Genomic DNA, 122,192 nt, shown 5'->3' with positions numbered 1-122,192 from the left:
CAATTGGGCATCGTTTAAATGCCACGGCCTACCTGAGCATTGTTTCTGACCATGTCCATCCCTTTATGACCACCATGTACCCATCCTCTAATGGCTACTTCCAGCAGGATAATGCACCATGTCACAAAGCTCGAATCATTTCAAATTGGTTTCTTGAACATGACAATGAGTTCACTGTACTAGAATGGCCCCCACAGTCACCAGATCTCAACCCGATAGAACATCTTTGGGATGTGGTGGAACGGGAGCTTCGTGCCCTGGATGTGCATCCCACAAATCTCCATCAACTGCAAGATGCTATCCTATCAATATGGGCCAACATTTCTAAAGAATGCTTTCAGCACCTTGTTGAATCAATGCCACGTAGAATTAAGGCAGTTCTGAAGGCGAAAGGGGGTCAAACACCGTATTAGTATGGTGTTCCTAATAATCCTTTAGGTGAGTGTATAAGTTAGCCTTAAGGACTCAACAAACATATCAATAAACTCATATTCTCCAAAGAGCTGACAAATTTGCAGTCTCACATGTCCGCTCAGAAAAGTATAGAAATTTCATGACATCATTCTACATTTCAGACCCTCGTTTCTAAATGAAAGCCGCTAAAACGATGCCTCAAATTAGTCACTTGTTAGCACTTTTATTGTGTCCTACATGATGAATGACACATAGTGCACTAGAGCGGTTGCACGCAAGTGTGCTCCAGGTAAGAGAAACGACTGCACAGAGCGGATCATATAGGCTGATCATACAAGCAAATCCGCTGAGAAAACAAAACTTATCTAACCCGTTTTAAGTCTACACAGAATGTTATATGTTAAAGTCCCAGTGAACCGGAAGTTGCAATCGTATTTACTTCTGTATTTTGATGCATTTCTGAGGGAAATAGAATTTCTAATGAGAAAAATAGTGGGCTTGGCTTTCGTCTTTCTCTGCGAATTGATGTATAAAAACAGCCATCGCATTTTTAAATGGAACTGGCAGCAGACTGACAGTTGAAGGGGAGGAGTTAACGGATGCTCTGCCCGAGCCGTCTAACATATGTCATTTAAGATGGATAGTCATTACAGGAAGGAGGTGCATTTTCAGTTCCCTTTCAAAAGCTACACTCGATGCTGCGTTTCAAACGCTATGGGAGAACGTTCTTTGTTCGACCGGTTGTGAAGCACGTGTGTCAAACATGCCAAGAATTGGCTTTAAATAACCTCGGCAGGTGACGTGGCTAATTACACTCACCTGCAGGTTATAAATACGCGTGAAAGCGGACGCGTACTTCAGGTTCTTTTGTCTTCAAGGACCACTTTGTGTGTACGTGTTGTGAGGAAGAAGTCTCCCTCTTTTCTTGTGTTTTTCTTACTCTCTCCTACGTGAAAAGAGGAAAAAGAAAGAAAGCCTAGTGAAGTAGTTTATATACATTTAGTCACTAAGCACATTGTCACTTAGCCTAAATATATAATCTACATAATCATGTCTGACTGAGATCGGAGATGTGCGCCTCCTTGTGAGAGGCTCCTCTCCGATCTTGATAAGCATGAGTTTTGCTTTGAGTGCTTGGGGGCTGACCATGCTGCCCTGGGGCTTGAGGGAGAGTGCGAACTCTGTGATGTTCTCGGCATCCGAGTACTTAGTTCTCTGCTCTCATTTTTTAAGAGAGACCGAGCCGCCTCTTCCTCGTCCTGGGGTTCGCGGTTTGATTTAGCCGAAGCACGAGAGGCGGGTCTGTCCGCGTCTCCTGTGCGCTCGCCAAACTGCGATGGCCTCATGTCCGTATCCGAAGCGTGCGCCAGCGCTTCTTCGGATCGGGCGGAGGAAGAGGCATCCCTTGCTTCTGCGGGGTTGGATAGTGCCGTCTCGGGACGTTCCTCTAGCGACAACACGGCGCTTGAGGAGCTTCTCGGGGCGATGACTAAGGCAGTCGACCGCCTCAAGCTCGACTGGCTGAAGGAGCAAGAGGCCCCAGAGGCTCAAAGCTAGATGACAGATATCTGTCGGGTGGCCGGGGGGAGGAGCCACAACATCGCGCTCTCCCCTTTTTTGAGGATCTCCACAACGAATTATCTCGCTCGTGGCAGAAGCCTTATTCCTCCCGTGTGTTCGTGCCATCGACATCGATTTATTCGACTATCATTGGTGCGAAACCACGGGGGTATACGACGGTGCCCCGTGTGGAAGAGACGCTGGCGAGCTATCTTCTCCCCTGGGACATCGTCGTCCCTGAAAAAGCCTTCTCTCCCCACCAAGCCTTGCAGGCTTACATCTGCGCTGGTGGGGGAGGCTTTTCAGGCAGCGGGTCAGGCTGGTGCTGCCCTACTCACCATGGCGGTTTTGCAGGCGTACCAGGCTGACCTGCTGGATGATGTGAGCACTGACGGGGTGATTGATGAGACGGCGTTTGAAGAGCTACGCCGGGCCACAGATTTGTCTCTCCGTGCTACCAAGCAGACGGCCCGTGCTATCGGCCGTTCTATGGCTGCACTGGTCACCATGGAGAGGCATCTGTGGCTTAACCTCACAGGCATCAAAGACAGGGACTTTCCTCCTTGATGCCCCGATCTCGCCTTCCGGACTGTTTGGAGACGCGGTGAACACCGTGGTCACCAGGTTCCGGGAGGCGAAACGCCACGAGGAGGCATTCGTGAGGTATCTCCCCCATCGTGCTCAAGCATCTGGAGTGTCGGCCACCCACTCCGGACCAGTTCCCCAGTCCCGACCAGGCACACAGTCTCGGGTGGGTCCGGTCTACCTGAGGTGCGAGGCCATCAGGGAGAGTGTGGCGAATCGCACCCCCCCCTCGCAGAGGCAGGGGAGCGGCCCACCATGCCCCTCAGGCCGCCTCGGGAGGGTCAGTCTGAGGTGCTTCATCTCTGCCAAGAAGAAGAGATCCTGAGACATGTGTGCCCGAGGAGGGGTGCGTAAAATTCCAAGAGAAATTAGAGGCTCCTCTTCGGCACCCTCACAGGGCCGCTTTGCAATCTCCGCTGCCACTGGCGTTTCTGGGATTAGCGGTTCCAAAAAGAACGCTAAATGTTCGGTTGTCTCCTGTCACGCCTCAGGACGTCGGGCATTTGGCATCCCCCCAACAAGATGAAGTGCTGGCGTTGATAACCCTTTCAGAGAAGCTGGCAGCTTGGAAACTACTGCCAGGTATCTCTCCATGGGTAGAAAGGACTGTAGCCAAGGGCTACAGGATTCAATTTGCATATCGCCCTCCGCGTTTCAACGACATAGTTTCAACTTCCATGCAACCGGAGCGAGCGCATCTGTTGGCACAAGAATTACAAGCTCTGCTGGACAAAGGAGCCATAGAACGTGTTCTCCTACCCGACAGAGAGACAGGATATTACAGCCGGTATTTTCTAGTTCCCAAGAGGGATGGGGGGTTGCGTCCGATTCTAGATCTTCGCGGATTAAACCGCTACCTGAAGACGCACAAATTCAAAATGTTGACAATCAAGATGATTGTGTCTCAAATTCAGTCACACGACTGGTTCGTAAATATCTCAAAGATGCATACTTTCACATAGAGATCTTGCCACAAAACAGGAAATTCCTGAGGTTCGCTTTAGGGGGCGACGCTTACCAGTATCGGGTTCTTCCATTCGGCCTTGCCTTGTCACCCCACACATACACGAAATGCATGGATGCAGCTCTGGCTCCTCTGCGACTCCAGGGCATCCGCATTTTGAATTACATAGACGACTGGCTGGTTTTAGTTCAGTCTCGGGAGCTAGCGCTTCGACATCGGGATGTCGTCCTAGCTCTTCTCAAGGCTCTCGGGTTAAGACTCAACGCCACAAAGAGCGTTCTCTCCCTTATGCAAAATACAATGTATTTATCGATAATATGGGACTCGACCGCGATGCAGGCACAACTGTCTCCAGCACGCGTCGAATCAATCCTGATCACCCTGAGGAGCATCAGGCTAGGCCAGAAAGTCACTATTCATCACTTTCAAAGAATTCTAGGTCTCATGGCAGCGGCTTCCACAGTGATACCTCTGGGCCTCCTGCATATGAGACTGTTTCAGTTGTGGCTCAGAACCAGAAGGTTTCATCCAAGGGCCAACCCCCAGAGGCAGATAAGGGTGATGTGCCAGGGGCTTCGCACCCTTTCTATGTGATTCAGATCTCGGTATCTGACTTTAGGTCCCACTCTCGGTCCGTGTTGTCGTCGCAAGATGCTAACGACAGATGCTTCCCTCACGGGCTGGGGAAGCATCTGGGAGGCAATTGATGTGCCAATCGAGAAGTTGACCTCTCCAGACCCCCTGGGCTGGACGGCCATCTAAGACTTAGTCTTGAGGCCTTCTGCCCTCCGCCATTCACGACGTCGGAGCAGGAACGATTACACTTACTGTGTCCAATACGTGCTCTTTGAAATTACGTCCACCGCACCAGCCAAAGGCGTATATCAGAGCAGATTTTCATATGTTATGGGGGCCGCAACCGGGGGGCGGCTTGTGCACACACACACCACACAACCTTGGGGGTCCAGACACTTCCAGTGCGGCGGCGTTAGTATTCTCGTTCCCATAGCGTTTGAAACGCAGCATCGAGTGTAGCTTTTGAAAGGGAACATCTCGGGTTACTTGGCTGTAACCCTGTTGCCTGAAAAAGCGGGAACGAGATGCTGCGCCTCAATGTTGCACTGTAGGCGTGCCCGGACGTCCTTCAGACAAAGTTGGAACCTGAAGATGCATCCGCTTTCACGCGTATTTATAACCTGCAGGTGAGTGTAATTAGCCACGTCACCTGCCGAGGTTATTTAAAGCCAATTCTTGGCGTGTTTGACACGTGCTTCACAACCAATCGAACAAAGAACATTCTCCCATAGCGTTTGAAACGCAGCATCTCGTTCCCGCTTTTTCAGGGAACAGGGTTACAGCCAAGTAACCCGAGACGATTTTAACTAAAGATTATGAGGGCACACGATTTTTAAAAAGAGAATGACCCACATTGATAAACTATTTACAATCAACGCTGCAATATTTCATGAAAAATTGGCATTGTCATTTTTTATTTCACTGGGACTTTAAGGCTCTGGAAGAGATCAGACATCGATGAGTAAAGAAGACAAATGTCAGTGTCACACACCAATGTAAATCACAAGCTTCAAATGACACATTACAGATATTCCGTTCCATTAGACTTATACAACTGTGGTGCTGTTAAATGCAGCTATTAAATGGAGCTGACTGTGCTGTAAACGAAACGGTCTTGGTTATTTTAAAAGAGGGGAGGGGCTACTCGATATGTCTCGTGCTCTCTGCATTTTTCAGTTGAAATTACGTCAACACATCAAATAATGCTGTGCATTCCAAGGAGCTTCACTGGGTCTTTAAAGTTGGTGTTGCAATGTATTAATTACACGTCATGTATGTCATTTAATCTATTTGGACCACATTTCTTGACATTTCAAAAATAATTACAGCAATGTGTTCTGTGTGGTCTGTTCGGTGTGTTTTATATCTCCCAGTATAAGCCTCATTTTTCCTTTAGGGTCAAGTGTGTTTGGGTTCTTACGGGTGAAGCTAGTTGGCATAACTGTAGGGTTGGGATTCATTTAAATTTTATTGATACTGATTCTGCTTGTCGATTCCAATTATTATGGGTTCCCAGTTTCGATTCCAAAGTTTTGAAAATGAAGTAAAACGTACCATATATTAACATATATGGTAATTTAGCCTGCCTATTGACTGGTTGTTTATTTATTTATGACCACTGTTTTGTCTACAAACATAACAACCGTGTGTTTTGTGTGATTTGTATTAGCATAGTTTAACTACAAATATCATGGTTAAACTGTAGTTACTATAATAAAACTATGGTACATTTGTGGTTACTGTGCTTTAGTATAGTAAAAATATGGTTAATTTTCATAAGGCCTTTTATTTAGATATCAGCACATAACGAGTTAACACATGCACATTTCTGAAAATGTACACACAGGAATTGGTAAGAGTAATTTAAATTTAAATTTTATATCAAGTATCCGATTCCTAAACTTCCGATTATGATTTCAGAAATGGAACTGATTTTCGATTCCCAAACCCCAGTGCTCCTGTATGAAGTATCCTTTTAAGGTTTCATACTCACTTCCACGCCGTAATTCCATTTCGTGTAAAGTACTTCCACCTAGGACTATACTACAGAGTATAATAGGTGGTTAAGATTAGGGCTGTGACGGTGGCCGTGACAACCGCACCACCGCGGTGGTAAAGTGCCATGACGGTGGCGAACTGCCACCGGCGGTAGTGCACGTCACTCTGACAAATATAGGTGTAATAAATATGAGAGAACGCGCATTTAGTGCAGCTGTACACATTTTAATCTGGACAATGTCAACAAGTAAGTTTCATATCAACGAGTCGGAAAAAGTAAAGTTTTTATTGCAATCTGAATAGGAAAGCCAATGTAGGTTTAAAGAGCAGGTTTCAAGGTTTTTGTAAGTGTCCTAATGTTGTATTAGAGTCCCCAACAAAATGTTCAAATGCATCAAAGGTAAAAAAATGGTGCTATTTTCTTAAAATAAGCATTTAGTATCTATCCATTTCTCAAAGATCCCTAAACGATTCCTCCGAAGCTGTTCAAATGTTCCGCTTCTCTAAGCTCCTCCCTACCGCGAGTCCAGTGTGCTCCGATTGGCCAACTGGCCCAATCAGTTGTGATTGGTCTTTCTTCATACACTGTGTGTCAGAAACGAAACGCCCATTACCACAGTTCTTATCTCAGGAAGGTTTTGTAAACAAAGACGCTGTGTGTAAAAATGGCATCTGTATTACCATATCACAAGTTTTTATCTTCATAAACTTATCTTCATAAACCATTCAGACTATTGTTTTCTGTTGATCTTTTTTCGTCATAGCTGTGGGAGAACAACAACGGCTCTATCCAAAAGTTGATAATTACTTTGATTATACAGAGAGGAGTAACTGAGCAAGTTAGCGAGAGCTTCCAAAGATAATGCACACACCTTTACATAGGGATGTAACGATTCACTCAGCTCACGATACGATTCACGATTCTGATCTCACGATGCGATTTATTCACGATTTACTCACGATTTATTTTAAAAAAATGAGTTGAAACAAATTAGAAATGAACAACTTCCCTTGCATTATTTCTTAAATGCTTCACGTTTCTTTGTATAATAAAATAATGTTTTATTTCAAATAACAAAACTAAACTGCAATTTTATAACAAATTAATAATAGAAAAAGTCTCTTTAATATAAACAAACTAATACTGTCTGTGCTTTTCTTGGATTTTTTTGCATTTAAGAAATATCAGCATCCACGTTTAGGTTTGCAGTGAAAATAGCGGCCCCTGCGGTTCATAAAATGTATTGCGATTCAGTTCAAGCCTCAACCGATTTGAATCGTCACTCATTATAACCGATTTTCAACCGGCTCACGGTGAATCGTTACATCCCTACCTTTACATAATAAAATGATGTAGTGCTGCAGTCCGTTTTTAAAATAATGACAAGCAAACCGTTTTGTTTGAAGGGGATCGTGACCACAGCTAAACTTTGCACACTTGACAAAACCATAATGTGAGACACGTTAGCAAAGTGCTACCGTGACTAAACGATAAAGGGATACAGTTTGTACAATACTACGACATGTAGAACGACAACAGTCTACAATAACCGCCACATTATTAGGTAAGAGTTGGATTATTAAAACTGTAACACTGTTAACTTGTACGTTGTTTACCTGGAAACCTACAGCTGTACTAAATATACAACACGGATTAGCACAATTACTTTAACGTATATTGTAAGCACTCAATTTAACATGTACACATAATGTATTTATCATACTTACAGCTTGTGGTTCTGAGACGCTTGTTAGTCCAAATAAAGTTGGTATTGACTTATTTTTAAGGGTCTAGCGGCTGGCAAATCCTGCGTTGAACTCGCCAAAATTTGAGAAGCAGTCGTCGGTAAAATGACGAGCACATTACACAAGGTTGGAATTGTACTGCAGTGGTATCGTGGAAAAAAAAATGTAACCACTGATCCTTCACATCGTCATCCTTTGGCAGCGAAAACAAAGTACATTTGCGTTCACAGCACAAAACACAGCGTGCCCTCGACATGTTGTATATGCAACACTACCTGAAGTGCTAGTGGGCAGGTCAGAGTGTTCCTGTTTCGCGGGAAGGCGGGGATTGTGCTGATGCATTACACTGTGACGTATCGATGTTACACTCAAAAGATTCGAAAGCCTAACGATTTGTTTGGGCGGTTCGGAGTCGACTCCTTACTTTGGAAGCAAGTATCTTAATTTATCATGGACTTTTTGGAATAACAACTTTGCAGATCGTCAAAATTGAAGGAAAGCTACGTTACACACTGAAATGCCGGTAATTTTATGAGATTCATGAAACCTGCTCTTTAAACAGTTTGTTTCAAATGGAATTGTTAAGGACTGTAAGGGTTAATACGCCACTGACTGAAGTTACTGCAACAAGAGCTTTTTTATTTAGTATTTATCTTTCTTATATCATTTAAGTTTTCATTATTTACTGATGTTTATTTAAATGTTTTATATGTTGTAGTGTGCCGTTTCACTGATGGATTTGCGCGTTAAACATTGACGGATGTTTCATACTCATTTATTTCAGATATCATATTTCAATTTCAAGTATTTAAATAAGGTCTATATTTCTCTTCCACTCGTCATGTGGTTGCTACACGCAAATATAATAATATAAATATTATTAGTTGTAATGAGAAACGTGTTCATGGTTTACACTCCTTAAGTACCTGAAATGAATTGGCCACAACACTTACTACAGTATCTTTAACCCTGACCCCGACACAAACAAACCAAAAGAGCATTATTCTCGGATGTACATTACTGCTATTCTATCTGTTTTCTTATAGCAGGTATGATTAAGCAGACTTTCCTTCATGATTCACCCGAGAATAGGTTCACCCAACACACACACTTCTGCTTTTTGAGTGTTAGCGGGTGATGTGAATTATAAATGCGTCTCTGAGATGTTGTGACCGTGCAGGAACAAGTGGTTACTATGCAAATTGATACTCAGGTGGCAGTGAAAGTAGCCAAGCCTGGGTCTCAGTTTCAGCTACTTTCTCTCTTACATAATTAGTTATGAAAGTGCCAATACAGAGACTTAGCGCTGTCAAATGATTAATCGCATCCAGAATAAGTTTGTGTTTACATAGTATATGTCTGTGTACTATGCATATTCATTTTGTAATTGGGTCATTCAGTGAATTTGTTTGAGGTTCAGGGAAGTTTCGGTAAAGGGATGTTGTGGCCCGAGCACTGATGGTGTGAGGAATTGATTTATTTGTTATTATCCTCAAATTTAATCTCATTTTTGAGAGCCTAAACATGCTTGAAAACTCATGAAAGTTTGCTTGTGTGTCAGAGGTGGCGACAATTTACATCTGATATGGATTTCAGAATGACGTGTGGCAACATGGCTCTGTAGCGCAATCTACAAAAATTTTATAAAGCATAAATTATTGTTTTTTTCATTAAATTTCTTAGGCTCATTTAACATTTCACCAGCGAATAATTAAACAATCCAGGTGAGGCAAATTGTAGTTTTTCAAATAGTCAAGTCAACTTAAAATTATTATACATTTTCATAATATTTATATAGCGCTTTTTTACAATTTTCATTGTTACAAAGCCGCTGTACCTTGTACCTGTATCATAACAAATGGATCAATTCCTCACACCATCTATGCTCGGGCCATAATTCAAAACATTCCTTTATCCAAATTTCCTTGAACATCAAACAAATATATATAATCTTATGAATAACGTATTAAGAGCAAGTAAATTTGCCTCAACCAATACAGTAACTTAGTGCCAAAAAGACACTGAAATGGTTCAATGTTCAAGGCAGTTGTTTTGATAGACAGGAAAAAGATTTCTAGATTCAACATTATTTGTTCTTAAGACATTCCTCTTTAAAGGAAATAAAGTACCAGATTTTAGCAAAATGACCCACATTTGGTTTTTAATGTTTTCTCATGAAGCCATATTTAGATCCTCATATCTCTAGGAGTGAATCATATAGCGCCTTATAAATGTAGTTCCCAAAAGAAATGTAGGTATTGCGCAAGAATCTGAAAGGACATTAAGGTATCTTTAACGGTTCTGGAGTTACAGGCATGCAAATATTGTAAAAAGAACACAAAAATGCCTTTTCCTCATTTTTTAACTGTCACCATTGGCATAAAATGCAACATGGATTGCTAAAGACAACAGATTGTGCCGCCATAGTTTCTAAACGAAGCAAAAAATATTTTATAGGTTACTTCATAACAACATATCATTTGTTTTGTCTATTTCCCATATTTATTTATTTGTCGCGGCCAGCCACACTATCAACACTGGCCGCCATGAATAGATTTTTCATGATTCCTATTTACACTTTTTTTTTACTATTTAAAACAGCTTAATTCATTGTAGATGTGCGAGCGCTCTGCGCCTGTCTCTCTCGTTGTGTAAAAGCATTACATTTACATTTATGCATTTGGCAGATGCTTTTATCCAAAGTGACTTACATTGCATTATACTATACATTTGTTTCTGACTATGTGCAATCCCTGGGATCGAACCCATGACCTTGGCATTGCTAGCACCATGCTCTAACTACTGAGCCACAGGAAAGCAGCAACAGTGTATTCTCTCATATTTCTGAATTTGCGCTATACGCGATCTACAATAAAACTATCACTCGCATTTAAAATAAAGAAGCGCTCATAACACAACACAATGATGAGAAGAGCAACGGACGTAAAGGCTTTGTGCTGCATGAGACAAATGTAGCCAAAATCACCTCATATATCCGCTCTTCAATGTAAATGTATGGTGATTTTGTCAGACGATGTTGCGTTTATAAAACAGGATGTTACCAGCAGTAAACGTAACAGCTGGTTGGATTAAACATGACGTAGGCTATATTTAGGTCGTGTTCAGTCAATATTTTATACTTGTTTTATGTCTGACAACAGAACAGACAATATGTGAAAATAGCATTCAGTTGCGTTAAAATACAATAGTGCCAACACTAGACCAAACGCACATGATTACGTTCTAAATATGCTCATTAGCGTGTGACTTCATCAGCGCCACAGTCTCTCAAAATCCTGTGGGAAACACTGCTCCTCTACAAATTAGTGAATTACTCCGTAAATATTCATCCATGACCTTTAATATTTATGTTGGTCTTGCTTCTGTAAAATATATAAAAATTAAACATTCGAGCCAGAGTTGACAGGGAATGACCCATTTATAAACACATACACATGCATATAATCAAGAAAAATATCAAATATAAAAATGAATAAGCTTTTATATATAATTTCTGTTATTGGTAAATATAAATAAATTAAATACATAATAAATACATCTAAAAATGTATATACATGTGTATAAAAACGCACCTGATCACATCATATGTACAGATGTATTAGCATTGTTGCTTTAATAATAGTGTAGTAAATTCAGGTGGCAGACTGATTTGTATGAACCATTTGTTAGGAATGAAACCATGGAGATGAGTTTATTCATTATTTTTCACAGAATGAAGAGGAAGTTTTACTCCTGGGAAGAGTGCATTAATCTGAGAGAGGTCAAGGTAAGAAAAGCATATTAGCCATTTTAAAAATGGTATGCATGCATGAGTTATTCAAATAAATGGCTTGCATTTTATATAAATAATTTACAGAAAAAAGCACCATAATTATTTAAAATATCACATTTGATTTCTCATATTATGACTAATCAAATGTTTCCTCTTATTCGGAGTTCACTGTACTTTATATACATACTGGTTCTGTTGTCACAGTCAGTGTTAAATTGACTGATCTGATTTACAAGTATGAATCTAGAACTGACCTGTTCATACAAGCGGTAACAGTAAGAAACAAAACATATTTTCTGTATGAATGACGATGATAGCTGTGGCATCTGCAATATTGAATAAAAGTAATAACAAATATGGTGAAGACATTTCAAAATGTACTAAATGTGTATTTGTTTTAGCAAAGATGAATAAAAAGTTCTAAAATATACTATTCATTGTTGTTACATGTTAGCTAACGCATTGACTGATGTTAATAAATTAGATCTTGTAGAGTGTTACAGTTCAATCTAATCTTAAAGTCACCATGAAATCAAACAGGAAAATTCTAAGTGTTTTATACAGTGTTGCAGTATTATTATAAATGATTTATCCGTGCACACCTTTTTTTTATTATTCATTTGCACTTGTGATCTTTAATCAAAAAGATTAAGCTCCTCTCACCCTCTCAACAACAACTCCTCACCACATGACGTAAGCAACAAAAAAGAGGTAGGACTATTAATACTGACTGTCCAATGACCAGGCATGTTTAGCCCTCCCCTCCAGGCCCAACTTACAACAACCCAATCAAAAAGGGAAGGGCAAAATAAAGCCCTGCCCGACATTTATTTCTAATTTCAGAAGCCGTTTCACTCGGATATACAGACGTGCTCAAATTTGTTGGTACCCTTACAGCTCATTGAAATAATGCTTCATTCCTCCTGAAGAATGATGAAATTAAAAGCTATTGTATCATGTATACTTGCATGCCTTTGGTATGTCATAGAATAAAGCAAAGAAGCTGTGGAGAGAGATGAATTATTGCTTATTCTACAAGATATACTAAAATGACCTGGACACATTTGTTGGTACCCCTTAGAAAAGATAATAAATAATTGGATTATAGTGATATTTCAAACTAATTTGTTCCTTTAATTAGTATCACACATGTCCAATCTTGTAATCAATCATTAAGCCGATTTAAACGGAGAAAAGTAGTCACTGTGCTGTATGGTATCATTATGTGCACCACACTGAACATGGACCAGAGAAAGCAAAGGATAGTGTTGTCTGAGGAGCTCAGAAAGAAAATAATAGACAAGCATGGTAAAGGTAAAGGCTACAAGACCATCTCCAAGCAGCTCGATGTTCCTGTGACAACAGTTGCAAATATTATTAAGATGTTTAAGGTCCATGGAATTGTAGCCAACCTCCCTGGGCGCGGCCGCAAGAGGAAAATCGATTCCAGATTGAACAGAAGGATAGTGCGAATGGTAGAAAAAGAACCAAGGATAGCTGCCAAAGAGATACAAGCTGAACTCCAAGGTGAAGGTACGTCAGTTTCTGATCGCACCATCCGTCGCTTTTTGTGCAAAAGTGGGCTCCATGGAAGAAGACCCAGGAGGAAGAAAAACATAAAAAAGCTAGACTGGAATTTGCTAAAATTCATATTGACAAGCCACAATCCTTCTGGGAGTATGTCCTTTGGACAGATGAGTCAAAACTGGAGCTTTTTGGCAAGTCACATCTGCTCTATGTTCACAGATGAAAAAATCAAGCTTTCAAAGAAGTGAACACCATACCTACAGTGAAACATGGAGGAGGCTTGGTTATGTTTTGGGGCTGCTTTGCTGCATCTGGCACAGGGTGCCTTGAATCTGTGCAGGCGACAATGAAATCTCAAGACTATCAAGGCATTCTGGAGCGAAATGTACTGCCCAGTGTCAGAAAGCTCTGTCTCAGTCGCAGGTCATGGGTCCTCCAACAGGATAATGACCCAAAACACACAGCTAAAATCACCCAAGAATATGGATAAGATCAAAACATTGGACTATTCTGAAGTGGCCTTCTATGAGTCCTGATCTGAATCCTATGGAACATCTATGGAAAGAGCTGAAACTTGCAGTCTGGAGTAGGCACCCATCAAACCTGAGACAGCTGGAGCAGTTTGCTCAGGGAGAGTGGGCCAAACTACCTGTTAACATGTGCAGAAGTCTCATTGAGAGCTACAGGAAATGTTTGCTTGCAGTTATTGCCTCTAAAGGTTGTGCAACAAAATATTAGGTTAGGGGTCCCATCATTTTTGTCCATGACATTTTCACTTGTTTTATTATTTACAATATTATGTTGAATAAAAAATCAAAAGCAAAGTCTGATTTCTATTAAATATGGAATAAACAATGGTGGATGTTAGTGATGCACGATATTGGATTTTTGCCGATATCCGATATGCCGATAATTTCCACCTCAATTAAGCCGATGCCGATACCGATATATGCTGTCTATCCACCGGGCGTTTTTACGCAGCTAAAAGCACCAGGTGCTGGACAGCGTTTTTTCAACCAAGGTGCTTTGGTCGCAATTATAAGCTGCATGGGAAAAAAATAAGCGCCAGCACTGAGCCTGTGGATAAAAACAAGGGGGCATAGCCCGGTCACTTCGGACAAGTACACTTGTCATTCACTTGTCCGAGTACAAAAATTACTTGTCCAACGATAAAAAAATGATATTTCATTTGAATTCTCAATATAATTGTTCCGGATCTAGATTGGTAAAGTTTGCTTCTAAGCATTTTAACTAGTGTCCGCTTTGGCCACTTGAATTTGGTTATATGCCTACTCTTCGTGACTGCTATAAAACAAAGGCAAGCAGTAATTATTATTAGTGTTAAGGCTGTAGGTTAACTTTTTTTGCACATAGCACTGGTGCTAGAAAGGTTTAAAGTTTGGTAGCACAGGCCAAACTGTAGGAGTATAAATAGTCTGTTGTCATCATTAAAAAAAAATGCAAGTGCAGTTCATCATGAATAGACAGGTAACTGACAAAAGACATTAATGTTACATACAGATGAATAAATTAGGGCCGTATCATTTTTAGATTACCTAAATTTGTTTGAATATTTCTCAGTTGTGTATTTTTCCTTTTTAACTATACAATAGTGGTATATTTGTCCACATAAATTACTGCAGTAAAATTCTTAGATACTATAGTGATTTTGAACTTTACTATAGTATACAGTGCTTATCAATTCACTACAAGGGCACTACAATTTTCAAAAGCAAATACTATAGTACACCACAGTATTTTTTTGTCTGAATGTTCAATTTAACGGGACTTTTATTTTGACGGGTCTTCGGGAAGACGCTTGTTTGCAGATAGCTTCACTCAAACAGTAGAACGCTCGCAAAATAAACTCTCCGAGCAACTCTGGAGAGGAAGTTCATGTGTTCATATCCTCATACAGTGCAGACGCAGATAAAATACTCAACCATCACTCGTGTTGTATATTAAACTGTGCAGGTAATTCACTCAGACACGCAAAACAGCCAGATGACATTTAAATAACGATTCCGTGTCCGCATGTAGTACATGGACTCAGTGCGATGCGCCATTGATTATTGTCACACACAACAAGCACCACCACGACAAACGCACGACACACAGCTCTGTCTAATGCAGGTATTCTTATTATTCTACATATATGTCGCACTGTTGTTATTTTTTTTTCAAGTTACTTGTCCAGTCGGGCAAGTGAAGTTATCTCTCACTTACCCATACAAAACATTCACTTGTCCCGGACAAGCTTTAATGTCGAGCCCTGAACTTTTCACATTTTAAAATTATGATAAACTAAATAATTTTAAAACATTTGGAAAATGAATTTGGTGAATATTAATTAAAGAAGCAACAAGAGCATAGGTGTCTTTTGAAATGGAGACTACAAAACGTCTCCGGTTACTGTCATAACCTCGGTTCCCTGAGAGGAGGGAACGAGACATTGCATGAAATGCTAGGGGAATCCCCTTCTCCAACCTTTACTGAATCCTTATTGAATAATGCCAGTTAAAATAAAATGTAACTGGCCAATGCCGGTCAAGACGGCGCTTAGGGGCGTGGCGCCACCCCTATATAACTCGACATCTGGACCGCATTCCTCAGAATCTTACGACTGAAACATACAGCGCGATGATCTGAGCACGCGAGCACGGCGGTTTACGCAATGTCTCGTTCCCTCCTCTCAGAGAACCGAGGTTACAACAGTAACCGGAGACGTTCCCTTTTGAGAGAGGTCTCTCTACATTGCGTGAAACGCTAGGGGAACCGAATAAAATCACACCATGAGAGCAGCAAAGAGTGAAAACGTCTCGGTTACGTTTGTAACCTCGGTTCCCTGATGGAGGGAACGAGACGTTGTGTCGAACCAACAGATGGGGCTCGTCCCTGAGAACCAATCGCTTCCGACTTCTTAGAAAAGGCCAATGAAAATTGGCGAATGAAATTTGCATGCCGGACTCCGCCCCCGGATATCCGGGTATAAAAGGGAGACGGCGTGCCTCATTCATTCACCTTAGTTCTGAGGAGCCTGAGACCTCTCACGACTGCTGCAGAGGACAGCACGTGTTGTGGCAAGAGGACACAACGTCTCGTTCCCTCCATCAGGGAACCGAGGTTACAAATGTAACCAAGACGTTCCGAAGATAGGAACCAAGAAGATAGGGTTCCAATGGAAAACGCCATAACACTGTGCCCTGTCACAATCTCAACGAAGCGACGGTGACTGGCCTGGGCGTGTCAGCTGTGAGCGCTACCGCGAAATTGTAACCTACCAGTGGGTAGGTAGGGGGTCCCAGAGCTTTCTTGAAAGGTGGGAAGGCCCCTACCTTCGGCCTCACAGGCGGCGGCCTTGTTTCTCTAACAGCGAGAAGCCGCCCGGAACCGTAAGGCCACTGGGAAAGCGCTACTTTCTCAAGTGGGGGATGCGCTACAGAGACCACATCCTACCGCAGGGAGGAGTCTAGTGGAGATACCAACATGGTCTCACCGATGGGGGAGAACTCATGGGAAGAAAGAACGGTTGAAGAGAAAACCGCGAGGTGGAGGTCCACCTAAGGAGGTCATGGGTTACCAAGGTGGGAATCAGCATGAGGATACATCAGACGGAACTGCCCTACTGGGGGGTTGCAACGTCTGGTAGCACTAGGTCCGGTTAGAGCTATGTTGCGAATAACTCCGGAGATACCCGGCCTAAGGGGCAGGGCTGCTCTGCCCAGCCCGCCCGCAGGAGGTGCTTGCTAGTGATGGATGGAGTGCCTGTTCTTCACCCAGTGGGGGAAGAAGGGAGGCTAGTAGTACGCTGACCCCCTTAGGAGAAAGGTCTGAAGTCTGGGAGACTCTGCAAGACTGAGGTCTGAAGTCTGCAAGACTCGAGCCGATACCGGTTTTACGCAGAGGCTGTAGGACCTCGCGAAGGTGATGGGTGTAGCCCAACCCGCAGCTCTGCAGATGTCTGCCAGAGAGGTGCCTCGAGCCAGTGCCCACGAGGAGGCTGTACTCCGTGTGGTGAAAGCTGTCACCCAGTGGGCGTAGGCGATCTTAGGACAGGTACGCCAAAGTAACGGCGTCCATGATTCAATTCAATTCAATTCAATTTTATTTATATAGCGCTTTTCACAATGTGCATTGTTCCAAAGCAGCTTTACAGGAGCAAATAAGAAAAACACAGAAAGGTAATACACAGCACAGTGCATGGTGTTTATAGACCAAGCAAGATCATTATAATAAATAATATCTAATAAATAAATGAATAAATAAATGCAGTCTCCCGGTGAGCAAGCCAACACTGCACTGCTCTGCTGTGGCGAGGAACCCAAACTCCAATGCTGAATATTGGAGAAAAAAAAACCTTGGGAGAAACCAGGCTCAGCCGGGAGGGCCAGATCTCCTCTGACGTGTCATAGCTGCACCCAGTGACCCCGACCAAAGCCACCGAGCAACGTCCACGAAGAACAGGGAGAGCCCACGAGCCGCGACCCAGGAAGCCCCACCCGCCGAAACCGTGCAGGTCCAACCCGGTCCCATTCCGTGATCAACAACAGACAACAGAGGGACAACCAGGGAAAAGTAGTAATGGCATAATTAACTTTATTCCTCTGTTGTCCGACATCGACCACAAAACAAGACCAACCAGACCAGACCCACACAGTCCCAACAAATGAAACGCCCCGAACCACAACCAACAAGCCCCCCCACTCCCTACAACACCCACCCAGCTACCTCCAATTAAAGTCACTGAGTGCAGCCATAACTTCAAACTGCTGTCGTGTGATGTAAGTTTAGCATTAAATACCAAGTATTGTAAATTTAGCATTTATGTGACAGGTAGTCCGTCTTTGCTCTCGGTTGGGGATGGAATTGTCTGAGCTGTGCCGGCCAGATGGTCGCCTTTTTCTTGGGTGGTGATGGAATTGCCTTGGATGGAGCTGGATGGTCAGTCAGTCCGCAGGCTCTCGCAGGAGGATGGCACGGGATTTTCCGATGTAGCTGGCGTAATCTCTAGTTGTGGATGGGCATATGACGTTCATCTGGGCCTGGCGGAATCTCTCCCTACCTCGGGATGGGCATCCCGAGGCGAGGGCAGAAACAGAATAATTAGCGTAGCTGCTGTTCATTAGCTATGTATTAGTGAATGCTTGGCTGAAAAGATGTCTTTAATCTAGATTTAAATTGGGAGAGTGTGTCTGACCCTCGAATAGTATCGGGGAGGCTATTCCAGAGTTTAGGTGCTACGTATGAGAAAGCTCTACCCCCTTTGGTGAGTAGTGGTCTTAACTGCCGCAGGGGTTAGGCCACTCAGGATCTCCTCGTTCCGTCCAGGGGCCAGACATGGAGGTTCCAGAGGTCTAGCCCGTGATGCCATAGCGTGCCCTTCCCCTGGGAAAGCAGGTCCTTCGACAGGGGAATCGGCCAGGAGGGAGCTGTCGTCAAGAGCATTAGCTCCGAGACCCAAGTCCGGTTGGGCCAGTATGGCGCAACTAGTACACTTGATGCTCCTCTTCCCTGACCTTGCACAGGGTCTGTGCAATGAGGCTCATTGGGGGAAAGACGTACTTCCGCTTGTCCCACGGCCAGCTGTGCACTAGAGCATCCGTGCCGAGGCAGGGAGTACCTTAGCGGGAAATGGGTGGTGTCCAGGGAGGCGAAGGGGTCTACCTGAGCCCGCCCGGACTGTACCCAATGAGCTGGCTGCGCGGGGGTGGAGTCACCACTCTCCACGAGGGGTCGACTGACAAGAGAGCGCATCGGCTGTCTGGTTCAGGTCGCCTGGGATATGTGTGGATTGCAGGGATCTGCTCACCTGCGGACTCCACAGGAGGAGGCGTCGGGCGAGTCGTGTTAGCTGCCGTAAGCGAACGCCACCCTGGCGGTTAAAAACGCTACGGCAGTTGTGCTGTCCGACCGGGCCAGCACGTGCTTGTTCTGCATGAGAGGTTGTAACCCCTACAGTGCGGGTAGCACATCCCTCAACTCTAGGCAATTTGATATGCCTGCGCAGGCAGGGGCCCGTCCATCGCTGCACACGGCATCGTTGCACACGGCACCCCAACCCAGGGCGACACTGACGCATCTCGACCTGCCCGAGAGGGACTCCCGTCCGTAGAAAGGTCATTGAAGACCAAGGGGTTAGGGTGCGTCGGCAGAAAAGCGTAATCACCATCCGCCTGCTGCCGGTATGCCACGCTCTCCTGGGAACTCGACTCTGTAGCCAGTGTTGGAGCGGTCTCATGTGCATCAACCCGAGGGGTATCACCACCGTTGAGGATGCCATGTGCCCAGGAGCCTCTTCCCTCTGACTGCTTGAACCCAAGCAGTTCAACACTGACTGAGTAGGAGACTGTAATGGAGACAGAGTTGAGTTCCATACCAAAAAAGAGGATGCTCCGCACAGAGGAGAGCTTGCTCTTTTTCGGTTGACCTGTGGTCCCAATCGATCTAGGTGCCGAAGCACTAGGTCCCTGTGTGTACATAACAGATCTCACGAGTGTGTCAAATGAGCCAGTCGTCGAGATAGTTTAGTACCCGCACACCTCTCTCACTGAGGGGAGTGAGGGTGGCTTCCACGATTTTCGTGAAGACTCGTGGGGACAGGGACAGACCGAAGGGGAGGACTCTGTACTAATATGCCTGACCCTCGAAAGCGAACCATAGGAACGGGCGATGACGAGGGAGAATTGAGACATGAGAGTAAGCGTCCTTCAGGTCGATTGCCATGAATCCATCTTGACATCTGATAGATGCCAGGATGCGCTTCTGCGTGAGCATCCTGAACGGCAGCTTGAGTAGGTGCCTGTTCAGGGTACGCAGATCTAGCGACCCCTGCTCTTTTGGGGACGAGTGAAGTACGGGCTGTAAAACCCGTTGAACATCTCGGCTAGAGGGACGAGCACGATCGCTTCCTCACCAGAGGGGTGGCGACCTCGGCCCGAAGCACGGGGCATCCCTGCCTCTGCTGAGGTTAAGAGGATGCCCCGAAACTTCGGTGGGCGTCCGGGGAGTTGGATCACGTAGCCGAGACGGACCGTATCCTGTAGTCACCGTGACGGTTTGGGAAGCTCTTGTCAGGCTCCCAGGGACCGACAGGGAGGCTAGGGGTACGTTCTGCTTCATCGACCTCCCGGGGGTGGTTCGATGGTTGGCAGTGCGGATCCCTCGCCGTGGGGGGGACCCCCGGAGAGGAGATCGGCTCTGCAGTTTTACCTGCATGGCGATGATGTCTGATGATTATCCTCGACATTGGGTCTTGCCGCAATGTCGAGTTGCCGAACACCGTCGTGTAGAGGGTGAGAGCGGCTGTGATAATACCCAGACGATGATGTGGCACAAAGCACCGTCGATTGAGAGTGCTTAGGCTGCTGATTATCCTCGACATTGGGTCTCGCCATGACGCAACGTCGAGTTGCCAAACACCGTCGTGTAGAGGGTGAGAGCGGCTGTGATAAACGCCCAGAGAGGGAGAAAACTTTTAGAATGGGCTGCGTCCCGGATCGACCACCAGCAATGGAATGGCTGGGGTTGGGCCCGAAGGTATTCTCAATCTCCCTGGGGTCTTCCCATGAGGGCTGCTTTTGCTTTCGCCGCTGCTGCTGACGGGGTGGTGGTCTCCTCTTCGATGTCTCGAAGAGGACCAGGGCTGCTGGGAAACAGACAGGATCTAGGTGGCCAGAGGGCGGTCGAGTCGCGGCTGGGGAGGACATACTTGATATCCTCTGTCTGCTCCCTAACTGTCAAACTCGACAGTATCACCAAACAGCCCCCCCTTGCGAGATGGGTGCATCGAGAAAGCGGACTTTCTCAGTATTACTCACCTGTGCAAGGTTCAGCCAGAGGTGTCTCTCCTGGACCACAAGTGTGGACATCGCCCGACCCAGGGCCCGCGCGATCACCTTGGTCGCCCGAGAGCGAGGTCGGTGAAGCCGCGGAGTTCCTGCATAAGCGCTGGGTTGGTCTTACCCTCGTGGAGCTCTCTCCGCGCATTGGCCTGCAGGAAGGCCATAGCGTGGAGAGAGGGGACAGCTTGGCCCGCAGCAGAGTAAGCTCTCGACACCTCAGATGCCGAAAAGCCTACGTGCTTTGGACGGGAGTCTAGGTCGAGCCCCTGGGGGACATCGACATATCCTCTAGCTGCCCCACCATCGAGGGAAGAAAGGTTGATGGAACTAGTTGACGTGTACGCGCCGAAGGGGGCATTCCAGGTCGTACTAGGTTCCTCATGCACTTCCGGGGGAACACGGCACTGGGGGCAAGTGCGGCTTGGAGCCGCTCTCAAGCCCGATATACCGTGTATCCAGCCGCGAGCGTTGGTAGAGGCAGTGCGGTGCACTGCAACCCAATGCCGGCGGCCCGGGAAAGCGTGGCTGACATTTCGACGTCCGTTTCTTCCTGATCTCGACCCCTTGAGGGAGGGAGCTTCAAGGAATCGTTGGAGTCTGATGCCAGTAAGTCACCCTCCGATGCTGCAACAGACATCTCATCATCACGTACCGTGTCCGATACGTGATTGAGGCCGTCTCATGGGGAACGGTCAGACGAGCAAGAAGAGGTGCAAACGGTCCGCGAGCCAGTGACTGACGGATTAGCGCTCACAATTCAATTCAATTCAATTTTATTTATATAGCGCTTTTCACAATGTGCATTGTTCCAAAGCAGTTTTACAGGAGCAGAAAAGAAAAACACAGAAAGGTAAAACACAGCACAGTGCATGGTGTTTATAGACCAAGCAAGATCATTATAATAAATAATATCTAATAAATAAATGAATAAATAAATAAATAAATGCAGTCTCCCGGTGAGCAAGCCAACACTGCACTGCTGTGCTGTGGCGAGGATTTTCAATAATCCTCATATCACCCTCGCTGCTCGCCGTAGCGGGCAGCAGGGCCGTAGTCCTGCCGTCACGGAACGGGAAGCGGACGAGGTGGTGGCTGAGTTCCGTGGGAACACAGCCACCCGTGACGCAACGTCTGAATCGTCAACTGCCCGCAGTGCGGGCAGGACGTATCCACAACATCTGCCCCAGCGTACTGGAAGCAGACATCGTGTCCGTCCCCCTCCTCGATGAGTGTGTTGCACCCACGAGAACAGCGGGACATGTCACGCTGGAGAAATTTGCTCTTTTAGAGAAAAAACTCGAACACTTCTGGAACTGCCGAGACGCCCAGGGAAGTCGCTGCAGGAAGGGACAGTCCGCTGCACCATGTCGTAGAGCTGGCAGTCTTGTAGCGAAGTCTGTTGATCATGAGCGACGGCTCCGAAGAACAAAAGGTGAATGAATGAGGCACGCCGTCTCCCTTTTATACCCGGATATCCGGGGGCAGAGTCCGGCATGCAAATTTCATTCGCCAATTTTCATTGGCCTTTAATAAGAAGTCGGAAGCAATTGGTTCTCAGGGACGAACCCCATCTGTCGGTTCGACACAACGTCGAGAGACCGACAGAAAGGGAACTAGCGCTCCCCCGCATGATCAGGAGAAAAGTAGAAAAAACCTCCCCCTTCATCCACAGGGCGTAGCCTCGAGCACGAGTATCAAGCCCATTGGATACCGCGCAAGCGGGAGCCAATCCGATCGGTCCTAAGTTTGGGCAAAAATTTGCATACCACTAACTTTTTAGTGTGAACTGAGCTGTGATGCCGTGCTATGTTTAGAGGGGCAGGACATACAGCAAAGAAATGATGTTAAGGGCGATAGATAGCAGCGCACGGAATAGCTGGTTGCACCCGCCGGCTAAAAAAAGGACACCTCGTAGCTCGACGAGTGGAATTGAACGGGGCGGAAACAAATACTGTTATTCCGCATCACCGTCTCAAGTCGCAATACATACTGATCCAAGCTATGCAGAAAGCGTCGTCTACGGGCTCATAGACGTAGACGCTATGCCTCCCCCACCGCCTATACGACCTAGCTGAGTGCAGCATAGCTAAGCCGTTATTCGCTACAGGCAGCTGTGGGTGGTGCCGAAACAGACAGCACTTGTGCCGCTAGAGAGGACACATCCAGCCTGTAAAATCTGGCCAAGGTATTCTGCGAAGACCAGCCCGCTGCTGCACAAATGTCCTGAACAGACACCCCTCTCGACCAAGCCCATGAATAAGCCACAGGTCTAGTAGAGTGGGCCCTAAGATCGATCAGGCAGTCCAAGCCTTGACTGGCGTATGCCAGCGCTATCGCGTCTGTTATCCAATGAGACAACCGCTGCTTTGAAACAGGACGTCCCTTAGCTGGTCCACCGTAGCAAACGAACAGCTGGTCAGACTGTCTGAACGCGGCGGACCGCTCAATGTAAATCCTCAAAACTCGCACCGGGCACAGCGCGCGCCGAGCGTAATCCTGCGAGACTGGCGGCTCCGGGGAGAAAGCAGACAGGGATATAACTTGCGCTCTAAACAGTGTTGAGAGCGACTTAGGCACATAACCCACTTTAGGTTTGAGCGTGACGCTGCAGTCGTTAGGTCCGAACCGCATGCAGGCATCATCGATAGACAGATAGACATCGTATGTCCCCTACACGCTTAGCAGACACAAGTGCAAGCAGTAGGACGGTTTTTAGGGAGAGCTCCCGCAGTCCCGATGATTGCAAGGGCTCGAACGGAGGAAGTGAAAGCGCCTTTAAAACCAAGGCTATGTCCCAGGGTGGCACCGTAGGAGAGCGAGGGGGGTTTAGTCGTCTCGCGCCCCGTAAAAATCTCACCACCCAAGTATGCTTGCCTACCGAGCGACCATCAATCGGAGGGTGAAAGGCTGCAATGGTAGCGACATAAACTTTCAGTGTAGACTGCGAGCTGCCGGCGTCCAAGCGCTGCTGCAGAAAGGCTAGAATGTCAGATACGGGGCATAGCTCTGGATCGAGACCATTTTCCCCACACCATTTTACAAAAACCGCCCATTTAAAAGCGTAAAGGTGCCTCGTAGAGGGAGCTCGTGACTCTGTGATAGTATCCACGGCATGACTCGCTAAATTCCCCAAGGCTCCCTGCCCCCGTGAACCCGCCACACGTGCAGACATCGCAAAAAAATCGACATCCGCTTTCCCGAACCGATCCCAGATCAAGCTTACTGACTGAGGGTTCAACCTCCATTCCTCGTGAGGGGGGCCATCCCTCGACAACATGTCCGCTCCGCAGTTCATCTGACCTGGCACATGCATTGCCCTGATGGAGAGCAGGTGACGATCGGCCTAAAGGAGGAGTTGCACCGCCTGTTCAAAGAGGGCTCGTGAATGGACACCGCCCTGTCGATTTATGTATGACACTACTGACGTGTTGTCTGTACGAATCAGTACATGTTGCGACTCGATCTGCGGGAGAAAGCACTTGAGGGCCAAGAAAACCGCTTTCAACTCTAAGCGGTTGATATGCCACTGTCTCTCCGACTCCAACCAGGAGCCCGAGGCCGTCGCGCCGTCGCACAGGGCTCCCCATCCTGTCAGAGACGCGTCTGTTATAACCACTTTCTGCCCTGTGATAGGACCCAACTGGACGCCGCGGCGATACATGTCAGGGTTGCGCCAAGGCTTCAGGGTGTTTAGACATCTGCGTGTTACCGTGACTCTCGCATGCCCCACTAACCAAGCATTTCTCGGCACGCGGGACCTCAGCCAGAGCTGGAGGGGACGCATGAACAACAAACCGAGGTGGCACACTGCGGTTGCTGAAGCCATCAGCCCCAGAAGCCTCTGAAACACTTTTAGCGAGACGAGACGTCCCAGACTGAAAAGGCTCAAGGTCGACGTGATACGTTGAACGCGCTCTGGGCTCAGATGAGCGCGCATGGTGATCAAGTCTAAGCACACTCCCAAATACACGATCGACCGGCTGGGTTGAAGCACGCTCTTCTGTCTGTTCACACACAGCCCCAAGGCTTTCATGTGCGAAAGGAGCCTGCATACATGGGCATCGAGCATCTCTTGCGAGTGGGCCAAAACTAGCCAATCGTCCAAATAATTCAGAATGTGCATACCGCTCGCTCTGAGGGGATAAAGCCACATCCAGTATCTTTGTAAAAGTGCGCGGAGCTAACGCCAGCCCGAAGGGGAGCACCATGAACTGGTAGAAAGCGCCTGTGGCGAGTGGAATTTTGAACATGACAGTATGCATCTTTTAGATCTACTGAAATAAACCAGTCCCCGGGCCGAGTCTGCACGAGGATCTGTTTTATCATCAACATTCTGAAAGCACGTTTGTACAGCGCACGATTGATGGGTCTCAGGTCTAAAATTGGCCGGAAGCCCCCATTTCTCTTTGGAACGACAAAATAGCGGCTGTAGAAGCCACTCTCGCTTGAGGGGACTACCTCTATCGCTTGCTTCGCGAGGAGGCTGTCGATCTCCTGTCTCAACAGCGGTATATTCCGCAGGGAGACTACGGACGGGACCATGCCATTGAAGCGGGGCGGCCTGCGCCGAAACTGGAGCGAGTAGCCATTCTCTACTATGTTCAGCACCCAGGGCGAGATACCTGGGATGGACTGCCTTGCGAGCCTGCAAGGGACGCAACGTCTCGTTCTGCACTCTCCGGGTTATCCCGCGCGAGGGAGAAACCGCCGTCGGCGGACTTAGCGGCGGCGTACGAGCGCCGCTCCGAGCTCCGCCGAGAGAGCTCTGACTCACAGTAACCAGAGTATGAGGCAGGACATAAGGCTGGATTGGTGCATCGCCGTAAAACCGGGGGTGCGACCAGCTTGGCACAGGATGAGACAACAGCAGCTCGCGGCACGGAGGCGGCGAGCTTGCAGCGTTCATCAGAGGAGGAAGATGCTCTGATTGTGAAAATGTGTGCATTTTTATTACATTTGACACAACAACATCCATAACACAATCGATCTCTGTGTCGCCCGCAACCGCTAGGGGGACAGACGAGAACCTCGGACTCTTCGCGGGAGGTCCCCCGTCGAGCACTTTCCTCCTCCCAGCGAACTCGTCAGGAACTCGGCTTCGGCCCCGACGCCGAACCTCCCCTTGGGCGAGGATCCTTCCCTGGGCCGTGGCGCTTCCTGGGCATGTCTCGCCATTGCTTGGGGCGAACCGCCGGTTCGGGAGCTGCGGCGGCAGAGGGGGCCGCCACCGGTCTCTGCGCCGAGCGCGCAGATGAGGATCAGTGACGCGAAGACAGCTGGGCGGGGGCGTCTGGGGAGTACCTGGCTCATAGCGCGTGAGCGCTTTTGGTCCTCCGTGAAATGCTGGATGACGGCATCCACGGCGTCCCCGAATAGACCAGAGGGAGACAACGGAGCGTTCAGGAGGGCTCTCTTGTCCGCCTCCTTGAGATCCGTGAGCGTCAGCCACAGGTGACGGTGGAGCGCAACCATGAAGCCCATGGTGCGGCCGATGGCTTGGGCTGTGCGCTTAGTGGCCATAAGCGTGAAATCTGTGGCCGCGCGCAGGTCCTTAACGCCGTCCGGTTTAGGTTCTTCCCCGTCCAGAGAATGCAGCAGCTGAACCTGGAAAACCTGGAGTACCTCCATGGTGTGCAGAGCAGAGGCAGCCTTCTCTGCTTTGTGGGTGGTCATCCGGCACGGTTTAGACGGCAGCACTGCCTCGGATCGCAGCGATGACGAAGACGGACCCAGGTGCGCCGCAATCGCTTGCTCGACGGCGGGAATGCGCGCATAGCCGTGGGCTTCCGCCCCATCCACCAGGGAGAAAATAGCCGATCCCGAGGCGTGGGTGCACACCGACTGGGGCGCAGACCACGCTTTCACAACCTCCTCATGGACATCTGGGAAAAAAGGCGCGCGTTTCTTCTGGGCGGCAGCCCGGCTGAAGAAACCACGTGTCCAGCTTACTCCTCGCCGGCTCGTCGGGGGAGTTCCACTCGAGGCCAAGGTTTTGTATGGCCCTGGTGAGAACACGAACGAGCTCTTCGTGAAGCGCGGGAGGGGCATCCCACTCCGCCCGTTCCTTCCCCGACGCCGCTAGCTCCTCTGACCCCGACAGATCCCTGTCCGAAGCCGCCAGCGACATGAGCTCGTCTTCATCTCCCGAAGCGCCAAACCGGATCATCTCCGTAGCTTCATCAGCGGGACGGAGGCTATCATCCGCGAAGGACACTGGAGACCCGGGGGGCCGAGAGCGATGACGGCGGTCCAGCTCTTTATCTCCCCGGGGGGCGAGGGGTGGCAGTCCCGCCAGCGGCCCGCTGGCCGCGGCGGAACGCTGCCTAACAAAATCTTCGAGGGCGGCGACTCTCCGAGCCTTAAGCACCCGCACCGGAAGGTCTTCGCAGTGCGGGCAGTTAGACTCAGAGAGAGCCCCCTCTGCATGGGCCAGACCTAGGCAGAGCACTCAGTGTGAGTGCGTGTCCTGCGGGTCGATGGGCCCTGAACATAACTTGCAAATTGGCATACCGGAACACACGAGCAGAAGGATCCGATGAATTCCTCTTCTCTGAAGGGTGTATCCTCAACAGCATGTGAAAGGTGAGTGAAGGAGAAAGATTCCGAGGAATGCGGTCCAGATGGCGAGTTATATAGGGGTGGCCCCACGCCCCTAAGCGCCGTCTTGACCAGCATTGGCCAGTTACATTTTATTTTCACTGGCGTTATTCAATAAGGATTCAGTAAAGGTTGGAGAAGGGGATTCCCCTAGCGTTTCACGCAATGTAGAGAGACCTCTCTCGAAAGGGAACGGCAGTGTGCAGAGACGAAAGTCACAGGGCGGCGCGTTGCATAATATTATGCACGCTCAAGTTCAAAGTCTACTCCCGATGGACGATGGGCAGGATTCAACTTTATTTTTACTCTGTGTTTTAGTTAAAAACGTTAATCAAGAAATAGGCAGTGCGTGGCTGACGGACTCAGAGATGGATTTCTTTGCGCACTCAGTTAATGTAAGAATGTGCTGCTTTTACAAGCATGATTTAATTACAGCTTCCTATCGGCGAGGCATATCAGCGTTTTTTTCTTTATCGGGCTGATGCCGATAATTAATTTATAAGCCATTATCTGCATGTATAATATCGTGCATCCCTAGTGGATGCCAATTACTTTAGTCAGTTTCAAGTTATTTCAGAGAAAATTGTGCATTCTTTGTATCTTGCAGAGGGGTACCAACAAATTTGAGCACGTCTGTACGTCACGATATGGAAAAGAAGTCAATCGCAACTTCTGTGTCATGGTGACTTTATTTACCTGATGGGGGCTTCTATTGAACTTTGTGTTTACACTTGTGATGGCTCACTGAAGACCTTAAGGGGACATTTCAACATGTTTTTTTTGTGATCCTGTCACACTGTAATTCAGGCTTCGCAGAGGTTGTTATTAAAAAAGATAAGGCGATTAAAAAAGATTAGACACTTGTTTTCTTTGACAATTTAAGCACAACAAAATGATGGTGGAGAATTTTGACTTGGCCTTAAAAATCAATGAATGAAAAATGTCTTTTATAATATATTGTCATCTGTATGTTGCAGTCACTGAAAAAGCTGAATCATGCGAACGTGGTGAAATTAAAGGAGGTGATACGTGAGAATGACCACTTGTACTTTGTCTTCGAATATATGAAAGAAAACCTCTACCAGCTCATGAAAAACCGGTACAAACCAAATTCATATTTACCCTGCCCTTCACCCGTTGTTGTACATTGCTCATGTGGCCTTCTTGGGGCTCGTCATTCTGAAATAATTGTGATAATGTGGCCATTGAATATTTGACAGCTGTGCTGATTCTTTATCTCCAGAACCAAATTGTTCCCAGAGTCAGTCATCAGGAATATAAGCTTTCAGATATTGCAGGGATTATCATTTATTCATAAGAATGGTAGGTCACAGGGCCGTCATATTCATGTCCAAGAAACTAGAACAACTGAGTCTAGTTTCTCATGTCTTACTCTTTCTGATAAAAACTCAGTTGTTCTTTAATCTCGGTGGTGACAGGATGTGTGGGAATCTCAGCTGTTATCTGTCAAACCAGGATTTCCTATCAGATCCAGTGTGTTATAAGTGTGTTATAAAAGAGGGAGGGACAGACCACACTTTCAATATATGCCAAATAGCGTAGAGCTATATCGCATTTGGACGCTTCCATGTTAATGTGGAAGGGTCAAGTGGAGATGACTTAGTATGTCCTGAACATACTAACCTACTAACCCCTTACATTGGGTTTCAATAAGTTAATCATTGCAAACTGATCAACCAAGTTGGTGTGCCCTTTAAAGAATCAAGTGTATCTTACACAGCAGCTGTGTCGGAAGCAACTGCTTGTTCAGCCTTTACAAGAAGAGCTTTGAGTCTCACACATCCTGTGGGTGAGCTGCTTTGGGGCTGTTCCTCTCTTATCCTCTGCCTCTGTTTCTCTTTTCTTCTGTCTCTTTACTGTGTGAAATCCTCTGACATCAGGGAAAATAAGATGTTCACTGAGAATGAAATAAGGAACATCATGTTTCAAATTCTCTCTGGTTTGGCATTTGTGCACAAGCATGGTAAGATTCTCTCTTTCATTTGTTCTTCTTTCATGTGTTCCTTAACGGAGCATCATAACATACTTTGCATTTCGCGTCGCTCCTGGATAAATTTCTGAATTTGATAAGTTAACACATAAATCTTTGTGTACTGTACATGTTGAGTTTTTACACTAAAATCTCAACATTATTGATTGTCATTATTGATTCACCGTCATGTTGTTCCAAAACTTGGTGTTGGTATTACAAAGAATAAAAGGGGAAGATTGGGGGTTAATAAGAGCTTTTCCCTATACCAAGGAATCATATGGCTTCAGAAGACAACGATATAGTAGGCTACGTTTATGTGTGGTTTCCCATACATGGCTTAAAATCAATGTTAGAGCGGTCTAATATTCTGATCATATATCTTTCCGATTTGTTAAAACTGTTTCATTTACATTTGGCCACATAAATGTGTCTCAGCTAAACAGATAGAAATCTTTTATTCCGGTGCAAAATGCAAATGATTAACCCTATTTTTCCGCTGAACTGAAGTGTCAGTTTCAGAGGGCATTTACACCTGTTTTTTTAATGATCAGATATCTATACGATCAAAGAAAACGCATGAAGCAACCAAGTGTAAAAAGGCCTTCAACTGAAAACAGCTTGCACTGACATATCTTAAAATACATCTTTGCCACTTTTTTCTCAAAATGCATGCAGTTAATATTTGTTTGGAAGGCATGTTTGTAAAAACTACTTAAATGCCCTAATTTAACCAAGGCCTAGTCCTGGCTATATGTAATCCCTGTCTGGGAAACCCCGCTGTAGTGCTTTTGGCCTTTTTGTAGCTTTACATTATAAATTACTTTTGTTGAAAAGAGCAGCTAGAATATTTAAAGTCTTCATTTGTGTTCCATGAAAGAAACAATGGCACACATGGTTTGAGCAACATGAGGTGGAGTAAATAATGACATTAACATTTTTGTTGCTGTATTAGTAAACACAACTGAATTCAGTCAATAAAGATATAAACATGTTGATATTGTGTCTGTTAATGATACTTTTCTCCTTGGCCTGATCCTGTAGGATTTTTTCACCGGGACATGAAACCAGAGAATTTGCTGTGTATGGGTCCAGAGCTGGTGAAAATAGCTGATTTTGGATTGGCTCGAGAGATCCGCTCTCAGCCTCCTTACACAGACTATGTCTCCACGAGATGGTATGAGAGATGATACAGCATCACCTTTTATGGACACTCCTCAGTGAGATGGTCATATATACTGTATATATATATATATATATATATATATATATATATTAGACACACACACACACACACATACACACACAGTACTTTGGAAAAGTCACGTACGTTCGTGTTTTCACCCCCAATAAATGGTTTTAAGGCAGTTATTAACATCTTTTGCTGTAGTGTTTAGTTTTAAACACTTTATTATTTGTAATAATCCAGGGAGATTTGGTATGCACAAAGAGTGTGACAACTGCCGGTGCTCCACATGGAGAACCTGTCCCACCATCATGAAGTCTAAAGAAAGAGGAAAAAACTAAAACTGTGGCAGTGTCTCCAAGATGCTAGAAACTAACCACTTGTTTTAGCCACTTGATTTTATTTATCAATTAACTAACAATTAATTCAAATTAATTTTTGGAGTGACTACCCTTTGCGTTTTAAGCAGCTTTTGTCCCTGATTCACTTGCATATAGTTTTCAGGTAGCTTTGCAGGTAAGTTTCTTCTAGCATCTTGGAGACATTTGCATTGTGTGTTTGCATTGTTGTTTAGATATCTATTAATTGATAGCCTATTTATTCTTACCAATATACTGTGAATATTCATGTGCTGAATAAATGCTCTAGCCCAATTATATTGAAACGGGCTAAAACAAAAGCATTACAAAGCTCTGTTGTGTGTGTATTTGTTCAGGTACCGAGCTCCAGAAGTGCTCCTGAGATCACCGGTTTATAGTTCACCCATAGACATTTGGGCAGTGGGCTGTATTATGGCCGAACTTTATTCACTACGACCACTCTTTCCTGGCAACAGTGAGGTGGATGAGATTTTCAAGATCTGCCAGGTTCTTGGTACAGTAAAAAAGGTATGATCTCTTTTAAAACTAAACCTATGTTTATGTGTATGAAATCGGAAGCAGTTAGGTCTGTAGAGACAGACATTAGTCATTTAACATAATGTAAATAAATTGTCACAGAATAAGAAAATGTTAATAACTCAAACTTTGACTAAAATGTCAGATAAAACCTTATAATTCCAAGGCAATAAATATCAGGAGTTGACAAACTTAAGCTTATACATACAGAACATGTGTAGTGTCTGTATTGTGGTAAAGGGTAAAGTTCAGCAAATCTTGTCTATGATTGTCCATCTGCAGTCAGACTGGCCAGAGGGTTATCAGTTAGCTGCTGCCATGAACTTCCGCTTTCCTCAATGTGTACCTACACCCCTGAAAACCCTGATACCCAACGCCACTAATGAGGCTTTAGATCTCATGAGAGACCTCCTCCAGTGGGATCCAAAGAAAAGACCGTCTACTGTGAAGGTAAAGTGTTCACCACCATTTATGCATTTTTATTGTCCTGTTCAGCCTAACGTTCAGCCTTAACGACAGAGTTACACAAGTTAAAACAGGGTTAGATCTTGGTGTGAGATTTAAAACAGTTAAAATTATGTCCTTTGGCAGAGTCGTGACAAAGCCTTTGGTTTAGTGTGAGAAAGCCATGGATTGTTTATCTTTTCGACACTCCATGTGTTTTCTCGTGTCTTGTCATTGGCCCCTCCCCTCTCGTTTCATGTATTGCCTCCCTGCCGTGTCTTATGTTTCTCACCTGCCTCTCGTCAATTATCCTTCGTTTGACTTTCCTATTTAATGCCCTCATGTTTCATTGTTTCATTGTTGAGAGGGGTCTCAACCGGCGCATCTCAGCTGGCTCGAAGGGTTCATTGAGGCAGCAGATTGGGTGAACACCGAGTACCGCGCGGCGGACAGGAAGTCCATGGCGGAGCCTCTCACGGGGCTGGCGACCATCCAGGAGGATAGCCCCTTACAGGTTGGGGTTTTGGGTGTCACCACGCCATCCTCCTCTCCCCCGTCAGCCCCTCCTCCAACCATCAGCATCCGTGGCCGGCGTAGACGAAGGGAGTCGTGGGACTCCCCGTCCGACTCCTCCGGTACAGAGCTAACCGGGCTCCCCATCGCTTCTCTCCAGCCGGCCACACGTCCTGTAGGCGGGCCAAGAAAAAGAAGCTGAGGAGGGGGATGCTGAACCCTGCCAAGCCTCCAGTGAGCGCTGCCCAGCCGGCGTCCAGTCCGGTGCAGCCGGCGTCCCAGCCGGTGCCGTGGTCGGCGTCCCAGCCGGTGTCCAGTTCGGTGTCCAGTCCGGTGTCCAGTTCGGTTTCCAGTCTGGTGTCCAGTATCGTGCCCAGTCATGCCGGCGTCCAGTCCGGTGCAGCCGGTGTCCAGTCCGGTGCAGCCGGAGTCCATTCCGGTGTCCTATCCTGCCCAGCTGGCCTTCCAGCTGGTGCAGCAGCCGGCGTCAAGCCCTGTCCAGCCGGCCTTCCAGCCGGCGTCAAGCCCTGTCCAGCTGGCATCTAGCTCGGCCCAGCAGGCCTCCCAGCCGGTCTTCCAGCCGGCGTTCCAGCCGGCGCCCAACCTTGTCCTCCCCCAGAACTCTGCGCCCTCAAGCGCGCCCAGGGACTAGGACTGTTCCCCCCATGAACCCTTGTCTGTCCCCACGCCTCCCTCCCATGTTTATTATTTTTGATGTCCCACCCTAGTTCTGTTGTTGTCCTGTCATGTTTACCCTTGATTTTGTTTTCGTTGTTTTGCCTTGTCTTGTCTGTCACCCAGTCGGTCTTGTCTCATTAGTCTATGCCTTGGTGAGCACCTGGAGGTGCTCATTAAAGGGGGGGCTTCTGTCACGACTCTGCTTTATCTTGTCATGGATTTCTTGGTCTTGTGGCAGAGTCGTGCCAAAACCTTATGTTTAGTGTGAGAAGCCATGGGGTGTTTACCTTTTTGACATTCCATGTGCTTTCTCGTGTCTTGTCATTGGCCCCACCCCTCTCGTTTCATGTATTGCTTCCCTGCCGTGTCTAATGTTTCCCACCTGCCCTCTGTCATTATCCCTCGTTTGTCTCTCCTATAAATGCCGTCATGTTTCTTTGTCTTGTGCTCGTGGATTGTACGTGTACCTTGTGCTTACCTGTAGGTAGTGGTCGTGCTTGTATATGCCCGTGTTGGTAATGGTCCCATGTTCCTGTCCCGTGCCTTGTCCGTGGACTGAGTTTTTTTCTGTAGGTTAATCGTGTCCCGTTTCTTCCCCATTGTGGGTTGTTGTTTTTGTTGTCTTGTCTATTAAAGTATTTGTTAACCCTGTCATTGCCGCTGCCTGCAATTGGGTTCTTCTCCACGTGTGAACGTGATGAATGATGAGACAAACAAGTGATTATTTAAGTTAGTGAAAGTGACCTATTAGTCAGATATGGTGACCCATACCCGAAATGTGACCTCTGCTTTTAACCCATCCAGAGAGTAGTGAACACACGCACAGCAAGTCGTGAACACGCATACACCCGGAGCAGTGGGCAGCTATCACTGCAGCGCCTGGGGAGCAAGTAGGGGTAAGGTGCCTTACCCGGCCCTGGGAATCGAACCGGCACGAGTCCGACTCTCTAACCATTAGGCCACGACTGCCCCCATCAATGTTAAAAGAATGGATGGGCGATATTATATCGTTTGCGATATACCGGTAGAAATTCCCCACACGATAGGAATTAATCTTCCCGCGATATAAACGATAAATTCTAGTTGATGACGTATTTCTTTGTGAGACCCATTCACAGCTCATATGTGAAGTGAAAACGGGTATAGCGGAGGGCGGACGTGAATCTGAGAAAGAGTTTGCACTAAAAGACGAGCTCTAAATCTCTTTTAGGTTGGCACTGTAGATGCATCCGAGTTAATGTTTAGTTTCACTTTCGTTTTATTTAATTCGTTTGTTAAGTAGTCATTGATAGTCATAATGCGTTACACCACAACATTTAGTTTGGCTAAAAGTATTTATTTAAACATTCGTTATTCGATGCGTAAATTGTTTAATATGATTTCTTGCCTGTTATATACAGGATGAACGGAGTGTCCCGTGCGCAGCTCGCGCCCACATGTGCTTTCATAGGGACACAGCGCGCTCAGCACTGCTGCCTGTTTACATACAGTACAAATGCGAGTTTGTATGACGTTATTTTAAATACGTTTATGAGCGTATAAAAGCATGGATTATTTAATTAGATTTCTTTTATCCGCATTTTTCTGTTCTCTTTCTGTAGCGCGAGTCATAGACAGATTCAGTGTATGTTGCTGTGAGAAGATTAGGTTCACACAGTTCAAGAGAGAGTGATTGACAGCTTGATGCGATCGATCGTTTCCACCCAACAATAGAATATATACAGTTTTAGGTATGACATTATGTGTTTATTGAGCTTTAGTTCATTTAACTTTTCTTTACTACAACCTTTTGAAGTCGAATCTCACTATTATATTTTATATTTACAAAAATACTGTAGGTATATTTTAGGAGCTGTTTGATTTGGGGTAAGTTTTACTTTTTGATAATATTTGTTTTTCTGAGGGTCTAGACTACATGCAGCTACTATCACTTGACGCAAAAAACAGCGGTGGATGGCGTTATGGATATATCGTCATTTTTATCGTTATCGCAAGAAATACCAGGAATTATCGTGATAGAGTTTTAGGGCCATATCGCCCACCCCTACCAGGTAAACAATGGTGTTTTAACACAACACAAATCATTCATGTTGTCCCAACTTGAATGGATCAAGTTAAATGGAGCAAAGTGTGCAAAAGTCATCTCTAAATTACATTTTTGTTTTTTATTCTGAAATGCTGGTAACAATTGACTTAAAGGTGAGATATTATCTTTAACAGAAATCGCTTTGTAACTCTTTTGTCAATTAAGAGACCACTATTATGCATTAGTTGGTGCTTTTACCCACCTTTTAAACAGTACAGCATATACTGATCCAAAAGCAGTAAATACTCTTGTGTATGTTTGTATCATCGTACTGAATCTTACACCGTGAAAGCCGTGTACATTCACACGAGCCGTCTGCGTTAACACTTCTCATTAACTTTGACAGACACGCCCACTGTCAAGCATCTACACCGACGCCCTGTGTGAATGTAGAGTAATACATGAATATGGCGTTTATGCACAAGCCTCATACTCTCGTAAAAAAAATCTATGAAACGTCCTTTATTTAATACAGTTAATATACAATAACATATTATTATAAATGAATATAAATTAAATAAAATATAAACATTTATATTTTTTGCCACTAGCCAGACAGATCAACAAACACAGACCGGAAGTTAACTTTGGGACAGGCACATGCCTCTAATGAAACCATCTATAGAGAGCTAAAGCTCAGGGTTATGGTATGGTGGGACATTCCAGACACATCGTCTAAACAGGTGACCAGTCACAACAGACTGGGTTAGCTTAACCAATCAGAGCTTTGGAAGGAGGGGATTCATAGAGACCGAACTAAACCAAGCATTCGGTAGAAATGATAAAGACAGATGCTGCAATAGTGTAAAAACCAAACCCTAACCAAGCATTAAAACCTATTATAGTACATCCAAAATACAAAATCAAGGCTCCGTAAATGGCCAAAATATGACCCTTTTAATTCATTGAAAAAAGATACACTTCCTAGTTTCCAGTTAGTTCCAGTAGTTGACCAAACTGCACTAGTAGTTTGCCTAGTGATCTGTTTGATCTGTCATTTGATGTGTTTCTGTTATTGTCTAGTATGAATAAAATAATGTATTTGTCTGATTGTGCCACTGTGTCGGCAACTCAGGTTTTTGGGCTCAGGGGGTTTCTATGTCTCTTACTGATTGGTTAAGCTTGCATGCCCATTGAGTGGTCCCTGCGTGTCAGTAGTTCAGGATCAAATAATACAATGTAAGAAGAGGCCATTGTAAGAGGTAATGTAAAAAGAAAAATGAATGGCCATTTTTTGTGTCAATAGAAAACTACCAAACCACTACCAAATTTTTAATGAGTTTCTTATGACAGGTAGGCCTACATGTGGAGGTATGCAGTTAATTGTTGTTAAATATTATTTCAGGCACTCAGGTACCCATACTTTCAAGTGGGACAGGTTCTGGGCCCCCATCCCATGACCCCTGAAGTACGGAAGGCTCAGATAAAGATGGCCAGGACTAGTGAACACAGATCAGAGCTTCAGTCTTTTTCAGAACCAGCGCTAGTGTCTCTGGCTAAAGTTCAGAGCAGAAGTTCCCATCTGCCACTTCAGCAGATTCCTCTGCCTCAGTCTCTCACTCAGACAGAATGGCAAGCCGACACACTCACTTCATATACACAGAAGGTACCACTTCTGAATTCTAATGATAGTTAATAGGAAGATTTCCATCATGGATTTGCTTGTTCTGTTATATTTTATCTTAAATTGCCAAACCAAAAGCGGCTAAATTGTTTTAAAGAGAAATATTCTGCAGAAATACTACTCATGTCACTAGGAGATGAATTGTGCTTTTTGTTCCTCACACCAGGTTGTCGGAGGTGAGAACAGCTTGATAGGGTTGAAGAACGGACGGAGAAGATGGGGACAGACCAACATGAAAGCCTCGGACAGCTGGGATGAGTCTGACTGCTCTGATACTGCAGTATCCCTATCGAAAAAACCCAGCAAAGGCCCTGAGGAGGAGAAACCCACTCTACAGTATGATCGCTTTATTTTTAGAGCTTAGCATCGATCACACTCATTTCATTTATGCTACATTTCAACTCAGCTCTGTCGTAACACCCAGTGAACTGCATTTGTCTCATAGATAGTAGAGTTAAAAAGCTCTTTATGACCACCAACTTTGACGACCATTTAGGGAGGCATTATAGTTTCTCTCTTCCTCCATCTGCCATTTTGGATGGATTTTTTATTTCCCAGAATATTCCTCAAATCTGTAAAGACTGCAGAACTGTTCTATGCTGGGTTCCATTAAACGTGGATTGTTGGGATTTCTCAGAAGTGAGGTGGAATGGCTATTTGGCTTGGTTGGCACAGATTAAAGTATGTCATATTTGTAGCTTTTCATATTGTGCGTAAAACAGTTAGGTTAGTAAGGTATGTGGAGCTGTAAAAAAGAACTTTCAATGAGGACAGTTGCGTGTTCTTGTCGCAACACTTGATGTGCTTTCATTTGTTTATATATACATAGTTATTAGTCTCTGGTTTAATTGAATTTTAAACCTCTGATATTGGTTTGGATTGAGTTTGTACAAGGTGGGTTTCCTGTGGTTTTTTGTGTTCAGGCTAATGTCATGTAGCCTATAAATCGGATTTTTGCCAACTCTGATTTCACCAAAATGTTATTGTTTGAAATCGCGTAAACATAACCGCAAAAAAAAAAATACATAGGTTTGATGGATTAGTGTGTTATGTAATTATTTAGATGAAAATATCGTCAGATTTGCAGCTTGCTAGGTTTGTGAAAAGCTTTTGTTTTCATGTTTTTTTCAATTTCAATTGTATGCTTCTTTTATGAAATGTTTCAGGCCCAGGGACCAGAAACCCATTTACACCTTTAGCACTGTCACAAAATTACCAAACAACAGCAGACTGAAGCAGCCAGACTCCAACCAGCTGACGGCCACCTCAGCCAGACAACATTATCTGCGCCAGTCAAGATATATGCCAGGCAAGTTTTCTGCTGTGTGCTGCTTGTGGAAAAACTAGAAGTTAGAGTTGAAACAGATCTGAGTTTAGGTTGTGTATAAAACAATGCTCCTTTTATACAATCACATTACATTTTTCTGCTCAAATGCAAAATCATCCATGATAATGCTGTTAATTCTAGGGTTAATAAGCAAGAACACACCATCTGTGAGCAACAAGGAGTCTGAGAAAAACTTGTGGGGCACATCGGTTATGCACAAATCCCTCACACCCATTGGAGAAGCATCAGCATCCCGAATCAGTCCAGGTGAACATAACATAATGACATTAACGCTAAGACTCCTTTAGTCCCCAATGCTCATTTCCTCATGGATTTTTATTCCAGCATTAATCAATTTTAAGCACACTTGTGAAGGGTGTCACCTTTTAATGTCAAAATTTCTAATCCAGATTACGTTTTTGTGAGACATTAATAGTAGAGCCTATAAAATCCACCCATCTCTTTAACTCAGCAGAAGTTGTAGGCTGAGCTGATCAGCTGTGCAAATAGTTAACAATGATGTTCAATACATATATTTACGAAATACACAGAAATAAAGCATAGGGAAACATTGGTGGTGGAGGAATTTGAGGGAGTTTCTTCTGGACAGATAAGTAACAGTCAAATATACACTCACCTAAAGGATTATTAGGAACACCTGTTCAATTTCTCATTAATGCAATTATCTAATCAACCAATCACATGGCAGTTGCTTCAATGCATTTAGGGGTGTGGTCCTGGTCAATACAATCTCCTGAACTCCAAACTGAATGTCAGAATGGGAAAGAAAGGTGATTTAAGCAATTTTGAGCGTGGCATGGTTGTTGGTGCCAGACGGGCCGGTCTGAGTATTTCACAATCTGCTCAGTTACTGGGATTTTCACGCACAACCATTTCTAGGGTTTACAAAGAATGGTGTGAAAAGGGAAAAACATCCAGTATGCGGCAGTCCTGTGGGCGAAAATGCCTTGTTGATGCTAGAGGTCAGAGGAGAATGGGCCGACTGATTCAAGCTGATAGAAGAGCAACTTTGACTGAAATAACCACTCGTTACAACCGAGGTATGCAGCAAAGCATTTGTGAAGCCACAACACGCACAACCTTGAGGCAGATGGGCTACAACAGCAGAAGACCCCACCGGGTACCACTCATCTCCACTACAAATAGGAAAAAGAGGCTACAATTTGCACGAGCTCACCAAAATTGGACAGTTGAAGACTGGAAAAATGTTGCCTGGTCTGATGAGTCTCGATTTCTGTTGAGACATTCAAATGGTAGAGTCAGAATTTGGCGTAAACAGAATGAGAACATGGATCCATCATGCCTTGTTACCACTGTGCAGGCTGGTGGTGGTGGTGTAATGGTGTGGGGGATGTTTTCTTGGCACACTTTAGGCCCCTTAGTGCCAATTGGGCATCGTTTAAATGCCACGGCCTACCTGAGCATTGTTTCTGACCATGTCCATCCCTTTATGACCACCATGTACCCATCCTCTAATGGCTACTTCCAGCAGGATAATGCACCATGTCACAAAGCTCGAATCATTTCAAATTGGTTTCATGAACATGACAATGAGTTCACTGTACTAGAATGGCCCCCACAGTCACCAGATCTCAACCCGATAGAACATCTTTGGGATGTGGTGGAACGGGAGCTTCGTGCCCTGGATGTGCATCCCACAAATCTCCATCAACTGCAAGATGCTATCCTATCAATATGGGCCAACATTTCTAAAGAATGCTTTCAGCACCTTGTTGAATCAATGCCACGTAGAATTAAGGCAGTTCTGAAGGCGAAAGGGGGTCAAACACCGTATTAGTATGGTGTTCCTAATAATCCTTTAGGTGAGTGTATGCCAAGTTACCAGTGCCAAGCTCCAGTAAATTCGTAGGACACTCAGAATATGTATCCACCAGTATTACGTAAATTTCACATGTCACCTTTAATTAAATGAGCCATTGCAGCAAGACATTTGATTAATTTTGTCCATATGGAATCCCACCCCAAATGGTGTCATTTGACAGTTTTTGGCGAGTTTCAGTGACTTGGATTGGTCTTGTATATCCATGTTTTGTGAAATATCCTTGCAGTCCCATCTGATCTCACTGATCTTCAAGTTTAAAGAAGAAGCCCTGTCCAGGCCTCTGTGTAACATGCCATTTTATGTTACTTCAAGGTCTTGTCTTTCTTGTGCCATAATAGTGTCCAAATGTTTCCTACATGCTGTCCCGCTCTTATTTGTTAACATGGATTCAGAGGAAAGCAGCAGTAAAGCCACAGATAAAGCTAAAGAAACAACACTAGAGAAAAGTGAACAGGTTAAAGGTACACCCAAATGATCATAGGTTTGTTCTGGAATAAACTAAAAGGAGACATAGAAGAATCATTAGGAGACTGATGACTAATTCTCTGCCAGATGACCACATTGTAATTTTGTCAATCTGTGGCCTTGTGCTTTCAGGAAGCTTTGTAACCACCACATACAATCTCTCTGAAGGATACACCCCATCTTTCCAGAAGAAGGAAGTGGGATCTGTAGGACAGAGAATTCAACTCGCCCCTCTTAATAATCAGCTTGCCCCTCTTAATAATCATCTTGCACGTAAGAGTTCAGTTTTGCCATTGAAAATGTAGGAATTTACATCTTTGTCCAAACCCTATAGTGAGCTGCCCTGCTGTCTACTGCCAGTATAGGCAGCTACTTTCTGCAGTAGCATGCTAACCTAAGTGAATGATTTAAATCACACGACGTGTGATTCGTATTTTCCCATTCGTATTGATCATTATTTTCCCAGTAAACAGTACAGTAAAAGTTACAGTAAAGTTACATACAGTAAGCAGCTCACTAGGCTTTGCAACAGAGAGCAGTTCTCTTGAAACTCTGTATCTTAACTGTTTTTGTGCATTCTTTTAATATTGTTATTTAAAAAGATGCAGCGTTTTTTCTTTACACTACCTTAAAGGGATAGGACACCCAAAAATAAAAATAATTTACTCACCCTCAGATTGTTCCAAACCTGTATACATTTTGTGTTCTGTTAAACACTAAGGAAGATATTTGGAAGAATGTCAGTAACCAAACAGATCGCATCCCCCAATGACTCCTAAAGTATTTATTTTCCCTACTATAGCAGTGAATGGGGGATGAGATCTGTTTGGTTACTGACATTTTTCTAAATATCTTCCTTTGTGTTCAGCAGAACAAAGAAATGTATACAGGTTTGGAACAACCCAAGGGTGAGTAAATGAAGACAGAATCGTAATTTTTGGGTGAACTCTCCCTTTAAACTTCTTTCTGTAGTCAAGAGATATATCCAGCTGCAGGCCCGTAGCGCCACACGTTTCGGAACACACGATCCAGACCACCAGTCTCAGGCCAGAAATGAAGGCAAAACCATAATGGTTTAGCACAGATCGTCCTACCAACAGTTTCTGTAGCCTATGTTCTTATTTTCGCATAGATTTTAGTGACTTTAATGTACAATATCTGAAAACGCTAGAACATGCATAACCTACATTTTTATGTAGTTATTATTTGCATAGTGCTTTTTATTTTACTAAATATAATGTTGACTTAATGTTCACACAATCAATATCTGCTCATTTTGAAACAAACACTTAGGCACAAAGTATAGACTTTCAATGTCAAATATACTTTATTTTTCAGAATTCAAAATATAATTTATTTGATATATAATATTATTTGACTTCTAATTAATATCTAAATAATCAATATCTGTTCAGTTTGTAACAAACACTTGCACCGTGTCTACACCGGAAGTGACGCGGCGCGTCCGGTGTGGACAAAACTTAAAATTATAATTGGTTCTAATGCGTTCTATTGTCTCTTGTTGCCGTGCCGCGCCACATCCGGTGTGTCACGGTGTTAGGGACAAAGTGTAGACTTTAATGTCAAATATACTTTAAAATATATTTTTATATTCCTATATTTTTCAGAATTCAAATACATTTGCATTTCTTGCATTTCTTATATGAACAAACATTTCAACAAGAACATATTTTTAAAACAGAACATAAATCAAATTTAAATAGATGTATAGTAGATGTATAATTTTAACAGACATGATAAACACTTAACTCTCAACTCAACTTTATTTATATAGTGCTTTTTTTTTTTTACAATTTTCATTGTTACAAAGCAGCTGTACATAACACATATTTATGGGAGGCAAATCCTGCCAAATTTAAATAAATAAATTAAACAATGAAAATGAAAACCAGATTAGCAATTTCATTATACACAACTGCGCGCACAATATGTGCCAAAATGAAAAATAAAATGAAATTATTTTATATATAATTATTTTCATTTTTACACTGACAATGCGTTGTCCCTGTCAAATTGAAAAAGAAAATGCAATTTGTGATTTGACATTTAATTTTCACTAAAATCTCGAGGCAAGACTGCCAATATGAAAACGAAAAGGCAAATGTGAAAAAGAAATTGCAAAAACATTTTTACAAAGGTTTTTATTAATGTTCACGCAATAATACTGACACAATTCAAATTAAAATGTAAAGTTTGATTTTCATTTTATTTTCTCCTCTCTTTTATTTCATTTTCGTTTTCGTTTTCTTGTTCAAAGTCATGCAAATTACATGTTAATCAGTGGGTGTGGATGAGCGTCTGCATTACTGGGAACGCCCAGAAAAACGTCATATCCGTTTATTCAAACGAACGTGTGTCAGGCGCTTGGCCTTAGCTCTTTGTAATGATCACGGTGACTGTGCCTGGTGCAATACCGAAAAGTTGTAGTGTGGTGTTCTGCATTTCTGATAAGTTAACACGTCTGAACAGACGAACAAACTAAAGCATTGGAGAGCCCTGTATCTCTAGCGTGCCCTGAAACATGCCGGAGTGCGATTGTCCCCACTCTGCCGCTGACCTGCGCTCACACTGTACATTACCATCCGCACCCGAGCACGCTATCATCATTACACTGTGACTGCTTTTAAGAAAACATAAACAAAGCGATCTTTCTCAGCATAATAGAATCCATCGTAATGTTCGGTTTGAGGTTAATAAGGTGTGTTTAACTTCACGCGCGTGGTGCGCAGACCAATTCGCTTACACTATCATCATACGAGAGCGGCTCATACGTGTTTAAATCAGCCCCGCATACTTCATTATGATTATGAGCCAATCGTTATACGAAGCGCTGCACTATGTTATGAATGCATGTTTTAAATGATGCGCCTGTTTAAATTTCTCCTTGAAGTTCAGCTGTCATAGCAAAAAACATCTAATAACGCACAGTTACACATAGTGTACACAGTTACACATAGTGTAACGCACAACACTATGAGGACAACACTAGAGGTCTGCACGGGCTTTAAACGAAAGCCCGAACCCGGACCGTACCCGAGATTGTTTAACCCGACCCGACCCGGCCCGACCATTACAGTTACATTTTAAGCCCGAACCCGAAGTGCGTTTAACAGCAAGCTTTGTTGAAATGTGCTGCATTTTATGATTGCTTGCGATGATAATTAAACAAATAGCTACATGTAGGCAAACACAGTTTCATCAAGGCACGGCGGCCCCCTCAGCAGTGAACACACAAGAAAAAATAAGAAATACCACAGACTTACCAATAACTAAACTTTGCTGTGGGTGAACAGGTGTAAAAGTCAAAAATCATTTTTGATCCCTCTGGAACTGTTGGTTTAAGCGCCGTCCTGCTCTGATTAAAAGTTAGCCCAGCTGCACTGAAGTTCCTCTCGCTGCTGCTGCTAACGTTACTTACAGGGATGCTGAGGACACTACGGGCCGGTCTTGACAGTAATGACAAGATCATAATTCTTCCAGAGTGAAGCTTTCCCTGCATCATTTAGAACTATACGTTTTCCATAGCTAATATTTTGCTTTATCGCACTCTTCTTACCATCACCTGCTGTGTCGTGACAACGAGGACAAGAGCGGGTGCATGTGCGCAGAACAGTTTATGCGAAAAGTGTGTGTTTTCTCTCGTGTTTTTTTTGTGGTCGCAACGCAGCAAACACTCAAGCACACGCCACGGCACGCAAACTTGTTTGTATATAGCCTATATATTTTTTTAGTTACAAACCCGACCCGAACCCGAGGCTATTCATTAAACATTAACCCGACCCAAAGCCCGCGAGTTTTTCGGGCCCCGTCGGGCTCGGGTTGGGTTGCAGACCTCTATGCAGAACACCACACTACAACTTTTCGGTATTGCACCAGGCACAGTCATCGTGATCATTACAAAGAGCTAAGGCCAAGCAGCGCCTGACAAAGTCTACACACGTTCGTTCGAATAAACGGATATGACGTTTTTGTGGGCGTTCCCAGTAATGCAGACGCTCATCCACACCCACTGATTAACATGTAATTTGCATGACTTTGAACAAGAAAAAGAAAATGAAAACGAAAAAGAAAATGAAATAAAAGAGGAGAAAATAAAATGAAAATCAAACTTTACATTTTAATTTGAATTGTGTCAGTATTATTGCGTGAACATTAATAAAAACCTTTGTAAAAAATGTTTTTGCAATTTCTTTTTCACATTTGCCTTATCATTTTCATATTGGCAGTCTTGCCTCGAGATTTTAGTGAAAATTAAATGTTAAATCACCAATTGCATTTTCTTTTTCAATTTGACAGGGACAACGCATTGTCAGTGTAAAAATGAAAATAAAATAATTTCATTTTATTTTTCATTTTGGCACATATTGTGCGCAGTTGTGTATAATGAAATTGCTAATTGGTTTTCATTTTCATCGTTTAATTTATTTATTTAAATTTGGCAGGATTTGCCTCCCATACATATTGACTATAAGCAAAACAATTAAAGTTGTACCTCCAAAAACAAGAAAAAGTTGAAAACACAGAAGACAGACATACCCACATACAAAACACTCCACACACACAATATGCACACGTACTAACACACATAGACACACGCACACGCACACACACACACACACACACACACACACACACACATGTCTGGTTCATTATCTCCGTGGGGACAGTCCATAGGCGTAATGTTTTTTATACTGTACAAACTGTATATTCTATCCCCTATCCCTAACCCTACCCCTAAACCTAAAGATCATAGAATACTTTTTGCATTTTTAGATTAAAAAAAAATATTGTTCTGTACAATTTATAAGCTTTTTTGCCCATGGGGACCTCAATTTTGGTCCCCACGGTGACACGAGTCCCCATGTGTTGGTATGCATTCAGGTTTAGGTCCCCACCGGGATATACAAACATGAACACACACACACACAGACAAGTACGCGCACACACACAGACACGCACGCACACACGCTCAGTGAGAGCACACATTTAAGATAAAGGAGAAAAACTCTTAACTTTCAGTCCAATTTTATCAAGTATTTTTCACAAAAAAATACTCCATGTCTTCCTGGAATGAAAAAACAAAATGTAAAGGGCTCCCTGGAACCTTCCAGGTGTTCCATGATACTGTAAAGGGCCATTTCCTTGTTCTCTTCATCCACTGCCAATGCTGGGCAAAAGGGGCACTATTTAAGGCTGCAACAGTTTGTACACCGTTGCAGCTAAGGTATTTTTTCTCTCTAAGGGGCCATTTACACGAGATTAAAAAATGCATGCGTCTTGGCCGTTCGTTTAGACGGAAACTCATAAATAAATTAGCTATGCATTGAATAAATAATCAAGAAATAAAAAACAGTAATAAAGATAGACGTAGCGGCTTCGCCGCAAAGCCCTTTTACAACGCCCTATCTAAAAAGAAAGCCGTGTGTCTGCAGAAATAAATCACACAAAAGAATTAAATACTACAACGATTTTAAACTTTAAAGGGGTCATATGGCGTGAACACGTGTTTTTCTGTGTCTTTGGTGTGTTATAAGTTGCCCATGCATGTATTAGACACGTAAAATTGCAAAAATTAAAGTGTCGGAACAAAATATGCATTCTATCTAAAAACGAATGCTCACCCAGACCTGCCTGAAACACCTCGTGTAACCACACCCCAACAAATCTACATCAGTTCGTGGTATGAGTTGACGAAGACCGCCCAAATATATAGGTAAGTAAGGTGGGCATACCGGTTAGTACAATTGCTTTAGAACCTGATGTTCCAAATATGGTAAGAAGCGTTACATTTCCGTTACACGGTTGCAGTATTCGACCAATCACTACACACTGGTTAACTGGCCAATTATAGCACACCTCGCTTTTCAGAGCGATGAGCTTTGTTAAAAATCTGCATGTTTTAGAGAGGCAGGACAAAGAGGAAATACAAACATGCACTGTATGTGGAAAATACAGTGTTTTTAACCTTAAATCGTGTATTCACATTGCATTACATCTAAAATGATCGATAATATTCGTTTTAGCCGTGTCATATGACTCCTTTAATTATAATATGTGAAAGATGTGCACATAATAGTTGCGATAAACACCTAACTTAATATATAAATTGATTTTTCACAACATATAAACAAAACTGGACAGAACTCACCCTGCTCTCCGACCATGCTGTTAATGCGTGTGTCCAAAAACGCGTGGTGCTGCCAGCCCGCCCCTTCCGGCTTGAAACTGGTGGTCTGGATCCTGTGTTCTAAAATGAGTGGCTGCGGGCCTGCAGCTGGATACTATTGGTGGTCAAAGCTCTCTTCTGAATTAATCTGTCGTTCTTTCTGCTCATTCAACTTTCTTGTGCTATCTGTCTGCGTGTCTACAAATAATTGATATCTGCTCATAGTTGACCTCTCTGCCACTGCTGACTCTATAGCGGTCAAAGCTAAACCTTCAAAGTCCAAACCTTCATCTACAGTTTCACTCAATGAAAGCTCTGAAGGTAAAATGTCAGATCAGTAGCCATCTTAGCCAATATGTCTTCACAAGGTCCAACATTGACACAACCTGCCAGTGACTGGCAATATAATAATTTAGCGTGTATTTTCTGAGATAAAGGTCATTCACAGACATGCGGGCAAAATGCACAATTCCGATCAAACTCTACCAAAGTAACATCTGACTCGACCTTCATGTAATCAATTACAATTCATTCAATGTAGCCTATATTCTCTTTTTTTCCTATTTTGCAAATGTTAATTTTGGACCCTGTCTCTTTTTTATGTAATTTCTTCAAAAGCAGCTTTCAGCTTCAGTTTCTGGTGGTTTTGTCCAAGTGTGAAATACTGTTTCTTGTTACAGATTGTGATGGATGGAAAAGGAGAGCTGACAGAACCCAACTCAAAAGCACAGCTTACTCAGCTCTGGGCAAAAACTCAGCCAATCTTCTCACTCGTGCACCACCGGTTCAGCCCGTGCACGGGCGCATTGACTGGGCTGCAAAATATGGAAGTCACCGGTAGTGCTTGTTGAGCTTCCATGCCATGAGGACTAAGGCCTGTTCAACACTCGTGAGAGAAGCAGCTTGAATAGGTCTATATCACCTTAAAACATCAGGCCATTATTCGCTCAAATGTGTTGCGCAATTAAGACACAAATCTTTATTATTGACTCAACGTTTTCAGTTACGGATTTTTTCTTGAGTAGACTACATAAATATCCCGCTTATTTTTTATGCCATTTTTAGTATGCAGTTTATAAATGCATTTCATTTTTATTTTTTATGTGTAAATGCGATTTATGCTGCAAGGATGTTTTTATTTACTTATATTAAAACAGCCTTTTACCAACAGTCTTTACTATAAGCAGTACAGAGACCTGTCACGTGAACATATGATGTGATTTGGTTCACCCAAGCTGAAATAAAGACTATTTTGTAGGTATTTTAAAGCATTTTAATTATTAGACTGCTGATGAACCATTTGAACATTCAGAAATGTTATTGTACATGTTATACAAAAAAACATAATTACATGCTTGGGTTACATTTTAGAAGGAAAATGATTTTCGTATTTTCTGTGTATCATGACTGCTGTGGTTTCTGCAGCATCCCAGCTCCAAGCTTGGCCACCATCAGAATACTGCAAAAGATTTTCTCTTAATTATTTCAAGCTTTAGAAATGACAGAAACATTACATTAAGAAGCATGTACTTGATTTGTATAAGGAACAGACTGGGGAGGTGCAATCTTTTCACCGGCTGTCAGTGATCAGTGAGCTTGACATGAGTCAAGCTACGACTAATCTAAACTTTCCAAACACTCTATTAAGGTGAAATATTACAGAAATGTTAATTACCTGACTCCAGCAATGAGACCAGCTGGCATGATTTTGCGTGAATTATAGAATCTCTTTCCCATGACCGCAGCAAGAGTCCCAGAAGTGGCTGTGAAATGAGTGATGTTCAGTAAGTCCTGCTGTGTAATCTGTTTATGTGTTTATACAAGAAATTCACTTCATCGTGAATATGTGTGGAAACGGCAAACCTAAAGACACCCAAATATTTCTGGGATCTTGGGATATCTGGTAGGCACCAAACCCAGCCAAACCCCCAAACAATAGCCCTGCCGCCAGGGATGGAACACTGCCTGTAGGAAAAATGAAAAAAAAATACCAAATTAAAAATCATTTAATGAAAAGGTAAAACATGACATCAGTGACTATTACATACTGTACATAGCAACAGCAAGATCTAATCCCCTTTTAAAACACAACACAATGCATTACAGCAAGAGTTTTTACAGACTCTATAATGCTCAAAACAGACTTTTCTCAGATAGAGGTATTCGGATTAAATTTAAGAAAATTACAATTAATTTTACCTTTTAAGTATAAAGTTATTGAACCACATTTAGGGCTGCATAACGATTAATCACGACTACTCGTTTACATAATATATGTTGTTGTACTGTGTGTGATAATTATGTATTTATAAATACACACACAGATTCATGATTTTAAGAAAAAAATATATTTAATATTTATATATAATATAAATTATATATATAAATATAAAACATATCAAAAGTTACATATTTCTTAATTATATACAGTACATGCATGTACGTGTATTTATATATACTGTACATAATTATCATACGCAGTACACCAACATATATTATGTAAACAAAAACGTTTATTCTGCAAACGATTAGTCGCGATTAATCGTTATGCAGCCCTAGATTGATGTTGCACACAAGTAAATGGGGATCAATTAGAAGATCTGGATGTTAATGGACAGTAAAGTAAAAACAAAATGAAAAGATAAAAATCTTTCTAATTCTAAGGTATCAATGGAGCAACAAATAAATTAAATGGGGAAATTAGGTATGAAAACTAAATTAATGCTGAAACAATATTCATCCTTTAACAGCACAGTCGTTGTTTTAAAGGGCTTTAAGCCCTTTAGGGGGATAAGGAACTTGAATCCCAGTGATAGCATTTTACTTATTTGACAGTTACTGTATCTGTGTAATCACCACTAACAAAACAAAAAATATATATCCAACATCTTAAAACTAAATAAACTACATTTTTACATTAAACGAGCTCAAGCAAGTTTAGCTGTTATAACGTTACCTAACAAATCATGTTGTCCTGCTGTAAGTCGTTAGCTCTTTTGTGGTTTTACCCTGTCCATTTCTTACGATACCGTCTAACGTTAGTCCAATCTATAATGCACTTAAGATTTCACGAGCTTTCATTACCTGCTTTGATATATCCTACAACTCCTCCAGATGCCACGAGTGCTGCATATCCGTATCCAGTCCAATCCACAGCCATCATACACACACACTGACTGATAGCATACAGAGAGAATGTGAGCCGTTTATAAAATCAGACCTGTGTAAAAATGACAACTGCAGAACTATTCATCGAGTGTTAACACTAAACATGAAGAGACGCCTCCGCAGACGCGATAATACTCTCACACTGATAACGCTACAAACAGACCTGCTGACATTCTTACGCCAGAAACTTAAGTGTCTGTGCGAATTATTCGTCTTAGTGAGGATCGCTGAAAATGGTTTTCGAAATGTTTTTACACACTGCACTGGTAAACGGCAGATGATCTCAGATACGTGTTTCCATTGACGTACTTTTAAACCTGCGGTTGCCGTGGCTGTAACACCTTATAATTGTGTTCCGTGTCCTCATGACATTAATCAATGAAATATGAACACCATGTAAAAAATATGAATATGTTCATACTCGCTATCTTATGCGTGCCTGTGTCCTTGCTGATGCGCGTGCTCGCAATTTGTTTATGACGTCACCCCCAAAGACCGCTAAAACACACGCACAACGTCCTTGTCATTGTGAGTTGACTTATGGGAAATGAAGTTTATTTACAATAAACGTTTTTTAATTTCATTAACGCTAAATGTATTTTACATCATGTTGTTGTTGTTCTCGTCATTATAATCTATGGATTATAGAATAGAATATCGTATGTAATGCAATATCTATCAGTTAGGAGTTCTCAATATCAGCAGGGCTGTGATTAGGCCAGATGCAATCACAGCCGCTGAGCATTTATAGAATAATTATGAACTAATAATAAACCAATTTCGGAACTATATTTTATTTTCCAACACAGACATTATGATTAGGAATGTTGGGATCACAGCTGTCATGTTGAACATGGGCAACTAATACTGTAGTACTGGTTTAAAATGCTCCGCATTTCCAAATACCATCGGTAGATGGTGCCAGATGACCAGACAACAATCGTTTTGACTTCTATTACCAGACTTTTGGTTCTCTGACGATTGGCCTGGTTTTTTTAAGTTCAGTGTAAAGTATCGTGTTTAGTAATTAATGCTGTCATGGGTGAAAATTTTCGTCTGTAATATTGTTGCAATAACACTGCATGGTTATCACACTGTTTTAAACTACATGAGTTAGCTATAAGTAAAATACAGACAAATGTATTTGTGGGATCATAATGGTAAACGTGATATAAATCAGTAAACAAAGTATCCGAAGACAAAGGTTTTTAGCTTTTAGAAAGAGATGATGCCGGGCTTTCGTACAGAAGGGCATATTCGCTTGTCCAATGGGAGGCGCCAGAGGACAGCAGGTTATTCAGAGAAAGTGTACTCCAATATTATCGCAAGTAGGCTATACAGTACGTGTCTCTCACTATACAGGCTTGTCACAAAAATCAAACCTGATTCAGATTTAAATAATTCGTGTACATATGCGTGTGTGCATATGCATTTCTGCACATTAAAGATTTAAACAGGAGTAAAAGTTGGTCGGTGACAGATGCAAACAATCTGCCCCCCACACACAAAGTAACTCACTGTCTAAAACAAAAATCACAAAAAACATCTCAGCTCTCTCTGAGTCTGTCGGCTAAGTACTTAAATTCACTTTTTAATTGTGTGCGTTTTAGTAAAAATAATGTTGAGTGCAGTAAATAGCCTAGCCTACCATTAAATTAAAATTAAAAAAGATTTTTCTACAGTACTTAATCTGTAAACGTTCATAAATGCTAACTAGGCATTTAAATAGTTTTACAATTTTGAAAACCGCAACTTGATCAGCGCCTTAGAGCTCCACGTCGATATAACAATATAAAGGTTTTTTCTTTAGCAGGAATCGCAACACTTTTTTTACTCTTTCCAGGTGTCCTTGTCTTGCACGTGCCCATAACAGTGCGCATGCGCCGTGAGGTGGTACTCTTTTTTATGGCCAGGTGAGTAGATTTTGCTCAGGTAAAGTGGTATTTTGCTTAAGGATAGAAGACCAAATGAGCTAACACTGTGTGATGTACCAAATTCAGAGAGAAGACACAAGAATGTCACTTCTGGGCAAAATGGGAGACTGGCAGGTACGTTCTCTTCCTAATAAGGTATACGAGCTTGAAGGGGCACGCTTTTACTTTTGCATAAAATTACGTTTTTCGTAAGGTAAGTAAAGTTTTTCCGTACAGTACGATTTTAAACCAAGTGAAAATAATCTACGACTGTACGGTTTGTGTTTAGGATTATAAAAAATAACAGAGACAACAATTTGATTGTAGACATTTGCGAAACAGCGGTGAAAAAATTATTGTGATCAGATTCGTCTAAAATATGACAACCCTAGGTCACTGCTCGGAGAAACTAAATGTGCTGTTGTTTTATTTATTTTTAGACAAACGTCACTAGGCTATATATTATTACAACTTTATAACTAAATTTCGTTCAGGCCTGGCCTACATAATTCTAAGCGTGTTTCCCTTACATAAACGTTTCATAAAATGTCGCTGTATTTAGTAGGCTAATAGTGTCTGTATCTTTTCTGTGAGGTATTAAACTCTGCTCCATTACAAACACAAGCAAAAAAAAAGAAAAAAACAATTAAAAAACAGAAATCGATTGAATTATGAAATATTATTATTATTATTATTGAATACATTGTTTTTTATCACAGTGAGGATTGCCAGTTAGTGCTGTACCAACATGTTGATAACAATCAAAACAAGTTTTGCTTTTGTGCAAATGGTTTCAATGATGGACCCCTAATCAATAAATAGCAAACAACAAAATAACACACCCATTAAATTCTATTGCGCGTTTCTCTGCCTCTTTTCATTGTCATTGTGTCTTAGTTTCTTTCGACCTCTCATTAATGACAACTGGACTCACCCCACCAAAAATGGTAATAGAGATAAGAGAGGGACAACGCCTTAGACCCGGCGACCTGTCTCCTGACCTCATTCACATTTAACAAGCCATGTTGTTGTGTTAATTATTTACATTTATCAAATTGCGCAGTTACAAGTCTAAATAGAGCTGTATACCTTCTCCAGAATCGACCACTTTTGCATAACAGTATTCGGAGTGTTTTACAGGCCGAGGTTCACTATAGGACTAAAACAACAGTTTACAATTACACGGCTTAAAATGGTGCCCATTGAAATACATGTATTTATGTTTCGGGTTGAAGTAGTTTCGTATTATTTAAAATATTTTGTACAAATTATTTTCTAACACTTGAAGCTATTGTATGAATGCGCGTGCTCTAAAGCGTGTGACATAAGATAATCATAGCCTTAATATTCGTCACATGTTTTTCCATGGAATTTACAGTATTTCTGAGTTTTTACTAATAATTCCAATGCGAATCAATCCAATCCAGTTTTTATTGTATAATACGTTTCACAGTCAGGAGCTCTCACTCACGACTGTGAACCCCTTTTACAATGATCTTTTGAAATACAAATGAAACCATGTAAACGTAGCCTATTCTTACTGGAATTCTCGTTGCAGTTTCTATCTGTGTATATTCATTGGCTTTGGTCTCTTGATATGCTAATGAGGGTTATTACAGTAGCTCGCGAGTCTTTTTCTTCCACCATTAGAGGGAGATCTGAGCGCGCAGCTCAAGCCCTCTGCACTGTGTCAAACTTAAGAGAAGGCGCATTTCATTCTATCCTCAGCCAATGAAAATGCTTTGGAAGTTAACTGATAATATTAAATATGAAGACTGCGAGGTAAGCGGCATAACCAGACTTTTTATACAAAATTTTGCATGATATTTACCAGCTTGTTTTACCTTTTTTTTTTTTCCCGCAGTCAGCTTTTACTAAATACTTTTTGCGGTGTGTGCGCTATTTCATTTATGATAAGTGCTTAAATACATCTGCAAAGTTGCATGCTTCAAGACACGTTTAAGTTTTTCAAAATAAGTAAATAAATACAACAAATAAAAAGTATAATAATAGTAGGCTATTCATAATAAAACAAAATTATCATAATTATTTTTGTTATTATTATTAGCCCTAAATACACACTTTAGAATAACATATTATTTTTCAATTGCATTAAAAATAAGTGACGTTGTAATATTGAAAATATTTTATTTTATATCGAAAGAGACAGGAAATAATAAACTTACCAAACACAGGTTTGGTAAACAGAATTAAAAGAATCGATTCTTTAGAATTATTTTTTTCCTGTAAAAGTCCTTCATGTCTTTTCCCTCTGATTTGTTTGTGATGAATGCAGTAATATATGGGAGTAGTTTCAGAGTGGCGAAGCCAGTAAAACGTGTTTTTGCATGTTTCCGAAGATTGCACAGCCTTTTAGCAGGAAAGACTTGCCATGTCCTTGTGGTTTTCTCTTGCGTTGATCGAAATAAATACGCTTATAATAATCGCATTGGAATTGAGAAGGAAGTGTGTACGATGAGTGCTAACGCCTAAAGTTTGTTGTGAAAATTCACAACAAACTGAGCTGCATCGGAGTGTGTTGATGTGTCGTGGCCGTGACTAAACTCTTGGTGAGGGATTCTAGTGGGCCATGGAGCACGAACACGCGAACACTAATATGAAAAATAACGAGGGAGACGAGCATCCCGTGAACAGCAAAAATGTACCAGTCCAGATGCCCTCAGCGTTTGCTGTATTTTCACCAGAATCAGAGGTGCACATTGTTTCCTTCCTTGTGTTCTTCCCCCTTTCGTTCTCTCTTTCTTTCACTTTTGCTTGCCCTCGAACCTTTTAAAATGCCAATCCCCCCCCCCCCCTCTGATTCGTCAGAGGCTGGAGAATGTCCCTCTTTTTGTCTCTCTCTCTCGCTCTCCCTCTCCCACTCCCTCTCTCTCCTCATCTCTGATTAGATATACCGATTCCTCATTCAATGGACGTCATTTAGTGCAGTCTGCCTTGAGTTGCTTTCTCGCTTCACGCTCGATTTCCTACCATTCTTCCCTTATTAAGTATTCGTGTAATATTAATAGTCATGAATATCTACTATTAGGAGTGCAGGGAAAGAGGCAGATCTGTGCTAACATGAGCTCAAACAGGGGAACAGCTTACTGACAGAAGCAGAGGACGCCAAAAGGGATCTAAGAAACTTTAGAGAAAAGCACTGAGCTGATGAAGAACAGTGGGAATTTACCTAAATTCTGATGGATTATCGTTTTATTTGAACACTGGCCACAGACACGTCGTGTTGCAGTTTATATCATCTTGATATCATTTGCTCGTTCATTTTTGTTTTGTACCATCGAAATTCTTGTCTTTTGAAATCCCCCGGAATCTTCGCAGATGTTAGTGCACAGTTTTTCCGCGATGGTGAGTGACTCGGGGTTAAAGATTCGAGGACTGCGCTTAGCGTTTACTCTCCGATTATTTGATTTTGTTTGTATCATTATGCCAGCTGTTCTTGGTATAGTGTCAAACGCTATAACAGAGACTTTATACTTGGTGTAAACTCTTATTTTTACTTTGCCCCGCAGTGGGATATGTAGTTGCTAAATCGCTACAAATTGTTTACTTGGAGAATGCAAAATAACGTATATTGAGCTACGTGTTGTTGTAATTTATATTACAATTACTGCTACTGAGCGAATACAAGACTTGTTCGATTATATAATAACTCAAATTGCAAATTGCTTCCATTAATTTTTTAAAAAGAACGAGTAAAATAATAATTATTATAGTCTAATAGTAGGCTAGTAATAATAATAAAACAGCACTAAAATGGTATCTTTTTCTTTCCCAAGGATCGCCACGACGGCACCAGCAATGGCACAGCTCGGTTACCCCAGCTGGGCAGCGTGGGTCAGTCTCCGTACACCAGCGCTCCTCCACTCTCCCACACGCCCAACTCAGACTTCCAGCCGCCATACTTTCCACCACCATACCAGCCCATTTACCCACAATCTCAGGACCCTTACTCTCACGTTAACGACCCGTACTCCATCAACTCTCTGCACGCCCAGCCGCAGCCGCAGCACCCGGGCTGGCCCGGCCAGCGACAGAGTCAAGAGAGCAGTCTGCTGCACCAGCACCGCGGGTTACCACATCAGCTGTGCCGAGAGTACCGCAGAGAAGTGCTGCTGCCGTCGGGTCACGGCATCGAGACCGGACTCACGGATTCAATCCCTATACATGGAATACCTCACTCTTTAGAAGATATGCAGGTGAGGCGAAATTATTTAAGCCTATGATTTAACATGCAGTTTTATTTATTAAGTAATCACGGCCATTGCTTAGATTTGCTGCTATTGGTAACAATGCAGATATTGTACATTTTTTTGGTTAATTAAATACTGCAGCCACATCTATTAAATAATGTCATGTTTTACGTAATTGGTTATGCGGAATACTTTGGGATTGTGTTTTTTATGGTATAATAGTAAAATGTAAAACGTGACGGTGTACATGAGCAGCAGTTTTATATCACCGACGAAGGTAAAATAACTTTTAAGATTTAATTGGAAATTGCGCTATTTTATGCTGCTATTACATTGAATGCTAGCCTTTATGGCATATGATAAACACTTTATATCGTTTGTAGAATCAGAAATATGTGTATATATATAAAAGTAACACTAACTGTACAATTACATTTAGTTTTTAATTTGTAATAGCCTACACATAATTCATTGTATCCATTATTGTTAATTTTTATTAATACACCATTTACAAAGTGACAAAGACTTGGTTTCTGGATGTCCCTCTTTTTTTAACGAGTAATTCAATTTTAGCCTATACCTGCTGAAGACATCTTGGAGAATTACAGTGAAAAGAATACATAGCGAAAATGCTCTGTTGCACCAATTGCACGTTAATAGGTTTCCGCTGTTTAAGTCTTTAGTAGTTAAAGTGATAAATTATTATTATTTTTCCCACTACATAAAATGGTTGGATGTAATCTTAAAATTTATTATGGAAATATTGTGATCATTTAGTTTTTTATTTCATTTTCTTTACAAACAGTACGTATTGTCTAATTTATTTCATTATTAATTTGTTGTTTTATCTTTGCAGCACGTTGAAGATCAAGGAATTCACATCCCAGACCAAACTGTAATCAAAAAAGGTAAGCCGAGCATGCCTTCACAATATTGCATGCAGCTCTCCGTACGTAAAGTCTATACACGTCTATCCTGCTGGTTAATTTGTAGGCCTGGTAAAGATAATGCACAAATCTGTTTAATACAATTTTCCACATCAGGCTCCATACAGGTATCAATGTGTTTTGATATGGTGGTGCTTGTTTTATCGAAGCTTGCTCTGAGTAAATGTCATTTAAAAAGATAATGTGAAAAAACGCATGACGTTTATGTTAAGGATTCGAACTTTGGTTACCATAAACCAACAATTATATTGCGTGTCTCAGTCATTTTGTACATCTGAATACTTTTTTTGTTTCATTTGGTCGAAGAACGCTGTAGAAAAATGAATGCATATAGTAGGGTTCGAACTGTTTTGTCGTTTCAAGTGCGTTGCGGTAAGATGAGCATTACTTGTTTTTTTATACTACGTGAAAAATTTACATTTGTTTCACCGGGTATATGCTCAATGAACATACACCTGATAATTGCGATCACACAAATTCGTTTATCTTCTCTTGTATGGATTAGTCTCCCATGCGCTATTAATGTCACTATAGTGATCTATCCAAAAGTCCCTGCTCTTTTGTTTCCGGGTAGCACATAAAAAAGCAACGGGCGCTGCGACAGGATAAGGCCTGGACACTTATGTATGTGCGCACTCGTTTGTAAGTTTAATTTGGTGTGTTTTTTTTATTTGTGCAAATCATTTGATGCACTCCACGACTGATTGGTGTGGATTGGTTATGAGAAATAATTGCAATTCGTTAGGAGCATTGCGTTGGCTATAAATTATTATTATTTTGTTGAATATACCTTTACCAACATTAATGTTAATTATGCCACCTTTCGAATGTCTTCACTCAGTTTTCTGTTTTATGAAGTTTCATACTCATGTGTAATATGTGTCACATTTTATTGACTGCTGCACTGTGCAGTCAGTTTTAAACGAGAGGCAGCGATGTGCATGCTCGACTGTCATCTTCTCTGAGTTTGGTCTGGAGTCACCATTGTGAAAATGTGAAATATTTGATGGTTAGGCCACTTCATTATCCGGGGCATATTCCAGCAGTTACATTCACGAGCTGAATGAAAAGCTATTGCTGTGGTATCTATTTTCCTCCCCCTCTGATAAGACCATATTGCCTTTGATTCCACACAGGCGTGCGAGATGATGTGCATATAAGCGCATATGTTTAATCTTACTCAATAGCTGTCTGCTGCATAGCAATTCATCTTTTTTTTCCATTAGGTTGGTGCTGTAGACTGAAATGGAGGCCTAATCATATTTTTTTCCAGGTCCTGTCTCCATATCCAAGACCAACATCTCTGCAATACCGATAAACAAAGACGGGCTTTTTGGCGGTGTGGTAAACCCAAACGAAGTGTTTTGTTCGGTTCCGGGTCGTCTCTCACTTCTCAGCTCAACCTCAAAGTACAAGGTCACGGTAGCGGAGGTGCAGAGACGTCTCTCTCCGCCTGAGTGCCTAAACGCCTCTCTACTCGGTGGGGTCTTGAGGAGGTGAGTTAGACTTACATTACACAGACCAATAAATACATATACATGTTACCAAGCACGTTCCGTTATCAAACCCACCGAAGTGGTACATCCCATTCGACTTATACACCAATAGACAAAACAGTGAATCTTGCATTATGATGCATTATGTTGGTAATGGGCTACCCAATTACATTGAGCGCTTGTTGTCACCACGAATTAACTCTGGCCTGTGAAAATTTAACATCACGCGATGACAGGGGAATACAAATATGACAAACTGCTCGATAGAATTATAAAAGGTATTTATTTGAAATATCGTCACATTTTCGTTTTGCTTTTACCATTTAAAGTTATCCGGAGATAATTTAAAACGATAGATGTTGGGGACACTACTCAACTTGATATTCTTGAAAACCCCGGTCCTTATTTTACTTACGTAGCCTATCGATGAAAAATCGATGAATCACGCAATGACATAAAATGGCTAACAATTTAACAAGCAATTACACTTAGTAACATTTTTGTCATTTCCTCAATAGAGCAAAATCTAAAAACGGCGGAAGATCTTTAAGAGAGAAACTTGACAAAATCGGATTAAATTTACCAGCAGGAAGACGCAAGGCCGCCAATGTTACCCTCCTGACGTCACTGGTGGAAGGTAAGTTTCCCGAAGAATTTATGCATATGATAACGCAGGTGTTTAATGCGGCTACATTAAAGCGATTCTAAATCAGGATTTGCATTCATCCGTGAAATGGAGAGAGTTTGTCTTGCAAGCAACAATGCATGAAGGATATACGAAAAGGCTGTTTTCAGAGAATGGAATCTGGACATACAGTTTTGAAAGAATGTTGTGGTATTACAGGGGATTTTTAAAATCTGCAAGCAGCATTACTTATTATTTTAATGCGTGCACGATATAGCTTTGTCAAGAGTCTTTTTGCGGCGTTCTTTACGCCATATCAATTCTGCTATTTTATTGCATTCATCGTATTTTGATATTTTAGGCGTATTATTATTATTATTATTTGGAATTTATGTTGACAGCAGGTTGAAAGCCCATTTAAAAAAAATAAATGATTTAATTATGTTGCTGTGCGAAGATTCCATTGCTGTTAAATAAATCCATTTTGCTTGCAAAGTCGGAGGTGATTATTCCGTGCAGTGGTATTTGGTGTACCGTGGGTTTTAAAGGTGAAAGCTGGCGACGGTTCATTGGTTCCTGTTAATCATTGCCGCTGAAGACTGAATGTAATATTCATCGTGCTTCATTGAAATTTGGTCTTGTATGGTAATGAGCCTGAAGAAATGTATATGATTCCTGCGAGATAAGGGCAGAGGGGGTTTGAGGGAGACACAAGCTAACACTGATTTAGTTAGAGGACACTGGGTTTCTGAAGTGCTGTTATTGTTTATGATCTGCTCCATTTTATGGAAAGCAGTTTAGTGCAGTTGTGCTTTGATGCTAATTGGCGCATGCGTTCTTCCGGACTGTGTGCTTATGACAGGAAGGCCCGCAGTAAATACCCAACTGTTTCAGGAAATTAAAACCAAAGACTTAGGCAGCAGAAAAAAACAGACCTAGATGGAGTAGCCTAATTTTCATTACCAAAGTATAAAAAGGCATTTTACTCTAAGTCGTTTGAAATAGCTCTATATAACAGTCTTGTAATAGATTGAAGGATAACGAATTAATCACAAGATATCATTATGGTTTGCAGCTATGATGTTTCGCCCTTTTAATGTCAGAATACAGGGACTCACATCCTGTTTTGACAGAATTGTTTTTTTCTGTTAGGACTGGAAATTAAGGTGCATCAGTGATGTAGAAATTGACAAAGAGCGATGTCCTGCTCATTGGCATGAGTTAATTGGATGACAAATGTGAAATATGATAATTGTAGTATATTTAAGTAATAGGCTGCACACTGACTCTCATTTTCTCCTAGGTGAAGCTGTGCATCTGGCCAGAGATTTCGGTTATGTATGTGAGACTGAGTTTCCAGCCAAGGCGATGGCTGAATACGTGAACCGACAGCATTCCGACCCAAACGAACAAGTCCAAAGAAAAAACATGTTATTGGCATCGAAGTAAGTGCTAATCTCACTTTATCAACGTCAAAGACAATTTCACTGTTTACGACTGCGTTTTTTTGTCAAGGTGAACAAGTTAATTGTGGTGGTTCACACAGCATTTAAGTTTGCTTTAGGCTGCTGTCAAATGGTTTACATGTGCTCATATTCATGCAGCTACTACCTAATAAATAAGATTGCCTAAAAACGGCTCACTTGGAGTTTAATTCTTGGAATAGTTTCCTGGAATATACCACAACATGGAAATAGCCTACACGAAATTGTTATCAAAGTTTGAAGACTGACATCCTATTATTTTCCCAGCCAATAAATGAGCATCGTTTACAAGATTTTTTTAGATTTCGAAAAGCTTCAAACCAAATAGATACACCATCCCCGATTTAAACTATTACATAAAGAATAAAGCGACACTCTTCTGCAAAAGTCCTGGAAGTTAAAAGGTCTGATCCAATTCACATGGCTGACGTTTCTCTGACGTATATGAGATACTCAGCATTGAACTTGAATTGTCCATCCCTCTGATCCTTCACTGCCCAAACCAGCTGCTGTCAAAAGGAATATGTGTCTTGTTGATTATGGGACGCATAAGGAGCACATAGTGTTACTAAAACATTTCTGACTTCATACCTTCAGCTGTAATTAGCTTCACCCTGACACGCATCCTGCATTGTGTCTCCTTTTAGACAAATCTGCAAAGAATTCACGGACCTGCTCTCGCAAGACCGCTCGCCCCTGGGGAATTCACGTCCACAACCCATTCTCGAGCCCGGGATACAGAGCTGTTTGACCCACTTCAGTCTTATTTCTCACGGATTCGGGACTCCTGCCATGTGCGCGGCCCTCACGGCGCTGCAGAACTATCTGACGGAGGCCATTAAAGCCATGGACAAAATGTACTTGAACAACAACCCCAACAGCCACAACGAGACGGGCTCTAAAGCGGGAGACAAAGATGAGAAACACAGAAAGTGATGTTCAACCACCACACGGCAATTAAAGTGGAAAATGCATAGATCGAGCACACTAGTGAACAAGACGAGTCATTGACGCGACTCCACCTCCTGATCTTGACATTTTGAACGCGTTTCATTTTTTTAAACAATATAAAACAGTTCACCTTGGGATTCGTTGGAAAAAGCATTTCTCTAAATCAAAATAAAATGACAAAATCCGAGTGGCAATGAGAGGAGTAGCCTATGTGTCGGCCACAACAGAACTTTCTTAAGAACTCATTTTCTTATGAGTTCAGTGGACTGAAATCCCGCATTGTCCCTTCAATATCCCATTTACGATTGTAGCCATGTGACAGGAAGCTGAAGAGGATGATTTTTTATCAGTATTGTGAATAATAAACTTGGAAAAAAAACACAAAAAGGAATCCACAGCTCCATGCCATGACTTCAAGTTCGCTCTGATCGACCAACTTGAACTTTGAATTTCAACACGATTCACGGTTATATGAGGGAATCTGTGTTCATGTATGTATATATTTATTTATGTGTAATTTAATGGGAATTGTAAATATGGTACGTCTGTTAAAATTCCTTTTTTATTTATCTGGTGCCTCCTGTTTTAGTGGGTTTGAATATTCGCTTAGTTCTTCATGTGGTTTTATGGTTCTTAGAAAACAGAAGTTTGGGGTATTCTTCTCTGGGATATTTCAATTCAGCCCTCTTGTAGCATGTTGAGGCGACACTGAAGCAAGTGAACAAATTGAAATAAATAAACATCAACTTCTCTATATATTATTATTATTATGCCATTCCGTTTTAGAACGAAAAAGGTCATTACAGAGACCCTTACGATGCTAGTTTTGTGTTTCTATCTTGTTTTTATACGAGCTTTTTATGTGTTGTGCCAATTACCTCTTGTTCTTCCCTCAAAGCACCACAAGAGCAATAAATGGATATTGTCTTATGATTTTCTTTCGAATAATTTTACAACATTTGGGACCATCTAATACGTTGTATGTCCACTGTCTAAATTGGAGGCGGTTTTATCTGTATTGTATCAACCTGTGCTGGCAATAGCTCCCATGCCTGTCAATGTACTATAGTTCTTTGTTGCCCAGAAAAAAATAAATATTTGATACGCTTCATGTCGATTTTTATTCATTACTTTTTTTATTCGCTGCGTACGTCTCTCTCTCTCTCTCTCTCTCTCTCTCTCTCTCTCTCTCTCTCTCTCTCTCTCTCTTTCTCTCTCTCTCTCTCTCTCTCTCTCTCTCTCTCTATTCAGCACGGTTACTGTAATTGAGTTTAACTCTCCCTTGACGATTGCTCCATGCAATAAGCAGTTGAACCCATTGTTTCCCTCAAGTATAATATAAAAACTTACTTTCAACTCTTAGTTCAGAGCACAGGATCATTCAAATATGGCAGGGAGCTTTTTGCCAAGCCAAATGACACAGAAAACAATGAATTCTCTTTCGTGTTTGAAGTGAATGTGTGTAGTTTAGCCTTCAAGCAAGAGCGCTCTTTAAAATCAGTGAGATGTAGAATCCAGCTGAAGGTTAGTGCAGTTGCTTTTCCCATGCCTTTATTTGTAGTCGGCACCTTACGTTTTCGGATACACTGTCAGCCAGGTCGAGCCACACTTTAATGTCATTATAATGCATATCACCAGTTGAGGTTTCCTTTACAGGAAATTGTATAGCCACCCCACCTCAGCGTTAAACAAGCATTGCCATGTTTTTACTTATATATTTTTCTTGAATAACATTAAGTGGAAATAAATGTAGATAATGCCGTGTATGAACACGTATGATTATTTTGTGCATTGCATAACTCGGATCAAAATAGTTTCATTGCTTATTGATAGCACGCGCCTTAAATCAATCTCCACTGAAGCGCACTGGGTTTGCTGGCTGTATACCGCATGCATGAACAGACGACGTCACAGCTTTAAAGGTCTTCTTGCACAATATTTTCACCATTGTGGCCATTCTTTTTTGTTGTTGCTGAAACAGTCTGTTCGATTTAGATGCAGTTGTTTTCAAATAGCATGAACGAAGCCTAACTGTACATGTCCGTGGCATAATTGCAATGCACAGTGCAGCAGCAGGTGAAGCAAGGCATTGTCTGTCAAGACTGTTTTTGTTGGCTGCTTCTCAGATTGTGTGTGGGATTCTAACCTCGGGCACAATAGCTCTCTCAGAAAGAAGGATACCCGGTTGCTCCTCCTGTGCAAGCACTGAAAAAGTGCATGAATAGTCATTTTAAGAAAAAACAACCATGTTAAAAAGTATTAATTAGAATAAGGAATTCCTCCACATGTCTGTATCATTAACGTTTTTTTCAAATGTATTAGAGGTTTATATTTTTTTTTGAGCGGTACGAAACCATTTGGAACAGCAGCATATTTATAAATATCTGAAAACATATCACTCTTATTTAAATCAACATACACAATTAATTGTAATTGTGAAAACTTTAGCTATTAAAAAAATGAAATTGACAAGTGAAATTTAATAACAGGATGAATTCTGTATTTTTACTCCATAACCGCATTAGTTATGTTAATGACACATTATTTCTGTGTAATAATTAACACGGGTTTTAGTGAATGATTGGCGATTTGGAGACACAATTGTGCATAATCTTACATGGCCGCCTGTAAATAGAAATCTCTCTCTCTCTCTCTCTCTCTCTCTCTCTCTCTCTCTCTCTCTCTCTCTCTCTCTCTCTCTCTCTCGCTCTCTCTCTCTCTCTCTCTCTCTTTCTCACGCACGCACGCACGCACGCACGCACGCACGCACGCACGCACGCACACACACACACACACACACACACACACAGGCACACTGTAATATTTGAATTTGATGTAAAGAGCGATATTACGATTTTATTTAAAAAATAATCTGATAATATAGTAGCTCTGTTGTTTTCCGCAAATAACGAATATGTTTTGTGACTGACACGTCTCTCGAGCAGTAGCTTTTTTATTTTATGCAGACATAATGTGGCTAATAGGCACTCTGTTGAGAAAACAGCATCAGAATGTTTACATTGTTTTGTCAGATAAATAGGTTTATGGTAACATATACATTAAATGATTTCATTCATGATCCACATATATTTTAATATGGTTAAAACAACATAATTACTTTAAATTACACCAACAAAGGTATTTTAAGGATTACAGGCCTAAAGCAAAATGAATATAATCGAATGTTACCACTTACAAAAACATTGTTTACGAAAAACAAATGATAACAAATGAACAAGAATATCAAGGAAACATGTCCCTTTGATTTTAAAATTATAAGGTTATAGTATGAGCAGTATTCTCTCACTCTATTGTAGCGAAGTAATGTTTTAGGAAGGAAATGCTTAAAGTGTCTCTCATCACAACTGATCCCACCCGACTAAACAGAGCTGGACTCCTTAATGTCCCATCAAATTACCCGTGATTATTTGAGGCACAAGGTAATCGATTAGATAACATTAAGTGACTTTAAATAAACAAATGATCTTAAACAGGTGGACTTTGAACACAGAAGGTTCGGAAGACGGAAGAGTAAAAAAATAAAAAGGTTTTAACGTTTCATCTTCCATGTCGCATAACTTACCCTTCCAATGTCAGATACTTGCTGTTTGTTTTTCATTCATGAATATGACGCAAACTTATACAGCCTGACCTCCAAGGTCTTACACATAGCATCTTCGTGTGCGCCCCAAAATAAAGAGTTCACGTCTGTGTTATGTTTCGCCTTTTTCTCGAAATAGTTGATATTCTAGTTTGTGCTTCCCTCTCTCTCTTTCTCCTCTCATTCTCTGAAGCCAGCCGGGGGGAGTGTCGCCGCGGGGCAAACATATGCTTCTTTCCAGTGCACTAATCCAAATTCAGCGTGCAGGAATAATTGCTGGAGTGGCCGTGCTTTCGCAGGGCTTTGTCCCGCTCTGGCTCCCGTCAGCCAGGCACACGCCATTTCAATCAACTGCTTTTGAGCGCTGTCTCTTTTTATCAAACATCAGTATCTCGCCAATGATGCGAACACGTAACGAAACAATTCACGTTTCAACGACAGCATGCACATCCTCGATGTGGACCCCTATCGAATGATTACTCAAGTGTTTTTTTTTCTATCAGAGACAGTACAACAAATAAAGAAACTGGATAACATCCACCGGTGGCGTTTAAGTAAGGTAAAGGTTGGCGTTTGTATAAAGCATCAAAGCAATCCAGAAATTATTTGCATTAAAAGCTATTCTGAATAATTTGACATATGATATAAAAATATTTGGATACAAGATTATTTGATATATTGTCACGGTCGTGTAAACCGTGTTCCTACAACGCTCGAAAATATTTTGGGGTTTTGTAAACATCTTCACAACTTTGTAAAGGGACAGCTATCCTTAGTCATCAAGAAATGATCTGCTCCTCTGGGATTGCCTGATGTGGTGCATATAAATGTAAACAATTTACCATCAAGGCACATTATGAAAAAAAACAGTCAATGGTGCTCTGAACTCCACAAAATAATGACGCATTTCAAAGGACTTACTGAAGGTTATATAAACACCATCCAATATGTAAAAAGATAGTGAAGGACAGAGCTGTGCAATGATCACAGATCGAACGCAGAATTAGGTAAATCTTTGACGAATATTTTATACTGTAAAGTTTGAAACGGAAAAGTCTTACTGGCTTTTAGTTGTAAACTAAACTAATAGGCACTGTTAATTCCACACAGTATTGTTACACATTTTAAGTAACAACGCAGCGATTGCCATGTTATTGTTGTTGTTGTTGTTAATATTCACGATATATTAACAGTACCACTATTATATAGACAGCAGATAGGAGAGGAAATTCTATATTAGTTAGTTTACTCAAAATTGTAGCAACATGTTTGTCTTCAGATGGCCATTTCAACACCACACTGTGAAAACTCAATTTTAGTTGCTTTTGTCCTTAACGAATTACAACGAAGATAATGATGGATGTGAAGCCCTTTTTCAAGTTCTTTAACTTTGTGGTAACCTTACTTTTCTGTAGACGTCAAAGATGAAAATGTTTTAGAGTAAAAGGGTCCATTTGTTTGGAAATCGCATGCTTTCGCGGAAAATGGATTGAGAAGAGGGAGAAAGATGGAGACTGAATTAATAGACGTGATAATTTCACACTAAAGAAGAACACTATTTCATGTGGCTCTATCTGTCGCATCAGAGAGCAGCTGTGCTGTTATGATGAAGTTTGATGATGATGGTCTGAATTTTCCTCCAGGCGACTCATAGCTGCAGGCAGCGCCAGTGCCCGACCCTGATAAACGACTTAAACACACACACAGACTCGCCAGATCGCTTGTGTCCCTCTCTTCATTTTTCACAATACACAATACTATTATCACACACTTAGGCTTATATTTCGCATTTAGCGGAAATATTTATTTATTTTTACAAAACATCAGAGCGGATGTAGCTAATACAAATGTGAATTAATTTTAATTTGGGAATGAAAAAAAATTCTACACAAATGTGAGAGTTTGAACATTCTGAAAAAGCCGATTTATTTTTAACTGATTGGGTCAAAAAATGACAAACCTAACCTTTGGGTTAAATTAACCCAGAAATTGTTTATATCTGACTCAACCACGCGGGTTACAACAATCCAGCATTTTGGGCAGAAACAAACCAGCATAGGTTAATCTATGAAGTAGTAATTTACTGAATTAGGCTACTGAAGTAATTTTAAAGCTCTTTCACTTCTGAAAACAGAGAAAAGTTACCATTCAACATTTATTCTACATTTTAGTTTGTACACTGTTACGAACATACGTATAGAAATATGTTACGAACATACATAATAAATATTTATTAGGACAAGACACCAGAAAGTATGCTACACAATAATTATGAGTAGTCCATGTAACGAAATATGCCATATGCAAAAAAGAAAATCGGACCGACTAAAAGAACTTGGCAAACGTTTTTAAAAAATACAATATTAAAATGCGTTATTTTTTATTTTGTAGCATGTTTTTGTGTATGTTAAAACATAAATCATTTCATAATGTAATCTACTAATCATACAGTGTTTTAAACATGCAATGCCTGTGTATCCTGCTGCCCACTTGGCAAGACTGCGGTCAGCAGTGTCCTCCTATTTTGTCTGCTCCTTAAGAGTGCCACCATTTATCCATGTTTGGCTGTTTTGTCAAAACACCAAACTGTGAATGAAATGCCTTTGGGAATTGTTTTAGCTTTGCTGGTTTCCTTCCCCTTTACTGTTTAATTGACCCTGGCCATGCACAATTGGCAACAACATGGATTGTGATATAATTCTCCTCTCCTCTCCTCTCCTCTCCTCTCCTCTCCTCTCCTCTCCTCTCCTCTCCTCTCCTCTCCTCTCCTCTCCTCTCCTCTCCTCTCCTCTCCTCTCCTCTCCTCTCCTCTCCTCAGCCTAACAGCTTTATCTCTTGGATGTGATATCTAAGGGGAAAGGACAGTGGACTGCCTGTTGGATTTTGAGCCTCTTAGGATCCCTCAATAGAAAAATAGTATTCATGATATTTCAATATAATGTACTGTTATTTTGAAATACTAGCGATTTCAAATTAATTTTCATTCTTGCCGTTTTGCCAGAACTCTTTTAGGGTATGAACAGAATTTACAAGAAACAATCCAGAATCGATGAAGGTTTCCCATCTAACTGACGCTGCATATTTTCATTGCATCATCTTCAAACTGTGAGACATTATGCCTGATCAGGGTATGAACTAAGAGAAAAACTGTGTGAAGAGTCATTGTAGTGTGAGATCAGCCAGATTTGGGTTAAGTCTATTTGATCAGATATTATTATCAGATTGATTTATGTCTGCAGGACATTTTCAGCATATGTCACTTGTTAAAACATGCAGTCTAATAAATAAAGTTGGAATTTCCTTTTTAGCACCCACCTGCTTAAAGTACCAATCAAACAAGATGCATGATGCTTAATATTGGAGTAATAAATTAGTTATGAATTGTACCAACATAACTAAAATTGTATTGAAAAAACATCCATATAAATATAAGAGCATAAAAAAGCTGAAAAAGCAAAAGCATTTGACTAACAGTACATGTTCTATGTTTTATGGGAAAGTGACTGACCAAGAATGCAAGCGTTTGATACATGCTTTAGGTTTGTGAGAGTTTGGTTATGACACTCGATTCAATGAGCCTCTGTTTAGACTCACTTCCAGAGAGCTTCATTGGTCGAGTGTTTGAAATCAAACACAGAATAAATATCTCATCCTTTACTTCTGGTGGCCTATCACCAAAAACGGTGTGTTTAACACAAGTTTCATTAAAAGAGTCCATTTACTTTTATGGAAGAAAGAAAAGAGAGCCTGAGGCAAGAGAGCAAAAAAGAGAACAACAAAAGAAAAAAGAAAAGAGAACAACAGAGAACGAAAGAGAGATGGGGAAAACTCATTGATAATTAAGTGTTGGTTACTTTCTGGGTGAGGTGTTGCTGTACTTTGCTTCCCAATCCAACAGCTGTCTGTGTCTTCTGTTTGTATGGCTATCACACACACTGTCTAATAGGCTTCAATTAGAGCGACGGGAGCTGGGGTTAATTATGACTTAACACATTTGATTGAGTGGATCAGATCAGCAGCGATGGGGACTCAAGGGGATAGGGACTCATTTGTTAGCTTCTATTTGTGTCCTCGTTTCACAATGTTAAAAAACAGTGTAAAAACAAATATCTCCAACCTATCGCAGATGGTGTCAGGGACATTTGCGTGTTACATTCAATCCATGCGCTTTGCATGTGCATAACTGCACGCACCTGCCCGTGTTGACTATCATAATGTAATGGGATATACTGTATGTGAGATCAACAGTCGAACTCTGCAGAGCTTGTGCGTTTAACTGAGAAAAAGACGGTTCAACTTTGAGGAGGTAGGCTAACCATTCCAATGGAAGCCAGAATTATTGGATGATTTTGGAAAATATTTCTGGCTGCCGAAAGATTCCGCCACTTCCCTCGGGACAGCATCACGGCTGTTTCGCTCTCCAAGTAGACTTGAAGGTTAAAGTCATCATTCAGTCACACAAAAGCAAATTCTAACTTACAGCCCAAAGACACAAAATCAAGGAACCATCACTGAGCAGTAAATATTTATAGTTGTAGACTTGAAAGAGTGGGAGGAAAAGAAGAACATACTGTATAAAAGATTGAAAAAGGGCGACAGACAAGTGAATGATTTATGCCAGGCGAATTGATCGTTATCCCAAATAAGCGCTTTCCTCCCACTGTTGAGCAGATCCACATAATATAAGTAAGTTGGGAATGAAGCTTTTGACAGGCTGCTAATGAATCGCTGTAGGCCCATCTGCCTCAATGCAAACAGAAATGTGGTAGGATCTCTTGAACTGTTACCACTGTCACTGTAAACAATAATTGTCAAACATATTTACTCGCAATCATTTTAGCAGATGTCACGCTTTTTGTTTCCGCCTGGCTTTTGTATCTCTCCTTCACAGACATGCCACACGGCCTAAATGCACTTGAATATTGAGCAGGTATTTGCCGAGATGCTCTAGGGCACGAGGTTGTGAGGGGGAGAGAGAGGTTAAGAATGGAGGGAAAGGGAGAGAGAAGAAGATTATCTGGGCCCCTCATCAGGAGAGCAGCCCACTCCCTAGTCACGATGCCTGGAGGCCTAGGGGGCAGCCCTGCCTCGCAGTCATGCACCTCTTTATCACCCTAATCTGTTAATTGTGGAAGCTCAATTGGCACATGGTGGCTTTTTATTACAGCCTACCCGCATTAACCAGACGGAGAATGCGCTAGAGTCTGTGCAGCCCGCGTTCTCCGAACCCCTCCTTGTTTCTCTCTCTCTCTCTCTCTCTCTTTGGTCTCTGCCCTTAATGTCAGCTTTAGTAAAAGGGGTCGGCCCAAAAGGTTAGCCTTGTGACTGCGTACAACTGATCACTTATCTGGTGTTGCTTTATTCCATCTCCCTCTTGCTCTCCTTCTTTCTTGTGGCATGAAACAAAAGCGGGCAGGCTGCTGATTTTTGTGTTTATGTGTTAACCACATGGAGAGGGCCGTCTGTTTCTAATTGCTCTTTTTTTCCAGACTGTATGTCTTTATTTCTTTCTATGTGATGTTCAGCATCTTTCCTTTACGAGTGATTTGTCTGACAAAAGTGAATAAGCACACAGTTAGATGTGTCCAGGTGTTATGTGAAAAATAAGTGCAAGTAACATATACCTTGTATATATTTTGTAGGGTTGGCTAAATATATGCTTACAAAGCAGAAGAGCTCAGTTTATATGAATTTCCTGTTGAAACAGGAAATCGGGTAGGAGGTAACCAAGTCCTTTTTTCTTTATTAATTAGCCCATAGGTAGAGTTTTACTTATGTGCTGGATGGAGGGGCGCTTTTTTATTTAAGCACAGACAGAAGAAGCCCACAGGCGTACAGCGTGCAAATACCAAAGTGGGAACAAAAAACAACCAACAACAAAAAAAACAATGTTTGTTTGATAATCTATGCAAAATGTTCAGTTGGTTAGTATCTTTACAACAGACAATTACCAATATCCAAAGAATAAACAACATTTTGGATAAGTTTGCAAGAGCCAAGTATTGTCCTACTTGATAGAAAGATTCAAAACGAGAAGAAGAGGCATTTTATGAGACAAAAATAATAGTCATCAATATTTTCCCAATGTATTTCTGAAACTGTAATTTAAGTTAAAAGTGAATTCTGTCTATAAAGCTATACTTGCAAAGTCCCTGAATGTAGGATGTATACAGCTAACATACGTTAGCAAAATGAATGAGAACAAAGAGTATTAAAGCAAACCCATGTGTTTAACATGGGAAAATATAAGCAGTCAAATTTAAACAGCCCCAAAGCAATATCAGTCCTGTTCAATGTTATTCAAATCAGAGAAATATTTTAATGTACTTTCATGGGAAAAATTATGTTTTTCTCACATAGAATCGTAAGAATTCAAATAAAAATGAATTTAGTGAATTTTCATACATTTCCTTACATATCTGACATAGGTGAACTAAAAAGTCTGAAAAAAACTCATATAGCATGGCAAAAAGTTTGCCTAAATAATGACATTTTGAATTTTCCTGTGTATTAATTTTTAAATAATCAATATGTAGAATGTGTTGTGTAAATTTGTTGCATTTCCGTTTAGCCGAGTAACGGTTCTTCTGCTGGTAACCAGGGCTCGACTGGGAAGAAAAATCGGCCCTGGCATTTTTAGGCCCGCATCGGCCCTCCACCGAATCTGTCGATGGGGGGGGGGGGGGGGATGGGGGGTGCATACGTGTCTCTTGCATTCGCATTGCGTGCATTCGCATTTATAGTACGTCTGTCTAAGTGGCCAATGCCTCCGTTACGGCCCCATACGGTAGCGGCAAACAGCGTCCATTACGGCCCCATACGTTAGCGGCCAACGGGAAAACGCCCGGTACGCCAGATACATTTAAATTGCTATCTAATGTAATTTACTTGTTATTTATTTTGCTTGTTATCAGAAATAACCTGCAGGGACTCTATTCTTTGTGGGGGTATATCGGAAGTTACACTTGGGCCATGAAAGCGTGCATGCGCATTAACGTTCGTTTATGATGTTGTTTTGAAACTGTCTATGACACATACCCTGTTTTGTCAGATTAAGCTATATTCTGGTGCCAATTGTGCCCAAACTATAGTCAAACAGATGAAATATACTGTACATGTATTGGACAGATAGCAAACCGTAAGACAAATGTTTGTATATCATAATTCTTGACTGTAGAAATCAAGCTGTCTTTGAAATATATACTTTACCCTAGTGATCTTAATAAAAAAAACTGTTGGGTTAAACTGAAAGTGCAGGCCACCCAAAAATGTAGTATGGCAACTTGGTGACAGCAGAACAGAGTGAGCGATTTATGACAGGCCATTAACGGCTGCTGTTCTCAGTCACTGCAACACAGGTGTTTAACTAATTGACTCTCAAACCACCATATGAGAGCACTTTCTCGACTCTTATGAACGTGTACACACACACGCACGCACGCACGCACGCACGCACGCAGGCAGGCTATAGCAGGCATGCACGCACATACATATATATTTCTTCGTGTTCATCAGAACAAAGACATTTATACAGGTTTGAAACAACTTGAAGTTGAGTAAATGATGACAGAATTTTCATTTTTGGGCGAACTATACATTCTGTCTGCATGTTATGGTATTATTGAAAATTGTTCTGGTATATTGTAATTTTAAGTTTCCAGTGGAGATAATATTTAAAATAATAAACTTCAATTAAATGCTATACTACAATTGAACGATTTACAGTTTCTAATCCAACACAGTATTTTTTTCAGTTACTGTAAGTTTCATCAATGTATATTGCATACAGAAAAAAAAACTTGCAATAATGCCATGCATTTCAATACCATCACTGTCTTTATATTATTTATTAATGTATTACTATTTATTTTAAATCATAATGTGTGTAAAGCTGCTTTGCAACAATGAAAATTGTGAAAAGCGGTATGTAAATAAAATCGAATGGAATTGATTAAATTACCATGTTATTACCATTGCTTTGCTTTGATTTGTCTTTCTAGAAAAATAAAAAAATCCAATTATGGAATTCTAAATAAGTATCATATAAATGCAATGACACATGGATCTCAGTATCATATAGTGAATATCATACGTGGATCTCAGTACCATCTAGTTCAAATCAAAGTACTTTGGTGTGTACGACTGAACCAACACAGTACATTTTTTGTAGTGGTGTGCCCACCACTACTTCAGTGGTGATACTGACATACTGTATGTCCTCTGGGGTACTGTAATATTCATCAACGTAGAATGAGGCTAAGAAAAAAATCATGTGAATACACACCTACTTCATCAGAAAGTTTGCGTGAGAATGGGTGTGCAACCTGAATTTACACCCAAACAATTGTTTTAAAAATCTGTGTTTTAAAATGCACACTCAATATTTCTTTCACACTGTCAGTATATCAGTGTGTTTGTCTCAGCTGAGTCAGAACTCTGGGTTCCCTTTCTGTCGGTCTCTCGACGTTGTGTCGAACCGACAGAATGGGGTTTGTCTTGAGAACCTATCATCTTCTGAGTATTTAGAAAAGGCCAATGAAAATTGGCGAATGAAATTTGCATGCCGGGCTCCTCCCCGGATGTCCGGGTATAAGAGGGAAGCCGGCGTGCTCATTCATTCACCTTTTGTTCTTCAGAGCCTACGCATCTGTTGAGCTTCTCTAAGATCTTGGTGATCATTCTTTCTGCTGGAATCTACGAGGTGGACAGCGGACATCCCTTCCTGCAGTGACTCTCCCCTGGGCGTCTCGGCAGTTCCGGAGGTGTTCGAGCAAATTTCCTTTTCTAAAAGAGCAAATTTCTCCAGCGTGGCTTGTGACGCTGTTCTCATGGGTGCAACACACTCATCGAGGAGGGGGACGTGCTTCCAGTACGCTGGGGCAGACGTTGTGGATACTTCCTGCCCGCACTGCGGGCGGTGACGATTCAGACGTTGCGTCACAGGTGGCTGTGTTCCCACGGGACTCAGCCACCACCTCGTTTGCTCCCCGTTCCGTGGCGGCAGGACTACGGCCCTGCCGTCCGCTATGGCAAGCAGCGAGGGTGATATGAGGATTACTGTGAGCGATAATCTGCCAGCCACGGCTAACGGACCGTTCACACCTCGTCTCGCTCGTCTGACCGTTCCCCAAAAAAGACAGTCCGCCGTCTTTTTCCTCAATCACGTATTCGGACACGATGCGTGATGATGAGATTTCTCTTGCAGCATCGGGGGGTGACGTACTGCCATCCGACTCCGACGATTCTTCGGGCTCCCTCCCTCGGGGGGTCGAGCCTAGGAAAAAGCGGATGTCGAGATGTCGGCCATGCTTTCCCGGGCCGCCGTGAGTGTTGGGTTGCAGTGCCTGCACTGCCTCTCCCGGCGCTCGCAGCTGGCTACATGGCGCCTCGGGTTTGAGCGCGGCTCCAAGCCGCGCCCGCCCCCAGTGTCGTGTTTACCGGAATTGCATGAGGAACTTTGTAAGACCTGGAACGCCCCTTCCCGGCACGTTTCACATCAAACAAAGTTCTGTCACCCTCTCTTCCCTCGAGGTTGAGACGGCTGGAGGATACGTCGGGTCCCCCAGGTGGAGTATGCCGCCGCGGTGCACTCGTGCCTGTAGGTGGCGGCCACCTGGGGGGGCTCGACCTAGACTCCCGTCCAAAGCATGTGGTGTCTCGGCATCTCAGGTTTTGAGAGCTTACATTGCGGCGGACCAAGCTGCCTCCTCTCTCCACGCTATGGCTCCTGCCAGGCCAGGGCGTTGAGAGAGCTCCACGAGGGTAAGACCGACCCAGCGCTTATGCAGGATCTCCGCGCCGCCACCGACCTCGCTCTACGGGCGACCAAGGTGACCACGCGGGCCCTGGGTCGGACGATGTCCACACTTGTGGTCCATGAGAAACTCCTCTGGCCAATCCTTGCGCAGATGAGTAACGCTGAGAAGGTCCGCTTTCTCGACGTACCCGTCTCGCAAGGGGGGCTGGTTGGTGTTACTGTCGAGCCGCAGCGGCCCCGCTCACCCCCCGCCCATCGGGGGGGGCGCGAGACCCGCACGCGGCCTCCCCGGAGGGTTCTCGACAGTAAGAAGCAGTCCTCCGTGCCGCAACTCGGCTGCCTCGGCCGTCGAGTCCTGTGCACTGTCTGCTTCCCAGCAGCCCTGGTCCTCTTCGACGCCCTTCAGCTCTGGAACGGCCCCCCTGGAGGAGCAGCGAAGAGGAGACCATCGCCCCATCAGCAGCCGCGGCGAAGCGGCTGTCATAGGAAGACCTCAGGGGGATCGAGGCTACCATTGGGCCCGACCCCAGCCACATCGCTGGGAAGTCGGATAGGGACGGATCCTGCCCCGTCTGTCCATCTGCTGGCCCCCTCCGGGGACAGTCAGACAGTGCGTTGAGCTGCGCAGTCGACAGGCAGGAAAAACAGCAGAGCCGATCTCCTCCCTGGGGGACCTCCCCCGGCAAGGAATCCGTACTGCTAGCCATCGAAACGATGAAAAAGATCGTACCTTAGTCTCTGTCTCATTCTGGGAGCCTGTCTGGCTTCCCAGGCCCGTCTCACCAGCCGAGATCACCAGCGGGTTTTACAGCCTGTACTTCATTGTCCCCAAGAAAGGCGGGGGGTTGCGCCCTATCTTGGGTCTGTGTGTTCTGAACAGGCACCTACACAGTAGCTGCCTTTCAGGTTGATCACGCAGAAGCGCATCCTGACGTCCGTCAGGTGTCAGGACTGGTTCATGGCAATCGACCTGAAGGACGCGTACTTCATGTCTCGATCCTCCCTCGACATCGGCCGTTCCGACGGTTCGTGTTCGAGGGACGGGCATATCAGTACAGGGTCCTCCCCTTCGGTCTGTCCCTGTCTCCACGAGTCTTTACGAAGGTCGTGGAAGCCGCCCTCCTTCCCCTTAGGGAAGGAGGTGTGCGGGTACTAAACTATCTCGACGACTGGCTCAAGTTTGGCACACTCTTGAGATCGGTTGTGTACACACAAGGACCTGGTGCTCCGGCACCTAGATCGGTGGGGCTACAGGTCAACTGAGAAAAGAGCAAGCTCTCCCCGGTGCAGAGCATCCTCTTTCTCTGTATGGAACTCGACTCTGTCCTCACGAGCGGCCCCGCTCACCCCCCGGTGGGGGGCGCGAGACCCGCGACGAGGAAGCCCGCACCCTCGCGGCCTCCCAGAGGCAGCGCGACTGTCTAGCGCGCCCGATCAGTGTTGAACTGCCTGAAGATCAGACAGTCAGCGGTCCTCCTGTAACAAGAGGCTCCTGGGATACATGGCATCCTCGGCGGGGGTGGTTCCCCCTCAGGTCGATGTACATACGACCGCTCCAACACTGGTTGCAGAGTCAAGTTCCTTGGAGAGCGTGGCACACCGGCAGCAGGCGTATGGTCACACGCTTTTCTGCCGACACACCCTAACCCCCTGGTGCAAGGTTGGGGTGCCGTGTGCAACGGGCAAGCAGTGTCGGGGCGGTGGACGGGCCCCCGTCTGCGTTGGCATTTCAACTGCCTAGAGTTGTTGGTTGTGCTACTTGCATTGAGGAGGCTACTACCTCTCATGCAGGGAAGCACGTGCTGGTCCGGTCGGACAGCACAGCTGCTGTGGCACTCACAGCAGCTAACATGACTCGCCCGACGCCTCCTACTCTGGAGTCAGCAGGTGATCAGCTCCCTGCGAGCCACAAACATCCCAGGTGTCCTGAACCAGACAGCCGATGCGCTCTCTCGTCAGTCGACGCCTCGCGGAGTGGCTACTTTCCCCGCGCAGCTGGCTCATTTGGGGCAGTTCGGCCAGGCACAGGTGGTCCTGTTGCCTCCCCGGACTCCACCCATTGTCCGCTTTGGTACTCCCTGTCCGAGGCTCCCTCGGCACGGATGCCCTTGCGCACAGCTGGCCGCGGGACAAGTGGAAGTACGCTTCCCCCCAGTGAGCTTCATTGCACAGGTCCTGTGCAAGGCCAGGGAAGAGGAGCATCAAGTGGTACTAGTTATGCCCCTTTGGCCTAACCAGGACTGGGTTCTCGGAGCTGAGGCTCTGACAACAACTCCCCCCTAGCCGCTCCCCCTGGTTCCCCAGGGGAAGGGGCACGTTACGGCATCCCAGGCAAAACCTGGCTCCATGTCTGGATGGGACGAGGAGATCCTGAGTGACCCCCCCCCGGCGGTTGGGACGTCACTCAGGCTAGGGCTTCGGCCACTGTGCGGCTATACGCCCATAGGTGGCGCCTCTTCTCGTCCTGGTGCTCTTCTCGGTGAGAAGACCCGCGGAGTTGCTCGGTCGGGTACGAGCTGTCCCGTCCTCAAGAGAGACGGGGGAGTAACCTCTCCCCCTCCACACTGGGAATGTATGTAGCCGCTACGGCCGCTCATCATGACCCAAGTGCTGGGTAGCCTCTGGGACAGCACGACCTGGTCATTAGGTTCCTAAGGGGCGCGAGAGGGTGACCACCTTATCCGCGCCCCGTACCCTCTTGCGACCTAGGTGGCCTTCGAGCCTCTCGGGGTTGCCGCTCTTTCTCAGTCTTGATAAAGATGGCTTTCCGCAGGGCTCTCACCTCCAAGAGGGTAGGGGATCTACAAGCACCCTCCGTGTCCACAGATTGCCTAGAACTCGGGGCCGGGATTCTCACGTTATCTTGAGAGCCCGCCCTGGCTACATGCCCGAGGTTCCCACCACTCTCCCGAGAGACCAGGTGGTGAACCTGCAGGCGCTCCCCACCAGGGAGGAAGACCCAACCTATCCGTGTTGTGTCCAGTACGCGCACGGCGCCTCTACTTGGACCGCACGCAGAGCCCAGAAGCTCTGAGCAGCTCTTTGTCTGTTTCGGGGGTCAGCAGAAGGGAGGGCTGTCTCCAAACAGAGGCTGGCGCACTGGATTGGAGATGCCCTCGTTAGGGCATACCGATCTCTATTCGTCCCTGCCCGTGGGGGTGAGGCACACCCCTCATGGGCACTGGCTCAGGGCGCCTCTCTGGCAGACATCTGCGGAGCTGCGGGTTGGGCTATGCCTAACAACTCCGTGAGGTTCTAATACCTACGCGCGGAACTGGAGCCCGCATCCTGACAAGGTGTGGGACCGGCAGCCGGTAGGGCGTACGCCTGCGGAAGCCCTTCCCCCTCCGGGGGGAGCAGTGGCGATCCCGCCTCACTTCTTTCCCCTCGGGTAAAGAACAGGCATTCCATCCATCACTAAGCACCCTTCCAGGGGACAGGCTGGGCAGAGCAGCCCTGGCCCCTTAGGCCGGGGAACAGTTGAGTTATCCCACATAGCTCTAACCGGACCAGTGCTCCAGACGTGGTAACACCCCCTCCGTGGGCTGTTCCGTCTGATGTATCCTCATGAATGGTTCCCACCTTGGCAACCCATGACCTCCCCAGGTGGACTCCCACCTTGCGGTTAACTCCTGTCCGCACTTTCTTCCCATGAGTTCTCCCCTGATGGTGAGACCATGTGGTGTCTCCACTAATTCCTCCCTACGGTAGGTATTATTATTCCCAGGGGGAATAATGCTTACCCAGTGGCCCATACGGTGCCGGGTGGCTTCTCGCCATTTAGAGAATTAGGCCTCCGCCCGTGACGGCCGGCGTTAGGGGGCTTCCCAACTTTTGCGGAAAGCTCTGGGTCCCCCTTCCTCTCCACTGGAAGGTCATAATTTCGCGTTAGCATGTTCGTCTGACTCGCCCAGGCCAGTCAACGTCGCACCGCAGAGATTGTGACGCGGCTCAGTGCTGTGGCGTTTTCCATAGGAACCCCATTCTGTCGGTTCGACACAACGTCGAGAGACCGACAGAAAGGGAACGTCTTGGTTACGGATGTAACCTCGGTTCCTGATGGAGGGAACGAGACGTTGTGTCCCTCATGCCACAACACTGGCCGCCCACCCCAGCGGTCGGGGGAGGATGCTTTAGGCTCCTCAGACCAAAGGTGAATGAATGAGGCTTCCCTCTTACGCCGGCTTCCCTCTTATACCCGGACATCCGGGGAGGAGCCCGGAATGCAAATTTCATTCGCCAATTTTCATTGGCCTTTTCTAAATACTCAGAAGATGATAGGTTCTCAAGACAAACCCCATTCTGTCGGTTCGACACAACGTCTCATTCCCTCCATCAGGGAACCAAGGTTACATCCGTAACCAAGACGTTTCCCTTGTTGTGCAGCTGTACAGATTGCCTACTTGTCTGTCACAATGCAATTCATTTAATCACAACGGTGCGGCTACCGTGGGTGTGTAGGCCAACCCAAATAGGGTTTTACAAGTTAAAAGAAGTCTGTACCCCAGGCGACGTTTTATTACAACTACTGTTTACCTCTGACAATACATTGTAAGTGTTTTATTATTAAGTTTGGACAAATCATTTGCCTGGGGTTGAAGGTGCTATGCCATTGAAATGTAATCCCACAGCTGATCTTATTACCAACAAGACAAACAAGAAGAAATCAATTTCAAGGGAAAAGGAATGGAGGAGGAGGAAAGGAGTAAAAAAATAAGATGGGAGAAATGAGACCAGAAAAGAATAAATGGCTGCAGCAGCATCGAATGCAGTTACTGTCACTTCTTGTCATACTTGAATTAAATGTAATGACTTTGATTACATTAAAGATTCCTATTCATTATAAACTTGCAATGTTTTATAATGAATAATATTCATTCTCCCTTCAGACAAACTTTAACTTCATCTGTTTGTCTGACATTTTGCTGCATTCTTTGAACATCCTTTTGTACAGTAGGGTTGAACAGGTGTGCAATTTTGGAAGCTTTCAGTATGTCATGAAGAGTTGGGGATGGGTTCATTTATCTAATGCCAAACAAACACCCAAAACACCTTAACAAGCACATAGTGACACTCTGACATGCAGTACATCGCTCGGGTTGTGAGAAATCACACCTGTTTCTGTTACAGACTCTGTAATTATATCAAGGAAAGTGGGTCAGACTTTTTAAGCCGTTTAGCAATGCAAGTTGGCTGACATTTCTTTGGAGGATAGTGCTGTAGAAAGAGAGTGTGCCCTTTGAAAACACTTTTGCAGAGAATTTACACACCGATATTCAGGTTTGTTTTACTGTATTAGTGAGGACATGTCAAACAACAAATGTCAATTTACTTAAAGTTAAAACATGATTACTACAATGTATTATCCTTTTTTTTGTGATTATATGGCTTTATGTTTAATAAGTCGGCCCACGTGAATATAGATGAAACATGACAAATACATACACACACTCGCAGGGCAGTGAAGCACTAAAGTGTTTATTCATCACTTAAACAAAGGGGCAAAAAATGAAATGCACATGCAAATCTTTGGCTCAATTCTACTACACACACACGCACGCAAGCACACAAATATAGCAGAGAGAGGTAGGGTGTGATGCAAACAGAGAGAGAGAGATCTCTCCAAGATGGAGAGAAATAAAGCTGAAAACAATGACTGGTCCACAGTGTTCATGCCTGATAAATGACGTCATGGAAAGGATGGCTGTGCTTTTGTGCTGTGCTGCATGTTTGCCGAAACAGACCGATCTCAGCTGTGCTGCGGTAGACTGTGAAGGTGTGAGTGATCCTCTATATTTACTTGGTTTCTCCACCCACAGCCTTCTGCTAAACATTTCCTCATGAGCTCCAAAATGAAGCATAATCAATGTCAGTTTACCAAATGGCACTGACACACTGTGTGTTGTGGCTGTGTGTGTATGTATTTGAGTGCTATGTGTATGTTTTTAAGAAAATAAACAAACAAGGAGGAATACAGTTGTTGTCTACGCACATGAACATGCAATCAAGCTCAAAGACATGTCAAAATACAAAACCCAAACATATAGAAATGCAGAAATGTCATATTTACAGCACCCTGAAACTGAAATAATACACCCAGAAGTTTAGCAACTGAATGATGGTACTCCATGTACAGTACACTGGCAAAGAAATTCCTGATGCTTTCGTTTTAAGTTCACACGTGCTCCTTTCATGGATTATGAATGGGTGAAGTAACATTGTGTCTGTATTTATCCACAACAAACACGAGTCACCTTTCAAGGGTTCTTGGGGTAAATACTGTCATGTGTTTTCTGTGACACTGTCAGTGCTGCTGACCAGCATGTTCTTCAAATTGCAAACATACTGTAAGTTGATTAACCAGATCTACCACAATTCAATAGCAGCTTGAATACAGTTCATGTGTTTGTGAGTCAGAGACAGAGATGGAGAGAAAGGAAAAGTGTGAGAGCAGATATCATAACAATGAGGGAAAGTGTCACACAAACGGACAGTTTGTCTTCAAGGAATAATTCACATGTCTCACCTGACAAGCGAGACTGCATTCTATCTAAAGAAGAAACAAACTGTTTTTTTTATACAAATGAGTAATATTTACTTTCTGTAATTGGCCATTTATAGTAATAAGGTATAGTAATAAGGCAATAACAGTGCTATAAAGAGAGTTAGACCTGAAAACTTAATATAAAAACAGTTCAGATGAAGTAACAATATATACTTTTTAAACATAAATATATTTCATTTTATTTGTATTGTTATGTTGGTTCAGTGTAAACAAATGCTTCTCTGCGTGTTTAATTCATTTATAGCTAAATGTCAACTTGCACACTGATACCACGTATAAACGACATACGCATACTGACCACTATACTTTGTAAAAGAATAGGATGACTCATTTTGAAATTTGACAGCCGATATTAGGCTACTTTATAGTTTTATGGAGCTTGCCTCACCATAAAGCTTGTTTACTGACAGGTAAACATTACATCTTATAAAATCATACACAAGCTCATGTGCTCATGTTTTTTAATTTTTACACATTCTACATACATTTTGCTAATAAAAAAATAAGTGCAAAAATTGAGGGTAAAATCCATTAAATAGATCTTTGTAAATAATTGTTAATGTCTCATGTTTTTGTTGAAGACCATACAGTATATGTGTCATGGCTCTGCTTCCTTAGTCATGTTTTTCTTGGTCCTGTAGCAGAGCCATGACAAGGTCTTTGGTTATGTGTGGAGAGAAACATATTATTGTCCGTTTGACAATAATATACGTTCTCTCCAGTGTCTTGTCATTGGCCCCATTCCTCTTGTTTCCTCGTTATCTTTCCCTAAGTGTTTGATTACCCACACCTGCCCCGTGTCTTTATCCCTCTTTTGTCTTCCCTTTAAATACCCTCTTGTTTCTTTGTCTTGTGCTCGTGGATTGTACTGTGTATTGTATTCTTGCCTGTTGTCTTGATTCCGTGCCTAGTGCTGTGTGTTCCTGTTCCGTGAGTTTAGTGTCTGTTAGTTTATTGTAGTCTTTCCAGTGTGGTCCTTAGTCTTTGTATTTTAGGTTAGTGAGTTTATGTGCCTGTTTTGTTCCTCCGTTTATTATCGTGTTTTGTTCCCCACTGTGGGTTTTTGTTTTGCGTGTTTTGTGTAAAATAAATATTCTTGTTAACCCCTTACTGTCTGCCTGCATTTGGGTTCTTCCACTCTGCCAGATCGTGACAATATGAATACATCTCTTTAAACACATTGATCTATGGTCACATTTAGTCTAATTGGTGTTAAATGTTTGTTATCTATTTGCTTGAAACAAGCTCTCCGCTTATATTTATATTAGCTGCACATATTTTAAGCATTGAAAACGGCACAAAACGGTACAGTCCTAACTTTAGGTCTCTGCGTGTAACGCTTTTCTTTAAGACACAAAATAAACTTTGCCGGTTTGTGCAGCCAAAAGCAGCCTTGTGTAGTTCATCAGTTTCATAATGATTTTTAATAGGCTCCTGCATGAAGCAAACAATATAATATTTTCGACAAATACATCTCAAAACAATTTACTACTCCCAGAATAACCATTTAACGATGCAGTGTTACTTCTGCCGGAAAATCTTTCTTACAGCAGCAGCCCCAGGAAAACGGTGTAAAACAAAACAAAACAAAAAAATAATTCCCACTGAGTAAAATGTTGTGTGCATGTGTGATTAAAACGAAAAGGTATGCATAATATTGCATTCTGCTCCAGAAGGAGAAAACTGGCATGCAGGAATGTTTTTGATGTGAGGCAGAAAAAAAACATGGCTGTAAAGCATGAACATTTGTATTAGGGCCGTATGTAATTTGTATTTTGCAGTATGCCCTGTTGTCTAGGGCTGTTTATTCTCAGGCAGCGAGTAGATCCGAAGATATGAGATGACAAGACAAAGAGGGGGAATCGCCCCAAGGCACTTGTACTTAAAGTCATGTCATTTCCCTTCATGGCAGCCAGCACTAAATAAGTAACTTATAAGCATTTATTGATGCACAAGTGTGACATCTGTTCGTTGGCTGAAGCTCTGGCTGCAATTAACCCAAACCTTACACTTCAATCAAGCGTCACGCTTTTTAAAGAGATGCCATTTGCTTCCTCTTTCCCCTTTTCTTGTATGTCACAGTCCACACAACACAAATCTTTCAAGCACTAAAAGGCTCTGATAAAGCTTATCACTATTGTCATTATTGTCATCGTTGGCACGTTTTTGCTAAGGACAACAGTAAAGAGTACAAACAATAACTAGAAAACAGTAACTGAGAGTAAGATTTAACCAAAGAAAAAACTATGTAACTATGTAACAGTTCAATGAATATCTTTAAGGGATAATCTGGTGGTCTCGTTTTTGTTTAAAGTGAGACAAGGTCTTTGTAAAAATCCAGACCTAATATTAATTAAGTAAAGAAAACAAAACTTGCAACTGCTCTACGAAGAAGAGCTTCGACATTTTGTTCATCAGGAAAAAGTCATGAGTAAAATGGGTATAGGATGACTGAATGTTGAGTTAAAATGATTTATAAAGCTCAAATTATAATGCAAATACCTTCATTAAACTCAACTTTTTTTTAGAAAAGCGCATGTTGTGCGCATTCCTTCAGTTCAAATAGGCATGATACTTATATCACTTATCAGTGGTTCTCAAACTTTTCAGATCAAGTACCACCTTTAATAAAATTAGTTGTTCCAAGTACCACCTAATGACCACAGGAAAATCATAGAAAATCACAGGAATAAACACTCAAATTAATAGTAGAGCTGTGACCCTTTACTTGCCTCATGATTACAAACAGGGCTCTGTAAATGACTCTTGTTTGGGATTTATTAACTTTGTGGGGACTTGCAGAAAGACTACAAAGCTATATTAAGACAAAAATTTAACAAAGAAAATGTAACATATATTTCCAATTTCAATTTCAATTTACTTTATTATCATTGTACATAGCACAACGGAATTCTGTCTAGTGAATGGTATATAAATGTATGCATAAACACGCAGAGAACAGCTTTATATAACACACAGATATCTAGGTTTTAATTAAGTCTTTACTGCAGCGGCTCGTCAAAGCGGCGCCTCGAATCTAAATCGCAAGGCGGGTTTCATTGATTTAACCTCGAGTAGATGAAGACGCGTTGAATTAGCACTTTACAGCATTAGCAATAACAGCGTCTGTCCGATGCCGCTCTGTGTTTGAGCTGCCCGTCACGCGTCTGAGTTACACCGACCAATGATAAATAAACAATAATTCATACAACTACATAAAAATTGCACATAGGCTATATGAGATGTTTTCTGTATTTATCAATCATGTATAACATTTTAAATTGTATTTAAAACACAAAATGACTATATAGAGTTTTTAATTTCCTGTCGTGTCACGTATCACTATGGGTCTCTTCAAGTACCACTAGTGGTACACTTACCACAGTTTGAGAACCACTGACTTATATAATCGTGTGTAAATGTAAGAGTTTTTGAGTATATGTATATCAACACACTGAATAGCAATTGGGTTTGACGTTTTTAAAAGAAACTATTCATTCTGTTGTTGACAACAGTGAAGAGATTTCTACCTAGCCTTTGGGTCTATGTGTTGAATCTCATGATATTACCAAGGATTTTTTATTGACCACTTGACATGATAGATCAACCATAAAGTACTCCGAATGGCCTGAACTGCATCACACAGTAAATGTCATTTGCCATTAACAATGAACCAGTGAGGTACATAAAGTGTTAATATACCCTTTATGACTGTTCAGGCTAACTGGACACATCTTTTGTTTTGTGTGTCTTAATGACGACTCTAACTCTAGCTGAAAATGACAAGTTGACTTGACTCATTGCTAAATTGCTAAACTATATCAATAGGTAAAAACCATTTTTGGTTTTGGAATAGAGACCCTCTGGATGGTAGATGAAATGTACGATGGTAGAAGACAGCGACTGACAGGCTACTCGTCTACCCCAGGAGTGAGACACCCAGCGAGATCCATGGAGCCGGTCTGGGTCGGCACTGCCGCCCAGCTATAGATCATCTGGGGGAGACTATTGGGTGAAGATTCGACTAAAGCAACAACAATGGACCACAGTCTGCAGGATGTAGCTAAGCAGCTGGGCGTCACCATCATGAATAGAGGGGTGAGGCTCCCCCTCATACAAGCCTTTATGCTTTGTCTGTGTCCTGCACTAGGGTAAAATGATGAGGGCTAGCAGGGTGCCTATCATTGGTGACTTATTTGGCCAGTTGACAGTAATAGATGAATGGATTATATAGAGGAGACACAAGGAGGCAAACATGAGAGATTCTTACAGAGAAACCAGAGGAGTGCGAGCTGCACATTACAAGCCTGAAGCAGTTTGTCTATGATCATTTGGAAGGGAGGAAGAGATGGAGAAAGTAAACAGGATACTCTGTGTATGAATGGAAGAAAGAGTTTGGCAAGCTCATTCAGTAAGATATTAAATGGCTGCTTTGGTTATCCATGAGTTTTCTTTCCATTGGTACATCCTTATTCTTGGGGTTTGGGGTGAAATAAACTGTGAGTTTCCTGTTCTCTGTCACGGATCTTGGCTTAGATGTACTGAACCATCATCAAAACATTTATACCATATTTAAGGAGGAGTCACCGACATCATGACTTGGCCTTCACCACAGCCTTTCCAGCTCAGCAAGCTCTTGGTAAGGCAACGGTTAATCGTATTAATTTAATTCCCTCAGCATCTACCTGGCACAACATGATGAAGAGACGACCGAGGCTGGTGTTACAGAGTTCACCTCGAGTTCAGCACGCTTTTAAAAGAGATCTTATGTTCACATTATGATGGCACATTAACCTTTTCTTTAGAAGCACATAACACAGAGATGGATTTGATTCAGACCTATATAAAGAGTAATGTGCTTTGATGGATCTCTGATATTTTGGGTACAAATAGAGCAGAGCTGGTTCCTGACTCCCGTTGTCTGATCACTTGACCAGAGGAAGTGAGCAGATTAGTTCTTCATTCATCATGGCCTTGTCACTGTCTGACCTCACAACAATTATGAGCCAGATGTCAATTCATGGAGCTCCAGCGAGTCAGGGCACACTCTTCTGTTTCGGCTCTCCCCCTCTATTCTGAGTATTACTTCTTTTCTCTAGATCTCTCGCTGTCTCTTAAGCTGCAATCCATTTTTAAATGAGTTACGTATTACGACCTGGATGGGGCATGCACCTGGTCCATCAGCTTTTCTTCATTCTGGAAGCTTCAAAGAAACACAATAATTAGCCAAACCATTAATTCCTGCCCTACGCATTTCTTTAACACTGACATTTAATTTTTTAATAGACATATTATTCCAGGAAAAGACTTTACTGATAGCGAAAAAAAACAACAACAAAAAAAAAACATGGGAAACAATGGTAACCGCAATCTACAGTGGGATCAACTTCACTCTTAAAAATAAAGGTGCTTAAAAGGTTCTTTATGGCAATGCCATAGAAGAACCATTTTTGGTTCCACAAAGAACCATTCTGTCAAAGGTTCATTAAAGAACCATCACTTTCTTATCTTTTTATAAACTAAAGAACCTTTTTTACCACAAAAAAATCTTTGTGAAACAGAAAGGTTCTTCGGATGTTAAAGATTATTTATGGAACCATTTAGACAAAAAAAAAAACGTTTTTCTATGGCACCGTGAAGCATCTTAATTTTAAAGAGTGTTATTGTGATCACCACATCCCTTTGCAGTGCTCATAGTCTTGCTTTATATGTCCAGTCAACTTCATTTACTTTACGTAGTACTTTATACAATATAGATTGTGTTAAAGCAGATTCACAGCAATAAACAGGAAACTAATGATAAATGCCGCTCACTTTATCAAAACATTGCTGTACATTTGGTTCTGGTTGAGTTTGATAAATTTAAAGTTGGTGAACACTTTCTAGTTACATCTCCATACATGTTTAACCCTAGAGCCTAGAGATTTGTTTTATTTGAAAGGGACCCAAAGATTAACATGTAAATCTTGAATATTTACTGTTGACTACTCTAAACATTTGCAGTGCAGAGTTTTTTCAGTGCAGTCCAATTGATAATACTAGATAATTTACATGCACAACGGAATAAGAATCGCTAGTCGTCGTGAACCTCAGTCTGTCATGTCATGTTGTCAACTGCTCATGGTCAGAGTGTCTCTCCTATTTTGCCATCACTGTTTGTAGCTACCTGTATCAATGAAATATTGAGAAACACTCCTTGGATGCCCTCAGGAGCTGTAGGGAGGTGAAGAGGAGGAAAGCATGCAGAAAAGAGCCCAAACAGGATCTGAAACACCGAGGTCTATCTGGGGATGTTGAGGTGGACTCTCCTTACTTCAACTGGGTTTAGACCTTAATGAGAGCACTCAATCAGGTCAGTATCTACTTAAATCCCCCACACTGGGCTAAATTAGACCACCTGATGGTGCTGCCTCTTCACAGTCTTATTGTGTGGAGAAAAGGTGACATATGCATGGAGTTAACCCCGCTTACAGGCCCTACCCTAACCCTTCCCATCAGCCAGGCTCTTCTTCTCTCGGGCCAGCCCCTCTGTCGTGCTACATTGAGGACACAATGAGTTAGCAGTGGTGACTAATTCACTGGATCTGGACACTACAGGGACCTGGGTGGACCCTGGAGTCTAAATGACTCCTTCTTACGGCTCTACACCCCGGGAGGGCGTCCATGAAAACTTCTGCTGACACAATACTGATGCTGTACTGGGACAAAGAGGTACTTGTGGCTCTTTATGAGGGGACCAGGGCATCCACATGTTTCTTTCCCACACTTTTCATTGCAGCAGTCGTGATGGACCACAACAGTGATGGCCATAACAGAAAAAGCACAGTCATTGACGGTGGTCTTCAACTTACCAAGAGTTCATTGTTTTACATAGACAAGTGTGTTTACAGTTTGAACTTTAAATAGCAATGAAGTTTGAGATAAGTTCAGACAATTCAGTGACTAATTGAATCATTCTGTCAGAATCGACCACATTTAAATTACATTTATAGCTAGTTTATATTGGATTATATGTTTATCTGCGTAGATAGAAAAAGAGTTTTTGAGATCATTGATTTGGATGCTTACACACTATTTGTAGGAAAACCATTGGAAACAATTTTCCTTTTGTTTTGGTTCACCTCTGCTGACACGTCTCGACCTCTTCCTTGGATTGAGCTGCCTCCCGCACGCACAAACAAATCTCACCTCCACAGGCAGAAACTTCAGAAGACTTTTCCCTCCAATTCAAGCGTGCAGCTCTTCTCTTATTTATGATAATCCCCAGAAACATTTTCAGCTGACTGATTTATTGTTTCTTTTATGATAAAGGTGTATTTTGCTAAACATTATCTTAAGGAGGCATCATCTACAGCTATTTCGATCATCCATAGTTGAACGGGCAGTGCAATCCTATCCTGTATGTTAACAATTATAACAATCTACAAGTTGCAAAGCACTGAGGGAGAAACAAACCAGCGGAACACACAATTCCTTGCTAGCGATGAATATAAACATTCAATGACAAAACTATAGAAGAGTGATAAAAGTCAAAGATGATGCGCAGGAAACAGAACAAGCTGGTTCGGGCCTGAAAAGTGGCTTCTGATAAAAATAACAAGTCATACGGCAGAGGACAAAACTGGACTCTTTCAGGCCTTGAGAGAAACAGATGGGGGTGGGGCGAAAGAGTATTTGATGTATGTGTTCTGGCTTGTTATTGTGAATCACCATATAAATATGCTGCATGTGATTAATTTGGAAGAAGTGAACAATTATGATTCCGTACAGTCAGCATGTAAGTTTTTCATGGATTGTAAAGGAATCCAAAACATGATTATATCAATGTTAAGGCCTGTGTGTGTTTTGTCTGAATTGTTTGAAATGTGTGAGAATGACAAGATGTGTGACATTAATGTTTTAGGACTTGACTGGTGTGTACATACAAACTACTTTTCAACAATCTAGACTGTAAAAGCACTATACATATAAAACATAATTTAACTGAATTGTACATTTAAACCTCAATTACTTTGAGAGGTGCTATCCAGGTGCACAAAATAATCATTAAACTAACTGATCTCACAACAGTGGCAACTTTCTGTCTATCTGATCTCATCTGGTTTAACATACTGTATGTGAATGTAGTGTTGAAATGGCATTTTTGTGTGTAAAGAGTGTTATGACCTTTCCTTCTTTGTTGTACCTGCATAGCTTTGACCGAATATATGTGTCCAAAACATGCACTCTCTCAAGTTATAAATGGCTGGCGTAAATTAATGGAAATGTGTGAACAAAAGTATTGGCGTACATATTTTCATTTCTGTGAAATTTCTGTAATGGCTCATTCTTCAATGTAACATGCATCAAACACCAGGGAGCTGGAAACAGAGCTCACTTTCAGTTACAGAAGTTTGGTCTATTGTGAAGAACTGGAATCATTCTTTGACAAACAGATGTTTTGTTTGCCTGTTCAACCCTCTGCTTTTTTACTTTCTTATTTTCAGAAAATTGTGCTATCTGTGTCTCCATGACTTACTACTTACTACTATATCATTAACAGGAAGCGATTGGACAGATGTATAATGAAAACTATTTCAGCATATACTGTATGTACAGTACATCCCATTCATGACTATTACATTTAATGGGAATTTAATTCTGAGGTAGGTTTAAAAAAATTGAGTACTTATTTTCACCATCACTTTCTTTTCAGCCCTCGGGGTTTTTACGATTTTAAAATCATGATTTGATGGTTTGGCTATTACTATACATTTTTACATACTTAACAACAACAACAAAAAAACTTTTTTGTGGAAAAGCATTTTTTAAAGTTTGGCTTTATCTTCATTATCAAAAATTTTCCACAGACAACAGCATTTTTTATCAGCACCCTGAACAAACAAACAAATTCATATTACAAGCTCAGCTGTATTGTCAGAGGTTTACAAACGCTTCGGAGAGATCATAAAAGATCTCAGTTATTTGTGCACTGTCTAATGTGTCCATGTAAATATGAGTGCATGTGAAATGGCCCTGTCCTTCATGGGGCCCGTCACTGGGGTCTGTGGCGCACACACACTTCTCTCATTGTGTTCCTTTATCATGCGTGTGTTGACGGTTGGGTGATGGTCATTGACCGCTAAGTCACTAGAGGAGCTGCTGATAATTAAAAGTTCTCAACCCCTGCAGCCCTTAGGGGCCTCAAGGGCCCAGTCAGTCGACGAGGAGCCGAGTCGACGTATGCGGCCGCCAATGAGCTGCGGCTGTCACATGCAGCTACCGATCGATGAGCTGCTTAATGCTCAAAAGTGATTGGCCAGCACTGATTGTGGCCATGGTCACCAAATCACCTTCGACCCACAAACAGAAAAGCCATTAGAGCCTCGCATGAGACTTTTTATTTGTTTGCCACTTTCATTTCTCCCACAACCAAAACAATCTCAATAAATTTTAATTTAAATCTTGCATTAGCAGTGCTAATCATATTAGCAGTGTTTTCTTTGTCCATGTCTCGTGGTTTTTCTCATGCTCTTCCCTATTTTTGTGTGTGTATGCAAAACACCACTGTTTGTTCTTTTTGAACCTTTCAATCAGCCTGAACCGAACAGCAACATTGGAGTTTGGGCCAAAAAACCTATTTGTTTAAAAAAGCTAAACCATTCTGAAAACACGCACACATGGGCGCACACACATTAACTAATGATTTTTATATATTTAGATTTGTGACATGCATGTACGCACACGCACACATACACAGCTATAGAAAACATGCATGCAATGCTCTGTTTCTGGTAAAACCTGCACCTGAAGCACAATGGTCCAGAAACCACAGTGGGTTCATTTAAAAAATAAAGCTTCACATTGACATCTCTGCTCATATGCATCATGCTGAAAAAAACATTCTTGCTGCTTTGAGGATGACATGACAGATTTGACTGCAGAAAGCAGATGCTCTAGGGACAGTTATGAAATTCTAGAGTATAGCAATCTACATTGAAATAACACACACAATGTGTGTTTGTGTGTTCGCGTACATGCCAATGATTTCATGGATGCGGGCTGTCACTCTTTCCTCCTCCGGGCAATGGCTTTTTTCTTTACAAGTAAAACCTCTAAATTATCCAGAAAACATAAAAAAAAGTTTGGTATAGTTCCCCAAAATAATAAAAATAATTACAATATTAAATAGAATGAAAGAGAAAGAAAACACCATACCCACCAACATCTAAAAGCTATTCTGAGAAAGAGCAGATTTAAAAACACTTAAAGATTCAGCCTGTCTGATCTCAATGGAAAAAATTACAATATCTCATTGTGTTAGGGTTAGGCATAATGTGGCATCATTATTTTTGTCTTACATTTGACACTAGTTTCTGGGTGATTGGAGATGTTGAGACTGTTCTTGTGGAACACATTGGGAAAAGTGCTGTTCATTACCAAAAGCGTACCATTACCAACATAGCCAATGGCTCTTCTAAAGCCCTACAAGCGGGCACCTCTGATTGTTGAACTCTGACCTACCTCACCTGACACCTGAAACGTGGGAAGGCCCACAAATACCTGGCCGCATAATTATAGTTAAATCATTGATGAATTTGCATTGAAAAATGTATGGCTGCTGAAGCATCAGGAGCTATAAAAGCCCTCAGGTGGAGATTAATGAAAAGCATTCTGCTGGAGACAAACACTACAGCTCCAAACAGTAAGACAAAGAGAGGCCATGAAAGCAGGCTGTCAGAGAATAGAAGAGATTTGCATCAGGCCTTTCTTCTCGCACTGCCTCTATCTTTCAGTACCGGTGAAAGCAAAGATGCTTTGAAATGATTACGTTTAAATAAACAGCGTGACGCCTGAGGGTTTGAGAGCACAGGCCAGAGACTCTGATGCTATCAGGCAGGTAAAGCCAATGAGCACAACAGACAGAAGTGACCAAGCCCTCAGCTCAATTATCAGCATCTACATATTTATCTGAAGTCTGGCAATCCTCCAACACACAGTACATCCTCCTCTCCTCTCTTCCCTTACAACACAACAAAAAGTACTGTGGTGGTACCATGGTGCGGTGATAGGATCAGATAATATCATCATTATATGTGGGTCACTCACAGGGAAAGATATGTTTGTGTGTCCATTACTCGCTACTGATATGTGTTCCTGTAGCTCAGCTGGTATGACTGTATTGCAGTTGCACCAAATACAGAAAACATTGGATGGTGACTTTTACGTATTATTGCCACTGTTTATACAAAAACTGCCATCCCCTTCAATTTATTCTTCGGGCAAATGGGCAAGCTGTTTTGAAGCGAATATGTGTTTTTATGCAATGATCCTCTCATGTTGCACTTGAACAGTGATAATAGCCCACAGTCACCACAAGACAGCACAATGACAGTTCACTCACTTCAAGTGCTCTAGGTCTTCTTTTAAGCCAATGGGAGTGTTGCAACCTGCTGGACACCTCTGGAATATGATGATATTACGCTTTGAGTACATGTGTGCATGAGTTGAGGTAATGCACAGCTGATGATCTGCTTACGTCATTGTCCAGGTAATGTGATAACAAGATAAACTTGCACACAGACACAGTTTAGTTCAGTAGTTTTACTGTCAGTCAAGTTTAATCTAAACATGTCACAAGGTGCATGGACTGCACCTGACTTAGCTTTACCTTACTCTTTACCTTACCTTACTAGCTTTAACTTATGAGTTTTGTTATACCATAGATACATTATTGTAACATTCAGCAGTGAAATATAACCTAAAAGAATTAACACCAAATCTTTGCAGACACACCACATTTATTAGCATGGATCACGGAACGACTCGAAAGAGGGGAGGGGGGGGGCATAATTCTATCCCACCAAACCAATATGAGTTTTATGCCATTTTGGTATATATAGCCTACACTTAGCAACATACCGAATTTAACATATTCATAAAAATAGTACTTATAATAAGAGTCTTTATTATCCTATTGGGGGTGGAATTTTGAGAGCAAACTAAAGTGATTAGATCACTAAAATGAATTTTGTACTCTTGTAAACAATTTTTTGCTCCAGTAATTTTATCATTGGTTTCATATGTATTTCATATGTGTTTTATCACATGTTTTGTATAAATGAGATCACAATTGGTCAAAACAGGCAGCGCATACATGTGAGCTCTGAAAAAAAGCAAAAGCAAAAATTATTTATAATAATTAGTGTTTTTGCCCTACAAACTATGAAACAACATTCATGGCATGAATTCCTATTAAAGCTACAAAAGTTATTGAGTAAACAGCAGTAAGCGGTTGTTTTCTTTTGTTGAGTTCATTTCAACATCATAGAGCAGTATGAATATTAGGCTCCTGTCACTTTTAGACGTAAACATGGATGTAATACTGTACAACTCAATGTGCAAGATCCTCGTTCCCATTGAGGGAGCAAAATGGTGGTACACTGACACAGAAAAAATACATGTTTTAATAGATGGCAATGGATATTTTTTGTTGTGACCTTATTTTCATCACAATTCTCATTACCATATGACAAAAATAACTGTCAATTCATGTTTCATTGTTTAGGGAGATTTTCACTTCTGCATTGTGTATTACAGTAAAGAGAATGAGATTGCTATGTCATAATAATTGAGGTGTGCAAGAGTGCTTAATTGTCAAATAATTGACCATTTTTAATGATTTTAAGTGACTAATGAGTGATTGTAACTGTCCTAAAGAAATGCTTCATTTTTTAAAACAAAAGAGAATCAATCTTTTCATTATTTTAATTTTGTGGTGTAATATGATCTGGACATTTTCTTGACAGGTTTCATGAGATCACCCCTTTGAAGTTTGAACCTTCTCAAAGGGGTTACTGTTAGGTGGGTGTGAGATGAAGTGGGTAGATTTACATTTACATTTGGCAGACACTTTTATCCAAAGCGACTTACATTGCATTGTATTATACATTTTTTGTTTGTGACTATGTGCAGTCCCCTGGGATCAAACCCATGACCTTGGCATTGCAAGCTTAAATGCCAAAGAGTGAAGGTGGCCTATACTGAAGAGTTGCTAAGAACACACTGATCAATGTCTAAATCTGGTTGAATGTACTTGTTGTAGTGGGCCTGTAACAAGACAATGTACAGTAAAAGCTAGCAGCAAACTCGAGAGTCACTGGCATGAAACAGCTGTGATTTGCTCTGGATATAAGTATATGACAAATATCAGGTAACCACAGTGCATTTCAGTAGGTTTCAGAGGATTGTGTGGAACCACAAATGTATTTGTTTGTCTAATTTGTGCAGAATGCGTTGGGGCATGAGGACAGTAAAAATTGTGAAAATGGTTGCAATCGGGCATGCACGAACGCACGCACGCACACATACCACTCCTAATTCAGGTGAGATACAAGACGTTGATTTATTTCATAGTCAAGAACCATGAAGACTTCAAAACTATGACAAAACTCCTCAAAACCCCTTTAATAGTTTCCTAAAGCTTTTCAGGAACCTTCATATCTATGAAATGTTGCAAAGAGTGATTCACTAATAGGCAAAATATGTGTGCGCGTGTGCCTGTGTGTGCCTTTATCCAACTCAGTGATTTTGTTTTTTATAAAATTTTCAACGTGTTGCTGAATCTTTCATTTGGTTGTTATTAGTTCCACATAAAAACAGCTGGATAAAATAAAAAATAAAAAATGTGTCTTTATTTCAGTCTGCAATGCAACAGACTGTGATTTTTTTGGGGGGGGTTCTTTTATATATCCAGTGTATGTGTGTGTCCCTTGGGGTCTGATTCTGTAAGCGATCTGATGTGGGAATTCCCTGCTATCTGATCCTCAGTGTTTCACCTGCCCTGTTGGGTACCTAATACTCACTGTTGACTCACAAATAATGATACCAATGACACCCAATACTCAACACTTTCTGTTTTCAACTTACTTGATAGAGATACGCTCACACATCTCTACACACATACAATACAATGGTTGCATCATGGTTTCTCAGGTTTACAGATTTCGTAAAAATATATATGTCACCTGATGAATGACTTCATCAAAAAAGCTTTATGTGTTATAATCTATCTATCTATCTATCTATCTATCTATCTATCTATCTATCTATCTATCTATCTATCTATCTATCTATCTATCTATCTATCTATCTATCTAAATCTAAATCTATCTATCTAAATCTAAATCTATCTATCATCTATCTATCTATCTATCTATCTATCTATCTATCTATCTATCTATCTATCTATCTATCGTGTATTATATGCATGCTGTAGTTGAAGCATGATGCATGATGTTGAAAGACTTGATTCGACTACAGACTATATGTCACGGCGGTACAAAGGACTCAGATGCAGGAGATGAAGGCAAAAGAAAAAGGTTTATTTAAACCTGGGTGAAACAACCCAGAACACAGGGGGACAGGGTATTCCTGACCCGAGAACACATAAAAATAAACAAATCAGCAATAAATCCAGAGAGGGCGAGTGTGCGCCGAATCCAACTAGTAACGGTACCAGCCGAATGGGAAAGAAAAATGTCCAAACCGGCTTCCCAGAGCAGCAAACTGGTATCAGCGATACTGGTAGAAAGACAAAACAACAGACCGTAATCCAACTGGTTGCAGAGCAAAGAATACAACGCCACGACTAGTGAGAGAACAAAGTGGCATAAATAAGGAGACCGGTAATGGGAAACAGGTGTGAGTGATGACAATTAATTAGATCGCTAAACAGAGACCAGGCGGGGGGGAAGTAGAAATGTTAGTCTACGAATGAAGACAATATAAGAAAAAATAAAGAAAAGAAAGAAACAAACTTAACGGAACCCCCCCTAAGATGCCTCACGGCAGCAAGGCCACTACTCACGAGAGCTGAGGAAACGATCAATCAGAGAGCGGTCCAGTATGGCCCGAGCGGTCGGGGGATTGCCGACTCCTCCCATTGCCCGCTTTGGTACTCCCTGACCGAGGGACCCCTCGGCATTGATACCTTAGAGCACAGTTGGCCGCGGGGTAAGCGGAAGTATGCCTTTCCCCCAGTGAGCCTCATTGCACAGGTCTTGTGCAAGGCCAGGGAAGAGGAGAATCAAGTGGTACTAGTTGCGCCCTACTGGCCCAACCGGACATGGTTCTCGGAGCTAAGGCTCTTGACAACACCTGGCCGATCCCCCTGGCGAAGGACCCCCTTTCCCAGGGGAAGGGGCACGTTATGGCATACCAGGCAGACCCCTGGAACTTCCATGTCTGGACGGGACGAGGAGATCCTGAGTGGCCCACCCCCGGGGGTTGGGACACCACTCAGACTAGGGCCTCGGCCACTAGGCGGCTATACGCCCATAAATGACGCCTCTTCTCGTCCTGGTGCTCTTCTCGACGAGAAGGCCCACGGAGTTGCTCGATCAGGAACGTGCTGTCCCTTCCTCAAGAGAGACTGGAGAGTAACCTCTCCCCCCTCCACACTGGGAGTGTATGTAGCCGCTACGGCCGCTCATCACGACCCAGTTGCTGGGAAGCCTCTAAGTTCCTAAGGGGGCGTGAGAAGGCTACCGCCTCATCCGCGCTCTGTACCCTCTTGCGACCTAGGTGGCGGGCCTCAAGAGGCACCCCCCTTCGAGCCCCTCGGAGCTGCCGCTCTTTCTCACCTCACGATAAAGACGGCTCTCCTGATGGCGCTCACCTCCAAGAGGGTAGGGGACCTACATGCACCCTCCGTGTCCACAGATTGCCTAGAACTCTGGCCCGGTGATTCTCACGTTATCCTGAGACCCCGGCCTGGCTACGTGCCCAAAGTTCCCACCACTACCCCGAGAGACCAGGTGGTGAACCTGCAGGCGCTCCCCACCGGGGAGGAAGACCCAACCCCGTCCATGTTGTGTCCAGTACGCACACTGCGCCTCTACTTGGACCGCACATAGAGCTTCAGAAGCTCTGAGCAGCTCTTGTCTGTTCTGGAGGTCAACAGAAGGGGAGGGCTGTCTCCAAACAGAGGTGACGCACTGGATCGTGGATGCCGTTGCTACGGCATACCGATCTGAAGATCGCCCCTGCCCATTAGGAGTGAGGCACACTCCTCATGGGCACTGGCTCAGGGCACCTCTCTGGCAGACATCTGCAGAGCTGCGGGTTGGGCTATGCCCAACACCTTCGCGAGGTTTTAATACCTACGCGTGGAACCGGTGTCAGCTCGTGTCCTGCAGGGCAACGTGTAGGACCGGCAGCCGGTAGGGCGTACGCCTGCGAAAGCCCTTCCCCCCTCCTCTAGGGGGATCAGCGGCTATTACGCCTCCCTTCTTTCCCCACTGGGTAAAGAACAGGCATTCCATCCATCACTAAGCACCCTCCTGGGGGCAGGCTGGGCAGAGCAGCCCTGCCTCCTTAGGACGGGGATCAGTTGAGTTATCTACCACATAGCTCTAACCAGACCCAGTGCTCCAGACGTGGTAACCCCCCCCGGTGGGCGGTTCCGTCTGATGCATCCTCATGAATGTTTCCCACCTCGGCAACCCATGACCTCCCTAGGTGGACCTCCACCTTGCGGTTAACTCCTTCAGTCCGCACGTTTTCCCATGAGTTCTCCCCTCATGGTGAGACCATGTGGTGTCTGCACTAATTCCTCCCTATGGTAGGATAGTGCTCTCTGTAGCGTTTTTCCCCCAGGGGGGAATAATGCTTACCCAGTGGCCCTTACGGTGCCGGGCGGCTTCTCGCTGTTAGAGAATCAAGGCCTCTGCCCGTGACGGCCGGTGGCAGGGGCTTTCCACCTTTCTCCAAAAAGCTCTGGGACCCCTTACCTCTCCACTGGACGGTTACAATTTCGCGCTAGCGCTCACGTCTGACTCGCCCAGGCCAGTCAGCGTCGCTCCGCTAGAGATTGTGACGCGGCACAGCGCTGTGGCGTTTTCCATAGGAACCCCATCTGTTGGCTCGAAACAACGTCGAGAGACCGACAGAAAGAGAACGTCTTGGTTACGGATGTAACCTCAGTTCCCTGATGGAGGGAACGAGACATTGTGTCCTTCTTGCCACAACGCTGGCTGCCCACCGCAGCGGTCGAGGGATGCTCAGGCTCCTCAGACCAAAAGGTGAATGAATGCAGCACGCAGTCTCCCTTTTATACCCGGAAATCCGGGGGCGGAGTCTGGCATGCAAATTTCATTCGCCAATTTCATTGGCCTTTTCTAAACTAGTCAGAAGTTGATAGGTTCTCAAGAGCGAACCCCATCTGTCGGCTCGACACAATGTCTCGTTCCCTCAATCAGGGAACTGAGGTTACATCCATAACCAAGACGTTTTCCATTCGTCCCCCTCTCTGATCCCAACTAGGTGGTAAGCATTGCGTAGGTCTAACTTCGTAAAGATGGTTGCGCCCTGCAAGAGTTCGAAGGCCGACGACATCAAAGGCAAGGGATGGCTATTCTTGACCGTGATGTCGTTCAACCCCCGATAATCAATGCAGGGACAGAGGGAACCACCTTTCTTCTCCACGAAGAAAAACCCCGCCCCAGCCGGAGAGGAAGAAGGACGAATAATGCCAGATAACAAGGAGCCTGCTACATACTTCTCCATAGCCTCCCTCTCGGGCCAAGAAAGAGAATAAAGATGACCCTTAGGTGGAGAAGTGCAATCATACGGGCGGTGCGGGGGAAGAGATGCCGACCGGGACCTGCTGAACACCGCTCTCAGATCGTGATAAGCCGGGGGTACCCCGGTAAGCACAACCGGTTCTTCCTGTAACAAAGGAACAGACTTTAAGGGAGACAAGGCGGCAGATAAACAGTGCGAAGAACAAAATTCACTCCATTCGGAGACCAAACTATTTCTCCAGTCAATGCGTGGGTTGTGTTTAGAGAGCCAAGTGTGACCCAGAACGATTGGAGCGGAAGGTGACTGGATGAGGAAAAACTGTATTGCCTCTGTATGATTTCCAGATGTGGTGAGGGCCAAAGGACCAGTGATAGACTTAATGTCGGTGAGAGGGGTACCACAGAGCGTCTGGGCAGAGATGGCGAGAGAAAGTGGATTAAAAGGGATCTTCCACTTTCTGGCTAGTTCAATGTCAATGAAAATCACCCTCCACTCCAGAGTCGACGAGGGCCCACACTGAGTGGCTCACTCCCTTCCACTGGATAACAGCCGGGAGGAAAGTCTGACAGCGAGAGGAAATGCTGGTAGAGGTAATCCTTACCCTTCGAGGCATCGTGCCATCGAGGAGATGTCTGCTGAGTGGACAGGAGGCCACCGAATGTCCAGGTTTGCTGCAGTACAGGCACAACCCGTTGGTGACACGACGACTGCGTTCTTTTTTGGAGAGTTGGGTCCGGCTGACCTGCATGGGCTCCTCCACAGAAAGAGATGGTCGAGGGGGTGAGTGGTATCGGTCTACGGGAACGCCCGCAGACTCCTCCACCCGATCGTCTCTCCAGCACTGTCGAGAACGAAGACCCAAGCGGAATTCTACCCGGATGGCAAAGTCCATAAGTCCATCCAGTGTCGGGGGAAGTTCCAGAGAGTAAACCTCATCCAAGATGTGATCCGCCAGACCATGGTGAAAACGATCCCAAAGCGCCTTATCATTCCATCCACAGGATGAGGACAGGGTGTGGAATCTAATGGAGTAGTCCGAAACCGATCCGCTACCCTGCTGCAGTAGCGACAAAGACCGAGCCGCCTCGTTCCCCAGTGCAGATCGATCAAACACCTTACGAAGTTCTTTGTAGAATTCCTCAAATGAGTCGCAACACACGTTCTTATTGTCTCATACAGCCATTCCCCACTCTCTGGCGGCACCAGTCAAATGCATTATCACAAAGGCCACCTTGGATTGCTCAGTGGAAAAACAGGAAGGTTGCAAGGAGAACGTCAGGGAGCATTGAGACAAGAAGGGGCGACATGAAGTAGGCTCACCCGCGTAAGGAGCCGGAGGGATGAGGCGAGGCTCCGGTCGGCGGAGGACAGGTCTTTCCTCCTCGTCCGGTGCTGCACTGGTTGAGGCGGCCGCCTGGTCGGCCTGGGTTTGATCGAGGTGTTGAGCAATGGCGGCGAGTTGCTGTGAAAGGGCAGTAACTCCCTGCCGGATCTCCGCTACCTCCAGCTGCTACCAACCCAGTAACACACCCTGCTTGGTGACCGCTAGACGAAGGTCCTGATCTCCCGCTGAGTCCATTCTTGGTGGCGTTGTACTTTCACGGCGGTACAAAGGACTCAGATGCAGGAGATGAAGGCAAAAGAAAAAGGTTTATTTAAACCTGGATGAAACAACCCAGAACACAGGGGGACAGGGTATTCCTGACCCGAGAACACAAAAAAATAAACAAATCAGCAATAAATCCAGAGAGGGCGAGTGTGCGCCGAATCCAACTAGTAACGGGAGAAGCCGAATGGGAAAGAAAAACGTCCAAACCGGCTTCCCAGAGCAGCAAACTGGTATCAGCGATACTGGTAGAAAGACAAAACAACAGACCGTAATCCAACTGGTTACAGAGCAAAGAATACAACGCCACGACTAGTGAGAGAACAAAGTGGCATAAATAAGGAGACCGGTAATGGGAAACAGGTGTGAGTGATGACAATTAATTAGATTGCTAAACAGAGACCAGGCGGGGGGAAGTAGAAATGATAGTCTATGAATGAAGACAATATAAGAAAAAATAAAGAAAAGAAAGAAACAAACTTAACACTATATAGACCAGTAGCGTAATCACATGTACATGCACACAAGTACATGTACACCCCCCTCAGATTTTTGGAACCGGAAGTTGTGATCATTTTTACTTCCGTATTATGACGCATTTCAGAGTGAAAAGGAGATAATTAGTGGGCGTGGCTTGCGGTTTTTACTCAACTCAACTCAACTCAACTTTATTTATATAGCGCTTTTACAATTTTCATTGTTACAAAGCAGCTGTACATGAGACACATTGACTACAAGCAAAACAATCAAAGTTGTACCTGCAAAAACAAGAAAAGGTTGAAAACACAGAAGACAGACACACCCACACACAAAACACTCCACACACACAACACGCACACACACCAACACACACAGACACAGAGACACACACACACACACACACACATACGTACACAGACAAGTACGCACACACACACACGCTCAGTGAGAGCACACATTTAGGATAAAGGAGAGAGAAGCACAGGTCAAATATAACAGATAATAAATTCCTATATGCAATATTAATTAAGTAAAACTTTAAGATTCTAAAGCAGCCCCCCCGGTCAGGCAGATAGTGCAAAAACAGTATGCAAACGGTGGCGAGGAACCCAAAACTCTAATCGAGAAAAAAAACCTCAGGAGAACCCAGGCCCAACCAGGGGATTCCAGTTCCCCTCTGGCAAAAGCTGCTGCCTCTGCACAAGCTCCAGAGAGCTTGCACAACAAGGCTAAATAAAATAAATAAACTTAATAATAAAATAAATTATAGTTTAAGATTATCATTAATAATCTAATAGCATTTGAAATTTTGTGGTGAAGACGTGTCAAGTGACCGCGTCCTTCTTTATCCAGCTCTATCATCTCAGCTCTTGTCAGGTCCCCACTTCCCATTCTCCGCTCTACCATCAGGTCAGGCCATGAACTGCATCCTGCTCGCTGTGGTAACCTTGGAACAATGAGACAAGACTGGCTGAGAGTAGAGTACTGTTCTGTACTCTTTGATGCAACAAGTACATCAGTTGTGTTTTTGGTTCCGGTTGATCTAACTAATGCAGCCTAAACCCTCTGAAGATTTATATTATGGAAGAGTAGTGTATGCAAGATTAAAAAGATGCGTCTTTAGTCTAGATTTAAACTGACAGAGTGTGTCTGCCTCCCGGACAGTGCAGGGAAGACTATTCCAAAGTTTAGGCGCTAGATAGGAAAAGGATCTACCACCTGCACTTGATTTTGAAATTCTAGGTATTACCAACTGACAGGACGCCTGAGAGCGTAATGCACGTGAAGGACTGTAATACAAAAGGAGTTCATTCAAGTACTGAGGAGCTAAACCATGTAAGGCTTTATAGGTAATAAGCAAGATTTTAAAGTTAACGCGATGCTTTATAGGTAACCAGTGCAAGGTTGACAGAACCGGGCTAATATGTTCATACTTTTTTGTACGTGTAAGAACTCGAGCTGCCGCGTTTTGGACCAATTGGAGTTTTTGTAATAAGCCTGCAGGGCAACCACCTAACAGTGCATTACAGTAATCTAGTCTTGATGTCATGAATGCATGAATTAACTTCTCTGCATCTGAGATTGACAGCATATGACGTAGTTTAGATATATTCTTAAGATGGAAAAACGCAATTTTACAGGTGTTGGCGACGTGGCTCTCAAATGACAGATTACTATCGAATAGAACGCCAAGATTCTTTGCTGACGACGAGGGTTTTATGGAACATCCGTCAATAGTTAAACAGTATTCTTGGTTGTTACTTATAGCAGTTTTCGGTCCAATAAGTAACACTTCCGTTTTGTCCGAGTTCAGTAATAAAAAGTTGTTACTCATCCAGTTTTTTATATCGACTATGCATTCCATTATTCGATGGAACTGCTGTGTTTCATGAGGCTTCGAGGAAATATAAAGTTGAGTATCATCAGCATAACAGTGAAAGCTAACTCCGTGTCGCTTTATTATATCTCCTAGAGGTAGCATGTATAATGCGAAGAGCAGAGGCCCTAAGACTGAGCCCTGTGGTACACCGTACTGGACTTGCGATTTGCGTGACACCTCATTGTTTATTGCTACAAATTGAAAACGGTCGGATAAATAAGATTTAAACCATTTCAAAGCTATTCCCTTAATGCCGACATAATTTTCGAGTCTATTTACTGCGAATTGATGGATGTTTAAAAACAGCTGTTGCATTTTGAAATGAAACTAGCAGCAGACTGACAGTTGAAGGGGAGGACTTAACAGATTCTCCGCCCAAGCCGTCTAATTTACGTCATTTGAGATGGACCGTCATTTCAGGGCGGAAGTCCTTTTCAATTTTTTATTTAAGATTATGAGGGTATATGAATTTTAAAAAGAAAATGAGAATAATAAGAAAAGTAAGAATTGTATTTTTTAATTTCACTGGGACTTTAAAATAAAAAATAAGGAATTATTGATTTGTTACTCACAATCAGTGCTCCCCGCAGTTTTCAAAGTTATTGGTTTAATTATGTCACGTATTGTGTGTAGCATCCTTTGTGCCAAGAGTTTAATTTATAAGCTGCGATGGCGGGTGCACAATATTCTGTTTTTTTATCAATTACGAAAGGATGAGCAAGAAGAAAATGAGTAGACTGCTAAAGATAAGTTACATTGCACATGACTTATTCTAGTGTCGAAAGACTTTTCTCAACAGAAACTTTTCTCACCCTCCAACACTCTGCCTTGCCATGTAAAAGGTAAGCCAATGGTTTGACTGGTAGCCGATCTACTGTGGTTCTATCCTGGGGCATGTTCAAGCTCAAACCGGTGCGCAACGTTTTGCTACGGTTTCCGGGTTGAACGACACGTTTCCTGGAAACGGTGTGCAACAGGCTTTGAGATACGTTTTCTCTTGTTTCAGCAGCAACATGTGTATAAGCCACGTGGTATTAAAGAGACAGCTCGCACAATGGGTCCAAGTAAAGTCGTTTAACTGTGTCCGCTGCAGCTCGGTAAACGAAACAATTGAAGATATTAAAAGAGATGTATTTTGCAGTATTCAACACGTATTTATACCGATTTCATCAGGCTCCGAAAATTCTTCAAAAAGAACACAAAAAATGGCCTTCTCAGCTGCCATAGTTCAACATTTGCATCATCAAAACAGGGTGTTCAACCACACCACCGTTTCCGTTTAAAAAACGTTTTGCAACGTTTTTGCGCAGCCTTGGTCCACACGAATCCATGTATCAATCGTTCAGTCGTTTTTTATTTAAAATTGAAAGTTGAAAAATGAGAAAACGGCTCCTTTTTTGATTGTTATTTATTTTTTCCAAAAAATAACCGGATTAGCAAACATAAAATAATGCGTAAACCTCTTGAAAGTAATTTAATAAACGTTAAACAAACTAAACATGAACAAAATACAGATAATCAACTGTTATGACTCGGATTGCTAAATATTAGATCTCTCTCTAATAAAGCACATTTTGTTAATGATATGATAACAGATCATAAAATATTACTTTAAATGAATCTGTCCCCCAAGATTATTATTATAAACATGAGCCTCGTCGAAAAGGCAGAGGGGGAGGTGTCGCAGCACTTTACAATAACTCTTTTAGCATTTCCCAGAAGTTGAACTCTAAATATAATTCTTTTGAAGTCATGGTTCTTCATGTTTCAACACCTAATACTAAGGATAAAACACTTTTAAAATTTATTCTAGCTATTGTATATAGGCCTCCAGGGCACCACACAGATTTTATTAAAGAATTTGGTGGGTTCTTATCAGAACTAGTACTGGCAGATAGACTCCTTGTCGTTGGTGACTTTAACATCCACGTAGATAACGTTACAGATGCCTTAGGAATGGCTTTCAAAGACACTCTTAACTCCATGGGCGTTAGTCAACATGAGTTAGTCAGGACCCACTCACCTTCTTAATCATACTTTAGATTTAATACTGTTTTACGGTATAAATGTGGACGATGTTAAAATCCTTCAGCAGAGTGAAGACATTTCGGATCATTATCTGGTATTATGTTTGCTTCACTGGCCTACGGCTGCAAATAAAACACATTGTTACAAATATGGTAGAACAATAACTTCAACTTCAACTACCAAAGATGCGTTTCTCAATAATCTGCCCGAATTGTCTCAAATCGCTAGCATGAGAAATAACGTTGAAGATCTTGACATTACTACTGAAAATTTTAATTCCACCTTCTCGGTAATGCTAGACACAGTTGCTCCTCTACGTTTAAAGAAGATTAAAAATGGCATCCCCACACCGTGGTATAATGAACACACTCAGGCTCTAAAGAAAGCGGCCAGAAAAATAGAGCGCAACTTTAAGAAAACTAAATTAGAGGTATTTCGTACAGCATGGAAGGATAGTATTCGAAAATACAGGAAAGCCCTAAAAACGTCTAGATCCGCCTACTTTTCATCACTAATAGAAGAAAACCAGCACAACCCTAGGTTTTTATTTAACACAGTAGCTAAATTAACAAAAAATAAATCGTCAGTGACTTCTGATCCTATATATCAGCATAGCAGTGATGAATTTATGAACTACTTCACATATAAAATCCAAGATATTAGAGAAAAAATTATAACAATGCAATCAGAAGTGAAACCCGCTGAACAAACTAACTACAGCCCTTAAGAATATGCAATTATTTTATACCGTAGATCAAGATGAGCTGTCTAAAATTATTAGATCATCTAAATCAACAACATGCATGCTAGACCCTATAACTACAAATCTACTGAAAGAGATGCTCCCAGAAATTATAGATCCTCTTCTTGGTATTATTAACTCATCTCTGACATTAGGACATGTGCCTAAAGCATATAAGGTGGCTGTTATAAGGCCCCTTGTCAAAAAACCCCAACTCGACCCTAGAGAACTAGGGAACTACAGGCCTATATCGAATCTACCTTTCATATCTAAAGTTCTGGAAAAAGTAGTTTCAACTCAATTATGCTCCTTCCTCCAAAGGAATGACATCAATGAAGAATTCCAGTCTGGATTTAGAGCATGTCACAGTACAGAGACTGCTTTGATCAGAGTTACAAATGATCTGCTATTGGCGTCTGACCGAGGTTGTATCTCGTTATTGGTGCTGCTAGACCTTAGTGCTGCATTCGACACCATTGACCACAGCACACTCCTACATAGACTCGAAAATTACGTCGGCATTAAGGAATAGCTTTGAAATGGTTTAAATCGTATTTATCCGACCGTTTTCAACTTGTAGCAATAAACAATGAGGTGTCACGCAAATCGCAAGTCCAGTACGGTGTACCACAGGGCTCAGTCTTAGGGCCTCTGCTCTTCGCATTATACATGCTATCATATACATATACACCAAACCAAATGTACCCTTAATTAAACTGAACCAACCGAAAATGTGCATGCCAAATATATACTGTATTTACTATATATTGTAGTATAATAATAATAATGTATATTTTCTAATAGACATTTTATTATAGTGTTACATTAACATAGGCTACATTAAAGCAAAATGAAAGGGCTTGTGTAAATTCATTTCCATGATTTTAGTGTGTATTAATGACACGTTTCCTTAAGTTCACAACACAATGTAAATATAACTTCAAATAAACTTAACAAGAGCATTTGCCTGTCGTTCGTTTTTGCTGTGAACGAATTTTAAATGATCCAGCGATGTCTCAAATAATCGACAGTTAAATTATGTTTTCTGAACTCCTCCGCAGTTAGGTTCATTTTAAACATCTCAAATATCAGATTGTTTGTGTTTAATCCATCGTAGCAATTATGGAATAGGATGCGCTCAATAGCCTACTTGTCAATGACGAAAACTAAAATCCGTGGAATTCTGCAGAGTTTTCTGTGCAAATCTACGGGCTCGTATAGTGACTTTCTTTTTTCAAATGCTGCGAATCTGTCTTAAAATAAACCTATGCAACTCGTGCCATAGATATTTCAAGCAATAGATTAATCTATTACAATATATACAATTACAAACCATGTGGCAAGGTTAGTACATTTACATTTACATTTAGTCATTTAGCAGACGCTTTTATTCAAAGCAACTTACAGAGAGTTCAGGGAGCAATAAAGCGATATGTCATACAGGAGCAGTAATACAATAGGTGCTAATACCAAATTAATAGTTTTCACAAAAGCCAGAACAATACCTGTTGAGAGAAAGAGAGAGGGTTAATCGTTTTATTCACTGTTTTACATTTTGCGTTGCAGTCCTGTGTGCGAGCGCGTAGCAGCTGGAGCCGCACAAGGCAGCGCATCCTTTTGACCTATCACTTATGATAATTTCTAATAAAATACAAGACCTACATTATAAAACCTCATATGTATTTCTGAAATAAACACCTTTAGCTATTTCTCTTACACGAGCGGGTTAGCCAAATGTGGATTTGTGTACCCAGGCCAGAGGAAAGCTCTGTATAGGCTCTGCCCCGCTATGGTGTGTTAGTTTGTTATGGTTGTTTGATAAGAAAGAGATTAAATGTAGTTGCATTATCCGCGTTAAGAATCTGTACAACTGCAGCAGCGGAGGACTATTATTCTGCCGCGCCGAATTGAGGAAGAGCTGATGACGACACGGGTTGATCTTCAGCTGACCAATCAGCAGAATGGAGAGTTTCATTCCCGCCCACATTTAGAGAAAGAATATTCAAGCTGTTTATTCATTTTCTATTCCTGAACAAAAAACAAAAAATCGAGCTGAATTCTTGTTTTTCGTGTTTTTGGAAAAAATAAAAATACAAAAAAGTAGCCGTTTTCTCATTTTTCAACTTTCAATTTTAAATCAAAAAACGACTGAACGAATGATACACGGATTCACACGATCCCCCGCTCTTTTTATTTTGTATGCTTCTCTTACCGCTTCAGATGTTCGTTCAATTCGCTCATAAGAGCCCTGCGAAGTGGACATAAAGGGCATTGAAGTGCACGAAGCCTGACTACTACGCAAATCTCATGATTGCAGTTAAAAGACCCTGCAGGCGGTCATGTAGCGCAAATTCGTAGTAAACTTCAGTCGATTTCCTGTGTGCAAGAAGTAGAGAGCAGTGAACACGGTGTAGGGATCATGTCAATAGTAACACAGTTCATGGAGCGCTCTGCTAACGAGCTGGTGAGACGCAAAATATGCAGAGCGGGGGTCACGAGGGCAGGATTAAGAACCGCTAGGCTATGTTTATGTTTGCTAAAACAGAGAAATGTACTGTATAATATAGGTGTATCATTTTAATAAAAGATAGAAACCTAATGAAATGGCCATATACTTATACATAATGGCCCTCTCATTTACAGACAGGCCCCCTCAAAAATAAAAGTCTGGCTGCCACTGCTACAGACACAAAGCAAATGTAGGACCACTTCCAAATGGTGGTATATTTTGATGCCAACAGTTCTTTTTGTAAGCGAAAAAGATAAAGGTTTTCATTTAGTGAACATTGAATCACTGTTGTGTTTACAATAATGTACTTATCTCTCTCTTCTGGTGAACTTTATCCACAGGTTGTGCTAAAGTTTCTCTGTCCATTATGTTAAAGAGAGAGGTATCCCGTCTCTCCTTTACTCTTGTGTAAATGTTTAAATGTTACCTCACCCTCAACCTTTGTGTCGAGCTGCAATTAAAGGCCCATGACTGTGAATAACAAAAGCATTGCTGCTCATCTGTGTATGGCCCGGGGTGTTGTTGACACGGCTGCACTTCAAAGACATTTTTAACCTTTCACAGTCCCTCTGCTCAGGTATTAATCCACACTGGAAAACATCCATCCTAATCCCACACGAGAACAGCATTCCCAAAAACAGGGACATGAAGCATGCAAACAAAGAGTTATTGTAGTTTTGATTTTAGTTTTATTAATATTTGAAATTAACTTTTATTTTTAGAGTTTTAGTTTTTATGTTAATTTTAGTTAAAGTTTTATCAATTGTGTTATATGCTGTTGTCATTTTATAATTTATTTGATAATTTTTTATGTTGCTATATAATATTAATTAATACATTTTTATTTTAGTTTTTGCTTATTACTGTATTATAATTTTAGTGCTTTAAACTTATTTCAGTTTATTTTTGAGGCAACATTTAAATGTTTCCTTTAGTTAAGTTTTTCTAATAATTTTTAGATCAATATTTTATTTTATTTCAATTAAAAGAAACATTTTAGTGAACTAAAATAACCTTGAAACAAAGTTATAATTTTCTGTACTTTATAGTTTTGGGAAGATTTATTTAATTTATTTTGTCATATTTCTTTGTATTGTTTTTAAAAAACATGATGATCTAAACATTAAAATAAACATTGACAATTAGATTTTTAGTTTTATTTAAGGATAAGACTCAGCAGAGATGTCCTTGAATGTAGCCCAAATATGAACATTTCTCAGTGGATCACTGAGGTGGCAGCATGGCCTCAGGTAAGAGAGTAGGTTTTTGAAGAGCTAAAACAGAAATTAATTAATTAATGGCGTGACCTTTGTTCACAGTTCACCTGAGTTATGTCTCTTTGTAAGAACATTGAGCCTTCATTTACGTGTAGGTCAAGCAGACATTAAAAAGATAGTATCCATGTGAAAAATACCAGTGTAAGGTCACAATGCATTAATTGATGTATTCAAATTGATGATTGTATTTTTCACCACACTTGCAAATCAATGTAAATGCACACATGCATTTTGAGGCAACTTTTTCTCCATTGGGTCAAGCTCTTCATACTTGGTATCAGCATCTTAGTGTTCATGCGTGAAATAAAAAAACATCAGACAACAGTAAATGACAACTACACTGTTGCACGCACTACACATCAATCAGCAGTGGACTCTTTTTAATTAGAAGGGTAGGTGTCTGTATTCACATTCATTTTAATGTGTGAGGCAAAAACTATGCAGCACTAGCCTACTTAGTTTCTTTTCAATAGTTTTACCCTACTGTTGAACATTTAACTAATCATTTTACAACCACATTTCCTAAAGTATTCAGATTATGCATATGACAAACTATATATAACTATATATATATATATATGAAGAGTTTATTTCCAAAAAGAGATAACTCAGTTTTTAAAATGATAAAAAAATCAAGCATGGCGTCAGTTCTGGCAAGTCATGTGAGTCTAGCTTGCATCAGCCGATCACATCAGGTGCAGCAAATCAACGTTAACCAATAGTCATACAAAACATACTAGATTGCATACTAATTAAGTTGCCCTTTTTATGCTCCTTAATAAGCTGCTTAATTGTGCCGTACTGAAAACCCACCTCCATCCCCATCTCCTCCATATCTGCTTGTACCTGTCGGATCATTTTAATTTAATCCTGTTATGCATCATGAACTGTTCTAGTTCCCCATGTGGGGACATGTATTGCTGCACTCCCGCTCTCTTCATACAAGGCTGCATGGACAGGTGGAGAGTTTGCCCAGAACAATTTCATTCCACCAACCTTAAATATTGCTATTGTTATATTTGACGACAGTGGTCCAGACAGAATTCATGTTTTTTACTGTGCATTCCAATTAATATCAATCAAACTGCAGTTGGTTTGTTTTGATTTAAGCAATAATAACTAAAAAACCTAACTAACACAATGATTTTTGAATATTTTTTCAAACTGAGTTATTGCTTTTTGGAAATAAACTCTTCCTATATATACAGTATATCATATATTTTATTTTCTGATATTACTGATAATGTTTTTTATAGAACTATTGGGCTTCACAAAATCAATGTAAACAAAAAGAAATGATTACTGAATTCAAGTATTTTAACAATGTTTAGCCCTTTAAAATGTAATGTTAAAATAAATTGTTTATATATATGATATGTGAGCCACAGTCACCTTTATTTCCATATGCACATTTCCCCATAGAATGAAAGTGACTGGTGACAAACGCTGTTACACAAAATGGGAAGAAAGTCATGGGTTTGGAAAAAAAACTTGAGGGTAATTGTCACGGTTTCCCTCTGTTTCTCGCCTTGTTTCCCCCTTGGACTTCACTTCCCACGATCCGTCACGCTCCCGCACCTGCGTTTTATCTGTAATCCCCGCACCTGTGTTTTATCTGTAATCCCCACACCTGCCCGTCATCAGCCTCATCACCAGTCTACTATTTATCTGACTATTTATACTCATTCTGTTTGTCCAATCGTCGTATTGTTTAATGTCAGCGTGTTTATTTCACTGTAATTTCTAAGTGTTTTGAGTCTGTGAATAAATCTCTGTTTTGTGTAACCCTCCGCGTTCCTGTGTGGACTACGTTTCCCTATATAGATTACTACAGATTCTCTCCAGAGGACTTTCTGATGGACCTGAGGCAGCATGGACGGCATCTGGAGAGCTACGTGGAGGAGTTAGTTGAGCTGTGTTATCTGGTGAGGTGGAACGATCCCATACTCAACCGTGTATTTTTGACTGGTCTTGACGACGATCTGCTCATCCTCATCATGCTCCCCTATGTGGAGGACTTCATAAATCGAGTCCTCCAACTGGATGGCTCTGAATTCTGCGTCGGGAGGGATGATGGGGGCTTGAGCGACGGTCGTCCAGTAACAGTAGTTAATGGTGGGCTCGTTCTGGCTCACCACGGGTCCACGCCTCACTCCTCCACTACTCAACGCTCCCCCGAGTCGGCGCCTCGACGCCCACCCGAGCCGGTGCCTCGATGGTCTCTCTACCTTCACGAGCCCGTCTGCATCTCCGCCTCTGACCCCCGCGGCGTCTCCGCTTCCGAGCTCACCCTGGAGGTTCAGCTGCTCCTGGAGTTCGAAATGCTGTATGCAAAAGGGAACCTATCATGGACTTTTCCAAGTCGCCAGAGCCAGAGCCTGCTTCCAAGTCGCCAGAGCCTGCTTCCAAGTCGCCAGAGACTCCCGGTCCCGTCCGGCCAGTCCCTGCCCGTTTCCCTAGATTTTTTTTAGGGGCTCCCTCCAGCCAAAACAAGGCCTCCAGAGTGGCCGGTACCCTCCAAGCCTCCCAAATTCCAGGATGCCCACTCCCCCTCCCTGGTTGTTAAGGTATAGGCGCGTCCTTGGGGGTTGGGGGGGGTAATGTCACGGTTTCCCTCTATTTCTCCCCGTGTTTCCCCCTTGGACTTCACTTCCCACAATCTTTCACACTCCCGCACCTGTGTCTCATCTGTAATCTCCACACCTGCCCGTCATCAGCCTCATCACCAGTGGACTATTTATACTCATTCTGTTTTCCCCATTGTTGTCCGGTATTGTTTAAATTTACTTTCTAAGTGTTTTGACTCTTTTGAAGCTGCACATATTGCCTCTTGTTTTTATTTCTAAATCATTCTGCTAATGCACATTAAAATTTTACAAAAGCCAGTTACATGCATGTATTTTGGCCAAAGTCATTATGTCTAAATGATCAATCAAGAAGTGGCATAATAAGATTTTACCCAGTGTCCTTGTAAAATCTACTGCCATTGGATTTTACAATATGTCTGCCTTGTCTATTTTGTGTAAAACATATCTGTTATATAATCAACAACTGTGAAAAACAGGCAGGACTCTCTAAAGATATGATTATATAACATTCAGCTGGCTGTTAAGAGAAATGTTGCATTACTATTGATGAGTAGGCTATTGACATGCGCTATGGCATACAGCACTATGACAAGTCTACAGTTAATTTTACCTAGTTGGGCAATATTACAATTAAAGTTCCTCTTCATTAGATTTTGTAAATGACATACATTTTTAATTAATAAAACAATTAATGTATAATTAGTTCATTATCTGTAAGAACAATAGTGTAACATTCACATTCATTTATAAACAGTCCCTATATTCTCATATATATAAAACCCCCAAAAAATTAATTATGATGATGACAGGACTAAATGTACAAAATGCAACATCTCTTATCAAATAAACGTTTTATACACTGCCGCGTATCTCAGTGAAGTATTTTAAAAGCTGTCAAGACTGACACAGTGTTTTAGATGAAATAGATTAGAGGAGAAAGGCAAAATTCTCTTTAGGAACAGTTCACCCAAAAATCATCATTTACTCACGCTCAAGTTATTCCAAATTGTAACGTCTTCAGCTCCTCGACCGGCCACACCCCCTACATCAGCGCTCACACCACGGTTTAACCATCCCTGTCACCGGACTTTTAACGGACTACACTCCCCATCATGCACCACACACCGTCAGCCATCTTTGATTTCTACGCCACCTGCACCTGATTACCCGGACACTATTTTAGCCTGTCGGTTTTCCTTTCACATTGTCTGGTGTTAACTTCACCTGCATACTGTTTACCTGTGTTTTGGATCCTGTGGATGTTTTTGTACCTGATCCGTGCTATGAACCTGAGTATACCTGCTTACCCTATCAGTTTGTTTGCCTGTATTCACAACTTGACCAGCCTCTGAAAAACCTTGTTTTGTCTTCCCCTTTTGGATATTGGCTTTAACATTTTTGGAAGTTTTTTTGTTCTGGAATAAACCTTTTGAGCAATGATCGTTCTCCGTGGTTTTCCCCCACATTCCTGGCCGGCATGAGACTCTGGGGCTTTGAGAGTCTGCTAGCCCTGGCCTGACACAATCTGTTTATATTTCTTTGTTCTGATGAACACAAAGACAGATATTTGGAAGAATGCTTGTTGAACTCTTTTAATTATCTTTTTTTGTTCTGTTCAACATGAAAGAATATATTTTGAAGAAAGTAGGTATGCAAACAAATCTTGAGCACTTTTGACTACCATTGTATTTTTTTCTACCATGATAGTCGTTTTTGGGTGAATTGTCCCTGTGAGTTTGGACAAACCTTTGCACAGCTTGAAAGAAGTTTGTATACACTAGCTAAAAACGTTTGTATATACTTGACAATGTCTACAGTATACAGCAGCAATATAGACAAATATTTGATATTAGATAGTGTCTTCCACTTGCATGATAAAATTGTGGACTATGTAAACGAATAAAGAATAAGTATCCGTCTCAAAATTTAGACTGGTAGTGTGATTTTAGTGCACAAGTAAGTACAAATACTGAGAAAGAATTCAGAGTTTGCGTGTGATTACACGTAAAGCGCTTCACACGTAATGCTGTCATATGAGTGATTAATGGCAACTTCAAATATTAGTTTTGCTCTGATGCCACTGTAGTGTCGCATATTTGCATGAAGACAGTTATGTGGAGTATGTACAAGGCTGCATTTGAGAGGTCCACTTTATCTGTAATGTTAATAAACTCGATAAACCACAGACACATCTCCACTGAGAACAGAATAAAGACACAAATAATTTCCCCTGAGCAAAGTCTGCTCCAAATTGTAAAAAAAGATCCCAGGAGAGATGCCTTTAAATGTGATCGCTACTAAAGAGTTTTTGTCATTAAAGAGATGTGGCTATATATCAAATGCAATAAGAAGGTCCTATTAGTGTTGACATGCTAATAATGAGGAGTGTTTTTCTACCCAAAAAAGGTCAATGGAGCATTTCTTAGTGGTCATTGACATGAGGTGTTAAATGTTTTACAGCCTATGATTCAGGAAATACTCAGCCTGGCACTAGCAAAAATAGTAGGGGGAACTGCCAAACATGTTTGTTAAAGCTAAAGACCCACAACCCTCACCACAAATGCAAGGATTCATTCTCTATACAGTGGCCACTTAAGTAACACAAAATGAACTACTATTATTGAGACAACGTATACTGTATATATATATAGAGAGAGAGAGAGAGAGAGAGAGAGAATTATAAACCGTTTCATCGGATGCCCGCGCTCTTGACCCCCAGTTAACTTCTAGTTTGTGTTTGGCTAGTGTCTAATACAGTTTTTCTCGATTGCTTAAACACATTTCTTGAAATTATGCCTCGTATTCTCAAAACAGTGAACACAAATCCATAACATCTCACCCAATTCCCCAAACATCCTATTTTCAGGTCAAAATGAAGCTCTCTTCTCTAAACCATTCAAACTTGCTGAAAAACCAAACTTTTCCCCCAGATATGACACACAAGCCCTCAAAAACACCCACACTGCAACATAGTCTTAGACACTGGTGAGATCAATTCAAAACACTGTTATTAAAATCTCTTTGTGGGACTTAAGAATAATTTGACATCTTAGTGTTTATTAGAATATACAACATAAAAGAGTGCACATAGAGCAAAGTACAAGAATGAGCTTTAGGAAAAAATAAAAATAAAACATTACACTACTGTAAAGTAGATGAAGATGATCTTACAAGACAAGAAAAGTTCAAAAACCAAAGAACAATTTAAACTGGTCATGCAACACAATTCAGTACACATCTGCACAAATAACATTTACATTCAGGCATTTAGCAGATGCTTTTATCCAAAGCGACTTACAGAGAAGATAAAGGAAACAAAACAGTAAGGCGATTTGTCAATAGGAGGCGATGTAAAAAATATGGCATCCTCTGCACCTTTGGCCCAATTTCGTAAAAGTGTACTATTTTCTGCAAAAATACGAAACAGGTAAAAAAGGCTACAAATGCACATTTGTAAACTTGATAATCACAGATTTGAGGGTGTACACATGCTACAGTTTACTGGATACAGAACAGTGAAATTTCTCTCATATAAAGTGTGTACTGTGATTATACTGTCTATAATGTTTACTGTAAGTAGTATAAAGCGCAGTAGATGATTCTAGGATGCACACTTACCTGTGCTCCTATTGATATTATCCTGAGATTCTGGTTGGTGTGTCATCAGTTTTGCAACTGAATGTTTACTGATGGACAAATGTGTGCTATTTGAGTTTACAACTTGACACTTCAGTTAATTATATTGTGTGTTTGTGTTTTCTGAATGAGAACATGGTTAAACCTTTGCAAATTGAGGCTGTTTGGGTGTGGGGTTTGTACAAGTTGGTGTATTGTTCTGAGAATGTGTTTATGGTTGTCAGAAAATGGTGAGTTGTTTCATGAATTGTGTGTTAGCATTCGAGAAAAACTGTAATATAACTATTTATATATAATTTAATTTATGTTTATATTAATTTGTATGACTATTTTACGGTATAATATTTGTATTAAATAAACAATTTGCTGAATTTTGTTGTATGTTCATTTTATTAAATAAACAATTTGTGGAATGGGTCCTGTAGTTTGTTCGCAATTAAATAAACCATATGGTACATTGACATCTATCTGTTGAGCTTCGTATCGCAGTCTAAATTTAAAATATTGGAGAGACAAGTTTAACCAAGTAATGGTTCTTCTTGGTTTCTTTTGGTTGTTATCAGAAATAATCTACAGGCAGTCTATTGTTTGTGTAACGTCTGTCAGCCGCAGTGCCCTCGTGCTCCACAAGAGGGCACTCATCTCATCACCTGGACTGCCATCTCACACTACATTTCCCATAACCCTTTGTCCAGACTCATCAGCCATCATTGCATTCACCTGTGTCTTGTTATCTTGTGTGTATATATAGTGCCTGTGTTTCTTGCGTCAGTTGTCCGGTATTGTTTATATTGTAATGTGGTCGTTGTGCCTTGGTCGCTGCCTTTGGTTTCCGTGGATATTACTTTTATATTAAATACTGTTGCATTTGGATCCTACTTGACCATCTCATCATTACAGAATACCGGACCTGAGAATTGATCCGGCAGCAGTATGGCCAGCAGGAGCTCCCCTGCTAATGTTGCGCCAGGGCTGTCGCTCCCTTGAGGATCATACCCAGGTTCAAAAAGACCTATCTCATCAATCAGATTTTCCAGATAAGTCACTCAATGCTTCTACCGGTGCAGTCTTAATGATCCTCTGAAAACTCAGCTTGCCAGTTATGATCCTCAAGGGAGCTTTTTGTGGAGCAGGCCTTGTTACTGGGTGGTTAGGCCTCAGGTTCCGCAGGCCATGGAGCCAAGCCCAGCATGGCAGCCTGCAGTTCCCACGTTGATGGTGGCCAGCCCAATCACCAAGATGGTCGCTAGTCCAGAGCCCGCTCGCGTCATGGCCGCCAAGCCGGAGTCTCCAGCCATCATGGAGGTGTTTGCCCCGCTGGTGATGGTTGCCGCGTTGGGGTGTGTTTGGGCAGTGCACTGCTCTCCCGTTCCTGAGGCTATTGACAAGCTGGCCGCTCTAAAGTTCCCCAAGCCGGTCCCATCCGGCATTCCAGAGGTCTTCAAGCCGGTCCCGTCTGGCCTTCCAGAGATCTTCGAGCCAGTCCCGTCCGGCCTTCCAGAGATCCTCGAGCCAGTCCTGTCCAGCCTTCCAGAGGTCATTGAACCAGTCCCGTCTGGTCTTCCTGTGTTCTTTGAGCTGGTCCCGTCCGGCGTATCTGAGTTCCCTACCTCATCCAAGATGGACTCCTGTGATCTTCCTGAGATCCCTGCCAGCGCCTCCGTGGCCCAGGTTCTGTTCCCCTTAGTGGGCCTGGCCCTCCATCCCGCCCCCTGTTCCGTCTCTGCCCCTCCGCCCTCCTGGACTGTTTTGGGGCATCATTTTCCGTGGATATTACTTTATTTATTATAACTGTTGCATTTGGATCCTACTTGACCATATCATCATTACAGTTTGTGAATGTGTACTGGATGTTAAGTTGGGGTCTAAGGGGGGGATAACTTAGGGGAATAGTTTTGGTCTTTGCAAAGTCCACCCTCCAGAGCATCTTCCCCATGGTGACACTTGTTTATCTAATTTATCATTATTTGCCATCTTTGTTTATCATTGATGTTCGCTGGCATTAAATTAATGTCTCAAGTATGTTTGAAATGTTGAACTGCATACAACAGTAGCCTAAAGCAATTATTTGCCCAACTGTCTGCAAGGTCTCAGTGACATCACCTGTACAAATACAACGACAAACAATTTTCCTCTTAGAATAAGCTCTGGGTGTGTGTTCACGGTGTGTGTTACTCACTGCTGTGTGTGTGCACTTGGATGGGTTAAATACAGAGCCCAAATTCCGAGTTTCCCCTTTCCAAGTAAAGCCTTCCCACGTGTTTAATCGCTGATTTAACCGTGGCTCATAGACATGCTATCCCAGCTCCCTGACTCTTGAGCTGGATGCTGGCTTGAGCATGCTCACTTCCCCATCTTATTCGCTCTCTCTGGTGCGTGTGGATCCATGGCAATCTGGGGTGCTTCAATAATGCATTAACATAAAAATATACATCCATTCAAACAGTGTATATAATCAAATCAAAGGGAATGTTCCCCTGGTCTGTGCAACAAGTACTGTGCTCCTGGATGTGTCACAAATGCACCAAAGAAAGACAGACGAATAAAGAAGGAAAGTGTGTGGCCTCAGGACCTGGGCTCATCTATGTTTCTCTGACCGCATCCATCCATTGGGAATGGCTGTTGATCTGGACAAAAGCAAAGTATCCAGTGACAGCACTGTTAACCTGTAAACACCACCTCCACACTCAGTCTGTGACCATCTGACTCCAGCAGTCTTCCTCAATTTGCACATTTTTTAGCAATCTCTTATGGATGGCCTCCCTTAAAGAGCACAACAGTGACTGCCCACTTTTCAGCACTCTTGGTTTGTATTTTCCCTCTTAAATTTGTCCATTCACTGAGATGAATGCTATCACCGTGAAGGGAAAATTGCAGTGGAAAACTTGCTAGACAAAACATGCTATACATATACAATCGAAAAAAACTTTTCCCATTAACTACCAGTCATTAGAGTATAAGTAGACTGTGTGCTTAATATCTGCTAACACTTTGATGGTTCCCAAAAAACATTCTGCTGAATGTAAACCCAGCGTTTCCAAATTGCAGTCCTCTCACCCCTCCTTCCAGAATGTTTTAGATGTCTCCCTATATAAAACACCTGATTCAACTCATCAGCCCCTCCCAAAATCAGCTTGTTTGACTTTCGATTGGCGAGTCAGATTCTACACTGTAACTGTAACTGTAACTCTAAACTGCATTTAGTTATGCATTATACTACTTCTCTTTAACTCCAATAACCATGATCAGTTGTAGATATTAAACTCTAATTTTAAAAATCTGTTCAACACATTGCCTTAACTACTTGCGAGTTGTCTCTGGGTTGTCAATGTTCATTGAACTCAAACCTGTTATTTATAAAATGAAGTAAAATGGGAGTGAAAGCAACATTTAACACTGGCAATTTTGATGTGTAGTGAAGAACTGACTTACAGTAAAAAACGTCAATCCTCATTTAATAAAGACCGTTGACCTTGTTTTTAGCCCAATTTTAGCTTTGGCTCCAAAAGTTATGGTTATGTTGGTGTCAGGTTTAATTGTTGGTTAGCAATATGTAGCTGTTTCATTGTGATTATTGCCAACAATCCCCATTGAATGGGGATCTTTCTTCTCCCATTCAAGCAGATGCAGTAGGACTTTGGTCTTGCTATTACTGAATTACCAATGCCTAAACGTTCTCCTGCTCTCCTAACCCTAAACCCAACCATAAGCCTAAAAGACAACTAATACTCTAATGTGAGTTAGGTGACATGTACTTGCAAAGTTACTTTCAGCTTGTAGAATGACTTTTGAAAGTGTCGCCATTCTCACCTCATCTCAGTGCTACTCTTTCTGTCTCTTTCAGATAAGTTATTGTTTGGTTGAAGTGATTCTGTTTTGTCAGACTGGAGGAGCTAAAGTCATTACAGATCCAAACATGCAAGCACGCTATAGCACTCGAATGCTCATTAGAAGTGATCAGGGGACTGCTGTGTATCTGTCACACTGTGTGTGTGTGAACATGATTTTACAATAAGTTATCTGTTAGGATGAACTTTGTAGCCATGACGCAGGCCTGCAAGCATGCATGCTCAATGGAAGTGGTCATTTCTCGTTTTTAAAGCTGTTTATGGCTAAATCAAATTACAACCATGGCGCCTGGTTGGCACAAGTGATCAGGAAAATTCCCCAAACCAGCAGCAGGCGTAATCAAGTCTGTCATACAGCATGAACTCACGATTAATGATCAAATGAAAGAGGCTGGTGATATTTTGAGCACCGATGTCCAAAAATACTGAATGACACAGAAAGAAGTTATTCTGATGGACTCTTGAGAAAATCTAAGAGCTTTAAATATGGGTGCAAAAGTGAACGAATAAATAGGCCTATGTGAGTAAATCATGCAAGAATGAATGAATTAATACAAATACTGTATGAATGAATGAACGAACAAAGAATAAATGAATGAACAAACAAGTTGATTATTTCAGAAATGAATGCACAAAAATAAATGGATTGGGTTGGTGGTAGCATGGAATAATGATTGATTGAATTAGGATCAGATGAAAGATTAAGTGAATAAATGAATGACTGAATAGTGTTCATCCATCACACACAAGCATATTTGAACAGAATGAAGTAGACACACATTAACACACAGAAAACATGAATCTACAGTACCAGATGACAGGCAGATCTATGAGTATATTTGTTTGTGTGTTGTGTTTTTCTCTGATCAATAGCCATCAGTGACCCTCAGCCAGAGCAGTGATAAACACATTGACTGTGAAGTCACAAACTTTTGTGTTTTAAAGAGCTGGTCTGCTATTGTTCCACTGCAGTCATTGCTAAGCATGCACTTTTTTGACAGAACTGCTTGACTGGTTGAAATCAAAGTCAGTGGGGTCAGAGATATTGATCAACTGCCACCCATCTGTCAAAATGTAAATATTTATTATAGCCCCTTATTAAACAAGATTGAACAACATTTTGCACATTCAGACCAAATTCAAAATAGTTTGGGAAGAGCTAAAGTAATAAACCAATACTTAGAGCAGAAAACCACAGCTGGGAGAGGTCTATATCGGTATTTAGTTGAAGCCTGAACCAGACCCATAAAGCAGATCCTGTGATACCTGACCCAGCCTGACCGGTTCTGTCAAATTTTAAGCCTGAACCCAACCTCAACCCAAAATGACTCACTATCTCCTCTCTAAGTAAATCCAGACACACATAAACTCTGAGGCAAACGTATAATGCGTTATGTTAAACGACTTCTTTGAAGAGATAAAGAAGGGAATTTTTTAAATAAAGGGATTTCCTTAAATAAAAATTCTGTCATCATTACCATTATTAATATGTTACTTTTGCGGGCAGTTGGGGAATAATGGTCAGAGCTTCTACTTAAAACCCGCTAGCAGATTCCACTCAAATGGAAAAGGCTGCAAACCATAGATTTTGCTTCTAAAAGTCGATTTTAAGCCAAATAAAAATGCTGATTATCTTTATATCAAATGAGGTCTAATTGAGATTTCCACAAAATCCTACCTTACACCTCAAAATGTAAATCATTTGAATCGAGAAAGAAATCTTTCTTGTTTTTTAACAAAAAAAAGTGCTTTAAATCGTTTTAAACCCTCTATTCTCAGAACCTAAGCTTTGTCAGGCCTCTTGGGAATGTTTCAGGCAGGGAAAGATATCTAGGCCTATAGGGTTTAATTGTGGGAAAACTAGACTTGTGTTGAAATGCATGCACAGTCTGTAATTATACAGAAACAAATGAAGGAAAAAAGAAATGTTTGAAAATAAGTACTACACAAAATTAAAGAGCATACTCTAATAAGGAACTCAGTCACATGTGTGTAGATGTGTTAGCTATTGAAGAGAATGGTGTTAATTGCTGGGCTAATTAATGTATGATTACATTGCACTTGTTTTGCACTTGCAGGTGATACAATTTTTAACGAAACATATTTCATGGCACAGTTAACAGGTGCCCGTCTCACACACACATGCACGCAAACACACACACACAGCCAGGAAAGAGGGAGCTGTGTAGATTCAGTCAAGCTGTGCTTGACTGGGCTAATATACAAAGAGCAGCAACCTATTAAAAATTGGCGCAGAATTCTGGGTCGTCCAGATGCCGAAGCAAAACCCACCGAGGCGTTATCAGAAAATTAGGGAACGTACTGGCTGCCAGCTTACACCAGTCCACACTCTTTAGAAAACATGAAGCCACCGCAGGGACGGCACGTGTTCAATATGACAGTGAGTTTGGCGCATGATTTATTCTAGCTCTATCCGCGCGGGAAAATCTGCATC

General features: G+C 42.2%; 3 protein-coding genes across 11 annotated transcripts; 2 read left to right on the top strand and 1 right to left on the bottom strand.

The window, feature by feature from the left end:
• Positions 1–11,521: 11,521 nt before the first annotated feature.
• Positions 11,522–47,987, top strand: mak (male germ cell-associated kinase). 4 transcript variants are annotated; one of them, XM_057322865.1, is made up of 13 exons: positions 11,522–11,630; positions 28,579–28,700; positions 29,503–29,585; positions 30,636–30,768; positions 31,493–31,664; positions 31,956–32,123; positions 36,740–37,000; positions 37,185–37,354; positions 38,185–38,327; positions 38,487–38,612; positions 40,807–40,947; positions 47,087–47,182; positions 47,542–47,987. In XM_057322865.1, the coding sequence occupies exons 1-13, from the start codon at positions 11,544–11,546 to the stop codon at positions 47,700–47,702; spliced, it is 1,863 nt and encodes a 620-aa protein (XP_057178848.1). In that variant the 5' UTR covers positions 11,522–11,543; the 3' UTR covers positions 47,703–47,987. The 4 variants fall into 4 exon arrangements, with proteins under 4 accessions (XP_057178848.1, XP_057178849.1, XP_057178850.1 ...); XM_057322866.1 differs by lacking the exon at positions 29,503–29,585 and adding an exon at positions 28,845–28,924; XM_057322867.1 differs by lacking the exon at positions 47,087–47,182.
• A 124-nt stretch (positions 47,988–48,111) lies between these two features.
• tmem14ca (transmembrane protein 14Ca) lies at positions 48,112–54,221 on the bottom strand. 3 transcript variants are annotated; one of them, XM_057322876.1, is made up of 5 exons: positions 54,129–54,221; positions 49,946–50,037; positions 48,725–48,826; positions 48,537–48,624; positions 48,112–48,320 (listed from the first exon to the last, which is right to left on the bottom strand). In XM_057322876.1, exons 2-5 carry the CDS (start codon positions 50,022–50,024, stop codon positions 48,263–48,265), a joined length of 327 nt encoding a protein of 108 aa, XP_057178859.1. In that variant the 5' UTR covers positions 50,025–50,037; positions 54,129–54,221; the 3' UTR covers positions 48,112–48,262. The 3 variants fall into 3 exon arrangements, with proteins under 3 accessions (XP_057178859.1, XP_057178856.1, XP_057178857.1); XM_057322873.1 differs by lacking the exon at positions 54,129–54,221 and adding an exon at positions 50,451–50,551; XM_057322874.1 differs by lacking the exon at positions 54,129–54,221 and adding an exon at positions 50,339–50,453.
• On the top strand, positions 51,953–89,801 carry tfap2a (transcription factor AP-2 alpha). 4 transcript variants are annotated; one of them, XM_057322872.1, is made up of 7 exons: positions 51,953–52,077; positions 55,740–56,159; positions 57,010–57,061; positions 58,374–58,596; positions 59,115–59,233; positions 60,525–60,666; positions 87,790–89,801. In XM_057322872.1, the coding sequence occupies exons 1-7, from the start codon at positions 52,015–52,017 to the stop codon at positions 87,905–87,907; spliced, it is 1,137 nt and encodes a 378-aa protein (XP_057178855.1). In that variant the 5' UTR covers positions 51,953–52,014; the 3' UTR covers positions 87,908–89,801. The 4 variants fall into 4 exon arrangements, with proteins under 4 accessions (XP_057178855.1, XP_057178852.1, XP_057178853.1 ...); XM_057322869.1 differs by lacking the exon at positions 87,790–89,801 and adding an exon at positions 61,353–62,767 and having other exon boundaries at positions 51,956–52,077; XM_057322870.1 differs by lacking the exons at positions 51,953–52,077; positions 87,790–89,801 and adding exons at positions 53,430–53,724; positions 61,353–62,767.
• Positions 89,802–122,192: the final 32,391 nt, after the last annotated feature.

The sequence above is a fragment of the Triplophysa rosa genome, linkage group LG23 (genome assembly GCF_024868665.1).
Source record: "Triplophysa rosa linkage group LG23, Trosa_1v2, whole genome shotgun sequence".
Classification (NCBI taxonomy): Eukaryota; Metazoa; Chordata; class Actinopteri; order Cypriniformes; family Nemacheilidae; genus Triplophysa; species Triplophysa rosa.
The sequence above is the reverse complement of the archived record's forward strand: the minus strand, read 5'-3'. Positions and strand labels throughout refer to the sequence as shown.

Coding starts and splice junctions, on each gene's coding strand:
- mak (XM_057322865.1), top strand. CDS start 11,544: ATGGAGATGAGTTTATTCATTATTTTTCACAGAATGAAGAGGAAGTTT. Junction 32,124..36,739: donor AAAGACCGTCTACTGTGAAG/GTAAAGTGTTCA, acceptor ATATTATTTCAG/GCACTCAGGTACCCATACTT. Junction 47,183..47,541: donor ACTCAATGAAAGCTCTGAAG/GTAAAATGTCAG, acceptor TTCTTGTTACAG/ATTGTGATGGATGGAAAAGG.
- tmem14ca (XM_057322876.1), bottom strand. CDS start 50,024: ATGATGGCTGTGGATTGGACTGGATACGGATATGCAGCACTCGTGGCA. Junction 48,827..49,945: donor TGTAGGATATATCAAAGCAG/GTAATGAAAGCT, acceptor TTTTTCCTACAG/GCAGTGTTCCATCCCTGGCG. Junction 48,321..48,536: donor GGTCTCATTGCTGGAGTCAG/GTAATTAACATT, acceptor AATCTTTTGCAG/TATTCTGATGGTGGCCAAGC.
- tfap2a (XM_057322869.1), top strand. CDS start 52,015: ATGTACCAAATTCAGAGAGAAGACACAAGAATGTCACTTCTGGGCAAA. Junction 57,062..58,373: donor CCAAACTGTAATCAAAAAAG/GTAAGCCGAGCA, acceptor ATTTTTTTCCAG/GTCCTGTCTCCATATCCAAG. Junction 59,234..60,524: donor CCTGACGTCACTGGTGGAAG/GTAAGTTTCCCG, acceptor ATTTTCTCCTAG/GTGAAGCTGTGCATCTGGCC.